General features: G+C 35.4%; 1 protein-coding gene across 3 annotated transcripts; it reads right to left on the reverse strand.

The window, feature by feature from the left end:
- Positions 1 to 730: 730 nt before the first annotated feature.
- On the reverse strand, positions 731 to 96,798 carry PKIA (cAMP-dependent protein kinase inhibitor alpha). 3 transcript variants are annotated; one of them, XM_059901916.1, is made up of 4 exons: positions 96,657 to 96,798; positions 34,459 to 34,585; positions 7,444 to 7,621; positions 731 to 4,238 (listed from the first exon to the last, which is right to left on the reverse strand). In XM_059901916.1, the coding sequence occupies exons 3-4, from the start codon at positions 7,592 to 7,594 to the stop codon at positions 4,159 to 4,161; spliced, it is 231 nt and encodes a 76-aa protein (XP_059757899.1). In that variant the 5' UTR covers positions 7,595 to 7,621; positions 34,459 to 34,585; positions 96,657 to 96,798; the 3' UTR covers positions 731 to 4,158. The 3 variants fall into 3 exon arrangements, with proteins under 3 accessions (XP_059757899.1, XP_059757896.1, XP_059757898.1); XM_059901913.1 differs by lacking the exons at positions 34,459 to 34,585; positions 96,657 to 96,798 and adding exons at positions 11,028 to 11,095; positions 14,042 to 14,136; XM_059901915.1 differs by lacking the exons at positions 34,459 to 34,585; positions 96,657 to 96,798 and adding an exon at positions 14,042 to 14,140.
- Between the last annotated feature and the right edge of the window lie 47,381 nt (positions 96,799 to 144,179).

The following is a 144,179-nucleotide window of genomic DNA, read 5'->3' on the forward strand; positions in this document are numbered from 1 at the left end:
GCTATTTGATGCTTGTTTTCTCCTGAGCCCTGCCTTGGTCTCTGCTTGGTCTTTACTGCCTGTATGTGGTAACAGTAATATTTTGAAAAGAGAGCAACACTAAGATAAAAAAAAGTTAAAGTCTTTGCTCCTGTATTCCAAGATGTTATCCTTAATATAGTAAAACCCTGTGTGTCTGTGAGCACTCCTTTTTGTTGACTCATTTTAAAGTTTTTCAGTGAACAGGTTGGGTGCATCAGGAAGCCTTGTACTTCTTCTAGATAAGTGGTTCTCAAGTTGTGGAGGTGAGGGTAGGAGGGAAAAAAAAAGATATGAAAGTATCCCAGGGAATGTTTCCAAGGGGAAGAGAGTGCTCATATCTCTGTGTGTGCAGGAGGAGGAGAGAGCATTGTAAAAACTTTCAGGGGTTACTGATAAACACCTGTCTTTCTTCTGACTGAAAATCATTGTCCTACAGGTGAGCAGGTAAGAAGACAGGAGTGACATTGGAGTTTAATATTTGAGAGGTGGGATGGCTCTGGTAGGTGATAAAGTCCAGGAAGTGGGCTACCAGGGTGGAACGGAGGTGAAAAGTTTTGGAGTAGAGGCCGGGAAAAATGAGGCTGGAATGCTGGGTATGTCCACCACAGGGTGGGTGAGCTTTGGCTTTCTCCTTTATTACCTGTAACACTTTCCCGAGCATCAAGTACATAGTGTGTGTTCAATAAATACTCTTAATAGACTGTGTACATTTCAGAAAAATGTATTACTTTTAATATCAATTATGTGAGCATGCAACATTGCTAAATACAAAAGTCATACAAGCTCACAAATGACTTCAGAGACTGCCACTTGTAATTAAAGAACAATTTAGGCCCTGTTAAGACATCATAAACATAGATCCGTTCCTGTTTTCACCTATGGCTATACATTTTCACCCTATTACTACTGGCTTCACTCAGAAACTCTATTGCCCGCAGTTACATTTCTTTACCCCTTAATGCTTCTCTGAAGAGAAATAGCCATTATCAGTCATCTTCTAAAACGGTGTATTTCCACTGTGCCTGAGTAAGACTCAAGTGTTGGGCATTTACAGTACACAACTTTGGGGATATTGCCTAAAAACTGGAGGCTGCCTGTCTATTATCTGTTGGAAAAACATTTCTATGAATTTATGATATCAATATGTCAGCATAGGATACTTACAATTGATAAAAGGTAAATTTGAAAAGTTTACACTTGTTGCAAGTAAGTTGAAAAATGGAAAATTTCAATTTCTAGTTAATTAAACAAAATGAGTAGCATGGAACATAAAAAGTCTGAACCATGCTAAGTTTACAGGCTCCATGTCAGAAAAATGTCTTCTGGGAAGTATACCACAAAAAAATAAGTTGAAATTAAATTTATTATTATTATTTTTTAGATAAAAGTGCTACTCACATCTGTGTCATTGCTCATCTAGGTAACCTTGAGAAAAACAATTGCCCTTTCTGGGACTCAGTTTCCTCCTCTAAAATATGGAGGCTGATCTAGTCCATCTCTAAAAGTTCCCTTCCAGATAAACATGCTCTGTAAACTGGCTTCAACTTTAGGGAGTGTGCAGTAGAAACCTCCCTGGAGACAGATAAACACAGTTTCAAATTTTATTCATCATTTATTAGCTTTTCAAGCTTGTAAAAGTTATACCTTATTGAGCCTTAATTTCCTTATTTGTGAAATGGAATAACGCTACCTCTTTAATTGAATTGTTTGAGAATTAAATGGGATAGTATGTGCTGTGAAGTGAATAGCATAAAGTCAGTTGGTTAACAGGAATTCAATGTGTATTATCAAATCAGTGTCTTAGTTTTCTACTCTTTCTTTCTCTCCTTAAAAATTCAATTCCTTGTATGTTACTGACTTGCAAGTAAAAGATATTATGATAAAATTTGGAAGATACTATGAACTTTTGCTGAGCAACATTTGTAGGATGTGAATGTTTTGGAAAGCTGATTTTTATTTTCTGGCTTGGGAATACCTCTGGATTTGAATATAGCAGACAAAGTAGCAGTAAGAGGTCAAAAATAATTCAAAAGCTCCATATGACTTCACAATTTAGCAACTATTATATATTCAAAGACAGGCATGATACCACATGCATTAATAATAGTATATCACACAGGAATATAAATCCTCCACATATACTCAGCACTAGTCCTAAACTTTACAGAATCACATGAAATCAGTTTGGAATTCCACAATTTTAAGGATGAAGAGAACTTTACCTAGAATCACAAGAAAGCTATGAGGATAATAAATAAGGATATTAAAAAGTGATTGTATGGGTTGGATGTGCTAAATAGTCTAGCAGAAACTGTCTAAAATAGCCCCAGGAACCTCTTTTCCCACTTGCGAGTCTATTAATAGGTGGATTTGTTTGAATGTTAACTGGACATTTTGGATCCTACTGGGTTAAGCAGAAGGAAGTACTCTAAAATTTAATCTTTCCTATTGTCTCAAAGACTCACACTGTTAACATTTTTTCTAGTAATATGTGATTGAGGACCATGTGATACCCATCCCCTTATTCCACTCATTCAAAAAGTACTGTAAAGGGAGAGGAGGGCAGACTTACCTTTCATCCTTTATGTAACTACAAAGGAGGGCTGAGTTCCTGGTATGTCCATATAGATTATCTGTTGAAACGCTGCTTAGCCTGCTTCACATGGGATTGTATCTAAGACCTCAAGGACAGTTAAGTGGGGTCTTTATTGCAAAGGGTCTTCCTGTTGCCTGCCATTTGTCCAGTAATTCATGAGCCATTGGCATATTACTGGTGCCTTATATATTACCACTGAGAAATAATTTCATAATACTGACCAGTGGGATTACACAGCTCATAGAAACTTTCCATATAAGAACCATGATGTCAAAACACAGCAGAGGCCACTAACAGTATTAATGAGGATTTTGTCAGCTTCTAATGATGATTATTATTGTATCAGAATGTAATTCACACTAATTATTAGTAAAAGTTTACAAACATTAAAAAGTGCATAATAACATTTGGATCTGATAGGGCTGAAAAAAGACAAGAAAAACACAACACAAGGGCTTTACTTTTGTGATTGGTGTCCACATGATTGAAAGATCATTTTCTACATCTTTTGCTGCTCCGTGGAGATAAGTTGTCCTCCAAATTTTAATAGTATCATACAGCACTGTGATAAATTTGATTCCATAGAAGAAAATATTTCCCATGCTTAGTATTATCTTGTATTCTCTTTCCCACCTCCCCAATTCTCAAAAATCCTCGTAATTGGAAATAAAAATATTCGTTGGAAAAAGTTCTCCACTTGGGAATAAGACAAAATTTGCAGTTTGAATTCTGGTCTGTGTAGACACCAAACAGACTGAATTCAGGTAATATTCACATTAATGGATATTTTCAAATGCCTGTATAATAAGCAAAGGAGCCTTGATGAATCTGTTAGACTTAATTCATCAGCTGTGAATTAAGGGGAAAGATTAAGTTTTAAAAAATGTGTGTTCTGTCCTGTGCACACCACCACACTATGGAGCAGAATTTTTAGGCAGCCCTTTTAAAAATGAGTAGTATAAAAATTCACAGTAACGTACATCATTTTTGTTTTTCATAAGCAATCAAAGAAGGGGGCAGTGCTGAGCATCTATATTGTATAATACAAAACAGTGTAAATAACACAGCAGGAACACACAGATACATAATGCTAAAAACAGTGCTTTCTGGATGGTTCTTTTACTGGGTGAATACTTGGGCCAGAGATATTTAAACTCTGGGGTTCAACCAACCCTTTGCGATTAGACATAATTAAATCCTCTGACATTGTGAGGGGCCAGATGCTACAGGAAGAATCATCATCTAGGTCGGTGCTACTCTCTACAAGCATTTAATCATATGGTCAAGTGAAAGGATCCGTACAAAAATGACATCCAAACACAAGCCACATGATTTCAACCATTGCTGATGCCAGAGGTAGAGAAAAGTCTGTCTGCAGCCACAGCCTCTGCCCCCATTTTTAACATAACAAGCAGGTTCCTGCAATGCAGCACAGCCATTTTCTTTTCCCCCTTTTCACTCTTGGAAATAAATGCATTCCAGCCAGGCCTGGAGATTTGAGACATTGTCAGGTGTTGATGAAGATCGATCAAAGTGGAGTGTTAACTTTCAGATTTTGCTGCTTCTCCCTGGGCTTCCCCACTTTGTTCTGTTGAATTTCGCTGTGCATCTTCTTCACCTTCTGTTAGGGACATAAAAAAGGATACAGGCAAAATAAAAATGACTGCTTATATTTACTGACTCTCAGTATATATATCATATTGGAGATTTCAGAAATACTCAAGTCTGAAATTCTCATAGAGACAAGTATATTTTCTTGGTAATCAATTCCCCATCAAGAAAACAGCTTAAGTGTTTCAAGGGCTGACTAATTCTGGTTCTGGAACAGCATGGCTCAAAAACAAAATAATAACTGAATTTTTAGAATGGTTAGTGATGCTCTATGCTTCTGATAAATAGCTGGGAAATCTCATGGCCAGGTCATGGCATGGCACTTGTACTTTCATAGGTTGCAGAAATCATATGTGTCTTTAGGAAGAAACCAGAAGTAGGGAACAAGTTTACCTTTTGATGCCTGACTATCTTATATTAAGAAATATTTTAAAATTACATTTTACATTATTCTGAACACTTGATGATAACCTAGCTGACTTCTCATAGGTTTAATTAATTTAAATTAAAAGCAACAGTGGAAGGACATTGTGTCAGCTGGTTAGTCCCTTGTCAAATAGTCATGATGGCCTCTGGCCTGCCCTTACAGAACATATGTACAAATCCAATAAAACCACTTTCATAACTGAACCCTTAGCAACAATCTCAGCCATAGCAACACTAAAATTAAACAATGCTTTCTCTCCATATTAGGTCACTTTACCTGGGTGCAAGCTGCAGGCAATTCTTGATTCAAAGATTCAAATATTTGCATGTGTTAGCTTGTTACTAAGTGACCAATATGGCTTAATGGACAAAATATTTGGGGGTGTTGCAATAATGTGTGTTATATTAAATTTTGCTAAGAGTTTATTACCATAATTCAAATTAATTGAGATAAGTAGGTTGTCCATTATTTAGATGGAAATGTTGAAGGTAATTTCTCCTTTACGCTTAACAAGTACACACAAGACACCTCACCATGCACCATACTTTAGGGAAATTAAAAGCAGTTTTTCCACATAAAAATCATATTCTGTTCTAAAGGGGTTCCAAGAATATCATGATGCATTATATAGAATTTTCATGTACTATCTTCACTATTAGAGAAATGAACAAGCCCCCAAGGTATGCAGATGGCCTGAATCTGAGATGTATAGATTAGCATGAAATGAGAACTTGATAAATAGGAGAAGCTCTTGTCAACCAAAGGAATGAAGTCATATTAGGGCAGATGCAAGACAGTAGAATATTAAGGATGAAAGTGACGGCATAAATACAAGATGAGTATCTTAACTCCCATGGGGCTTGGGACTTTCTAGGTATCCAGGGATACTTCTCAGGGCTCAGAATAATGCTGCAAACACAGACCTGTGGCTAAATAGATGCTTGTTAACAAGTCAAGATAAACATGGGACAACAATATTGTTGAGCATAAACTAAAATAGAAGCTGAAATACTCAGGAATTACAAAGGAAGTCCCACACTATTCTCAGCTAGTGATATTTAATTTGCCATTGTACAGTTGTCTTTTTTTTTATGTTTTAGACTTTTGATTGTACAGTTATTACTTTTAGTTCTTTGTACTTAGAATAATAAATAAAGTCAGTGCTGTTTATACTTTGCCTTATTCTGGATTTTGTGATTTGAAGAGAAACAGAAAATTCTTTCAGGGCCTACAGAATTGCAATTAACATGTAGAAATATTTGAAAAAGAATATATCTGGAAGCATAAAGATATTTGAATTATTTAAAATTATTTAATTATAACATATTAATATCAAATATACAATTATTTATTAATATAAAATGTCAACCTTTTTAAATTTTAACATAGTCTAATAGACTATGTTAAGATACTATAGTCTCTTGTATAAGAAAGGTCTTGAGGTTAATGAGTCTTAATTTCAGTGAAAACAAAAAAAGAAGAAATTAAACTACACTATGAATAAAAATGTCCTCATAGTAAGGGTGGCTAAAATTAATGCAGATTATTTAAAATAGTATTCATATAAAATACAAATTTTATGAAAAAGATTAGTAAATTCTCAAAGATTGCAGAAAAAATATATTTACTTACTTCATGCCACCAAGTTGGAATAGTTCCCTATAGCTTTTCTCAGAGCTATTTTGAAAATTAACTCCTGGTAGTAACAGAGAAACAATGAAACCTAAAATATACATCAGTCTATATACTCCATGGAAGTGATTATTAAAGTTTTATTTTCAACCTGAGTTTTAAAAGACCAATCTATGACCTGCTGATCTGTAGTCATTGAATAAAGTTCTGTCAGTAGGTATTTTAAGGTAATGTTGCTGAGCTATTTCATTAACATATATATATATACTCTGACTCAGTTTTCCAATAACTGGAAGGCTTTGCCCTGAAAATTCTAACAGCAAAGAATTATCAAGCTGTTACCATGAGTCAGAAACTGATCAGTGTTTTTCACATATATAACATTGTGGTTCCTTAATTGTGAACTCCTTTTTACTTTTAAAGATTATTTTTTGCACAAGTGTTTTTCAGGGAAATACATTCAGCTTTGATATTTGCAAAAGCTATGGATGGAAGAACCATCAGGGGATTCAGAAGTACTTTGACATGTCAAACTTATTTTACTTTTTCACTGGTAAAGTTAGATTTGGTGGGTAGGAGTTCGACGCCCAATAGTAAGACAAATTTTTCAAACTCAGTCTATCATGAAAGGAAAACTAAAAGAACTTCTTACCTAAGACTTATTTATGTAATAGACTATTTTACTTCCATTCTCAATAAAAATGGTCCTGGAGACCCTTTTATTTTGAAATGGTTCTTGGAATCGAGATCCGTCACACTCATCTGTGAATCTTGTTAAATATCTAATGCTATTAAATGTTACAGGTGGCCAAACTGTCAAAGGTAGGAGCTCCAACTTTGTTAAATGTTCTACATAAGATATTTCAGAGCTTTGATAGAGATTAGGATTAAAAAAAAAAAAAACTCATGTGTTTTATTGATTGCATTAGTAAAATCAGATTAAGGATTCTGCATTTGAGTGGGAAACCCTGTAAGGTGCAGTCATTGAAAACAGAGTGGGAGTGATTAAGAGATTAGTACCTGCCTTTTATCTTGCCTTAGACTGTTTATAACTCTATTAGGTTACTTTCAAAGGTGTTTTTTCATGACTTAATCCTACTTAACGAAGTGCTGCAAATCATTCCATGTTCATAGAGATGGATGTCAAACGACTCACCTGTCTTGTTGATATCAAGACCTGCTAATTTCAAGGCTAATTCATTGCTGTTACCACTTGCAGAGGAAACCAGGATATCATGTATTGCATTTCTTCTACCCGTTCTTCCTGAAGCAATAAAATCTGCATATGTAGTTTCCACATCAGTCATTGCTAACAAATATCCACATAGCAGGAGCTACAAAACAGAGAAAAATTAATAGGTAAATATAATGTTGGTCAATGGTAAACATTTAACAAAGACACTTGTTAAATTACTGGCCTATAATATGGATATGAAATAACTGTCTTGCTTACATGTCCACAAAGCAAGTAATGCTTTGATTCTTGATCAAGGGTCAGGGAACATTTTTTGTAAAGGGCCTGATAGTAAATATTTTAGGCTTTGAGGGTATATAGTCTTTATCCAACTACTCAACTCTATGGTTGTAGGACAAAAGTACTCAAAGAGAATACATTAAATAAAAGTAATACACTATACTTATAAAAATAGGCATAAGGCCAGATTTGGCCTGCATGCCATAGTTTGTGGACATCCAGTTTAGATCATAAAATTCTCCTTCTCTAATACCATTTTAGTCAGTCTTCAACTCCAGAAAGAAGAACTTGAGCTCAGTAGCATACCAAAGTGGTGGGAGGTGGAGTGGAAGTGCTCCATCCTAGAGATAAGCAGTAAGCAAGGGCATTGTTTGCAGAGAACCTAAGAACGATAATGAAATTGACCAAAATCCAGTTTCCTTTTTATTATCATCATGCACCAGCAATTCTAAACAATGCCAGTGATCAAATACTGCCCCCAGTCCAGGAGGACAGCTCCCTTGTTGCCTCCTTGGTGAGTCATTCCTTGAGAGGAATAATAATCTTTCTTGACTGAAACTTTGAAATAAAATCTTCAAAATTACAAAGGACTCAATGAAAGTGAGTTTCCCCAAACAAACCTGGTAACACACATACTTAATTAAAGACTTAATGAAGAAAATATTTTCAAGGTAGAACATGAGATACATGTAATAACAAAAGATCATCAAATGTAAATCTTTAATTTCTTTTTCTATGTTAAAAACTCATATTCTTTCCTGAAGGTCAAAAGAGGGATGAATACTAAGATATGAATAATGAATTTCTGTTGGATTAATTTTGTTTAAACAGAACTTTAAAGTAGCACAATTTCCCTCCTATTCCTAAACATTCCAATTAAATTTTACTATAGTTTAAGATTAAAAACTCATGCCAATAATCAAGAGAAAGGAGTCTTTTCAAAATATACGAAATGTGGAAGAAGCTAAAATGGTAGAACCCATACACTATCATGGACATGCACACTGTCACTCTGAAATAAATTGATGCCATTTACAGTGAAATCCAGGATGGCAGTCAGTAGCACTTTCCTTAAAGCTTAGTTCTTCTCCCAGTGCATAATGAGGGAGCTATTAATTTAATCTGGGGAAAACTTTTATACTCTCTCTTCTGTAAGAGGAAGCTAAAAGAGGAAAGAGGGAGGAATAGCACAATACAAGTTTTGAAATAGGAAATATATGAATACTGCACGCTTTACTGTGACTGTATTATGGTTCCAATCACTTGACTATATCCACCATTCTTTTTTATGGGAATATGATTTAATGGTTGTTACCATGTTACTTAAAATTTCCAAATGCTCCTCAGAAGATCCTGGATTTAACCCTGCCCCTGACATTGGGTCATGGAGTGACAGAAAATCACTTGACCTCCTGGCCTTCCATTTTCTAATAAGTAAAGCAGGACAGCTGGATGACATAATCATTAATGGCACTTTAAGTGAAAGTGTAAAAACAATGATCATTCAAAACTATATCATTTCTAGAATCTTGAATTTGGAAATTCCCTTCTGTGACCATAACCACCAATTTTTTTTTCTTTTCCTCTTACTCACAATGAATCTGTTCTTCACACTGGTCATATCTTCAATTCCTTTAACCCTTTTTGTTTTAGTTTCCTCTAGGCCCAGTCTGGATCAATTGCCCACCGTTTTGTGTAGCTTCTCATTAGCATCAAGAAGTACCTTTGCTCTACCGTCACCTTGACTTTCCTAAGCCTCACCTGGAAAACAGCACGGTACACTTTCTCTGATCTCATTACTGGGTGGATAAGTGTTACCAAAAAAGTCACAAAATTGTGCCAATTGGCTCAACTAAACATTTTTACTCTATTATTAGTATACACTCTGAGTTGAACGGAAATTCTTTTGTTCACCTCTAGTTGAATCTTCCGTATGGCTTCTCTCTGTGGGAAGGATTCCAAACCCTTTGTAGTCCACACAACCAGACACTACCTGCCTCAAGAGGTGACTTTGCATCTTCCTTCTTGGAGAAGATATAGGACATCTGCTGCAAGTTCTCTTACATTTCTTCCTTTCTCAAATACATTTCTCTGTAAATCACTATTGTTTCTTTTCTAGATAAACTAGCTGCTTTCTTTTTAAGGCATGCTATTGATTCTGTTTCCTATTACCTCCTGTAGGACCTTTCTCCATCCATTTTTTTCTCAATAATTTGAGTCTTCTTTCTCCTCTGGATTTCTCCCTTAAGTTTATAAGCATGTTCAAGTCTTTCCTTACTAAAAAAAAAAATGAACCAACCATTCAACCAAATACCCATTCCTCAACCTTCATAAATCTTTGCACTATCTTCTCTTTCCTTCATTAAACTTCTCAGAAGGGTTCAACTACTTTTATTTTCTCACTTTCCTTGAACCAACCTTTAGAATTTTTCTATTCTATTGGCCTTTATATAGTATGTTTTACAGAGACTACTTTCATATAGATCACTGAAATGATCTGTATTAACATTAAGTAACCGCTTAGTGTGAAATGTTCTTGTGAGTGTCTATCCTGTTTGAGCTCACATGACACTGCCAGTTACGTTCTCCTTGAAACTCTCCCCTAGCATATATTAAAAGTTATAGAGGCAAAATAATTATAGGAATCAGACTTATCTGTATTTGAATCTAGACTTTCCATTTACTTGTTATGCTAGGTCTAATCCCTCTGTGCTCAGTTCTTCATCTATAAATTGTGATAAATATACTTAGTTCTCAAGATTATGAGAATTTACTTGGATTATGTATCTCAAGAGACTAACACAGTGTTTGGCACATGGTGGGTAAGTACTGATTAAAAAAAAAAAAAACTGTCACTTTCTTAGCTTTCATGATACCTTACTATCCTGGTTCCATCCCATTTGACCTTTGTATTTTTTACAGACTTCCCTTTCTAGGGTCACCTTTAGAAATAAGAGCACATTTTGTAGGAATTTAGAATCAGTCATTGACCTTCTTTACTTACTTACTTGAATAACTCATCTAATCCCAATGCTTCTAATTCCTCACTATGGATAATACAAAAGTCTGCATCTGCTATTTAGAGTGTTCTCCCAAGCTCCTCACACACAAGAGCAACTGCCTGCTGAATAGGGACTTCCACTTGGTTTTGCACAAACATTTCAAATTCGATAAAACAAAGTAAGACAACAACAAAACACATAAATAGAGAAAACTGGCTTCATTAATACGCTGTGTTGGGGCATATTTTGACTTATTTCTCTCACTTGATATCCATGTCTAATCATCTGCCAGGTCATGTTGGTTTCTATTTGATGTCACTCATATTTATTCTCTGTAAAACATAGAAAAAACTCTTACCAGGATTATTGCTGAGTTTTCCCACAATCTGAAAAGAACCCACTTTTGCTGCTTTAACTTTAACCACTCACTCTCATACTTGGTATGCTACAGAAAAATGCACAGTGTTTCCCCAGAGCTTCTCTGATGGTGCATTTGCTCAAGTCTGTTATTCAACCTGGAATGCCTTCTCCTGACAAACTTGCTTGTTGAAATGGATTTAGCCCTCAAAATTCAGCCAATGCCATCTTCTCTTTGTCTTCTTTCCCCTATCTCTTCACCTAGCACTCCCACAGGCCTTGATTTGTGCCGGTACAAGGCGTTAAAATTCTAACTGGCATCATGGTTGCCTCTCCTTCTAGACAGATCACAAGTTCTGACAAGACAGGAAATGCATTTTGTTAATATTTTAACTACATAGAATTCCTAGTAGAGCCTTTTGCACATAATCAGTGCTGAATAAAAGTATGTTGAATAGAACTGAACAATGAGGAAGAAATACATTAATCACCTTTCATCAGTAGCCACAGAGAATTTCCCTATCCCTGGGTTATACTAAATCACCAAATCCTAAAACTCTGGAAGGTTTTATAGGTGAAAAATCTGAGGACCAGATAGTTCAAGTGATCTGCCCATCTTCACATAGTTAATTAATTAAGTGGTTGGAATGAAGGTCTTCAAATCTCAGTCCACTCTTTCTGTTTTACCAGGTTGCCTGTCTGTGAGTAAGCTATGAATTTGCATAAAGTTTTTGACCTTGAAGGAATTCGGTGCTATTATAATGATATTTTCATTACCTACTCCACTACCATTAACCAACGCAGTACTTAGTTTCTATGTTACTTTAAAGATTTAGAATTGGATATCTTTACCGATTTCTTTCCATGGTCACATTTTGAAATAAGGGCACATTTTGTGGAAATTTAGAATCAGTCATTGACCTTCTTCTATCTATCAAATATATCTGATAAGAAAGTGAAGTAGGTTACAGGAATAAGCTCATCTCAAAGTCATTGTTATTGTCTTTCATTCTTAGTCTCTTTATGGCTTTTTAAAACATAGGCTTTAAAAATAGCACAACTGCTATTATTTCTCATCTGATAACAATGTTATGAAGTAGGCAAAAATATCCTCATTTTCATTTGAAGAAGATAAGTCAGAGATGTTAAGTGACTGCTAAATAACACACGGAACTATGACTTGAACCCAGGTCTGTGGGTTTTGCATAAAGAACACTGTATTTTGCAATAAAGTTCCTTGTTTTTTGCCATTATCATTTTTTAAAATGTAGACTGTCATAATAATACTCGTGTATGTGGGAGTTTACATCTAATTCACTTTGCTGATAATAGTTTTAAGAAGATTTGAAATATCAGAGTGAGAGAGAAAAAAGTGGTGACATTTTCCATGAGAAGATATGAATTAAAAGGAGTACTGTGTTATGATTTGTATAACTGGGAATGTTAATTTCTGTGACGGTGGTAATTCTATTTATAAGAGGGGAGCCAAAAACTTAATTTGAATTTTCATTTAGGGTACTCCTAAGTAATGAGCACATGGAAGAAGAAACAGGGTTATGAGAGATGTATGTGTATACTGTGTTCACCTTTGAAATGTGTGTATCTAGATTTCAATTGGATTGAGTGAAAGACAATAATGAGAATTGTGAGAATAGGTTATTCTGCAAACTCCTTTTCTTCTTAAGCATTTATGAAATATACTTGCTAGATTGATGTGCATCTTATTGTAAACCTCTAAGGTAACATAGAAAGTACTGGGCATTCAATTATGGTAGCCATTATAATTATTATTATAATAGTTATTATTATAAAGTAGTATTTCACTTTTATTAGATTTGTTTTCTCCAGACAATAAACTTAATTTTCAGTAAAAAGAAAGATAGCTGACAAATAGCACATATTTAAATACATGCATGAAGAATATAATTACATTTTGAAACAAAACATATACATGTTATAAACTCTGTATCTTTTTCTCTCTCTCCATGATTATACTTCCTTAATGAATTCCCATTAGGTGCTCAAAAACAGTAATTTTTACATGCATGGCAGCTATGTTTTTTTCCTTTCAGCTAAATATCTTGACACAGCTTTTCAATTTATTGATATGACTACCAGAGACTGGAAATAACTTTTACACCAATATAATCACTGTATAATGACTTGTAGTTAGCTTAGAAATTCTGGGGAAACTGTTGCCAAATGACTATGGCTGACAGATGTTCACCCAAAAATGACAAAAGTCAAAAAAAAAGTCTAATAAGTGTCAGCAGCTGGTAGAGATTTAATAGAGTAGCACTTAGCACACATTCTGGCCTTATGCAAAATAAACTAATCAGAATAAAACTTGGAAAAATTTACCAAAAGTGGGCTTTGACTCTTCACTAAAGCTTCCTACTTATGTTGCTATAATTAGAATTTTCTAGACATGACAAAATGGTAGTATTGGATATAAACAAGATAATATGGTGCTATTTTTTGTATCTAGTTATATACAAGAGCTAATTATACTAATATTCAAAGTCTGATTAGAGGGAGGAAAAGACATTTTATTATTTAAGTACTGTACTATTTAAAATTTGATTAAATTTTTAAGCATACATTTCTAAATATTGATATCTAAAAATCCAATCAAAATTCATGACTAAGAAATAACCTTGCTTTCTTTTCCCCCTTCTTAAAAAAGTCTCACTTTCTCTCTCTTTAACAAAGGAAACAGTATATTGGTATTCTAAAATTGTTTTGTTTGTATAATGGATTTCTAAACTGAGATTCATAATTTGTGTTGGTCTTTCCCTTATTTATGCCCTTTATCTTTTTAAATATCATTTACACAAATTGAGAGAATAAACCAGATTTCACCCTAGCATAATTTATAGATTTAGATAGACTGCAAGAGGCTAGAAAAAGTATGTACTTACGTCTCCTGTATTAAACAAATTGAAGCGTCCGCATAGATGTATTCTAAAAGAGGTTGGGTCTAGGAAGCTGCTTAAATGATTTTTATAGTGACATTGAGTCATGAGCCAAATGGTGACTGGATAACATGCTAATTTTACTCCTGTAAATGGGGACACATGAAATGAGACTCACAGACTTGGAAGAAAGAATGGAGAGAATGTCATCAGCAGGCACTGAAGTCTTCTCTCTAATATAAATGGTATGATTTTTTTTTTAAAAGAGAAGGAAAATTCTTCCTCTACCATTATTACAAATGCAGTTACATGACTTCTCCATTGTTACTTTATGAAATCATGTGAAGTTTGCTAAAAGTCCTTGAGTAGTTTCCTATGTGCTTAAGACTTGGTCTACATTAGTGTTTCTGAAACGTTTTGGTCTCAGATATCCATTACATTATCAAAAATTACTGAGAACCCGAATGAGATTTTGTTTATATAGTTATATCTGCCAATATTTACCATATGTGAAATTAAGACTGTAAATTTTAAATATTTATTAATTCACTTAAAATATAAATAACAAGCCCATTACGTTTCAATAAATAGTATATTTTTAGTGAAATGAAATATATATTCCAAAGCCAAAATAAAATAGTGACAAGAATGGCATTGTTTTACATTTTGAAATTCTCTGGCTTAGTTTTGCAAATGTCTGGCTTAATAAAAGACATCTGGTTTCTCATAACTGCTTCTGCATTCAATGTCTCAATATGTTGTTTTAGTTGAAGTATATGAAGAAAATCTGGCCTCACACAGATTTCTTAGTTGGAAAAGTGAGGAGAATTTTAATAGCTTTTTCAGATAATTATGGATTTTTAAATTTTGCAATGTGGAATCTAAAACCATATCAATATGCTTCCCTTACTGTTTAATTAAAATCTATTGTCTACTTTGCACCTTAAATGGATCTTTTGCCCATGTGTATTCTTAAAAATATCAGGTATTGGTCACTTGGAAAAATATTGGTTCACTAGGTTATGCAAAATTTCCAAATAGTAGCTTATTTCATTATACAATATCACATTTGTTAGTAATTGCCACCTATCTCAACAGAAAATTCTTTAAGAATTGAGAAACTGACAAGTTCACAGGGGCCGATAATAAGTTTTCCAAAATTGTAATTTTTATTTGAAAACTCAGATTTTATCATTGGCAACAGATACAGTTGGATTTTGCTTCTCTTGAAGTGACAAGCTCACTTTGTTCATTTTCAAGAAAATCTCTGCCAAATATCCAAGTTTGAAAAAACCACAGTTTGCTTGTCAGTTGTTCTTTCAAGTAAAAATGGTGATTCATGAGAAAAGTGGCTAATTTAGCTCTCAACCCAAGCAGTCACACAAGTACTTACTTGAGACAACCATGCAATTTGGTACATCTTCACTGACTTACCATTTCATCACACAGAATATTAAAAAGACCTCTACTCAAGGGTCAAGATTTGACGAAATTAGTATATTTTTACTCCTTAATCAAGTACATTCTTAGGTACATCTTGCATTTTAAAAATATTAACTCTGAGTGTGTGGCAGTGAAGAATACCAGGCTTACTAGTAGAGTTTGCTGCTACTGACTTGATTCGTGCTAAGGTGTCAGCAGTTTTCCCCACCATGATTTTGCACCATTAGTGCAAATGGCAGCCAAGGTAAAAAGGTAAATAGCATCTGTATTATTATGAAAATTATTTTAAACTTGTGAATCCACTGAAAGTATCTCAGGGAATGACCGAAAGGGTTTTGGGGACATGCAGGAGTTGGGGGGACCAAATTTTGAGAACTGTTGTTCTACACAGTAACAGGAAGCTATCCGACAAACACTACGGATTAGAGAAGGGAACCCTTTTGTAAAGAACTTAACTAAGCAAGTTTTTGATTCCTAAAATATTCTGGAAATAATCAGCTATTTCCATGCTAAGTACAATACTACCTATCTTTTTCTCTTTCCTTTTCCTGTATAAGAATATTACTTATTTATCTAATTCAGGCTTACAAACAATCTAATAGCTTATTTCTAAGAACAACCCCCACAATCTCACAAATCAGAGGGCTTCAAATTAAGTCTCATGAGCTCAGGACAGGGTGCCAGAACTTGATGCTACCTTAGTTCCCCTTTTCCTTGAATTGGGCTATATTCTAGTCACATTTTGGAGTAAGTGACAACAAAGAAGAAATCAAGAACCATACCTGTTAATAGCAACCATTTGAAAATTTCCACAGAAGTCTCCTCTGTTAAGGCATAATTATAAATCCTGCGCCAGATCATGACATTGCATGGTCTAGAATGCCATTTGGTATAATGGGACATGTATTGTCCTTTAGAAGAGTTTGAATAGTGTCCTATCAAAAGCACACTTAAAAAAAAGTAATCTCATATACTGAGTTGTATCACAGAATGATGCCAACACATATTAACTCTGCGAAGTCAAACCCTCTTTTGTTCTAAATCCAAGGCACTGACTTTTTTAATCACAAAATATTGCTAGAATAAATTTTGCCTAATATGAGAAAAAATAGGCAGTCTTTGATGGTTTTCACAGTAAGTTTTTGACTAATACTACTAGAAATAATAACCCATCTACATTTGTTGGGGGGAGTTCTTCACTTCTTCCCTGATTTTCAGTGTATAATAAAAATTCTCAAGTTCAAAAATTTCTAACATTTGATACTAATGGTTATTCTTCTCAATCTTCTCTCTATTCATCAATTCATCTCTGATCCCCAGTTATGTGATAATTGCGATCCTTATGCCTTCATTCAAGATTATATATATATTTTTCCTTGTTTTGACATGGGCACATTTTCATATTGTTTTTGAAAATTCATGACCTAGTCAATTGTATTATTACTTAACTTCTTCTCTGAAACTTCCTTTAGCCCAGATTCAAATCCTTTTTTGTTTTTTCTTTCCACAGTGCTTAACAAATCAAAACTTTGTAATGAGAAATCTAAGCCTAAAAATGTTATAAAGCCAGAAGCACAGGCTATCTTAAGAAAATATTTTCACTGTCTAATTAGGCAACAAGTGACCTCAAAGCTATTCATAAATTCCTTTCTTGATTTCTGGCTGACCCATTCACCATCCTTAAAAACAGAAATTTCTTCATTGTTTTGTGTTTCTTAAGTCTCACTTGTATTTCATCTGCTTACGCTCTATAGAAAATCTTGCCTAATGACTTTACGGAGAATGTCAAGGTCATCCTATATAAATTCCTTCAATTGCTGTTTCTTTATCATCACATCAAAATTGCCATCTTTTTATTTGAGTCCTTTTGCCAACATTAATACCTGACTGGTGCTCTTGATTCTATCTTCTCTCCTATTATTTTTCCTTCAATCCTGCTTTGTGCTTCTGGAGTCTTTCTTTTCCCTGCTTCTCCAATGCCTATAAAATTATTTACATTTTCCCTGTTATAAAATATATTTCATCTTTTAGCTCTGTTCTTTTTGTCACTCACCTTTTACTTTCATTTACTCTCAAACTTACAGAAAAAGAGGTAGATACTAATTTTCCTGCATCCTTTACAATGCTTTATTTTTAATTCCTTTGCAATTTAACTTACATATCTATCAATTTACCAGAATTGTTTTCTCAGAGAAAAACCATTACAGATTAATCACAAAATTCAATAGGTTTTTCACAGTAATCATCTATATCAAATTGTATACAACATTTTACATTGTTATTCCTCTCTTCTTGAAACATCTTTCTCCCTTGGCTCTGATAGTTACTGTACTCTTTTTTTTTTTTTTTTTTAAAGAAATCTCCATTTTAATTTTTATTTATTAATTTATTTATTTTTGGCTGTGTTGGGTCTTCGTTTCTGTGCGAGGGCTTTCTCTAGTTGCGGCAAGTGCGGGGGGTCACTCTTCATCGCGGTGCGTGGGCCTCTCACTATCGCGGCCCCTCTTGTTGCGGAGCACAGGCTCCAGATGCGCAGGCTCAGTAGTTGTGGCTTACAGGCCCAGCCGCTCCGTGGCATGTGGGATCTTCCCAGACCAGGGCTTGAACCCGTGTCCCCTGCATTGGCAGGTGGATTCTCAACCACTGCGCCACCAGGGAAGCCCTACTGTACTCTTGATTCCCTCATAATCTTCTTATATTTCTTCTTGCTCTTTCCGTCACTTAACTATTAAATAATATTTTTTCTCTCTTTTGTTCTTTATGTTCTGTTTGGTAATCTCATTTACCCCAATTGTCTTAATTTCCAACTGTGTATAGACGGCTATCAAATCTATAATTTGGGGGCCTGATATTTTTCTGAATCGTAGCTTGGGAATTTTTACTGCCTATGGGATATCCCCCCATGTTTGTCCTTAAAAACTCAAATTCAGTAAGTTCAAATGGAATCTCTTTGCTGCATCTCTACCTCCACCTCCCCCAAACTATTTATTACCCTTATCATTTTAGTGTATATTACTACTATTTTCTTAGGTATCCATGATATTAATAGAAATCTTAGAATTGTGTTCAATTACTTCCATCTCACTAATTCTTCCCATCTAATCAATTCTCAAACCTCATTGTTTTAATTCTATCCATTCAATGCTTCTTAAATATTCTTCATTTCCATTCTTTGGTCACTCCCTTCATCATCTCTTTCTTGACTATTGCAATTATAGGCTAACTACTTACTTATCTAAACTTATTCTTTTCCAAGTTACCCTTTACACTTTTGCCAGAATTAACTTTATTAAACATAAAATACTCAAAAATCTTCAGTGGCTCCTGGGAACCCTCAAAACATAGTTGTAACTTTATTTGCATGGCCCTCAGGAATGTGAACCCAACCTAATTTACTAGCTTTTTTCCCTATATTATCTCTCCCATGTATACTAAGTTAGATCATAGCAGACACTTGCTATATCTCTGGTGTTCTCTTATTGGTCTTCTCATGCTGTTTTTCTCAACCTGGAGTGACCTTCTCTCCCAATGACAACAAAATCCTCCTCATCTTTCAAGCCCGGTTTATAAGCTACAACACCTCCCCATCTCCAGGTAAAATGAATAACTTTATTATAATATTTATTTAATTTGGCACTGTGCAAGAATTAATTATTTTCATGTTGCTCTTCTTCCTATATTATATGTTCCTTGAGATCTGGGTCTTTGATTTTTGAGTCCCCTCAGAATGCTTGGCACAGGATTTTGTATGTTGTTCTTACATCTGCAAAAAGTATATTGTAGATTTATTTTTAATCATCATACTCAAGATCCTTATTGGTAAAGTAAATTTGTCAAGGTTATCCCATTGTCAATAGTAAAAGTATTGATAGCTCAGAAAGCATGTTTCTTTATTCTTATTCATTTCATTTTCCTGTCTCATAATACTTATCATCAATATAAAGAGATGAACTGTAATCATTTCCTCTAATACACTTTTTCTTCTGTGTATTCTTAATTATGACAGAAGATTTTTTAAAAATAACAGCAACAAAAAGCACTGTAGAATTCCAAGTAATCTATCCTATTTTCACTTTATGGAAGGTTACCTCTCTTTAAGTTTTTTATAAAATATATATGACTAAAGTAGCGAATTAATGCATGGAATGATTTGTTCTGTCCTTCTTTTGTTAAGGCTTTTTACATCATTTATTTAATATTTCAAAAGGTTTATAAATCACTTATTAGCTAATCTTTGCAGCATCCCTGCTGAGACAGTCAATTAGCTGAAGAAGTACTACTGGTTGGCAACTGACAAATATTATTACTTGCACATTACAGATGAAGAAACTAAAGCAGAGAGAGGTTAATCGACTTGACCATGTCTTACACAGTGAGTGGTAGTACTGATGTCAGAATGGGGACCTGGGGTTATTCACATCAAAACCACAAAAGCATTAAGAGTCGAGAGCTGGTGCTGTTCTTTATTATATTATACTTTCTAAATCCTTTGTTTAATCTTTTCTGGCTCTCTATTGAGTCCAAGGAGGAAAGATACTTTTAAAATCTATACCTTCTCATTAAACTAAGACTATTTTTTCTACATCCAATAAATATTTAGTTTTTGCAAGGACATTAGAACATCGACACATTTCTTCTCAAAATAACTCATTATTAACTTTTCCGTCTTTAAAAGCACAATGAAAGATCAAATCAATCTCAGTAATATTTTCTGGTCTGTTCTAAGTTGTAATAATGACCATAATAACAAAACAGCTATTGTTTACTAATTATTTATCAATAATAACAAAAATATCAAGTATTTGCCAGATACAACACTAAGAAGTTTATGTGAATTGTATAATTTAAATTCATCAACAAATTTATCAAAGAGGAATGTTCATTATCTCAGTTTTAAAGATGGAATATTAAAGGTTTAGAAATATTGTCATGAAACTGATAGGTGATTTAACCACTTACAAAACCAGCTGCCATTTTCCAACATTCATTTTGGAACATACTGTACTTAATTTTTTGTTGATGGTTTGCCATCCCTATTTTTTTTTTTTTTTTAAATATGTAAGCAGTTCACATACTGTGGTGTTGAGACATTACTGTGTAGGGTGATATTTTATTGACATCCCTGCAGAACCTGGCTTTTTAATACTATCATCTGATATACATCATATTAATTGACACTGCAATTTCTTCCTTGATTTGTATATTTTTTTTTACAAACACTTTGCATTCCAACTTCCACATATCTGATTTACTCATCCATGTGATGGTCTTCATCTTCAGACATCTTGCTGTCTGGGCTGTTCAACCCTGTGACAGTAAAAGCACACTCACTAGGGAATAGGAGTTTGAGAGGGACTTAGAAAATTGTTTGACACCTGAAAAATATGGCTCCAGAATATGAAAAAAAATCTGCAAAATTGAGATTAAAAACTTGTGTAATTAATATTTTCAACTAATATTACTACAACAGCAATGTTACTCAGCTTTCATATAGTTATCTATAAATTATATTGGATATGTGACTTGGGCACATTTTAATGCATTTGATAACATTTAGGGTAAAGCTTCTAAAAGGGCAATTGCCTAGGACTGAGGAAGGTTTAAAAATGGCCCTGCACAGAATGAACTAGAAGTGACTTCAGTGGGAGGCTGAGGCAGAGATGCTGGACCTGGAGAGTGACAGAGCAGGCGTACATTGGAGAGAGCTTTCCTATGTAGGAGAGCCAAGAATTTGTTACTTATTGAGTGGGGAGCATGAAGGTAGGGGACCCTATAATGAGAATCCTAGGATTGCTTCTAGATTTCTAACTTGGATAAATGACAGGACAGTACTCTTTGGTGAATACTAAAGGAACAGCAACAGCAGCAAAAGTCTAAGAATGGAACTTTAACATAACACAATGCCACCTTTAAAGTAAATTTGGCATTCTTCCCCTTTTTGAATGAATGAAAATGCATTAATTAAAGACATACACATTCACACACCTGCTAATATCTGCTCTTCTGCAATCATGTGTTTTCTGTAGAGTGTCTAAATATCTATTCCAGTTGAAGTAGTGCTTAAACACTTCAATATGCCTCTTTTCAGCCAAAAAGAAAAACTGTCTATGACTGCTTCAACATATTTTAAATATATGTATAATCATTGCCAACTTATCTGCTTTGCAGATACTAGTTTCCTATACAATATTTAATATCTCCCTTTATTGAAAGTGTCATTGCTCAGTATTATGATTAATGTTTTTCATTTTTATTATATGTCTGAATGTTAGCATTATTGATTAATCTCTTTATTAATGGAATGATCTTCAGCACAATGTGAAATACTCTTCTTCTCTACCATTATTATATGTTTTTTTAAAGATTTTCCATACAGTTACTTTAAATGGGATTTTCAGATTTTTCAGGCTTTTTGAAGTCAGTAGGATAGGCTCCAGTGAGTAAAAGAAATGCTGAAGAACAACAATATGAATTAAACAAATTTAAGTAGTTAAGAAAGCACTAATCTAGCCATTGAGAAATATATACTAATATTTACATAGTATGTATATATAAATCAATAGTTTAAAATGAGATAATCTACTGAACAAAATATCTTAAAATGTGAATTAAAAGATGTTGTAAAATCTCTATATGATTAAAATACAAAAATTTTTATAAGCTTGGAATATAAATAATAAGTGCATTTTTGTCTGGGAGACAAGTTGTTATCTGGGAAACCTCACGACATTTTGTAGATTATCGAAATCACTTTACTATCAATCTTGAGCATTTCTCCTATCAACTCTATAATTAGTATTGGAAATTAGCTTTATGACTCTATTTCACTGTCAGGAACATTGAAGAAACTATTTAAAAGTGCTAAACATTGGTTTTAACAAATAAAAAATAATTCATCTGAAGAAGATGTTACAATGAACTGAGGAATTAAAAGATCTCAAAGTAGAGAAATTTCACTGACTGCAGTATAAACAACTTGAGGGTAGAGAGTTTCTGTTTTTCCTGTTTGTCCTCCAAATTTTGGAACAGTGTTATATGCACGGTGCAGGGTAATAAGCAAATATTTAACAAATGAAAAGTACTGAATTCATTACCTTGTGGTACAAATTAGGATTTCTTTTGTACTGTAACTAGAAGATTTTAATTTCAGCATTATGAATTATTAATGTCTTTATCTGATTCCCAGTTCTGTGTCAATGAAACTTATTTGAGTGATAATTAGAGGACTTTATGTTTATCCTATCTTCTAGGATTTCACTTTTGCATATCTGTTAATTCATAATTTTGATATTTTTATAGCACAACCAAAGACTATAAAAACACATAGAGCAAGCACTTGCCAAAGAACTCTAAATAAAACAGGTCTCAGATATGAAATAAGAGCCATGCTTGGTTATACTTCTAAGTGCTTCATCTAAAGAGAGACCTGCAACACTGCTGCATGAATTGATCACCTAGGGTGACTTTTAAACCTACCAACAGCTGGCCCCTCTATCATATCTGATTTTATTCAATAGTCTAAATGATAATAATTTTTTGATCAAGAACTTTATTTTACTGGTTGTAAAGGTGCGCGCATGCATGCGCACACAATCCCCAGTGCTTTTAAAAATTGTGGGACAGAATTAATCATAACTATTGAGTTTAAATGTCATTTATCAACTTATTAAAGTGCAAGCATGCAGGGAAAATAAGCTAAAGACAAGACTTTCGTTTTTCAATTTATTTTTAAAAAGTCTTGTAGAAATCTTTATGAAATTAACACAAAATGGTGGTACACAAAAATCTTTTTGCTTTGTTTATTCCCTAGTCTGTGGCAATGTAAAGAGTGGAAGTTAACCTGAAATTTAAGTTAAGGAAAGCTATATTGTATTAAGTTTAGCCAAACATTGTCTAACTTGCCATCATATTTTTTCAAATAAATAAAATTTCTATTCTCTTCCCTCTCTCCTCATCTCCCTTTAAGGTATGTCAACTCTAACCCCGCCCCCCCCATACACACACCTTGTTGCCTCTGACATTATCTCCTCTACTAGATGTGCTTTCGTACTTATTGCTACACAATAGTTCAACAATAAAATGTGATAAATGCAGGCAGAGGTGTTTCAAGAAAGAAGGTAAATGTCCTTATACATTTTCAACATAGAAACAGAATTTTTCAAAAATGAGTTACAAAACAGCAAAATTAAAAAAAAAAAATTAGTTATAGATAAAGTTTGCAGATAACGTTGTCATCCCTCTTAAAAGAAGAGGGATAAGGCACAGAAGGAATGTGGTGTTGAGGACAATGAAAATAAGCAGTTATTGCAATCTATTTATGCTGCATTCAATGGATTTAGAAGACAGAGTCTTGAGTGCTGTCGTTATTACTTGTTTGCCATTTGATGGTGGGCAAAATATTTAATTTCATTGGGTTTCTCTTTCTATGCCTCTAAAATGTGGATTCCCAGGCTAAGAAAATATTTCAAATCTTTTCTAGGTCTAAAAGTCACAGACCTTAGTGTCTGTGTACCCTTTATAAAGGCCACATTTTCACAAAAGATAGCATTCTTGTAAAACATCTTTATAGAAAGAAAAAGCTATATTTAGAAAGTCCACTCAGTGTCCAGGGTTTTCTGAAGTCGTACTGCTGTTTATAACCAGGTGTAGGCCAGTAGGACAACACATTTGCTTTAACTAATAACTGTCCAGATTTCTTGGAGTTAAAGATACGTTTTTCATTATTCTAAGTGTTGACCTAAGAAATTATTGAAAATAAGAATTGTTCTAATTTACTTATTGAATTACCCAGTTCTTACATGGCCTGACATGAAAGGTGATTTAAAAGATTGCATTTAAGTTTGGACATAGAGCCTTCATCCTGCTGTTTCATCACAGACCTCTTACAGGATAAACACATGCAACCATTTTGAGTTTCTGAATGGGAGTGCTCCTTATAGTATTTTCCCTTATAAATTTCTTGCCAACTTACTCCAATTTGAATGCAGGTAGAAATTTATAAATTTCTCCAAGAACTGATTTTTATTTTTATGAATCTTACTGATTTTGTTTTAATACCGAGGACTTTATCAAATTCATAGACATTTGATAGAGTAAAAAGCAAAAGCATAATTAGGAAAAATCCAAAAACCTCAAATAGAAAATAAGATGCTATGTTGTTAGTAACAAATTAGCACAAATAGACTGAAAAGCTGACCACCATTGTAAACTGAGCTTTTAACTATGTGAGTCGCCAGGAAAAGGAGGATTACCTGACTCATGGGTCTTCTCCTCTTTCTTTGCCTTTTTTGAATGATCTCAAAAATTAAAGAAAGGTTGAAATGACAATAAAAATAATTTATTTCCCAAACCATTTGAGAGTAGTTGCCAACACAATGCAATGTCTCCCCCAAATCCTCTAGTATTTCCTACAAACATATATCCAAATATAATCAGGAAAATCAGGAAATTAACACTGACGCATTACTGCAGTGCTACTAATCCTCAGACCCCTTTCAAGTTTTGTCAATTATCCCAATCATGTCCTTCATAATAAAAGAATCAGCCCAGCGTCATATGTTGCATTTAGTTGTCCTGTCTCTTTAGTTTTTTAATCTGGAAAATTTTCTCAGACTTCCCTTGAATTTCATGAACTAGAAAATTTTAAAGAATATGGATCAGTTATTTTGTAGGATTTAGCTGTTTGTATTTGTCTCATGATTATTCAGGATATGTGTAGTTGGCAGGATTAACACAGTGGTGAAGCTCTGTTCTTCTCACTGCTTCCTATCAAACAATTTCGGCAAACTTTTAACTTGTAACCTTACTGGAATATTATTTTACTCATTTGATTAAGGTTTATCACCCAGTCATCTCCATTGTAAAGTTATGTTTTTCTCCTTCATTATTAATAATTTTTGTGGTAAGGCACTTTGTAATTATGTAAATATCCTGTTCCTCATCAAACATAATTTATTCAATTTAATTATTTAAATCAGTATGAACTCATAGACTCCTATTTTATTCAATTGACTATAATATGTTTCTACCATTATTTATTTTGAGGCTTAGATTGTTCAAGATTTGTCCAGTGGAAACCCCTTCAGTTTGGCTTCTATATCCTTTGATGTTTCCCAATTATTCTTTGATATCTCCCTTCTTCTTTTTTTTTTTTTTTTAACATCTTTATTGGAGTATAATTGCTTTACAATGGTGTGTTAGTTTCTGCTTTATAACAAAGTGAATCAGCTATACATATGCATACACCCCCACATCTCCTCCCTCTTGCATCTCCCTCCCTCCCACCCTCCCTACCCCACCCCTCTGGGAGGTCACAAAGCACCGAGCTGATCTCCCTGTGCTATGCGGCTGCTTCCCACTAGCTATCGGTTTTATATTTGGTAGTGTATATATGTCCATGCCACTCTCTTACACCGTCCCAGCTTACCCTTCCCCCTCCCCATGTCCTCAAGTCCATTCTCTACATCTGCGTCTTTATTCCTGTCTTGCCCCTAGGTTCTTCAGAACCATTTTTTTTTTTTCTTTAGATTCCATATATATGTGTTAGCATACGGTATTTTTTTTTCTCTTTCTGACTTACTTCACTCTGTATGACAGACTCTAGGTCCATCCACCTCACTACAAATAACTCAATTTCGTTTCTTTTTATGGCTGATCCCTTACTTCTTGAAACAATAATATGTTCTAGGGTCATCTTATATTTTCCCTGTAGTAGCTCTAGAATCAGCCATTTCTCCAAAGAGCTTTAGTTCCTTCAGTTGGAGAGCTGTATTTAGAAACCAAGATCTGGACACTAGGTGTATTCATTGCTCTTGGGAAGTAGTGGTCCCAGGTACTCTCAATAGGCAGAGCTAGGGGATTTATGTACATATATACATACACACATATGAAAGCACATATTCATAACCATTTACACGTATTCATAAACGTATGCATACATATTGTCTATGTTTAGTTCTATAATGTCTCTATATTGAAAATCATGTGTTCACATTAACATCCTCCATTCCCTTTCAACACCTTTTCAGTCATTTCATTGCCCTTTTCATATTTTAACTCCCTCCACAGATATTAAAAAAACACTGATTACCATATCCTTAATATCCTTACTTATTTGATCAATCTTCCTGTATTTAAGTAAATTCTTGTAGCTGCCACTTTCCCATCCCACACATTTTCTCCACCTGGCACGGGTTATGACTATCTGTACAGAGTGGTTGCCAAGGCCACTTCCTCATGTGGATGCCCTTTCACACGAATCAGACTTCAGCAGTCAACTCCAGGCTCCCTTATGCAGACATCCTCTCCCCTTTCTCAGACTCTGAGACCCAATGCCAAGTCATGTGGTTCCTTGAATGCCCACCTCCTCCATGCTGACAAAGGGTTATTTTAAATCACTTAATGGACTAATTTGTTCAAGAAGGGAAGAGATCACAACACTGTAAAGCAATTATACTCCAATAAAGATATAAAAAAAAAAAAAAAGAAGGGAAGGGACAAGGAAGGGGATGAAGAAAGGGAGGTGGACAGGGATGAACAGATATCTTTTTTTCTAAACAATATTTGAAGAGGTCCTTCATTTAGAAGTTACAAAGACATTATGAAGTATCAGCTGAAGAACTGAAACGACAACATGTATTTACACATCTATATCCCTACACCTATGACACACAATGTACACCTACTTTTATAGTAACCAAAATATAATTTAACAAAACTTATGATGCTTAGCCATACACTTTAATACTCGGCAACTTAAAAAAATATGCAGTGCCATTTGGCTGTTAACTATCAGTCCATTTATATGAATGGATTTGTAAAACTCCTAGCCAAGAGTGCTTGAGATAGCGTCTCTACTGGTCCTTACTGGATCCTCTTCTTCTTTTGTCACTCTTTTCAGTCATTTGTTGATTCTCGATTGTATCTCATTGGTGACTTGAATGACCATTGGTAATCATATCTGGGCAAACACCCCAGCTTGGTGTCTCTCAAAGGGCTGACTGAAAACCATTTGCAACAGAATCAACTGAGGTACTTGATAAAATTCAGGTCCACAGGCCCTGTTTTGATTTCCTGCTCAGAAGCTCTTTAGAGAGTAATAAGTATTTGGAAAATACCTTAGCTAATTCTCACACATTAACACTGAAGCCATGGTGTAGTTTGCATGTCTACAATTCCTCAAAGTTCACGGTTTAAAACACATAGGTCTCACCAACTACAGTTCTTTTATTTTAGCTTCATTAATTCACATTTGTTATTTAACCAACTTGGAAATTGCTAGATGTGTGAATAGCCGCCAAAGTAAAATGTATCTATCTTTTGCAAAAATGTCTTCTACCAAATGTCTCTACAAAATGAAATGTAAATACCTTCTAAGATCTTGCTTGGAGGAATCTTACAGATTTTTAAAATCTTCCAGGTTTTAGGGAATAGCAAGTGCAAAGGCCCTGATGTTGGGAAAGCCACTGCAGAAAGAAAATCTGGATGTGTGTGTGAGAGAATAATAGTAGTAAACGAGTTTGGAGAGTCGGGCAGAAGAAACATTGAATAAAGCAAGTAGGACAGGTAAAAAGTTTAATTTTTATTCTAAGAGTGATGGCAACGGGTTTTGCGAAATAATGTGATATGATTTATGGTTTTTTTTTTTTTTGATTATTCTGGCTATTGTATTGGTTATAGACTATAAGGATTGGGGCAAGAGGGGAAGAAGCAAGGAGGTTGTGGAAGAGGCTGCCTATTGCATTACATGAGGCAAGCAATGATGTCTTGGAGTAAGTAAAGATGGCAAGAGTAAGGTGAGAGGTAGGTGGATTCAGAATGTATTTTCAAGTGTTAGAGCTGGCAAGAATTTCTGATGGACTGGACATAGGAATTGTGGGAAAGTGAGAGTTTAAGGATGAATCTAACATTTTTGGCCTGAGCAACTGGATGAGTTATGGAACCAGGAAAAACTGGAGTGCAATGGATGGATCAAAGCAAAATATTTAGTTTTATTTGCTAAGTTTGAAATGTCTATTATGCATAGATTGGAGATATTTAGTGGGAAATTGGAATTAGGAGTCTGGAGGTTAGGTGAGGGTAGATGGAGAGTGAAGGGGGCCAGGAATGAGCATTAGGGCATTCTAACAGACGTTGAGGGATGGGAGGCATCACCAAGGGAGACTGCCAAGGAATGGTGAGTGAGGAGGGGAGAAATCTAGGAGAGGATGGTGTCCTGGTAGCCAGTGAAACAAAATATTCATTCTGGAAATTATGAAGTTCATTTTCCAAAGTTTCTTGAATTGATGATAATTTGAAACTCGGTATTTTAAAAAGAGCTTTAGCAAACAGAAAAGAGAATAATTTTCTATCACGAGTGATTGATTGCAGTAGCATGGGGAATGGAAAAGTTGTGAAAAGGGAATCAAGAATTTATGTAAAAGACAATTTTAAACAAAAGTATTCGTTTAAAAAACAAGTACACAATATTTAGACATTATATTTTGTCTTTGTGTCAATAGCAGCTACAGCATGCTGTAAGTGAAAGATGAAGGATTACAGTTTAATATCAAATCAGGGGAAAAGGTGAAATACTTGAATTCTTTGTAGATTTTTAATAGATTTCAAACCTTTATTGGTTTTGAATAATGTCATATTTCAAACATAATTTTCTAAATAATCATGACAATTTTAGAATCAGAATAAACCTTATATAACCTTATATAAACCTTATTTAAATGCACATATAGTTCATTTTTATGGGTAAAACTAGGACTCTGGTCTTCTGATTAACAGTACTATTTCTTATTGCAACACACTGTTTAAATGCATAGACGATTGAAAAAAAGAGCGTACCAGTGATCTCTTAAATGTTTTACAAAATATTCAGTAATTAAAATTAGGGAAAATAAAGCTCATGAGGATTAAATTACAGGAAGAGTTTATAAGAGGGCAAAGAAGTAGGAGATGTATTTTCACACGGATAAATATGAGATTTTAGGAGAAAATGACCCAAACTGCATTTATAAGGTCATGATACTAGCTAAATGAAATAAAGACAACCATCAGGTGAATAACATATAATTTTGAAGGTGAATTTTGAATATGGAGACTGATACAGATTAACATCTGATTATAATAAAAATCATATAGGCAGGGTAACAAGGTCTTCTTCATCCAATCACAGCTTTTCAGGAATAAGGGAACCTCTTGATACTTTGGTATGTGCCATTTTAGGACAATGAACTTGCTACAAAGTGAACACTTGATGCAAGAAATAGTTTAGAAACATAAATATGATTCAAGAAATTCCTGGATGGTGAAAGCTATGTTGGATTGTTTCACAAAGTTAGGGATGACTAGGTTAAGTAACTTCTCTTTTTAATAACAGAATAACTGTCACATGAAAGATCTCACTATGCCACTGACAAAGATAAAATCCCGGGACGGCATGGCTTCACAGTCTAATAGTCTAGAGCTACAGTGTCCAGTATAGTGTCCATTAGTCACAAGTGGCTATTAAATACTTGAAATGTGGGCAAGTTTGACTTAGGAACTGAAATTTTAATTTTATTGAATTTTATTGAATTTACTTTTAAAAATTTAAAAACACATGTGACTAATGGCTATAAGTTTTGACAGCACTAAGAACATTTCCATTATCATGGAACGTTCTATTGACCAGAGCTGAACCATAACATTTTTATTTAATTTTACATTTATTCCTCTTTGCTAAGAAAATCCTCTCTCTTACTAATAAACAATATTAGCAAGATGGCTAGATATAAGCTCAAGATGCAAAAAACTATTGGATTTCTATAATCCAGGAACAAAGAGAGAGCTTAAAAATTATTTAAAATGGAAAAAAAAAAAACTACCTAGGAATAAATCTAAATAAAGATGTGCAAGACATTTATGGAGAAAATAAAACCTTACTGAAAGATATTAAAGAAGTCTTAAATAAATGGAGAGATACATCTTGTTTATGGATAGAAAAGACTCATCATAATGATGTAAATTTTCCCCAACTTAATTTATACATACAATACAATTACAATAAAAATACTTAATAGAGGTTTTACAGGATTGCCAATTCTGAAATTTATGTGAATGGTCAAGAACAGCTCAGACACACCTAAAAAATCCATTCATTCCAAAGTGGTCCTGGAAAACTTAATTATTCATAAGAAAACAAAGACATTGGATAATACAGACAAGTCGATTGTAAGTGCATTAATGGCTTGAATATAAAACAAAGATACACTAGAACTTTCAGAAGAAAATCTATTATATCTGGGTGGCATTAAACTGGGGAAGGACATTTTAAGTAGAACAAAAAGGCACTAAGCTAAAAGATAAATTTGATTTCATTAAAATTGAGAGCTGCTATTTATCACAAGACATTAAAAAAGTGAGAAGGCATGACATAACTTATTTGTGTCATATATAGCTGACCAAGGATTATTTGCTTGTATTTAAAGAACAATAGAAATAAGTAAGAAAAAGGTAAACAGTAGAAAAATGGACAAAAGATACTCTCTGGACTTTCACAGAATAGGAAACATAGGCAACTATTAAACAAATGAAAGGATTCTCAACCTATCGGTAATTAGGGAAATACAAATTAAAATTGTTATGGACTGAATTGTGTTCCCTAAAATTCGTATGTTGATGCCCCATCTCCCAATGTGGCTATTTGGAGACAGGGCCTTTAAAAACATAATTATGGTTAAATAAGGTCATAATGGTGGGGCCCTAACTGATATGACTGGTGTCCTTGTAAGAAGAGGAAGAGATACGAGGGATGCATACACACAGAGAAGAGGCCATGTGAGGACATAACAAGAAAGCAGTGGTCATCTGCAAGTCAAGGAAAGAGGCCTCAGGAGGACCCCAAACTGCCAACATCTTGATCCTGGACTTCCAGCCTCCGGAACTGTGAGAAGATAAATCTCTTGTTTTTTAAGCCACTGAATCTGAGGTATTTTGCTAGGGCAACCTGAGCAGACTAATACAGGGAACAAAAGACTAGACTGGCCATTCTAACTGGTGAAGCTATAGAGCAAAAGGACTGAAAATTGATTCCATAACTTTGGAAAACATTTTGACATTATTTTTTAAAGTTGAATATTTGAATTCCCTACAACTCAGCAATTCTTCTCTTAGTATGTCTACTCTTTTACTTATGTTAAATCTTGCACATGTGTACCGGGAAACATTATAATAAATGTTCATGGAAGTACTGTCCGTAATAGGTCCAAAATAACCCAAATATCATTAATAGAATAATAAACACATTTTCTTGTATTTATACAATAAAATATTATACAGTAGTACAAATGAATGAACACTAGTTAAAGCAAAGTGGATGAACCTTAGAAACATAATGTTGAGTAAAAAAAGCAAGCACAGAACTAAAGTATGATATCAATTTTATAAATCTCAATAATAAGCAAAATCAGATAAAAATTATGTGGATGTTGAACATAAAGCCAAGATCAGAGTGATTTCTTTGGTGAAAGCAGGAAGGTGGGATCAGGGTAGAGAACAGAGAGAAGACTCAGCAGTTTTGATTCTAGTTCTTAGTTTTGGTGGTGTGTTTGCAGGAGTTTATTATTTCTCATAACTTACATACAATTAAATATATTCTTTTGTATATTATCTAATAATATTTAAAAAATCAAAATCCATTATATACCAAAGATAACCCCTAGACATTAATTATAGAGAGTCCACTTTGAAACAACATACACAGTTACTCATAAATCTTCTGTAGTTGAAAGCTTTTAGCTATGAAATTCTTCCCCCTTCATATGAGGACTTTATGTTCCATAATGAAGGAAAATTGTTCCTACTTTGGGACAATTTGCCTTCTTTATTTAAGTGATACTAGTCCTTTGGCTGCCTAGAAATTTTAAAAACAACTGATAACTACATCTACTGCCTGCAAGAGAATAAAGGAAAAGGAGCAGAGGAGGCAATCTCATACATTATTGATAAACACATACAAAGACAATATTGGTACAAAGCTATTTCTCCATATAGCAACTCTGAATTTTACTAATAAATACATAAATGTATCAAACATTAATATAAGAATAAAATTATCCAATATGAGTACATTTGCTCTTCTTTTGCAATTAGTTCCAGGATTCTATTTTAGATTATTACTTCATATCTGCGAGAGTTGGGTGTGTGTTTGTGTGTTTGGTTTTGTGGAAGCTGCATTGTGCTAAATTTTACATTTCCTTCTTGAATTAAATGGCTTTTGTTATCCCTTGGGAATACTGAAGATAGCAACAGCAGATTACTACCTACCTGTGGAAAAGTATAAATAGCAATTTTAGCTGCTAGTGATTCTGAAATTGCCCTTAACTTTGTCCTTATAAAAATGCTCCAAGAATTACGTTTTGCAAATCCACAGATTTACTATCCATATTCAAGTCATTTACGTGGACAAAGAATGTAGCCTGCCATATCAGTAACAAAGGACCTTAGAGCCATCAAGCCATCAGCCACTGAAGCCACCCCCAAAGCTGCACCCTGAGGGGATTCAGGATGGAGAAAACAGGAGACTGGTCCTAGATAATTAGAGTGCATATCAAGGGAATGATTTCCATGAGACCAGATTCTTGCATCTCACCATATACAGAAAAGTGCTAAATTTATTAACTTAAGATGTCTAGTTTCTTTAATTAACAGTAATCTTTTGATGTTCCAACTACCTGTTTTTTTTTTTGCAAGAACCCCTAAATATCCTGTGCCCTCCCTTACCTCTTCAGAACAGTCCCTCAGAGCTATCTGAGAGGTTGTCTCCTGACGTAAGTCCTCAGTATGTCCTCCAAATAAAACATAATTCTCAACTTCTAGGTTGTGCATTTTTTTTCAGTCCACATTTAATTGTATGGCTCATGTAGGTACTATGCCTAAATGTAATGGGATGAGCTGTAAATTATTAAAACTAAATAAATTCTGTCAGCTCTACCACTAGCTGAGATCCAGGCTTTCATCTCTGGATACTTCTGTCATAGATCTTGGCAAATATGGGGTCTGTGTTGGTCTTAAAATTATTCGTAGAATTGTGGGGACTCATTCATTCTTTCAACAAATTTTATTGCTTATATTCTATGTGTCAGTTACAGTGCTGGGTCTTGAAATACAGAAGTCAACACACAAGAAAATATAAGGATAAAACACATTTTCTACCATATTAACTTTTTTCATTCATTCATTCATCCCTAAGTCATTCAACACGCCTCTTCTTATTGAATACTGGTGAAGGGTCAAATGCTATGCTAAACACTGAGTATATAACTGCAAATGAGATGGACAGGCCCTGATTTTGATGTCACTACTATCTTTTATCCTGCCATATAATGGGACAGCTTCATTATTCCCTTTACCCTAAGTTTTTATCACAAATTGCTAATGAAAATAAAACTGTTAGTGGAGTTTCAACATGCATAGGTAAATGAGAGCACAGAACTCCTCTTTCGCATGCCCCATTCTCCTCCTTCTAACTCCCTATGTGAACTCACTTGGTGCCAAGACCAAGAAGATGTGCCCCAATAAGAACCAAGCTGATTTCCTCACACTGACTGGGGCTATTGCTCACTTAGAAGACTTGATGCTTAATTTTGATAAGCAACTAGAAGATCATGGAGACAACCTATAAAAATGATTTGTCTTGGGAGAAAATACTAAAAAGGGTTAATGTGCTGTTCCACATGCCTAACCTCCTGGAATTAAACCACAGGCACTAGATCACCAAGTGTACTTGGCAACAATGAGCTAAAAATGAAAAAAAAAAGCATCATACTGTTATTGTATTCATTTTCCCCCAAGGCACTCTCTGATAAACACCACAACCTCTAAGGGAATTGAGAACAGCTTCCTTGTGGGGTAGGTTATATATGCATCTTTTTCCAAGCAGTTAAATCATATCCAGCTATCAGCACACCTTACTTAAGGTGATTGTAATGTATGAGGTTAAATGTTCCTACCTGATTGGAAACCTTCTTGTCCTCAATTCATTGGCTATACTGGATTTTTTTTCTTGGGTCAGACCTTCAGACTTCTACCAGAAATCGTTCCTTTGGGGAAACCAGGCCTTCCCAGAAGCTCAGGAAACTGAAATGGAGACAGCAAGACAGAAGGAAATTATTTGGACATATAGACCTCAATTGTTTCGTTTTAAGTAAACATCCAAGCAAACATCTTCTAAATGGTATAATAACTTTAGGGAAATTCATAGTTTATAAGTTTGTGTACTCATAAACTGAACATATTATGATAAGAGTACAGGTTGCATTTTGTGTCTTCAACTCAAGCAAAGACTTCAAAAAAGGCCCAGTTATCCTTTGTTCATTAAGACATAAAGAGAGGGCAAAAAGGGCAAGTTTCTAAGTCTTTTTCTTTAAAATTTACTTCCTTTCTTCAGTCTTCATCAAGATCTTCAGGAAATTAACTTTACTAAAGTTAATTATTCATAAAATAAACATAGGAACCTGCAGAAGACTATTTCACAGAGACCTGTAATGTACAATATCCTTTGCATACATGCACCATGAGCTTGTCTTTTCTAGCACTGGCATACACAAAACTCTGTGTGTGTGTGTGTGTGTGTGTGTGTGTGTGTGTGTGTGTGCACATGTGTGTCTTTTTTTGTGATGGAGCCACAGGGAGAAAATAAATCTATTGGCTGCAATTCAGTGATTTAGAAAGATTTAAGCGTAAAGGAAAAGGCTACATCAAGTGAAGCAATAAAGTCATGAGGTTGTGGTTCCATAATAATAACAATAGCAGTCTTCTGAGTAACCAAGGGAGCAGGCTTCTCAAATTATAGTCACACCTGTTAGACCATCTGCCCATAAATTTCACACTATCATTAATGGAAAACAAATGGCACTGTCTCTCCTTCCCTTTATCCATTGGCCATTCTCATATAAACTATTTTTCTCTTCAAGGTCATGCTCTTTCCTATCTGTTTAAAAATATTAGGATTTAGGAGGAGTGATAATGTGCCATGCCTTGGTGCTTGTACCAGTGATGGCTCTGTAAGGAGCACTGGATTGTGAGGAGGCTAAAAACTGAATTCCCCTAGAAGCAGAACCTGAGGCAATAATTTGAATGCAAACTGTTCATCTGGGAGGTGCTTCCGGAAAACTCAGAAGTGGAGTGGGAATTGAGAATTGGAGGCATGGAAGGAAGCCAACAGAGGTGCATTACTGAACAAATTACTCCTGCAGGGAACTGCTGCCAGTACTTCAGGGGAGTTCTGTGAAACTCTATAGAACATGTCTCAGAGTTATCCCAAGAATCGGTGAGAAACTTGAAGTACTTATCTTCCAGTCCCCTCTGTCTTTGGTTGAAAGCTACACCCAGATACATTAACTCCTGTACACTTTTGGCCTGCCCTAAGGTGGATAATTGCAGGTGATCGCATGATTCTATCAGCATATACTGGAATGATGAGTGCTGGGGAGATATGAGTGGAGCATTGAAACCATCTAATACAGTCGGGGCAGGAGATATTAATTACTGGCTTGCAAGTCCAAATGGATAACCTTAAATTCCTGGGTTAATGCTTTTACTTTGAGGTATTTAAGCATGATGTATGAGTAAAAATTTCCTCTATTAAATCAAGTTTAAGATCCTAAGTCCCTAATCTTCTGGAAAACTGTGGGTATCTTTTAACAGATTTTTGAAAAGTAACATGATTAAGATTTCAAATTGACCATTCATTCATTCATTCATTCACTCATTCAACAAACAGTTATTGAACACCTGTAGTATGCCATGGGTTAAACTAGGCACCAGTGTTACTGTTACTAAAATCATTATCGTGCCACCTAGAATTCAATGTATTGTGACACTCAAATAAGAAAATCCGTAGTTACCGTAAAAATTATTACAGAGTGCTATAGGAAGACACAGTAAGACCTTAATTCATGCTGTGGACAGTAGTATATGGGGGATATCAGTAGGGCTTCCTGTAGAAGGCAATTGAAATGGATATGTAACACGAAGGAAGGGTGAATTTTTGAGGAAAAGAGAAGATAAATCCATGGTTGCCAGAAAATGAATGGTTAAGGATCAGTCCAGAAAGGAGTTCCATTCATAATCAGTATAAGAAATGCTCACTGGAGTGTAAGAAAAGAAGACAATGGAGAGGGTGGTAGAAGCCAGATCATGAATGGTCCATGTATGTATAGTAAGTGCTATGGTCTAGTCTTTGTGTTCCCCTCCAAATTCATACGTTGAAATCTTAATTTCCGTAGGTGATAGTATTAGTAGGTGGGGCCTTTGGGAAATGATTATGGTATTAGTGCTCTTATAAAAGAGACCCCACAGAGCTCCCTAAGCTCTTCTGCCATGTGAGGATACAATGAGAAGTCTGTGACTCAGAAGAGGGCCCTCATCTGACCATACTGGCACCCTATTCTTGAACTTGCAGCCTCCAGAACTGTGAGGAAAAAATTCCTGTTGTTTATGAGCCACCCAACCTGCAGTATAATCTTACAGCAGCCCAAAAGGACAAAGAGAGTTTGGATGTGAGATTTTACTCCAAGAAAGATGGGAATCCATTGAAGGATTTTAACTGGTAACTTAGAAGAGAGAAAAGTTTCATAACACAATCAGGTATTTTTATAAGAAAAATTTGTTTCATTTTCAGAAAGATCACTCTGGAAATACTGTGACTAGATTTTTGGAGAAGGGTGATGGCAGTCCCGGATATAGAAAGATGAGTTAGTAGTCCATTAATATAAGTCAAACAAGAAAGTGGATATAAAATGTGTGAATTTGTGGCTGAGAGTTCTTTTCTTTTAGTACTTGAAAAATGTTATGTCAGTGCTTCTGACTCCATAGTTTTAGACAAGAAATATACTGTCATTGGAATTGGTGTTTCTCAATAAGTGATGCATTGTCTCTGCCTATCCACTTTCGAGATTTTTTTTTGCCTCTACTTTTCAGAAGTTTAATTATGACGCGTCTTGGCAAGGATATCTTTGTGTTTTTCCTCTTTGGGTTTGCTCAGATTCTTGGATTTGTGTTTATGTCTTCTAAAAAATTGGGAACTTTTTAGTCATTATTTCTTTGAATACTTTGTCAGTCCTACTTGCTCTCTTTTTTCATTCTGGAACTTTGATGATATGAATGTTAGCGCTTTTGTTACTGTTTACAGGTTCTTGAGATCCTGTTCTTTCTCCCATCTCTACCCCTCAGTCTATTTTTCTCTGTAGATTTGGTACATTGTATTGATCTCTTCTAAGTTCATGATTCTATGCTTTGTAATCTCTACTCTACTCTTGAGCAAAGTTTTTTGATTGTTGTATTTTTCAGTTCTACTGTTCCCATTTGTTTTAATTGTTATAACTTCTAGTTCTTTGTTTACATTTTCTACTTTTCCCATTTCTGTCAAGGAACACATAATTGCTAATTGAAGCATTTATGTGACAGCTTATTTAAAATCCTTGTCTGATAATTTCAATAGATGTTTTATCTCAGTGTTGGTGTATGTTCATTGTCTTTTCTCATTTATTCTGTGATTTCCTGGTTCTTGGTGTCATGAGTATTTTTCAATTGTATTCTAAACATCATGAGTTATTATACGACTCTGTATCCCATTTAATTTTATTATTACTTTTTAGCAGGAAGTCATCCTATTTGAGGTGTAGTATGAGGACTGGGGGGTTACATACAGCTTTCCATTGGGCCCTACTGACAATACCCCAGCAAAAGTGGGCACTTACATTGTCTCACTGCAGACAGATCAAGTAGAAGTTCAGCTATCCTACTGGCCCTTCTGACACCTTCCCCCCAAAAGTGGGAACATTAATATCATTGTGTTGCCTTTTAGTAGGAGTGGAAGTTCATCTCCCCAGTAGATTTCTTGACACCAGGGGAGGGGAGAAGTGAAGTGTTTGCTATCCTTCCTCCCACTTCATTCCATCTTGTTGATGCCGGGTATGGGTAGAGGGTCAGCTACCTGCTGGCCCCACTGACACCAGGGTAAGAGGAAGAGAACTGTCGTCTAGCTCTGCTTGTGCCATCTCATTCTGTCTTACTGCCTCAGGATGGTTATGGGGATTCAGCACCCCATTGGGTCTCACTGACACCATGTGTTGAGGGTTAGTGGGGTGTCTACTCCCTCCAACCTGTAACATCCTGTTATTATTGATGTCAGGGAGAGATGGAGGCTAAGTCCCACCATTGGACCCCACGACTGTGTGAGGGCAGCCCAGTGTTAACTAGCCTGTCAGGCACCACCTTTTAAAGTCTCTTTGCTAATGGAAAGGGGTGGAGGCTCAACTCACCACTGGACCACACTGAAACAACCCTGGTGGGGAATCAGAGCGCTGCCTCTTCTGGAGGGCAGGAGTTGGGTGGTGTGGAAGATCAAACCCTAGCTTGGTCCAACTGAAACCACAGGACGTAGGGGATGGGTGCAATATTCCACTGGCACTTGGCTCGAGTAGTGTGTATATTATTGCCCAGATGGTTTTCTGTCTTTAGCAACCCCTTTCCTCATACTTTGGCTAGGGGGAACAGGGTTTTTTTTGAAGCTTTTTTGTCTGTTGTTGTGTTGGTGGTTATTGATTGGGGGTTCCTGTAATACCCTCTCCAGGATGTATGGGAAGCAACAGGAAACACAGGGGACTCATCACCATGTTATTCCTCAAGTCCCAAAGTCCCTAGTTAAGTCTGCCTTCTCATTTCCACCTTTCAGTGTCTTCCTATGTTTGTTTGTTGTTATGTTCAGGGTTTTAGTTTTAAGTGGGAGAACCTGGGAGAAGTGGGCTACTTCATCTTCTTGGAAGCAGAGGTCTGGAGGCCTATTGATGTTAAAAAGTACTGCTGACTGTAAATTAAAATTTGATGATATACACCTTTCCCTTTAAGAATTATTCTGCTAGATGATGTGGCTTCCCAAAGTTGCTACAATTTGATTTTCATACTTCTAAAAGTCAAGTGTTTTGCTGGAGTTGAAATTTAAAGATAAGCAAGAGATGAGGCTAAAATGATCTATGTGGTAACAGATTAAAGTTGGAAACATCAATATACATTCATGTTCAGCTTAATATTGCTTCATATTACCTTAATACACATGGTTATGTAGAGAGATACTTATAGATATGTGCATATACATGGGTAATGTACACACATATTATCTCTTTGCTCTGTCAGCTGAGATCTAGAAGCAATGACATCCGAGCAGCAATTAGCACACCCCACACCCAGATCCTGCTGTCTGATACCGTTCTCCACTAAAAAGACCTACTTATCCTTGAAGAAATAGCTGATTCTAGGACTGGGGCAGTAAATATACAAGATGAGCCTAGACCATCTTATAGTGTCAGAAAGTAAGGAAGTTCCAAAAAAAAAATATATGGATGGGGATACATCAGAGTGGCACAAGGGCCAACTGAAAAGAGTTCACAAAGGTCAGGACTAGAGCAATTTGAGGAACAAAGTAAATAAAGTAGAATTAGATTATAACCCAAAGTATAAAGTAAAAATCCATGAGTTCTTCTGATATAAATAAATAATTGGATATGTAAATAAATGAGGGAGAAATGATAAATCTCCAGTGCAAAAGAATTCCAAATAGTTTATGTAGTACTCCATCTTAAGCATAACTCCCTATTCCTTAGCTGTGGGCTGAGCATATTGACTTCCTTCCAAAAAGTACAGTATGAAAAAGGGAAAACAGTAATTTTACAATGGAGAAACCTGAAAAACACTACCTCAGCCTGGTGATCAAGGTCGACCTCAGCATTCATAATGTATATTGATACTTTGTACACTTGATGTGATCTGACAAAATAACCCTTCTACTCTGTGGTCTTCCTCCCCAAAACACATAATCCCAATATTATCATGAAAAATGCATCAAAGAAATTCCAGTAGTGGGCATCCTACAAAAACCTAACTACTCAAAATTGTCAAGGTCATCCAAGGAAAATCTGAGAAGCTATCAAACCCAAGAGAGCCTAAGGAAACATGGCAACTAAATATAATGTGAAGTTCTGGATGAAATCCTGGAATAGAAAAAGGATATTAGGTAAAAACTAAGGAATTGGACTAATGTATAGACTATAGTAAATGATAATGTATCAATATTTGTTAATTGATTATAACAATGTAACATACTAATATAAGTTGATCATCATAGAGGGAAATGGGTATAGTGTATATGGAAACACTTTATACTATCTTTTCAATTTTTCTGTAAAGTTAAAACAGTTCTAAAAACTAAAGTCTATAAAAAAAGTTGTGTTTTCTTGTTTTATGATTATGTGCCTGTATTTCCTAATAAATATGTAAATTTGCTTTACCTTCCTTGATACTGATATTAAAGAAAATACTAAGTAACTCTGAAAGAATTTGTAACTCCAATTCAACAAGCAAGAATTCTTGGTGTTAACTTTTTGGAAGAACCCACTGAATAAATCAAAGCAAATTGTCTTTAAAGGCTGAATTTCTTTTCAGTGTTTAATCTTTTATATGATTAATGCATACCACAAGCATGATTCTGTTTCAAAGGGCAGAAAACATTGATTGTAGGCAATGTCTAAAGTACAGTGAAATATTAATACATGATGCTATAACAACTTTAATGTATTTTATGTTTTCAAAATGATGAATTGTTATTTCAGTCAATAAAGGATTCACTTTTATACATTTCCTACCCACCTTTTCCCAAAACACCCGCAAGGAAATGATACTATCATCTGATATTAGGTTCATCAATTTAAATTGGAGTTTTTGGTAGCTGTGGTTGCCAATGGTACTGGAATATGTGATACTTTTACAAATCCTCTCCATGGCAAAATCTGATCTTCACAAGGTAAATCACAGTAGGTGCCTAAAGCCAAATGACATATAGCTTTGTAGCTAGATTACCAAGCATTTTACTTAGAGGCACAATAGAATGTAGAAAAGGCCATTTCTCTTTCTGTCTTTTTCTGCTCAAAGGTCACTCACCATCTTACTTTTTATCAGCTATCTCAGAAGTTTTCCATAAATTTAGACTATATAATGTCACTTAATGTGAATGTAGCTCAACATTCTGTTTTAGTACAGCTAATCTCACATTATTTTTATTGGCGCTAAATATGGAAATCATCAGCAAATTTTTGTACTTAACTTTTTTTTTTTTTGATGTGGACCAATTTTTAAAGTCTTTATTGAATTTGTTACAATATTGCTTCTGTTTTATGTTTTGGTTTTTTGGCTGCGAGGCATGTGGGACCATAGCTCCCCGACTAGGGATTGAACCCACAACCCCTGCATTGGAAGGCAAAGTCTTAACCACTGGACAGCCAGGGAAATCCCTGTACTTAACTTTTTAAAATAATTAAAATAAGCTATTCAACACATTTTTCCTTTAAAAAAAAGCAATTCTTCTTAGGCTGGCCCTGGGCACATACGTGACTTTGCCATTTTTTCCATGGACTATTTTCTTATCTGTTCTACTGTGTCACATTTGTTCTACCTTCTCAAAAAGAAGCATTTAAAAATTCATCTACACATTCATGCATCCATACATTTATTAAATAAACCTATTGAACACCTACATATGGCACAGAAAAAAAGGCAGAAAACTAATCTGGGTTACACAGAAAGCAATGAACTCAGTTAAAATTTTTGGTGAAAACAGGTGTTACTCAATCTACTGGAAATTACATTTCATTATGGGGACTCACAGACTCAAGGAAAACCAAGACCTAAATAATGATAAAGTAATAAAAGCACTAGCCATTTACTGAGTGCCTGCTTGTACCTGACTCTGAAACTCTAAAATCATTACGGATGTTTTGAGGATTGTCTGATATAATTGTAATCTCCATTTTACAGATGAAAATAACAAGGTTCAGAGACATTAGGTTACTTGCCTAAAGTGAAGTGGCCCAGAAACTACAGAACTGGAAATAGAACCTTAGACTTCATAATGCCAAAGTCTGTGCTTTTAATCACAATGTGTGTGTGTGTGTGTGTGTGTGTGTGTGACAGCGAGGGGGGGAGAAGAGAGAGAATGTGTTTAATAGAGAACTTCTGAGAAATGGCAAGAAAACTGCCAAGTATCTATAAAACAATAATTTAGGAGCTTCTTACTATACAAGTAATTGTTAATCATATGGCTGAACTAAGGATCTCTCACTTTTGAACTAAGAAATCAAAAGCTTCCAGAAGTTGAGTCTAAATTTTACACTTACATAAGATACTTCATACAGAATGCTAAAGTATAATAACTAAAGAGCTCTGAAAATACTGGAAGCATTCATATTAGTATGATTTCATAATGTGGATAATAGAGGATTTAAGAAATTGGCAGATGCAACTGCAGACTCATTTGTTATCATTTCTGTGAAGGGCAAGATAAATGAATAAAATGAGAAAAATGAAAAAAGAATGGCTAGCAATTTTAGGTAGTTTGCTTAATCTCCATACTAGGAAAGACTAAGCAAAAAAAAAAATTCTCGAAATTGTATTTTGAAAGCACCTACAAGTGCATATGGTCTTTTTATACCAAATAACTTGGAATTATGAACTGTCAAATAAGTCTAATCTTCTCTGATGATAAAATTGCTGACTTTATTTGAAACTATGAAATGAAAAATTAGGTAATAATCAGAAATTCTTACGAAAAGGAGTAGAAAAAACAAAATTATAAGAGTCATGTTAAAAAATATTTTGAAACAAACATAAAATCCCCATTACTGGTACAGAGCTTTTAAAACTTTATTTTGGTTTTAAGTTTTAATAACTATTCATATGTTTACATAATTACTGTCATAAGGAAGACACAATTTTAGGTCGGCTTTCTTCATTCTTTCTTTATTAAGCATTATTCTATTTTGCTCCATCGTCTTGTAATTATAATATAGTAACTGTGTGATTTTCTACTAAGTGGATATAATTTCCTAAACTGTTTTCCTATTGTTAACAATTAAAGGTGTTTCCAATTTTTTGTTATTACAAATGACATGACAATGAGCATCTTTATATAATAATTTTCTGGATTATAAATTATTTATTGGCATAAACTTCCAGAATTAGAATTAATGTGTAAAAAGCTATTAACATTTTAATCTTGCTAGACATTGCCAAATTACTTGTCAAAAGATGGAACCAAATTATATTGCAAAGATCTTTGACAACAGAAGACATTATATATAATTTTCGATCTTGCTAAATTAATAAGTTGGAAACCTATGTTCCATTTCTTTGAATTCTTTGATAACAGAGTGCTCCTGGAGGCTGGGAGGGAAGCCATGTCCGTGAAGGCTGCCCAGAGTTGGAGCGGGGAAGTGGAAAAAGGTAAAAAAAATACTAATTGTATTTTCCCTCAATTGTTATCTCTCACTCTTCTCTGCCTCTGTGTAACTTATATCCAGGTAGCTGGAGAAAAATCATGTGGCAGGGCAAATTGGTATTCCAATAAATTAATAATCACTAACTTCAAATGGGTTTTCAAGACTGGAAATATTGCTCTGACTTACAGTAAGTTCTTTCTAATTCTCCTTAAGGACTATTTTCTTAGAAGCTTTACCTACCCTCCTCAAATTTTCCTCCATCCTCTCTACTTCCTTCACTCTGAGCTGGTGAGGTGCTTCATAACTCATTAAGAACATAGAAGTCAGTAAATAGTCCACTGCCAAATCCATTAATTCATTAGCATTTGCACTGATCTTTGTATTCCCTTTTACTACAGGAGTTAAAGTTAAAAGGCCATGTGCACTACAGATAGCATTTCATTTTCTCTCATCTTCTCAAGTACTTCACAGCACTGCATTTTCTACAACCCATCTACTGCTTATGAATGATTCTTGCCAAAATTCAACCTCATTCTAGACTAGTAACTCCTACTTAAAATGTTAAAAACTATACGTGTAACATGAAAGCCTCCCTCCTCCCCTAATCCCTGCATATCTTCTTTAGCCAATTCATGTCTGAACTTTTCAAAATTGTTATCTTCATATATTGTTTCCATTTCCTCACGTCCCATTTACTCTATAATTTACATCCATCTGACTTCTCTCACCATAATCTCTTTGCCCACTGTCCTGAAATTTTACTTATGAAGGTCACCAGCGATCTCCATGTCAGTATAGCCAAGGAATAGTTTTTGTCCTATTTCTAGGCTCTTTCCTTCTTTAAAAAAGAAAAAGAAAAACAGAAACAAAAACCGTTTTTTTTTTTCTTCTATGCTTTTACACTCTCATCATCTTCTGTCTTGGTATATTTTACTGGCTTTCTGTGTTTAATCTGATTTCTAAATATTCTATTAGTTTCCTTTATCTTCAGTGGAATAAACCACTATATGAAGGATTATTCTCAACAGTTAGTTCTCATAATAACAGTACTGGTAGCAGCGGTCAATACTTCTATAATGCTTATCATGTGCCAGACACTATTCTGACACTGTTTAAATACATATATATAGACACACACATATATGTGAGGTTTTCCTCCTCATAGGCCTATGAAATAAGCCTATTATTATACCCATGTTACAAATGAGAAAACTGAGGCAATGAGAGGCCAAGGTCACATGATCAGTACTTGGTGAAGCCCTGCCTGAGTTAATGCTGGAACTTTAGAGTAGACAAGTTAAATAATGTCTCACAGATTGGCCTTAAAAGTGAGCAACATTTAATTAATGACTTGTGAAGTATCAGAAAAAAATGGAACATTTTAAATTGAATGGGAACTACTAAGTCATGTATCAGTAACTAAGAATGACTCTTATTGAATGAAACTATTTTTCATTATTCTTTTGAAAGAAAAATATTCTTGTGTTAGTGTTTCACAGTTTTTTTTCATTCACATATTTATTCATTTATTAAACACACATTTCCTACTCACCTTCTATGCAAGCCTTGGAAGATTCAGTGGTGAGCAACAAATCACAAAGTCCTTGCTCTTAAGCAAATGTCCAGTGGTGGAGGAAGGCAGAGTAAACATGTAAATAAATTTTGTACAGTGACAGAAATACGACTGGACAATGGGATGGAGAGGCACTGAGGAGGCAGGTCTCTTTGGTCAAGATAGTAGTGGTGGCGTTTGAACCGAGACCTTAATGATCAGAGGGAAATTGGTCTGGGTAGAAGGATTAGCCAATCTAAAGCTGGGAGAGCAAGAAGTAGAGCTTGTTGCATCTGAGGGACTGAAAAAGACAACTGTGCCTCGAACCCCATGAAGGTCAGGGAAAGATTTAGTAAGTGACCAGAGCACATGGTCTCTGTGAGCCTGGCTAAGTAGTTGAAAATTTAATCTCTTTACAATAGATAGCCTTTAGAGGTTAGAAGCAGTGCAATAATAGCATCTCATTTGTGCTTTTTAAAAGACTACTTTGACTGTTGAGTGTCCTACAAAAGCAAAATACTTGTGTCTCTATGAAGTGCAGATAGTAAATTTTAAAAAGCCCAATGAGCTCATAAGCAGTTGGTTTACTAACTAATCATTTATCTTAACTAGACTTCATTAATATAAGCTTGGTGACCTTGGGGTCCTGGGACATATTAGATTAGGGAAACCCAACTATTTTCAAATAGTGTGATTTGAAAAATTCTCGAAATTGTTGGGGTTCAGGAAGATTATTTTATTGCTGGGGCTGGATGGGAAGTTTAGAATAAGAAAAGAAAGTATGATGGCTGGCTTCCATCTATTCTCCCTTTCTGTGAGAGAAATGATGATGGGGTGACTACTTTGCTGTTGACCCAATGCTTAAATTTCAGAGCTAGTTCAATCCAGTAAATATTTGCTGAACAACTATTATATGTTAGGCACCTAGCTGAAACTGGGAATATAAAGAGAATAATTAATAATAAAAGCAGGTATTACTAACAAGAGACAGGCACTGGGCTAATGCTTAACATGCACCATCTCAAGTTACATTAAGTTACACACTAACCATATGGGGTAGATGCATTTATCATACCATTTTCCGGGTGAGAAATCTGATCCCTTTAAGGGGCTTAAGTTACTTCTCCAAGGTTACACAGCTAGTTAGGGGCATAGGCAGTATTTGGACTCAGGTCTGGTATCAGCACCAATTCTCTTAGCCATTATGCTCTATAAGGACCTTACTTGAGAAGTTCAGGATTATACATATATGGGTACAACCAACCCTAAGACCATCTGGCAAAACTGGCTGTTGAGAAGTCCTGGATTTATGTTAAGATGCTCTTGGAATGGAGAAGATTGTGAAGGAGGGTCCCCAAAACACACTCTCTGTACTAAGGGGCAACAAAAGAGAGAAAGAATTAGCCTACAGCAGTATGATATTGAGGACCAAGAAACAGTGTTTCTCTCTTTTGTGAAGAGTTATTAAATTATTTCTACTTCAAAATATCAGAAAGAAATCACAGTACTATGGACAGTTTGCGGAGCCACCCTATCTTAGCGTGAATCCTGGCAGGTGTAGAGTTCATAGTATGACCCTGGCACCTAAGTGTAGTTAAGTAAGCTTTCATTTTTATTTAGCCTTAAAGCAAAGTAATTTTCTGATAGGTATAATTTAGGAAAGTCTTCAAAGAAAATATTTAAAGTCCACTATCTCAGAGAAAAGCAATTTTGCAAAAAGATCTATCAGCAAAAGCAAGGCCAAACACACCAATTATTTAGTGAGACTTGTATTGTTATATCATTGCTCATGTTGTTTCTTTATGCATTTACCTGGAAGAAGGCTTTTAATGTTCAACAATTCTCAAAGAGATAGAGACCCACACTGATGTGTCAGAAAGAGCTTTGCCCTTGAATTAGATCAGTTTAGGTTTGGCTACTTACTAGAATTAGGTAACATTCTTAATCTTTCTGAGCCTGTTTCCTATCTGCAAATAGGGATAACACTATCTATTACAGAGGGATGTGGTTAAATTAAATGACACATGTAAATGAAATATATCCTTCCAGACTGAGAACATACCTAGTAAATGTTAAGTGATCTGCAAATATTCTGCTTTCTTGAAATGGATGAAACCTGTTATCATGTTCTTAACCAATGGTCTAAATATCAAGACAATATTTAGTTAAAAGTTATATTTGTTCTTTCACTGTCCATCTGCATTTTAACATATTCTAACATATTCTCCTTGATAAATTGTGTCAATATTAGTAACATTTGTCATTTAAGCTATTACTGTTCATATGTTTAAAATATTTCAATGTGATATGTCATTACTCAAAGGGATGCCTAGCTGGCTTTGTCAAAGATTTATTTTAAGTAAAAATAAAAGACACATTTTTCATTTTCACCAAGTTTTATTGAACAGTGTATTCATTAACTGTATGAACTTTCTGGCCAACCCAATACAGTAGCCAAGACATGGAAACAACCTCAGTGTTTTTTTGGTGGATGAATGGATGAAGAAAATGGGGTGCATACAACCTACTATTATTCAACCATGATAAAGAAGGAAATCTGGCTATTTGTGACCACATGGGTGGATTTGGGGGACATTATGCTAAATGAAATGTCAGACAGAGAAAGATAAATACTTTATGATCTCATATGTGAAATCTAAAATACTGAACTCATGATAGAAAGAATGGAATGATGGTTGCCAGAGCTGGGGGTTGGTGGTGAGAAAAATGAGTGAAGATGATCAAAAGATAAAAACTTCCAGTTATAAGATAAGTGAGTAATGGTGGTGTAATGTACAGCTTGGTCACTACAGTTAACAATACCGTATTTTATGTTTGAAAGTTGGTAAGAGAGTAGATCTTAAAAGTTCTCATCACAAAAATAAAATTTGTAATTATGTGAATTAAGGTTAACTAAACTTATTGTGGTAATCATTTCACACTATATATATATATATCAATCATCACATTGTACACCTTGGACAAATAAAATATTATATATCAATTAAATCTGAATAAAACTGGAAAAATTTCATTTATATTTTAGCATAAATATATCAAATTGGGTTTCTTGACAAGATTAATAATAACTATAGATAAAAGGAAATAAGATTTTGTTGTTGCTGTTGTTTGCTTTTCCAGAGTGCAGAACACTAAAAAGGGGGGAGGTGAGTGTGGGCTTGCAAATGCTGCTCCATGGGCCCTAATGCTGTGATACAGACATTTAGTCCAGATCTGAAAGAGAACTTGAGTCATTTCAACAAATCTGCAAAACAGTCATGTTCAAACATGAAGAGATGAATAGATATCAGTAAATTTTTTTTCACACTGCAAGAAATCTGCCTTCAGCTTTCAGCAAAACCTCAGTTTTCGGGTTATGAGGGTAACAGTTCTTAAGCAAGCAATACAATGCTTACACCAGTGCTTTCTCCCTACGATGAATAAGTTTTCAGTCTCCCCACCAGTGCTCATCCCTTCTCCCCTTAATGTCTTGGCCAAAATTCAGCCATCAGCCCAGAAAACTCTTTCCCAGTTTCATTGCCTGTACATGACCACGTTATTTCAATCACCTTGGCACATTTATATTACCTACTTCCTAAGGTAGGTATTATATATATGAGATTTTAAATAAAAGAATGCCTGTAAAGTACTTAATGCTCAACTCCTAGCACAATATGAATATTCCGTAACTGCTGACTAGCATTATTATTATATCATTTACATTAAAACTAATCGGTACTTTCTTTCACACACCCATGTTCTTTGTCCCCAACTGGGGTAAAGGAAATAAATGAACATTTATTGATTATCTACAGTGAGAGTATGGAATGCAGTGTAGGCTATAGAATTAGTGGTGTTCAAGACTGAAACTGACCTGGATTTGAATTCCAGACCTCTCACTTACTTAGACTTTACTACGCCTCAGTTCCCTTACTGATAATTAGAGATAATAGACGTTTCAGGGACCACGGTAAGGATTAAAAATATTATAATGTTTGGATCCAGAAGGGGCATTCATTACCTCATTTAATGTAAACTGTTAGGTAATCTGATTGAGTTTTGAGAATCTGATAACAGCTCTGCATCTTTTTGCTAAAAATAATTAGATAAGTAGATAACTATTCATAGCATTTTGCAAATAATTCCAGGTCTTTGCTAATATGAAAATCAATCAAAGGCTTTAGTTGGCACAAAGAACTCAGAGAAATTGTTATGGGGCAAGAATTACAATTCTTCTTGAAATATAGACTATCGTCCTGGAGAAGAAAGAACAACACTTTAATGTGGTCAAATTTGGGTCAAAACTATGCACTTCCATAATGGTGTTTCTACCAGGTCTTGATTTGACTGGGATTGAAATTTCTGACATTACTGTCCCCATCGCAGACTTGAAAACCTGGCAGACAATCAAGTGCAACCTATAGTTAAAGGTCACTCATCTAAAAAAATGGGTATGTTACTACCATTCTGACAAGAGCATTATGAAGATTAAGAAAAAGCACAAATAAACTCTCCTAACACCTGACAGCCAAGTAATACATCTTTCAGCTCTTTCATTTCTTTTTCCTTCTTACCTTACTTATTTCCTTCCCTGCTCTGAGTTCTCACTGTGTTTCATGTCCCACAATGCTGAAGTCATTGTAATGCTTTTACTCAGAAATCTCATTTAACATTTAGCATAGTAAATAAGAAAGCCTAAGAAGTGATTGAGGTAAACTGCCATTATTACATCATCTGATAACCTGATTTGTCCAGAAATGTAACTATGTGATTCTCCTTTAATTCTAGTTGCTCACCATTCATGGGCACAAATTGAGTGTATATCAGATATATTAAATTCCTGGAAAATTATCTGTGGTGTGATTTGGGGTTATATTTGTGTACTACAGCTTTCCTAAAACTAAACTATTATCATTTCTACCCCTCTTCTGTCTGAAAATCCTCAAAACATAATTTCTAATTAATAGTTATACTAATTGGCATTATAGTCATTCTTTTTTGCTTTTTCTCTGATTATAAGTATCTTCTGACTCTTAAGTCAATCAAATGGGTTCTCTACATATGGGGAAGTTCAAAGAGGAAAATAGGATGAGTAGGGTAAGAAGACATTCACACGTAGAATTAGTGGAAGCCTTAGCAGTAACAAAACTAGTGAAATTAGAGCTAATTAATTAGCAGTCAGGAAAATTTTGTCATGTGTTGTCATTAATTGGTCAACTAGGGTAATTAGGCTTACAAACAATAGAAAGCAAAGAGTGGAAAATCTATTGTTTCTGCCAGCTTCTCCTGCTTGTTATCAGTGCAATTTTCTCCTAGTTTATGAAACAATAACAGTTTGGTATTAGAATTTAAATGCCATCAATATAAGATATGGAGATATGTGAAGCCTACTACACTTTCTTCGTAAACTAGTACCATAGCATCATAAATTCCACAGTAGAATGATTTAGTTGAAAGATAAAATTCATGCAGAGTACACTATTTGTTTAAACTTCAAAAAAATCAAAAAGGATTGCTATATCTTGGCACACTCTTCTTTGTAGAATATGTTAGAGCCGGCCTTTTTTTGATTAAGAGCTACTGTTCTGTAGAGAACACTTTTTTCATATTCATAATCATCAGGCAAATCAAGAATCTGACTTCCTTAGAATCAGTAAGTGGTTTTTTCCTCACTTCTTAACAAAGAACAGAACAGCTGATAAGAAAACTAAAATCCCTCTTTTTTGTTGATGTATAGATGATTTACAATATTATATTAGTTTCAGGTGTACAACATAGTGATTCAATATTTTTATAGATTATACTACATTTAATTATTATAAAAAGATGGCTATATTTCCCTGTGCTGAACAATAAAATCCCTCTTTTGTTAAAAAAATAGCAAATGATGGAATGTTAGAAAATTAATTTATTTTCCATGAATAATTATCAATAACTATGGGACACTGGCCCATGTAAGTTAAGAGGCTTCTTCTTCCATGTGATTCTGAATACAAAATGTATCCATATTCAGGAATCGTTTTCAAAGTGAATTTTTTTTGGTACCTTAATAATCATAATGGGTAGTAAGATCAATTTGTTTTAACACTTATGTAGATAAGTGTTAAATATAAAATGATAAAATGTAGGGTCTTTTCACTTTTTAGTTTTAACTCTGTATATGAGACAAAGAAAACTAAGTGCTTTCTATCATATTGTAGTTTTTGCTCAACTACTACTACCAAAATTCTTGAAAGATAGTATTACCTGTTTGTGTCCTTTCAGAACAACGCCCTTGCATACCAGTGCCATAAAAAAATCAATAGCCTTGAGAGACCTTTCAAGGAAATCATTGTTATTGATTCATCCCTCAAATATGACCCAATTTAGCAACAAAATGATGCTGAAGTTTATCGTTTCTTCTCAGTGAATTAATAACTCTGGAAGATTTAAATGTCTTTTCCTAGATGACAGAGGTGGCTTCTATACACATACACAATGGACACATACACACAAATAACATCCTGATATCCATTTTACATCTGTAATTCCACTCTGAATTCTCCCTGCCATTAACCAATTCAAATGCCACATTATTCAACTCCTTTCCCTTGCTGGCTGGATTGGGTTCAGGAAACAGGGAGCAATTTTAATGCCCTCTTTAGTAAACCTACACCCTATTTATGAACTAAGAAGAAATCGTTTTTGTTTCTATTTTCTGGTATCTTGAGCCTTTCATATGATTGCATCTCTCCAACCATATAGCTTGCAGAATTAGTATTATGATTAGAGATGCAGAAAAGTTTTGATGCCTAAAAATGTCTTCTCATCTACTAACTGATGGCTGGCACTCAACTCTCTTCCCTTTATCTCTGAATCTCATCCCTTTACCTTAAATCTTTTTTTCCCATTAAAATTCAAATACTGGTTGTGCTTTAAGATCTTAGTCATTTTTATCTCAGCTTGAATGATCCAAAAGCAAGTTTTGATGATGTGTAAGAGGGAAGAGAACTTGAGGGCATGAGGGTTCTGCAGAGGGTATTAGGGAATAGAGAAGACAGAGCAATAAATAGACTCCCAGGGGAAACTCAGAAAGTGGAGCTTGATGAAACAAGCAAACATCACGGTTTTGCTTAAGGTCTATTCTAATTAGTTGTTATTCGTGTGTAAAAGTTTGCCTAAAAAGCATAACCTATGAGTGATTTGTGCCCCTGCATATTACGGATGTATAATATAATTCAAACAGTGCAAGGAACACACAGATTACCACATGGCCTCAGCCATGCTCCATTTTGTAGTCTGCCCACTTTGAGCATCAGAAAATGGATTGTAGAAATCTGGTTCATCTTATTTTAAACTTCTCGTTCCCCAAATTTGAAATAGTATTTATTTAAAAACTAGGCTCTTTAAAAAGACCGCAAAAACACTATAAGGTATTCACTGAAAAGAACCTAACATTTACTACTGTAGTACATTATGTACAATTTATTGACTATTTCTCCTGAATATACATTTATGTATTTCATAATCTAACATTTATATTAAGTATAACTATAATATGATTCTGGTGTCAATCTTGACAAAGCTGGTGAAATCCTTTGCTACAAAAATATGTCTCTGCCTTATAATTTTGTTTCAGTATTAGTTTCCACATCTGCCAGCAAGATACTTTTCATCCTACTCAACTAATAGGCCACTTAGTTGAATACTGGATAAAATACAAATTGCAGAGAATCCTCTATTTCTGTTCATAATTTTAAAAATTTCAACTAAAAGTGCAAAGCGTTTATCAATTTCTGTAGCTTGCTCTCTTCCTAAACCTACTTGCTTCTTACATCAATATTAAGTTTCTGGTTTTAAATAACTGTGACTCTCCTCTAATGTGTCCTCTGTTAAAGGCTTTCTCTCCCTTTAGAATTGTTAGTAGAAGTGGTATTTTTGTGGGAAGAAAACAGCATCTTCTGTACTACTCAGCTGTCAGGACTATAGAGCTACATCCTCAGTTGTATAATCAAAAACCTGGCCTGGCATCAACTGGTGGGATTAAAAACCACTTTTTCAATTCCTTGCAATTCAAATATTTACATCAACTTCTCTTTGTTTTAACAATAGCATATAGAACCCAGTGTGGGTGTGGCTCATGATTCTGCTTCTCTGACTCATGATCTTAGACTTCTTGCTTCCAACTTCCTGATGAATGTGCCCTTTAGCAATTGATGGGGGCCAGGTTTGTTTACTGCCACTGGTTTCCAACAGTTCAATGCCATGAGGCATCTCTTGAAAGTATTTCTTTGCTACAAAGTATTTCTCTCCCCTGCCCTCACCCAGCTCTCAGGTTCTGTTGCTTATTTAAGGTTTGCATCTGTAAAGAGTCCTTTGGGTTTATTTCCTTGGTGGACTGGCTGTCTTCCAAGATTTTGTTGTTAATGTTGTCTGACATTTTAAAGATGACCTTTTGGTGTTGTTATAAAACTTCTCAAGAAAAGGAAAACAGAAGTGCTCATCTAACCCTCTTCTAAAGACTATGCAAAAAAGCCAGTTGTTTTAAAACATTATGGCTGGTGATATAAATGGCTGCAGCATATTATATCTGCACCTGCATGTTTTTAACTTGCAGAAACTAAAAATCAGCTCTGCAACATGCAATCAGACATGAACAAACAAACAAACAAACAAAAAGCCAGTATTGAAAATTTTCTGCCTGATACGTGAATGTATTGGCGAACAAGCCTGCTACTTCTAATATTTACATAAAGACAGTAGTCAAATAACCAATTCAGTAAAACAAACAATTCTTCTATGAGAAAAAAGAGTGATGCTACTTAGAGTTGATGGACATGAACTTTAGGAATTTTAGAGCTGAAAATAATCTTGGAGGCCTCCTTTTATAGATGAGGAATATAAGGTCTATGGTGGTTAAGAGAATTGTCCAAGCCGGAGATGGGACTAGGGTCAAAGTTGAGGTTTTCTGCCAGGATGTTGAGCTTACTCTTTGAACTTGCTGGGTGTTTACATATTGCATCAAGAGAGCCCATATGTACTGGATTTTCTTCCATTTACTATTAGAAGCAAGTTAGTGCTTTTACAGGTATTGTAGTATAAAATCAGCCCATTTAGTCAAACTAGTCAAAAATTAGTCAATCTAGGAGTCCCAAAGAGACAATGCTTTGTAGGCTTTTTCTTTTCTTTTCTTTTCTTTTCACTGGAAATGGGAATTAGATAGATAATGCATGTTTGTGTGTATGTATGTATACATATATATATATATATATACTTACATCTTGTTCAAATTTAAAAGAATACAATTTTGTTTTTTATAGTCTAACTATGTATGACATAAAAATAAAACGTGGTTAATCAAATATATTTGTAGTATTATTTTTGTAAGTAACTTCCTTTCTTTATATAAATCTGTACAGTTTTAAAGATAATGGGATGACACAGAAATATTCATTTTCAAGCTAACACTGATAAATAATGTTTTGTAAGTGCCCTAAATTATGTAAAGACTAAAAGTTCCATTGTTCTATCTATTCTATGGAAAGTGGTTGATGTTTAGCTATGAAATAATGTATCAATCTCAGGAAACAATTCTTAGGTTAAAAAACTCATTTTCCCCATGACGTCTTTTCACAAAGATTTAATTCAAAGAATTTGCCTTTGTAAGATTTCGATCACTTTTCACCATTGTTCCCATCCATGCATGTTCCTGTTAAGGGTGCCTGCTTCTGTTGCTAAGCAACCTTGCAGCCTTGTTGGGGCATGATGATGAACTAATAATTATTTTAAATATGTCTGTTTGGATAGGGTCTCTTTAAGAATATCGTGATACTTTTGTCTAAGAGGCTGTGTAAGAGGGTTCTTCATTTCAACTTACAGTTCTACAGGAATATAAGTGATAGAATGATGTTTTCCAGAAGAGTTGGAAGAATGCCAAGAGTACACTAGAAAAGCACTAGGTCTTACTTCCTCCCAGTATGCTTTTTTTTCTAGGAAAGGGTAAAAATCAGTCAGATTACAAGTCAAGAAATTTACCAGAGGATTTCAAAGAAATATGAGGAACATCAATATTCCTTTTATTGACTAGATTAAATTATTATTTTTTCCTTCTCATCCCAAATTCTTAAGAAAAATTGTCAAGCCATTATGTTGAAAAATAAGTCCCATGTAAGCGAGACATGGGTATTTGAATTTTATCAGGCTTCCAGATAAAACTAAATTGTTGATTAAATCCTCTCCATCCTGCTTGCTCTTGTCCCAGACATCCCTCTCCAGTTCAGGAATATCCTCCTTTAAATAGTTTATTTAACCATATGGGACTGATGCCAGTAGCCTTAATATTTTCTGTACGGTATACTGGGATATATAAGGGGACTACCATCATATCTCTAGCATGTAGTGAGAGTTAGTAGATAGCATTCCCAGTGTGTATCTGGAAAAACAAAAAGGTTGTTCCTTTAAACAATCTTTTTTGGTGATAAAGCAAAGAATCAAAGGTATTTCATTACTAAAGAATCAGAGAATGTCCCAACTCCAAGAGAAGAGCACTTCTAATGTCATCTCAATATCCATTCAATCCAGAAGCAGAGCTGATGGTGCTACCAAGAGACAGAGTCTCCTTGTGGTGACACCACCTTCAAAAGTTTTGGAAGGTACCCCCAAACATCACCAGTTTTCTTTACAACCTTGCTTGTCTCTAGTACTTAAAGATACATCTGATACTTATTGATTCTATTTATATTTTGAGGGTGATCCCTTCTTAGGGATATCACCTCATATGCAAAGTTAAAAGTATTGATCATTTTTCTCTTCTAAAACTTAAACTATTATAATTTATAATTTATGTTTAAGGCAGCCAAGTTTAATAGCTTTATGACTTGGGGCCATAAAGGTGAGTGTTTAAATCTTGGTTCACTGTTTTGTAGGTGGTATATGGCCCCTCCAGGCATCAGTTTTCTTACTTATAAAATAGGGTTTGCAGTGCTTTCTTCACAGATAAAGGATTAAATTTGATATGCTAACATAGTGTCTACCATATAGTGTACATTAAATGTGAGCCTTCTTTCCTATCTTCACTGGGTGTGGCCGACTTCTAGTTTTCTAGGATTTACTAGAAAATTTCATACCTTCTAGGAATATATGGCTTCTGATCATATTCCCTTACCATCTTCATTTTACTAAACTAAAGGCTCTTATTTTTTTTGTAATTCCCACATTCTTATTTCCCATCTCAGCTACTTTTCTGTTAATTTTTTAGAATTCAGTTTATTTTAGCAGGCATTCATTGAGGTAAGGGGAATTACAGTAGGTCCTGTGGTTACAAATGTAAACAGGATCCCTGTTCTCAGGTACCTTATAGTCTTGTGTCAAGAGTAGTAAACAGACAAAAAATTGCAATTTGACCTGATAAATTCTGTGATACTGGTAAGCCTGTGACAACACAAGTGAAATATCTAAATCAGATTAGGGAGGATGGGAGATTAAAGGTAAAGGAGCTTGCTGTACTTGTAGGCTTTTCTCTAGAGTTGGCAAACATCTGTACCTGTGTTCAAGGTTTAGATTGGCCAAGACAGCCTTAACATTCCTTTCAGCTTAATAAAACTTTAGACAGGTTTCTTCCTGAATTATAGGCCCTTGACCTCCCCTTATTTAGAACATTTACTCTAAAAAACATGCAAATTCTTTTTTCACCCCTTTGACACGTAAATCTTCTTCTAGTAATCTTGCCAGATTTACAACCCAGGAATGTCTTTCTCAAGGACATGGGAGCCATTTTTCGGAATGTAATCATCAAGAAAGATAGCATCGCATTCTCTGTGGGAGAGCAAGAGTCTAACTTCAATAAGTGCTGATTAGCAAACACAGATGGCCTAATCACATTAACCAGTCTCCTCCTAATGTCCTCCAGTACCAATCCACTAGCTCACTCCAGAATTGATAAACTCTCCCACCTTTGTTTCAGCAGAGTTTAGTCCAATCTCTCTCTCCAATTGCAATAGTTTTGAATAAACTTTCCCTTGCCTGTTTAAGTCTGTCCTTTGACAGGATGCATCCAGGTTTTGTACAAGGGGAAAAAATTGATTTTTGCCCAATAATCTACTCACTGATGCCTGGCACTTGGTCAACTTTTGTAATTGCTGATTAAAATAAGTCCATCATGTCAGTGTCTAGGGGGAAATGTTTTCAATGGCTCTAAACACTTTGAGCAGTGATAAATGAAATCTCTGAGTTCACCATCTTCTAACTGGAACTAGAATTATTTTTCCAAAAATATATTTCTTTACACTTATGCACAAAATGAGCCTCTGCCTCAAAGAGACTCTGAGTAGGCTCAAGTATCCACTCGTCCTAATAGCTTTATACTCATTCTTTTGGTATTTCAATGATCTCAAGGGTTCAGAATCATGAATAAAGTTGGGAGCAATTCGTGATGATGTTAATCAACTATAAATTACTCAACAAGGGCTCCCCTTATTATACTCTCCATGAAGCTCTCTAGAGGATCAGCTCAGGTACTGGTCTGATGCACAGTCTAGACTGAGAGAGGATTTCAAATAATTGATGGTTTTAGCCAAAATTTTGAATTCTAAAAAGGGATGGAAATTTGGAAATTCTAAATCAATCATAGCAAATTACAAATTATCATCAAGAAAGACTGCATGATAAAAATTTCTAAAGGTTACTGTAGAAATTAAGCTTAAATTCAAATTTAATTCTAAGGTAAATAAAAATATGTATTCCATTTTCATTTTTTTCATTATAAAATTTATAAAACCAGAATTTTCCTTCTAATGTGCCCATTTGCTGTACTTGCTTTTTCTTTCCAAAAAAAGTTTCACTAACTTAAGGACATATACGACATATGGCACCTTAGAATTAAGGAGATATGGGAGAATGAGTTTGATTACCTCCTCATGCTACAAGCAAATTTATTACTTCAAACTTTCTTGGACAGTTTTTAAAAAGATGCCAGTTATCTAACTCATACAAACACCCATATACATATGTACATCTTTCTTGTTGGGGAACAGACATATTAGTGTAAATAAGTGGTAATTAAAGTTAATGTGTTCATTTTATATAGTTATAATTTAAGATATAGTAGAAATATGGTTTGAACATGATATATACCTTTTTAAAATATATTAGAGACTTATATAACCACCTCACAGTGCCTATATTTGTCCATTATGAGGTTTAGAATATACTTTACTACTTAAATGAGTTGAGTATGATATTTTATAATTATACCTTTGCTTTTATCATATATTGTGGATGTAGAGTCTTTGGTCAGAAACATACCCTCTATATTATAAAAACATCATTATAGAAAAATGCAGTATTCTTTTAATATATACTTTAACATGAAACTAGGACAGATTTTCAGCAAAATAAGGGAGTTGCATATATTTGGCTTTTACTGGCAGGCCTGTTTCTGCCCAGTAATTACCAGTCTTCACATACATGTTACAGTTCAGTGCTTTTAAGGAAATCCAGCTTTCTTTGCTCTCTGATCTTTTCTTCTCACAAAATACTTAGCAAACACATAGCTATTAGCTCCATATGAAGTGGTTGTATACATCAGGTATTTTTCACAAGCCCACTTAACCAAGGTACCAAGTAATTTGACTAGAATCCAAAGCAAATCAGTTGAAGAGCTAAGTGTGCAAAAAATCCTGTAACACACTAGATTCCAATGAGCCACAGTTTTATTAACACTGCATCACTTAGCAAACTCAGATGGGGTCTTTGGGTCATTATGTTGAGTTTCTTTAATTGGCAAATGCTTAAGAGCACACTTTAAATGCAGTTACACAATGAGATCATGATAAGAAATGCTATAGGAATATAGGCAAAGAAAAAAAAATAAATCATCACTCACATATGCCCTGAGCATTTTCTGCTGAAGAGAGAATCTGAACTCCATAATGAGGGTACTAATATATTACATGCTTCTGATAGTAAGTTCTTATCACTTGAGAAATATCATTAAACATTGTATCTGTGCAGCGTAATCCTTCTTAACTTGAAATATACCTTTAGAAATAATACTTCAACAGTTTGAGAAAATTCAGCTATTACATAGCTATTTATCTAAATATTTATGTGAGATAATTATGAAAGCATTCTATTAATAATTTTCTGAAGACATTGTAATAACAATTTAGTCTTAGAATTTTAGAAAAAAAAAATAGACCAATAAAGATACTTCTTCTGGTTCAAATTGTACAAATGAAAATTCTGAAGCTAAGTAAATTGGTCAAAGTATGTTGCTGTTTCATAAGTTAATGAAAATAAATTTATTTGTTAAATTTTTATTTATTTATATTTTCATGGGTTTATAACATGTAAGTTTCATGTGTACAATATTATATTTTGACATTTATATACACTACAGTGTGCTCACCACCAAAAGGTTAGTTGTCATCTGTCATCATATTGTTGACCCCCTTTACCCATCTTGCCCTCCCTCCACCCCCTTCTCCTCTGGTAACCACTACTCTGTTCTCTGTATCTACTTGTTTGTTTCAGTTTGGTTTGTTCATTCGTTTTGTTTTGCTTGTTTTTATATGCCACATATAAGTTAAATCATATGGTATTGGTCTTTCTCCATCTGATTTATTTCACTAAACATAATACCCACAAGGTCCATCCATGTCGTCCCAAATGCCAAGATTTCATCTTTTTATGGCTATTATTCCATTGTAAGTGTGTGTGTATCTTCTTTATCCATTCATCCATCAGTGGACACTTAGGTTGTCTCCATATCTTGTCTATTCTAAATAATGCTGTGATGAACACAGGGGTGCATATATCTTTTCAGATTAGTGTTTTTGTATTCTTTGGATAAATACCCACAAGTGGAATAGCTAGATCATATGATAGTTCTATTCTTAATTTTTTGAGGAATCTCCATGTCATTTACCATAGTGGCTGCACTAATTTACATTCCCACCAAATGTGCACAAGGGTTCCCTTTTCTTCACTTCCTCTCCAACACTTGTTATTTCTTGTCTTTTTGATAATAGCCATTCTAATGGGTGTGAAGTGATATCTCCCTGTGGTTTTGATTTACATTTCCCAGATAATTAGTGATGTTGAACATTTTTCACGTGCTTGTTGGCCATCTATATACCTTCTTTGGAAAAATATCTATTCAATTTCTCTGCTCATTTTTTAATTGTATTGTTAGCTTTTTTGTTGTTGAGTTGTATGAATTCTTTATATATTTGGGATATTAGATACATGATTTGCAAATATCTTCTCCCATTTGGTAGGTTTTCATTTTGTTGATGTTTCCTTTGTTGTACAGAAGCTTTTTAGTTTGTTTAGTTACGCTTTTGTCTCCTTGCCTGAGGAGACATATGCAGAAAGATATTGCTAAAACCAAAGTCAAAGCGAATACTGCCTATGTTTTCTTCTAGGAGTTTTATTGTTTCAGGTCTTACACTGGAGTCTCTAATCCATTTTGAGTTGATATCTATGTATGGTATAAGATAGTGGTCTAGTCTCATTCTTTTGCATGTGGCTATCCAGAGAAACTAAATTTAGATGCTCTCCATCCTTTCATCACATTTTAAACCCATTCAGATTAATCTGCAAAACTTCATCAAGAGGTTTGAAGGTAGAGAACTTTTGACTGTCTAGCTGATTTTTAAGAGTGATTAGGGCAGAGTTATAAATCAAATTACTGCAAAAAACGTTCTGGCTAGTCCATGTCAGTCACTTTCCTAAATTTCAAGGTTATTAATTGCTCAACTTATCTTATGACTTTAAATTTGAAAGCCTCAAATTAGCAACAAGTTTTCATATGATTCAAAGCAGTAGGGGTTTTACAGAATGATTCTGTTAAATTAATTTTTTCCTCATTTGAAACATAGATGATTAAGATATATATTAATTTATTCAGAAAAGTCATACATTTTTTTCAGTGGAAAAAGTCTTCCCTTCTGTGCTCCCTAGGGCTATTTGTGTGCAAAATTTAACAAATATTGGTTCAACTCTTTTTTTTTTTTTTCTGATTCAAAACTTCAGCATGAGTGATGATTAGTTGGATGGCTAATGAGACAGTAATCTCCTCAAACATTTTTTAACCCACTTGTACAGTCTACATGAAGCAGCAGCTCAGTAAATGTTGAATGAACAAGTGGACAGATCCCACTTACACAGAAGACTGAATTCTTCTTTAAGAATCTGAGGTTTAATTTTGTGGTCAAAGGTTTAGAAATGGAAATAGAAGTCAAAGTTCCATTTGACTTATAACGTGACTTCTGTCCTCAGCAGATGGTTAAAAAGGTTAGTTCTACCAGTGGCTTCAGAAAACATACAAAAGAGGTTAGCAGAACCATGATATTTATGGTATATATTTGATTGTTTCAAGAACTGAGTGAACAGGTATTACTTGTAAGGTGCCAGTTTCAATGATAAGGGCTGAACTGCAGGGGTTTCACACTCAGCCCTGCTACTTGTTAATTCTGGCTTAACTCATTATGCTTCCTGATGCTGCCACACAGCTCCTTATTTTGAGGTAATAGGTGATTTGACTATGCTTTTTTGTTTGTTTGTTTTTTTAATGTTACACAGAAAGCTAGAGTCAAAAATTTGTGTGTAGTATGAGAATGATACTTTGGATATATTGCTATTTATGATAAGCCCAGATTTACATGTTTACCTCGAACTGGAAAAAAATTGCTAAGTAGAATTTCCCCCGTAAAAGTAATTACTGACAATGTCTTCCTCCGTAACCACATGGACCTATATCAAGACTGCTTATTTGTGCAAGATACCAAAGTTGTTACCACAAGACTATGTTATCAGAAGCAGATTTTCTGCCATTGGGCTGGGCCAGCTTTTGCAAACTACAGGAAACCTGGGTTCATAAAATAACCTAAGGGACACTCCTGATCTAAACTCAAACAGAATGGGGTTAATACATAAATCCTTGCAGGAAGTTTAGACATTGAAAAGATCTGTCACTTAGGATGGCGATTCAGCTTAACAAATGAGGCAATGAGACTGATGGAATATGCCCTTTCCAAGGAAGAAGTTACAATGGTTTCCATTGATAACTATCAGTATTTCCACAGTCCTCTGTTTCCAGGAGGTTATATATAGTATCACAGAAGAACCCTCAGAACAGATAATCAAGCCTTTGTAAAGAACTAGAGAAATATATTAAATGTCTCTTAACAAGGAGAATTGAACTTTTTTACTTATAATAATCATTATTATCATTATAGAATTATTATATTTTTCTTAATATTTTATTATTAAATAAATAATTATTATCTGCAGGGAAGGCAGATTGGCATCACATAAGTGTTACATCACTGAAAACTAATCAAGACACACACACAAAAAAATGTGCTAAGGCTACACTAGGGAGTCTCACTTCTGATCTCAAGGTTATGCCAGTTTATCCCAATTTCTCAACAAAACTCTTTATCAAACTTATTGTATCTTATCCCTCACTATATCGGAACTGTTTCAAAAGGGATCTTGTTAGTCATTTTCCTTAAAAAAAAAAAAAAAGAGAAATCCAAGCCATGCCTTTTCTATGAAATCTTTGGAGGTTGCTATGACAATGTTATTTGTAGCTCAGCCCACAATTCATATTCTTCAGCTTTTACCCAAAGTAACCTGGTTCTGCTTGCTAGGTATCATCTTCTAAGACTCCAAGAGATATTGCCAAAGTTTTCTCCAGAGACTGGGATTGGGAAAATGATGGCATTATTAAATGCTGAACTTTAAAAAAATCATTTCTATTTTGAGCACCCTAACATAGTTATCTTCATTTTGCATAATCCTTTTTTTTTTTTAAAACAAGGATATACATTTTTATATGGTTGCAATTACAGCAAACATAGGGTTTTGTGTTATTCCTTCACTATTTCCAATAACGAAAGCATTTTTCATATATTACAATTGGGGGATTATTTTAATGTTAAAGAATACATGATATTTAATGGATACAATCTATATTTAATTTAATCAGATCCCTATTACTAGCTATTTGTCGTCATTTTTTTCCTTATTACAGATGGATTCACAAATAACATTATTATGAATTTTTTTTCTTCTACAGAATTGTTTCTTTAGAATGAGCCAGGGGTTATGGTTTGTTTGGCTTGTATCGACAGTATTTATAAAAGTGTAAATCTGAATGTGTTTAGGTGAGGCAAGTACAGTAACCTGTATTCCCCATTGTCTTCCCCCAGGCCAACACTGCACATTTAGATTACTTGCTTGACCCTGAAAGCATTTGAATTTTTGACTCCTGGATTACTGGGTCAAAGGCGTAAGTATCTTTATGACTTTCAATAACAATTATCATTTAACTCTTCTAAACCAGTTATACATGTATTTCAATGTCACCAACTTTCATTTATTCGAGTACTTTCCAAACGTTAGGTGCTGTATAGGCATTGGGGACACAACGATGAACAGGGAGTTACAATGCAGTGTGAATTAATAGAACTTAGAATAGGGTACTAAGGGAACCCATAAGAGGGGCAGAAACAAGTCTTCTCCAAATCGGGTCATTACATGGGGAAGTGGTGGCAAGTAGAAGTACGGAGGAAGAAGAGAACTCCAGGCAAAGATAGTACCACATGCAATGGCCTGGAAAACATAAAGCAAGCATATTTTAAGTATTATGAGAATGTAGAATGGGTCCTAATCTGGTGACTAATTAGCCTTCATTCTAACCAGTAGATCAAAGGGAGTAGCACGAGAGCTGGGAGAGCTGTTGTGTGACTGTGGCTTGTTGAAGACAAATAGCTAGTAATAGGGATCTGATTAAATTAAATATAGATTGTATCCATTAAATATCATGTATTCTGGTCATCTTACACAAGTTCATTAGACCACTGATCGTTGTTGCAATAGTGTTGAAAGACATGAATATATATGAAAAAGCATATATATATATATATATATATATATGATTTTATAATGTAGTCATCATTAGGTATCATTTAATAATTTTTTGTCAAATTTATTAACTATATAAGCATGTTATACATGTAAAGTAGATTTAATATGCATCGCATCTAAGAAAATCCAATTCCTGACATAATCAGCAGAATGAAAAGTGACACAGAGATTAGAAAACTCCCCAGCACTTGAGAGAAGAGAAGTTTGTGCAGTTTGATGGCAGCACAGGCCCATGTGTAGGAGAAGGGGAGGTGATGGAGCTGCAGTGATAGGTTAGAACAGTTGAAGTGCCTGGAGGACCAGGCCAAGGAGTTCACTTTGTATTAATTCAATGGTCAATGAAATTACATAGCAATTTTAGAGGAAACAAAAATTATAATTAAAATTGTAGAGGAAACACTAATTCCTTTCACTAAAGCAAAATTCAGAACATCCTGGTGTCAGCACTGGAAAACAATCTCCAGGTAATTGAAGCAGGAAAACCACGTCCATTTAGGGGTTCTCTCATTTTCATTATGACTGCTACCACCATAGCAGCCTCTAGGCTTCCATTCTAACACTTTTGTCCAGGTATGGAGCAATCAAAAACATCTTGCTTTGTTTCACTTTAGTACAAATGATATAGAAAAGACATCAAAAGAATTTATTAAATGATAAGAGAGAATAACTGGGAAACAGAGTGTGTATGAAATATATAAACAGTCTAGTTTACAAAGAACTACTTTATTCTTTGTAGAACATTGTTAGCCCATAGTCCATGTTATTCTACATTGGACACCAAGTGTCTGTTAACCCTATGAAATAATATTTAAGACATTATGTGCATTTATTTAGTCTTTGTATAAAGGATGTGATGGAAGAGGACCTCTACCAATAGATAGAAAAGAAATTCTTGTAATTGTCTGTTATGCAAGCCAAAAGTGGATGGGGTAATTTGCCAGAAATAATACTATAAGGGATATAAGTAATTTGGTCCAAGTACACAGCTCTCTGGGTTGCATTATTCAAGAGTAAATTTTAGAATGTCTGGAAGCAGAGGTCTTACTCAGTGTTCAAGACATATGAGGTCTCTGAGAATTTCTCTGAAATCACACTGAACATCTTGTGTACATGTATGTGTGTGTGTATATTTCCTGGGAAGTCTTTAAAAGGCTAATAAGCTCTTTTATGGCACTTCTTCATTTCACTTGTGTGCTGGGCCTCCCCATTTATGAAAGCAGAAGTTTCAGCCTCTGAGACTTTGAGCACAAGTCAGCAGGTGGTGACAGCTTTCTCTTCCAACACTGCATCTTTTAAGCGTTCTTAAGAAAGCAAGCAGCCATCAGTTATGAACATCATTCAGGTGATGTTCTGTATGTATGAACTGTATTTGAGATTAAAAGATGGGGAAGAGATAGGAAGTGAGTAGACATGAGACTATTATAAGGGCTGAGGAGAAAAGTGGCAGAATCTAATTACAATGGGATGAGTGGGAATACAGAAATGAGGATGGGCAGAGGATGCACATCTTGGTATTTGGTATGTACCGCAGGATTTTTTTCACCAAGTTGTCATTCTGTGTTTGGAAAACAAAATTGGGGGAAAAATGAAATCAAAGAGTAAGTCAGTGCTTGGCATATAATAGGAATGTAATAAATTTTGGAAAGACTCACACTACCATGGTGAAACTACAAATTTTAGTATTAAACATATATTCATTTGCAGAACAGACAGTAGTTGGACTTTTATATTACTAATGCTTACAATACTTCAACTTCTGGTCATCTTATACATGTTCATTAGACCACTGATCGTTGTTGCAATAGAGTTCTGAAAGTTTAATTTTGAGATGTGAATGAGAAATGAGGTCATGGCATAGATGAAGACAGGCAATGAAACTATAAAAATGGTAAGCTTGGTCTATGAGAACCTATATGAGCAAAGAATCTGAAAAAGAATAGATATATGTATATGTATAACTGAACCACTTTGCTGTACACCTAAAACTAACACACTGTAAATCAACTATACTTCAATAAAATTAATTTTTTAAATTAATTAATTAAAATTAAAAAATGGTAAGCTTGGTGAACTGTAGTTGATCTCGTTCAGGAAAGTATAAGTGGGCACTGGTTCTGGAGGATACAGGAGTGGTTTGAATAGAGAGAGGGCCAACTTTACTTCCTAACAGTAAATTAAAATTAGGGGAATACAGAGATTATAGACTAATAATCAGAAAGTGGCATAAATGTAAGAAGCAGGCTGGCTCTTCTTATACTAGAGAAAGAGAAAGCTAAATTTGTGGTGGAGATGGTAGGGGAATCATTTGAAACAATCCAGATTTCAATTGAAGTGAAGAGGTCAGAAAATATTAAGGATAAATAAAGCTTAGTTTATTCATTAGGAACATGGCAGAGTTAGTAAAAACCAGTCTCAAAATGATAATTCTCTAATTTGATAATTCTGAACTAATCAGAAAAAAATATGAACTATAGTGTACATTAAGTCAATGTTGAGAAAAATGATGTATTAATTTGAGTACCATTCAGTTGTTATTTTACAATGCTTTAACAAAAGTACACATTAAATACATAGAATTTTATATATAGTATAGTATAAAGATAGATATAGATATCTATAAGTATACTTTTTAGCATAGAAAATTACCAAATTATCTAATCAGTTAAAAGAAAATAGCATTATCCTTCCCACAAAGTTCTGAAATTAAAGAAAAATGTTATGAAGATATAAACTATTCACTGAAGTTTCTGAAATAATCAGAAAGCTTGAATCAAAGAGAGATTACATTTAAGAAGGATGTGTTATTGTTTAATTCAATGGTTAAAGAAATAGAAAAATTAAATGGGAACACTTTTCTGTTAAACTTTCCCCTCTGGCGGCTGGTATAAATAAGGGAGCTAGTATCAGACCCTCCATTTCCCTTGAACAGGTGTTAACTTCTTCCTAGAGGGTTTAACTTCATGGTTAAGAGCGTGGCCTCTGGGCTCAAATCTTTTGTGCCTGAATCCTAGACATGTCACTTGTTAAGTGTGCAACTTTTGGCAAGTTTCTTACTTTCTCTAAGTCTCAGTATTTAACTGTGTAATGTGGATAATATTTGTGAGAGTTAAATGCCACTGACAAACAGTAATTGGTATACATTTAAGCGCTCAATAAATTTGTCTATCAGGAGGAGTTTGGACATACAGGGAGATGGTAGATAGATTCAGAAGGGAAATATGAGAATTCGTTTAGAATGAACAGTTTCAAGGAAGATAACGACTGAAAGGGGGGTCCTCCTTCCCATTCAGCTTCTAGAAAAAGAGGTGTGTTTAACAGGACAGAGAAAACAGGTTGAAAACTGGTGGCCCTGTGGGCATTGGAGTAGGGGAAGCATGTTAGAAGTGTTTCACACACAGACCGAAGAAGCTAAATACTACACATCCAACAGAGCTGTGGATATATATTTAAGTATGTTTGTGGGTCTATCTGTACAATGTTTCTCTTGAAAAGTCAGCAAGAGCTGTGAAGATAGAGCTCCAATCCTCTCTGACACTTGTTTAGGGGTGGGGCAGCAGCAGAGAAATCTCAGATTGTAAGACAATCTACAAATACCTGCAGGGACATACATTACTACTTTCCACTTTCCTCCTGGTATCAGAGCTCTCAAAGTAGTTTATACCCTTTCATTGCCTTATTCATTCCCTTCATGCATCTTCCACAATCAGACTTCTGTTTCACATTTTTTACTTCATTTTCCTCTGTAATGTTGTAATTGCAAAAATGAAGTGAACTTGCCTCAATCCTCTTCCTTCTTGTCCTCAATGAACTATGAACTGGTAAATATATATCTTCTCTTTCTCTTATCTAGAAACCCACCCTTTAGGGTGTGAAATCCTACAATGTGTAAGACAAAATTGTTCTCTTATAATTAACTGTGTATATATAAATCTTCGCATTCATTATATATATTTATTATATTCAGTTGTTATTAATTATATATTTATTATATTCATATATATATAATGAATGTGAATATCAACTTTATCCCCTTAAATTTAAGCCCTCCAGGTAATAAATGTTTTTGTCTTTATGAGCTACATAGGTCTCTAACACATATTCTTTCTTTTTTTCCTTTTTCTTTTTCTTTTCTTACAACCTTTTCAAAATGTAATAACCATTCTTAGCCCAAGAATAGATTTGACCTGTAGGCCATAGTTTGCTTACTGATGCTTTAAAATAAATAACTCTGAATTTGAGAAAAATATAACAAAACTCAATAATCAGTTATTGATGTTGGATATGGTACACTTTAATGCAAGTGAGCGACAACAAGTACTATGGTGAGAATATGCTTATCAGTTCCCAACAGATCTGAGGGGTGAAGGTAAGTTGTGTGAAAGGAAAATAGAAATGGAGTCAGTATTGGTAGGGAGAGGTCTCTCAAATGGAGCCTCTGAGGAAGCTGCTGAGTAAGTGTGACTTAGGCACATCTCAGCTGAGATGGAATCTGAACTTTGACTACCTATTGCTTTGACACAGGCATCCAGAGCATCTGCCCACGTTCCAGAAACTCAAGATACTTATCGGACCCTTACCCTAAAATAACTTGTGACAGAGAATCCCTTAAGGACAAATATTTCCTTTCCTGCGTCAGAGTCAATCATAATTCCTGCCAGACAGCTTTAACAACCTTGTACCTTTTATCTTTGTAAGTCCCTGACTCTTTCTCTTCCAAAGAACATCTTTGGGTTTTACCTGAATCTGTGTCTCCAAGACTGCAATTATTAAGACCCCAAATAAAACTTTGTTCTCTGCAGCCTCGATACTGATTATTGTTCGACATTTGGGCCCCATAGTTTACGAATAAGTGAGACAAGTTCTTATCTCTTGGTTCATGCCTCTGATCTCCTTTTTCTTGTTCAATTTAAATGTTATTTCCTAAGAATGACTGCCTCCTTATATTGAGATAAAGTTCTAATTTTCACCTTAGATCTAGTCATGTGACAAAGGAATTCTTTTATTCCTTTGTCACATGACAAAGGAATGAGGAAATATACTCATTTTCTCAATCTCTTATGGACTGCTTTCTACTTTGATACAGCAAAAATGTTACTGTTGAGAAAATTGTTTCTTTTGCCTGTTAATTTGATCCTGTCAACCTTTTCTTGTACATTTTCTATGCTACATTTAATGAATTTAAATTACTCACAGTTGATTTCCAGGCCTACCAATATACCACTTCTGCCTTTTAACACTCACTCACCTTGTTTCTTTGCACTTCTCTTTTCTGTCATTTTTGCTCCAAATTGCTCATATTTAAAAAGTCCTCTTGCAACATCATGCATAATGCACTCACAGATGTGAGGAGGAACAGCTGTAACATCTTTCTGCCAAGGCATACAGTCATTCACAATGCCCAGTGGTTTCTCAGTTGTGTGTAGGATTTTTCTGCTGGGATGGGTCTTTTATCATCTTCAAACATGCATGACTCAGCCACACATACTACCTTCACACAGTCTTCCCGGCTATAAAGTTTAGAACAAGCTTCGACTCCCAAGTATCTGCTATGGTCTGAATGTTTTATATGTTGAATTCCTATGTTGAAATTCCTATGTTGAAACCCTAATGCCCAATGTGATAGTATTAGTAGGTGGACCTTTGGGAAGTGCTTGAGTCGTAACAGTGGAACCATCATGAATGAAATTAGTGCCTTATTAAAGAGGGTCCAGAGAGATCCCCTGCCCTTTCTATCATGTGAGGACACAGGGAGTTGGTGCCAGCTTATGAACCAGGAAGAAGGTCCTTACCAGAAGGCAAACATGCTAGCACCTCAGTCTTGGACTTCCCAGCCTCCAGAACTGTGAGCAATAATTGCTGTTGTTATAATCTACCCAGTTGGTGGTATTTTGTTATAGCAACACGATTGGAGTAAGATGATAGCATCTTTCTACCCTAGAGGAATAATTCCTAGACTAATTACCTAGTAAAATTTGTGCATTACCTCAACATACACCAAGTGATGCTGGATGAGGTAAAATCCAGAAACAAGGTTGCTGAAGAGTTTTATCATGATCTACTATCACATACTATCACATACCTCAGAGATACTACATATTTACTCGTGTTAGGAGCCTCACATGGCAGTGGTTTTCTTCATGGCAGTGTGAACACCAGCATCACTGCTACTTGCTACTCCTAAAGGAGCTTGAATGCCTCACTCCCTTTCCTTGTTTGAGAGCTATTCCAGTTTTTACTTGGCTGATCTTCAAGCTACTTATCATAAGTGCCCATTCTCTTGATTTTCAGGAACACTCATTACTATTATATCCCTCAGGGCAATTTTAGAAGTTTAAAGCAATGAAGAGTAGCTTCTTAGGATAAGAAAAAAGAATAAGGTGGATTGTTGTTCATTTATTGATCATTTATGAGTAGCTGTCATATGCCAGGCATTGGGGCATTGTGCTTTTGATGTCAGAAGCAGTCCCTGCTTTCAAGTGGTCTCTGGTAAAGCTGGGAGGAGTTTCAACTGGACAGAATAGTATAACATAATGAGTAGGTAAGTGCCAGGACAGGGTGCCAGGGTGGGAAGGAGAACACAGAGAAAGAACGAGTTTATCATGAAATATTTTTGAAGAACAGGACACCTGATTTGTGTTTTGAAGGAAATGTAGAAGTGTGAAAGACAACAAAAAAGTTTCAGAAATGAACATTCTAGGCAGAGGCTACAGCAAGATTTAAAAAGCAAGAGGGCACAAAGCACCAAGCTGATCTCCCTGTGCTATGTGGCTGCTTCCCACTAGCTATCTATTTCACATTTGGTAGTGAGTGTATATATGTCCTGTGACCACCTAGAGGGTGGGATAGGGAGGGTGGGAGGGAGATGCAAGAGGGAGGAGATATGGGGATATATGTATATGTATAGCTGATTCACTTTGTTATAAAGCAGAAACTAACACACCATTGTAAAGCAATTATACTCCAATAAAGATGTTTAAAAAATAAAATTAAATTTTAAAAAAGGCAAGAGGGCATAAAGAGCAATGGTGGTTCTAAAGAACTGCCAATAGATAAGTATGACTGGAGTATAAGATCATTTGAGCAAGTAATGCAAAAGATACCAAAATTTGCAGTGGATAATCTAAGGTAAGGATATATCACCTTTCTTTTTTTCACTCTAGAAATATTTACTGAGTGACTCTTATGTGCCAATGATTGTTGTAGGTTCTGCAGTGAAAAAACCATGACTCTACCTGCACGGAATTTGCATTCTACCTAGGGAAGAGACAGAAAATAAACCAATACCAAAATATTGATATATTTTTTGGCAGATGGGGACAAACATGTGGAAAAAAATATATCAGGGATGGAATAGAGCATGTGTAGGTTAATGTGTGCACCTGCATGGGGATGCACAACAGTTGTTTTTTATAGGATGATTAAGGTCTCACTGATGTGGTGACATTTGACCAGAGACTTGAAGGTAGTCATATCCTGTCTATTATCATAACCTCTAGTATCATATTCTATTTATATGTGTATGGATTACTTTTCTAGAACATTTCCAGAAGATGAAATCGTAAATGCAAGGGCCTTGGGATGGGAGAACATTGAATGTTGAAAGTACAAGCTAAGAGGCTGGTGTTACTGGTGTGGAAAGAGTGAGAAGAGCAGTGGATAAACTGGAGAGCTGGTGGTGGTGGTGAAGGGGGTGCAGAATAGATAGGGCTTTTTAGAGTCTGTTTAAGTACTTGTTCCCTTGTGGCTCCCCACCTCTTAGACAGAGTCAAGGAAATGTCTAGCCCCAGGCAGTGGAGAATAGGCATTTGGTAGTTTTTGCTAAAGTGTTAAGCTTAAAAGCCTAAAATCTTTATGGACAGAGAGAAATTTTGCTAAATATCTTCTTTACTACATCAGAGTAATAGATGGATAAACCCAAAGAATTTTCCACACAGGGAAAGCACCATCAGGATTTGTGTATTTTTTGTTTTGTTTTGTTTTTTAACAAGAGGGAAGGGAAATTACCGTTACTATTTTGAATCTGAGAAAGACTGGAGCAAAGAGAGGTTAAATGATTCATTCACTGCAAACCCGGGCTTAAGAGTAGGACAGTCAAGAGTGTTCTACATGAGGCCCTCGGCCAATCACTTACTCAGAGGAGGGCCAATTACATTTTTTAAAAATTAATTAAATTAATTAATTTATTTATACAGCAGGTTCTTATTAGTTATCTATTTTATACATATTAGTGTATACATGTCAATCCCAATCTCCCAATTCATCCCACCACTACCACCCCTGCCCCACTTTCCCCCCTTGGTGTCCATACGTTTGTTCTCTACATCTATGTCTCTATTTCTGCCTTGCAAACTGGTTCATCTGTACCATTTTTCTAGATTCTATATATATGTGTTAATATATGATATTTGTTTTTCTCTTTCTGACTAACTTCACTCTGTATGACAGTCTCCAGATCCATTCACGTCTCTACAAATGACCCAATTTCATTCCATTTTATGGCTGAGTAATAGTCCATTGTATATATGTACTATGTTTTTTTTATCCATTCGTCTGTCAATGGGCACTTAGGTTGCTTCCATGACCTGGCTATTGTAAATAGTGCTGCAATGAACATTGGGGTGCATGTGTCTTTTTGAATTATGGTTTTCTCTGGGTATGTGCCAGTAATGGGATTGCTGGGTCATATGGTAATTCTATTTTTAGTTTTTTAAGGAACCTCCATACTGTTCTCCATAGTGGCTGTATCAATTTACATTCCCACCAAGAGTGCAAGAGGGTTCCTTTTTCTCCACACCCTCTCCAGTATTTGTTGCTTGTAGATTTTCTGATGATGCCCATTCTAATCTGTGTGACTTTCAATACGCTTCCCTGGGGCAGTAGTGATTATCTTCCCAATAGCTTGGGCAGCTTGGTGAAGAAGATCAGAGGCTGACTTCAGCTTTTCATAGCTCTCGATCTTTCTACTTCCTAAATTCCCATCCCTTTTACTTGAGAAGCGGTTCATCAAATATGTAACAGCAGCAGAAGTTTCTCCTAGAAACTTGTTAGAAATGCAAATTCCCAGCTGAGGCTCCAGAAATCATTGTTTTGACAAGCCTTCTGATTCTCTCTAAAGCTTGAGACCCATTGCTCTCCTTCTGATCTGAGAGAGAGGGAGAGGGGGAAAGATAGAGAAAGCCCAGGAAAGAATGCTGGAAAGTAAATTCAGATAGCTTTTTATATGGGGTTTTTACTGTGGTAACTTACAAATGGTTGAAAAAACCCCATAAATTGAAACATGTAGCTACTTTAAGGACTCTTTAGCAGAAATCAATCTTATTCCCGATCTATTACTTAATAGGTCATTTCCTCATATGGATGACTAACAGCAATTCAACAGAAAATGCTTTTTATATTTAAATAACACTTTCTGTTCCAAGATGTCAAAATGTTTGACAAGTGGTCAAAATGCAGCTCACTAATATTCTCAACCCCATGGTAGTAAATAACCCACATCTACCATCACTGCTGTTTACTGGTGATTTCTTGTCTGGGAAAGTTGAAGCGCCTTCGCTATCTCTGTAGAAAGTCAATGACTAAAGGAGATAACGTCCTTCATCTTGGTTCCCATAGGAAACCAAATTGATAAATTACTCATTGACTTCTATTATTGCATCTCAAGGATAGTTAACAATGCTCATCAAGGAAAAATCCCAAAGAACATTCTTGCCCTATCTCTGATTAAACCTGATTTTTGAAAATCATCTGGCTCAATCTACATTTAATTACAATATGAATGCTACTTAATTCTCTATTACTTCTGATTACACAGGATCAATGCCACTTGAAGAGTAAGAAGCAAAGGTTCACTACATTGGGGTCTCCTTGACAACCAAGCCTGTGCCTTAGTCATTTTGACTCCCTAGTGACCAGCTTGGTATCTGGAATAGTATATGCGATCAGTAATTATTTCTTGAATGTATGATGTATGAATGAGTCAAGATATTTTTAGAGTTGGAGTCATGGATCAAGAGGAGAAAACGTGGTTTAAAAAAAACTACTACATTCTCAGAAGCCGGTGCTGCAATGAATGCTAATAACAACTTGACAATGTCCTCTGTCATTGCAAATAATGTGATACCAACATCTACTAATCAATCAAAAAAAGACTTTCAGAATTCAAATTTGGAAAGGATTTTGAGCTGGGGATTCCTCTCACCCACCTTTTCTTATGATAAAACTTGGAACTGTAGTGTCAACAGATAATATGCCAGTTTTTCATTTAAAATTGGAAAATTTAATCTAATTTCGGAGGCATGAAATAAAACTGATGGGCAAATATTAGAATTTCCATCAATGAAAAAGCTTAATTTCTAAAATGCTGAAGGTTAGTTTATCAAAATACTGAAATTGCCTCATATCATAAGTCAAAGCACCCTCTCTTTACTAAATAAGGAGCTATAAAGTTGTACAATTACTGTCAATAATTTTTTTACTTGGTTTGAAAAATAGTTGCTTGTTTTAAATAAAACAAAGTTCAACTGAAGTGACTATATATCATCAGTCTTGTAAAACTCCTTGTGTTAGATTTCTTCTATCCCCAAAATGCCAACCATGCATATTAAACTGACTCTTGTTTTTTGCGTATGATTTCTGTACATCTTTCCTATTTGAATTTTAATGTTAAGTACCCTTTCTTAGAGTGTGGATTGTAACCACTCTGTTTAACACTCTATCACCAGTACCTAGAACAGTGCCTGCCACATAAGAAACACTTAATAAAATTTCGAAATTATCTTGATTAAAATCCATACTCATCCTAGCTTTAAGCACATGAAGACAGAAATAGGTTCCAACTGCATAAGAACACGTGAATAATCCAGAGTAAATGTTAACTATAAGTACAAATTATCTGTTGATTAAAATACAGAACATGTCTGAGATTTGGAATTACTTCCTAATAACCCTGAGTCAGAGCTGTGGTAAAGGCTTACTGGGGGCATGTTACCATTTTCTGAGTACATACTCAGAAAAGGAAGAAGTTGATGAGAGAGCATGCAAGATTTTCCAGGCTCAAAATGGAACTTGACTCATCTGCATGGAAACATCCAGCGAAACACAGAAGGGCTCACTCTTCTGCTGAATTAAGCTCACCCCCGTGAATGGAATGGAACAGAAACAAGAGACTGAGGTCTAGGTTTTGAGGATCTTCACTCCACTTACATGCTTTCACAGGACCAGGCAACGCACAAGAAGAAATGTGGGAACTGTTGCTGTGTACCTCTAAACAAACACAGTCACCCTATGTAATAGAATGTGTCATATATCTGACCAATCAGAATAATTCCTCCTTTCTTGGTGGAGTAGCTCTGATAGAAATGGACAGAGCTGGGCTCGGGGTGGGAAGGGGGTGGTTTCCTTCTGTTACAGGCTCTAAACTTTCTTCAATTTTCCTATGATTTTAGCCTAACTAAAAGTTATGGACTTTTGAAAAAGAGTAGGTACTAAAATTAAATAAGCTGAGAGTGTTGAAGGTGAAAAAAATGATACCAAATTTAAGAAAATGTAGAATTATTACTATGAGAATTACCAGAACTGTGTTTGTTCCAAATATGAGCCTGCTATAGCATTTTAATTATGAACAGAATTAAACAGAAATTCACTTGCTGTCTCCATCTGATAATATTACCAGAGACTTCCCTTAAGGAAATTTAAAATTATTTTTTCTATGTAAATCTCTACAAGTCCTTAATTTCAACCTTATTATAAGAAATAACACACAGTATCAATAAGCTGGCAGAATTTTGACAATTCTCCTGCCTCCCTCCATTCCACCTTCTTTTCCTCTTTCCCTCCGTCCCTTTCCCTCCTCTTCCCTCAATCCCTTTCTTCCCACAAAGCAAGTAAATGGGTATATAGCAAATAGTAGGGATCACACCCTTTCATTACAGGGGTTGGGAATGTGGACTGTCACAAAAACAGACTTGATTTTAAATACTGTATCTGCGCCTTACTAGCTGTGTGACCATGAATCATTTAATCATTCTGTGCCTCAGTTTGTCCATCTGTAAAATAGGTGATAAGAGTACCTACCTCTTAAGATTGTTGTGAGGGGGGATTCCAATTGGTTTTAAAACAGTATTTAGCACAGAGGAAGCATAATAATTATTATTTTCCACTTCTCTGAATATATAAAACATTTAGTATTGGGATTCATAGTCTCAAAGTCTAACACTCACTGATGTGAATATCTGATTAGCTAAATGGAGAAAAAAATTGTTATAGTAATTATTTCTTTAGTTTCTCGTTTTGTTTTTTTAACTGAAAACCAGAATCACAATTTCTTGGCATTATCTGTTATCAATGAACAGTATAAGACTATAATATTATTTTTGACAAGGCACTGAATATTTGAAATGAAGAAAACTAAGAAATAGTAGTAAATAAAACTTTTCTTTTACTAATCCCAAGTGAAAGATGAAATTAATGGTGATATATTATGTGAAAACTCTGGAGAAGTCATACAGAAAGGACCTTAAGTACTTGAGGCACACTTGAAATTCAAATGACAGTAAATGACTAATTCTTAAATCAAGAACCCTTCACTAAAATTAAAAACACAAATGCTTTCTTTTTCTTGATTTCTTGTAGGAAGTGAAAGAGTACTCGGTAGGTATCAGACTATTTTAAAAAGCAGGTTATAGAGATGATATTTCAGGAGCATAAAAATACTAAGGCAGATCTCATAAATGATTGGTATATTATTTAATTCAGGTTAGCATCAGAATTGTCAATGTTTGTTTATTAAGCAATGCAGTCCTTTAGGTAGGAAACATGGTTCTTTGGAGAAGTTGATAGACACAAGATACACAAACTGGAATATGGTGAAAAAAGACAGTATAGATTTTTTTAAAATTAAACCTAGGAATTATTTAACATGGCCATTTCTTTGGGTTGAAGAAAGAACTTCATATAGATTTTCCTGGTTCAGGCTCCAGTGAGGTCTATAGGCAGATTTGTAACTAGAGCAAGATTCAGACCTATTTCCATTTTTGTGCTTACCTCTTAAATATGTCCAGTTCCTACAGCATAGAGGAAAGCACTAGATTGGCCATGGCATGAAACAGGTTAGAATTCTGGCCCTGCCACTTAATAACTGTGCACGGCTTAAATGGGCAATTTGCTAAAATTCATGAATTTCAATTCCCACCCTCCAACTCCCCACCCTGGGCAAAATGAGTATAATCCTTTTTCTACCAACTCTAGAGAGTTAGGATGGTCTGCAGAGAAAATGTATATAAAAATGCTTTGAAAATTATTTAATGCTTTAAAAATATTATTTATCATTATTATTTCAAGATGAAGGAAAACTCCCCCTCCTCTAATATATTCAGTTTTTTATGGCCAGCTAGATCTTCCAGAAAGCTACATAAAAACTGAACATTTTAACAACACTCGGCAATGTTTAGATGTTAAAAAAAAATTATCCAAACTGGCACATTTCTTCTTAAACAGTTCTAAAAGTAATATATACACATTGCAATGAATTTGGAAATACAGAATGAGAACAGGAGGAAGTAAAGGTCACCCTGACTCTCTTATTTCTTGAGTTAACCATTGATAAATAATTTTGAAATTTTCTTTGGGTCTTTTTTCTCTATGTGTGTGATATTCAAAACCAAGTTGTGAATATGCTGTATTTATTATTTAACATTCTTCTCTTCTCACTGGACATTTTACAAAAAACAATTTTAATTTGTTAGTTTCTGTATTGTTTCCGATTCTATGCATCGTAAAATACTTAATAGTGAAGGTTACCTATGAGCTATATGTAAAAAAAAGTTCAGCATATATAACCTAAATAAATATATTAGAAATTCATATGCTTTAAAGCAGTGATCCCCAACTGTTTTGGAACTAGGGACCGGTTTCATGGAAGACAATTTTTCCACCAACAGGGTGGGCGGGTGGGGACCCTTGCTTTAAAGGATATCCCTATGTTTTTATGTTGACCATTTCAAAAGTTTCATAGACAATTCCAATATTTATATTTAATTAAAGACCATGAAACTTTTTTTAGTATTTTTAAATAAAAGATAGTTAAAGATTACTTCATTTAAAAGCTGATAACAAACCTCTAGAACACTTCCTTCTACTTAAGTGAGGTGTTAGATAAAAAACACACTATAGAAATATAGATTATACCTGAGTTTAAATAAAAATCTGAATAAATACTATAGAATTGTTATCTCCCCTTTATTCTGTTAATAATTGGTAATAGGAATATTATGGAGAATGATTGAAGCTAAATAGTCATATGTCAATTACCAAGATCACATTTGTGTGGTACAATGAATTTGCAAAGGTAGACTATCAAATATATTTTATTTTCAAAGGTGGTCTGCCAACCGACAAGTCATTTCATAAGTTATGCTCTAAAATATATCATTTACTGATACCCAAGAGACATCTCGGTATGTCATTAATAGTGCAGAAACTCTAAGCCAGGGATATATTTGTCTTTATGATTAATTTGAGACAGCAGCTAATAAAAACCAGAATAATAACACTAATAACCTTCAAATTAATTTTGACCCTAAGCTATATCAATTTCAACAGAAGTTAGTATATTTACATACCAAATTAAAATTCCTAAACTAGTATTACAATTGATGCAGTGTTTTTATGAAATACTACCTGTATAATACTTCATTAAAATAATAAAATGAGAACAATATAGAAATGTCATAAATATTTGTGTCCTAGAAAGGATTTAGAGGGAATTTCTGGTAGTATAAATTAATACATGATTAATCATATTACTTTTATTTATAAAGCATCCAAACATATACACATCTGTAATCTTATATGTCTTTACCATCAAGAGAAATATATTCCAGAATTAATTTTAAAAACACTGCTTTTACTGTGCTTATGTTTTCTAGTTGAGAAGTCTGGACTTTAAGCATTTTTAAATTATAAAACTAATCAGATAGAAAGCAGGAGGAAACCAACAGTACAACTGATGGCATTTGTTAATATAAACCTTTGTGTAAAAATGTTATGAAACTAAGAATGGAAGAAAAATAGAATTATTAATCAACAGATGGCTATTTTTAAAAATCTAGTTAATAGTATACTACCTGGGTTATTCTCTTACTTGAAAAAATTACAGTATATTAGGTTGTCCTAATTTGGAACTATGTAACTGCCACTCTCATGTTTCTAGTTTTACTAGAAGAGTGCATTTTTTAGGTATAAGCGTAAGAAAAAAACAAAAACCAAAACTGGAAGGTTCCATAGTGCAGTTTCGTTCCTCCCTTTCTCCAACAGAAAAAATAAGAAATACTGTACCTAACCAACAGATCTGATGATTCCAAAAGGGGCAAGTCTCTATTCTGAAACACTATTCAAGTCAGAACATTCCAAATTAGGATTTTGTGAGACACTGGAAAATTATGGCATGAAATATAGAAGAATATTTCTAATGCACTATAAAATGTATTCCTCAAAGCAAAAGAGCTAATGGAAGGCCAGAGCACTTAATGGATAAAATATAATCAAATGAAACAGAAGCATGTTCCAAGCTGAAAGGCAGCAATATCACTATTCTCACATAATTGGATAGTAGTTATAACCCAGTAAGATCAGGTTTAAAAACATTTAAATATATATAAATACACATATGTATAAATAACATATATAGCGCCTGAAGTAAATACATATTCGTATTCATATATTAAAGAATCACTTTGAAATTTTAAAAATATTTTTTTAACTATTGAAAAATAAACAGCTAGTGAAAAAATAAGTTTTCTTTGCAAAACTTGACTCTGGAAAAAAAGATTCTTCAAATGCTTCTCCAAGAACTTGTCTGTTTATTTTAAATATAATCAAATAAAAAAATAAAAATAAAAAATAAATAAATATAATCAAATATTTGAAATAGAAGGCAAATGTTCATGAAAACAGATATATATACATGCATATATATGCATGTATATATTTACACACATAATTGGTTAAATATAATTAATATATATAATACACATAAAATACAGATCTTCCTTAACTTACTATGGCATTGCATCCTGATAAACCCATCATCAACTGAAAATATCATAAATTGTAAATGCTTATACTACACCCAATCTACCGACCGTCATAGTTTAGCCTAGCCTAACTTAAATGTGCTCAGAACACTCACATTAGCCTAAAGTTGGGCAAAATCATCTAACACAAAGCCTATTTTATAATAATCTGTTGAATATCTCATTTGTTTTATTGAATACTGTACTGAAAGTGAAAAACAGAACGGTTGTAAGTGTGTCCGTTGTGATCGAGTGGCTGACTGGGAGGAGTGGCTTGCTGCTGCTGCCCAGCATCACAAGAGAGCATCATGCTGCATATCAGTAGCCTGGGAAAAGTACAGTTTCTACTATAAATTCAAAGTATACTTTGAAAAAATTCAAAGTATAGTTTCTACTAAACGAGTATCACTTTCGCACCATGGTAAAGTTGAAAAATCGTTAAGTCGAACCATTGTAAGTCGGGGAATGTCTGTAAATAAATTTTTGTATAATATATGTGTATACGTGTATGCACATGTATATTTAAAACAGGAATTTACACTGTTTGCTACATTTCATCTTAGAAGCAGACTATGCCCAAAATCTATGCCTCAAGCCTTTGGTGAATAGCTAATGAATTCAGTATTCAAACAGGGATTTAAAAAATTGATTTGGAAATTCAGGACAAACTTACTACTGAAAACGTTTTACACTTTTTACTTAAAAGAACATAGTTAGGTACACATGATTAGACTCTACCAACTGAAATAAATTATTGCCGATTTGGCTAGAGTTGTTGATCACCACAAAATTCTCTCTTGTGGACAACTATGGCTTACATATTAAATGGAAGGCTTTAGGCAGTTTTTGTACTTGTTTCCTTAAACCTAAATGGTCCACATAATGATAAAAAGTCAAATAAGAAAAAAATGTAAAATTATGTGCTTTTTAAGGCCAACAAAATTGTTATCATACTAAAGCTTGTCTGTGTACTAACAGTGCAGTTTTTATAGGCAGGTGTTTCTGGTACTAAAGTTTTCACGTTAATTGAGGCTCTATTTTTGATTTCAGTTTAAAGGTGTTGCTAGTGATTGAATCTACTCAGTAGCGCACATTTATGAATAAGACTCTGAATATTAAAATTCTTACATGTACTCTCTAAATTCATTGAGATTCAGTAAAATAGAAAGATATCATATACCAAGAAGATTCCTTTGTATATGATGTACAATGGAGTAACAGATTAATTTTCCTTTTTGGACAACTTAATGATATTGATTAACATTAAAAAACTTCAACAGTTACATATTAAAAAAAAAAAAAAGATTGGGGTACAAGGCAGATAATTAGTATTATTACCTTTAAAGGCTTTTGTTAGAGGAAGTGAATGTTAACAACCCTTTATAAATTAAAGTTGCCCTCTCCCAGGAACTTCAACACTGTATCAGAAAAAAATAAAATTGTCAGCTATTGCTTTTAAGAAAGGGAACAATTCCCATTTTCTATAACATTACTTCTGAAGTCAACACCCTTATTCAACAACCTTGATATCATTTCTGATAATGAGTCAGTGAAAAGACTGATTAGACAAATGGTAAAATTCAGAAAGAAAATAAGATACAGAAAGAAATTCAGAAAGAAAATAAGATGCCAACTGAGTTTTCCCAGGTCATCCAATCACCTCCTTGCAGAGTTAAAAATAGAAGCTAAGTCTAATTCCCACAGCTTCTGCCAGATCAGAGCCTGACAAGTTTGCATTGTGGTAGCTTCAACCTCTCCTGCTACTGGGGTTACCTGCATTGAGACATCTTCCTATGAGGTTCAGTCATTTCAAGGTTTGGTTTAAAATGGAGAGGGGTAGGAAAAGGTTCATAATTTTAGGGAAAATCTGTGGTAATGAGATCTCATTGTAAACTGCTCACGAGAATTAGAAAGATAAAAATTGGAAATATTTACTAACCCTTACTATGTTTCAAACACTGCAATAAGTTCCCTTTTATGTTATGTTCTTTAATCTTCACAACAACCCTGTGATTTTTCCTGTTTTAAATATCCAGAAACAAATCACAGTGGTTAACTAACTTACCCTAAGTCATAGAGATAGAAAACAATAGAGGTAGGATTCAAACTAGGTGAGGTTCAAAGTTCAAATTCACTTCCTGAAAAACATGATTAGAACATAAATGGTAGCCAAAACTCTCTAAAATAAATTTAAAAATTAAAAGAAAGAGAGAAAGGAGGGGAGGAGGGCCTAGTGATCAGCATACCTTAAAAATAATGTTTAGAACTTTTTGACTGATCTTAAAAATGACCAAAAGCTAGCTGCCTGAGAGCTCTAAGAATAAAATTATTAACAAACTAAACAAAAAACATTGAATTTTATACTCACTCACTTTGAGATCAACCCAGTTGCTTTCCTTTCATAACACTGTAGTGCCATTTTATTTCATTTTCTATTATATTTATTTATTTTAAATATATTTATTTATTTATTTCTTTGGGCTACATTGGGTCTTCGTTGCTGTGCGCAGGCTTTTTCCAGTTGCGGCGAGCGGGGGCTACTCTTTGTTGTAGTGCGTAGGCTTCTTATTGCGGTGGCTTCTTTTGTTGCAGAGCACAGGCTCTAGGCGCGCGGGGTTCAGTAGTTGTGGCTCGTAGGCTCTAGGGTGCGGGCTTGGTCGTTGTGGCGCACGGGCTTAGTTGCTCTGCAGTATGTGGGATCTTCCTGGAACAGGGCTTGAACCCGTGTCCCCTGCATTGGCAGGCTGATTCTTAACCACTGCGCCACCAGGGAAGCCCTCTATTATATTTATTAAGGGATAATTTAAAGACAAGTATTGTGCCTAACAGGTTAATGATTTTTTTTTTTTTCTTCTAAACGATAACCAAGATGCCAATACTCCTCCCCTTTTTCAGTGGACTAATTAGTGTCAGATCATTTTAGTGTCATATTTAATTTTTGTGGTGAAAGAGTGATTTCACAAACCCTGTGAAGATGTTACACATCCACTATAACATGCATGCAGGTGGAAAACATTTTCAATTGATGTAGAGTTTGCTTTCTCTATGACTGTATTCTTCACAATCAATGAGATAGAAAAAGACATGGAGAAAAGAGAACTGTTGACTAATATTTTCTTATTAAAATCTGTATCTTGGACTTCCCTGGTGGCGCAGTGGTTAAGAATCCGCCTGCCAATGCAGGGGACACGGGTTCGAACCCTGGTCTGGGAAGATCCCACATGCCGCAAAGCAACTAAGCCCATGTGCCACAACTACTGAGCCTGTGCTCTAGAGCCCGTGAGCCACAATTACTGAGCCCTTGCACCACAACTACTGAAGCCGGCGTGCCCTAGAGACCGTGCTCTGCAACAAGAGAAGCCACCGCAATGAGAAGCCCATGTGCCACAACGAAGAGTAGCCCCTGCTCCCTGCAACTAGACAAAGCCCATGCACAGCAACGAAGACCCGACGCCACCAGAAATAAATAAATAAATAAATAACTTAAATAAATAAATAAATAAAATCTGTATCTTGCATTTTGAATTTTCTAAAAGTCCAAATCCATTGTGGTTGAAAAAAGAAGAGTAATGTCATATGTTTTCTTGTCCTGGGTAAATGGACTGTGCTTGGTTGAATGTCTTGAACTGCTCAAACTTTAAGGTACATCACCTCTAATTTCCACCTTGCCAAAACCTCAGACAAGAAACAGGAGAAAGGGTAGTGCCATCCATAATTCATTCCCACCACACCTACAAAAATAATCATAAGGAACTTGTGTAGAATACCAATTCTTTTGTATTAGGAAGGCAGTTTTCAAAATTAAATGGTATTTGTTCATTTGGTTGTTTAATAAATATCTTGCAAATGCCTATAATAAAGCCAAATACCAAAATGACCATTTAAGTTGCAGAAATTTTTACGTTCTTGATATTTTACTATTTTAAAGTAACAGTTTACATTTGAGCGCTTACCATAATATATAATACCAATAAGCTCCCTAGAAATCTAAACATTTATAAAATACACCAAATGCTACTGTCTCATGCCTTGCTTTGCAATCCTGGATTGCTTTCTAATATGGAGATGATGTAAGAAATATAATCTAGATATCTCTTCTATGGGATCACCAGCCATGTCTCAACTAACTTTTATCAGTGGAGACTCTCAGTACATACATATTTATTTATTATAAAACTCTTCGGTACTGATCATTAGGTAATTCTGGTAAATGTGGGCGTGTAATAATAGTTAAGAATGTCATCCCCATTTCATTTCAGCTTGATCCACTGCAGGAAAGCACAAATTAGATGAAAGCTATTTCCCCAAGAACAACTCACTTCCTTGAGAGGAGAGAGAAACTTGGATGAACAATGCTTTGTCACAATTTATTTTTGAGGGTAGTGGTTTAAAAAAAGTGCTAATGTAATCTTTTCATAATGAATCCTTTTAAAAATGCATTAATTCTCCAGTGAATATAGCTTATAATTAGAAACCTATACATATAATTTTACTTTTCTAAATTTTTACATATGACCGTATATAACAAATATTGAAATCTGAAAATCTTCGTAATCTTTAAAATTTGATGGCCTTTAAATCTGAATCTGGATTTGATGAGTCTGACGGATTATTCTTAGTGACTCTATTGGGTACCACCAGTTCAGTTCAACATTATTTCTGCAAGTCTCAGAAGCATTAAGTTTTGTGAATGGATAGAGGGTATTAGCATCCTGGTTGTTTTTCACTACATTGCGATTACCAGAGAACCTGAGTGTGAAAGATCATGGAGAGGAGTGTAAGAAATGGCACTAAAGGTATCACTGACTTCTCGCTATTTACTCAGATTCTGCAGTATACAACAGAAGGAACAAAGCAGGTTGTGTTGCTGCTACTGTTGCAATGACCAAGGATCCTCAGTCTCATAGCCATTGCAGTCCATTGTTTAAGATGTGAGCTTGTTGTTGCTTATTCAGGCAAAAGTCAGAACGCTTATTTGTTTTATGTCTGTTTTTTAATGAGGGTTTGATCAGACAGCAATAAAGACAAAAGTAAATAGGAGAAATGTTTATTAATAGGTCCCTCCATACCTATCAACCAAAGAAAAGGCATACCTTAAAATATTGTTGTGAAATGTCTAGGGTGTGTCTGTCTGTGTTCTTGCAACCCTTCACCTTTAAGTAGCTTTTCAAAAATATGTTATAAACATGTTGCTTCATCCTTGCCCTTTTAGCCTGTTAATGTCTAATTTAAGTAAAGCAGGATGCAATCCCCAGCAAGTTATCTGTTTCTCCTTTCTTGGACAATGCAAATCAAAACAGTCTTCTTCTAAGGAGGGTAGTGAAAAGTTTTGCCAATTGTGTTCATACTTCAGCTATTCCAGCAGTCTTTAGTTTAGCTTAAATGAGACACTCTCATCTTTGGGCTTTAATTATTCTGTTTCAAAATAAATTGTAAAAGATACTCTAAAGAGAAACTAAGAAAAAAAACCAACAAAATAAAAGATTTACCATAATGCAGGTACATAAATATGAACTAAAAATAGTTTTAGATTAAAAATTAATATTTTTTATTTTAAAAATTAATCTAATTAAAATTTCAGATTAGGCTGGATAGAAATGATCCATTGCTGAAGCTTAAAAAAAAAACTAGCGGGCTTCCCTGGTGGCGCAGTGGTTGAGAATCTGCCTGCCAATGCAGGGGACACGGGTTCGAGCCCTGGTCTGGGAGGACCCCACATGCCGCGGGGCGACTGGGCCCGTGAGCCACAGCTGCTGAGCCTGCGCGTCTGGAGCCTGTGCTCCGCGACAAGAGAGGCCGCGATGGTGAGAGGCCCGTGCACCGCGATGAGGAGTGGCCCCCGCTCGCCGCAACTAGGGGAAGCCCTCGCACAGAAACGAAGACCCAACACAGCCAAATAAATAAATAAATAAATAAATAAATAAATAAATAAATAATAATTAAAGGTGCTAATAATTTAAAAAAAAAAAAAAAAACTAGCTATAAATGTTACTAGTTTTCTACACTGTTGTTACAAGACTTGACTGACATCCGTGATGTACTCTGTAATATTTTTGAAATGATGAAATGTGTGATCCAGAGACTTGAAATATTTCAATACTTGTGTATAGGAATTTTCTTCCATGAACTAGAAATGAAAAAAGTGAGAATGTTTCCTTGCTCAAATCACATTAAATGGATTCCCTTATATTACTTGCATTCATTTTTAAGATAGTCATAAATGGTAACGTAAAATACAGGAATACTATCTGTTGAAGAAGTTTATGGTTTTTAATAGTCAATGTATGTATTCAAATTATAAATGTTTCTGCATAATCTCTGACCCAACAATACCATTCCATGCCACTCCAAGAATTCTTCCATCAAAAGTAAAAGCTCCAGCACATAAAGACATGAACCTCTATGTCCGTTACCACATTTCTTGAAATCATAAAACTGTTTGGAACTTAATAAATGTTTATCAATGGGTTTTGACTGAATGAAATTGTGGCTCACTCATAGTATACGTTATTGGGCATCTACTAAAGGTAATATGGTAGTGATATATGCTAGATATCATTAATATAATAGAAACACAATGTACTAAAAGTGTTTTGCAACTAAAAATCACTATACATTGTATGGCTTTAAAAAGGAATGAAATGCTGATACATGCTATAACATGGATGCACTTTGAAAACATTATGTTAAGTGAAAGAAGCCAGACACAAAAGGACAAATATTGTATGATTCCACTTATATGAGGTAGTTAGAATAGGCAAATTATAAACCCAGAAAATAGAATAGAGTTAACCAGAGGCTGAGGGGAGGGGAGAAATAAGAGGTTATTGTTTAGTGAGTACAGTTTCTGTTTGGGATAATAAGAAAGATCTTAAAATGGATAATGGTAATGGTTGCTCAACATTGTGAATGTACTTAATACCAATAAATGATACACTTAAAAATGGTTAAAATGGTAAATTTTACGTTATAGGACATTTTACCAAAATAAAAAATAAAAGTATACTATAAAATAAAGTAAAAATTTACCTCATACTAGGCGTATTATGAAGTTTGCATAAAATTGCACTTATTTTAAGAGCTTATATGGTTATTATCATATTTGGGGACATGTAAAGAAAGCAACAGCTTAAGTAGTCCTCTTGAGTTCTTTCTCTCCATCTTTCCAACCCGGTTTTTTCTAGATTAATGGTTTTGTCACACCTCTCTTTGAATACTAGCATCAGTAAGAATGCTAGCTAGTACTGGTTTCCTTAAGTATCAGCTAAAAATTTTAATGTATTTTTATGCTGGTAACTGTTTTAGAACTGGGAGGGATGTCATTGTTTTCTTAACTTGGCAAAAGCAAATATATTACTGTAGACAGCATTATTAGAAAGAAATAGTAACTTTGAAGTAGACATATGTCCATCCTAAGAAAACTGAATATATTTCAAAGTAGACCACACCACTCAACTGCTGGCAATGTTCTTCTACATACTTGGCAGTATAGTACTCTAAGTCTGAGAACTGTTTCTTTTTTGTAAAAATGGTTTTGATTGGAATACCCTGAATAAATCATTTGGAATGTGTAACGTTTAGAGCTCCTTCTGGGATTCCTTTTCCATGAATCAAGGTTCTTTGACTCACTATTCTCCTTGGCACTTGCTTCCTAGTCATCTCAGCTGCCTTTGTGCCAGTGCTAATGAAGAGCTCCCATTTTAGGTCCTAAAGCAGGGAGAACAATAAAAGGAGAACCTCATTTCAAGTACCAGAAATGTCTGGGCTATAAAGGACACACATATTGTCAAAGTAAGCCCAGAGTGGGGTGACATCACCAAGGTCATTCCTGGCTCCGCCCCCGACCCCCCCTCCAGGAGGAACAACTAACAATTATTTGGAAACAGGACACTATTTGAGAGAATCCTAGAACATGGAGGTGAGGCTGAAGCACCCCTGTGCACCACAGAGACCAAGACAGACTACATTAGAAGGGTGAGAGAAGCAGCTAAACGTTGACCTCATTGCCCCTCCCCCAGGCCAGTGGAGCACCATGGGTGAGGTCTCCCCTGAACTTCTGGTTCCTCCAGTAGGAGAAGAGAACTGGGGGACAGCAAGCACCACCACTAGCATTGCGGTTGCTTTGTGGGAGCCAATGCTCTAATCTGCTCTACTGGGATTGCAGGGGAATCTGCAGGGTTTGACCACTGAAAGTTGGACTGTGATGAAGGGGGAAGGGGCATGCAACAGCCAGCACATGGATTATGACAGATGGAATTCATACCTGCAGTGCCCAAGTAGTGATCACAACTGGCATATTTGCTTATCTACAGATCCAGGTTGGCGGGGCACTACAACCAGGGAACTCAGCAGGGTACAGATCCACCCGATATGCATCTGGCCCTTGAGCCTGGTTTGCCCATACCCAGGGAAAGAGCAGAGTCACAGCTCACCCACTGTGGAGAGTGTCTTCTGGCCATCTGACCAAAAGGGCTGGCAATAAATCCTGGAAGCTATTTGGCCCAGTTGTGCTCCAGCCAAGAGGCAGGCAGCCAGAGCTCATTACCCCCAAAGCAGAGCCAGTACCAGGTGTGGAGGGATCCTGTACTATGTACAGTCAGGGAGATTAATTCATATCCAAGGCTGAGAGTAGCTCCAGCTCCTCCCAACTGGGGAGGCTGTTTGAGAAATTAAGAGTAGCCTGGAGTGGCCCCTCCTCATCCCACCCAGGCAAAGGAACTGGGACTAGCCCCATCCCATCTGCTGTGGAGAGTGTCTTCCTGGCCCATCTGACTAGAAGGATTGGTGACAACTCCTAGAAACTGTGTGGCCCAGCAGTGCTCAAGCCTAGAGAAGGGTAGGCAGAGCTGATAGTCTGCAAAGCAAAGCCAGTGGCCTTGTTCAGCCACAGAACTTGGGGTGTGGATCAGCTTGAGTTAAGACAACAAGAGCTTTACTGGCTTTAGAGCTGCTTCTCCTGCTGCACCCAGGCAGGAAATCTAATTTATAGCCCTACTCATCACTGAATACAGCCTTCAGCATGTCCAACTGGGGAACCTAACCAGAGAACATGGGAAGCTGTACAGCCCATTAAACAGCCCTAGATACAGTGGCACTTGAACAGAGAGCACAGCCTGTGGCCTCCCCCATCTGCAGGGCAAAACTAATGTCCTCACCTGACCAGGGAATTAAGTGCACACTCTGGCATGATTTGGGTTCCCAAACAATGAACTATACAGGCTCTGGGCCCTGTCCTGATTCTCTGCCAGGAAACTAATTCATAGCCCCATCTACTACTACTATTGAATATAATACCCAGTAAAGTCTGGAGGAAGAGCCCAATTACTCAAATATGCAGATACCAATGTAAGGAATCAAGGATGACAAAAATTAGGCAAATATGACACCACCAAAGGAAAGTAATAAAACTCCAATAACTGACCTTAAAAAAATGAAGATCTATGAACTGTCAAGGAATTCAGAATAATCCTCCTAAGGAAGTTTAGTGAACTACAAGAAAGCACAGACAACTAAGTGAAATTAGGAAAACAATGCATGAACAAGACAAGAAGTTTGACAAGGAAATAGCAACATCAAGAAAACAGGAACACTAGATTTTAAAAATACAATAACTGAACTGAAGAATTCAACAGAAAGTTTCAAAGGTAGATTTGACCATGCAGAAGAAAGAATCAGCCAACTGGAGGATAGGACATTAGAAATTACCCAGTGAAAGGAACAAAAAGGAAAAGAATAAAAAAGAGTGAAGAAAGCCTATGGAAATTATGGGACACAATAAAGTAAACAATGTTCATGTTATGGGAATTCCAGAAGAAGAAAAGAGAGAGAGAAAGGGGAAAAAAGTATATTTAAAGCAATAATGGATGAAACCTTCCCAAACCTGGGATGAGAAATGGACATCCAGATCCATGAAGCCCAAACGACCCTAAATATGTTGAACTCAAATAGGGCTACACTGAGACACATTGCAATTAAATCATCAAAAGTCAAAAACAAAGAAAGAATTTTAACACCAGCAAGAAATCTTTTCTCTCTTTGAGAAGTTACATACAAGGGAACCCTGGGATAATTGGATATTCACATGTAAAAGAATGAAATTGGACCAATATCTTATACCACTCACAAAATTAACTTGAATTGGATTAAAGACTCAAATGTAAGACCTGAAACTATGCAACTGCCTGCCAGAAGAAAACATAGGAATAAAGCTCATTACATGGGTTTGGTAATGACTTTTTGGATATGACACTGAAAACACAAATGACAAAATAAAAAATAAAATGGAACTACATCAAACTAAAAAGCTTCTGCACAGCAAAGAAAAGTAAAAACAAAAACAAAAACAAATCAACAAAGTGATTGAAAAGACAACCTATAGAATGGGAAAAAAATATTTGTAAACCACATATCTGATAAGGGTTAATATCCAAAATAAATTAAAAATTCATACAAATCAATAGCAAAAAAAAAAAAAAAATTACCCAATTAAAAAATGAGCAAAGGATCTGAATAGACATTTCTCCAAAGAAGACACACAAAAAGCCAACAGGTACATGAAAAGATGCTCAATACCACTAGTCATTAGGGAAATGCACATTAAAACCACAGTGAGATATTACCTCACACCTGTTAGAACAGTCATCCTCAAAAAGTCAAGAGGTAACAAATGCTGGTGAGGATGTGGAGAAAAGGGAACCCTTGTGCTGTTGGTGGGTTTGTAAATTGGTAAAGCCAGTATGGAAAACAGTATGGAGGATCCTCAAAAATTAAGACTAGAACTACATATATCTAGCAACTCCACTTCTGGGAATATATCCAAAGAAAATGAAAACACTAACTCAAAAACATATCTGCACCCCCATGTTCATAGCAGCATTATTTATAATAGCCAAGACATGGAAACAACCTAAGTGCCCATTGATGGGCAAATGGGTAAAGAGGTTGTTTTATATATAGATAGATATATACACATCATATGTATACACACACACACACACACACACACACACTGAAATATTATTCATCTATAAGAAAACAAAGAAATCCTACCATTTGAGACAACAGAAATGGACCTTGAAGGCTTTATGCTAAGTTAAATAAGTCAGAGAAAGAAAAACACTATATGATCTCACTTATATGTGGAACCTAAAAAAAAAAAAAAAAAAAAAATCATAGAAAAAGAGATCAGACCTGTGGTTACAGGAGACAGAGGGTCAGGGGAGGGGAAATTGGAGGAAGATGGTCAAAGGTACAAGCTTCCAATTGTAAGATAAATACATACTATGGACATAATGTACAACATGATGACTATAACTAACACTGACGTGTGATATATAGGAAAATCGCTACGAATAAATTCTAAGCATTCTCATCACAGAAAAGTATTATTTGATCTCATTTATATAAATTTGTATGTTTGTGTGAGAGAGGACAGAATACAAAAATGCAAAAAGAAAAGTTGTAAAGTACGAAGCTGCTTAGGTTTATATCTCAATCTATAACAGATAACAATTTGTTTAATTTTAACAGGTACAAAAATAAATATTAAGCATAGAACAAGCAAACAAAAAAGTGAGCCCAGAGTAGATGTCCTTAAAGCATTTGCAAAGGAGGGCTTTATTAGGTCCGTAAACACCTGCAATTATAGGCAAAATTCTCTGTGTGTTTGTTGTGTATGTACTTGGGGAGTGGATGCATAGCCTTTATTGAATTATTAAAGGGGATGTTAAGACCCAAAAGTTTAAAAAGCACTGGAAAGCCTGATCACAAAACAATTTTAAACTACTCTGATTATGTTTTTATAGTTTTCCTTCACTCATTAACACTTCAAAGAATAGCATGTTAATGTGGAAAGAATCTCTGCCATTTAGGTAACAACTCTGAGTCTCAGTGTAAAATTAGCATATAGTAGAAGGATGAAATTATATACCATAGATGAAAGTACCTAGCAGAGTGCTTTAAAACTAGTACTTATTTATGCAAGACACCTTCCCCTGCTTACTTGTTTTCAATAGAATGAAAGCATACTGAAAGCTGGTACAACGTCTTCTTTAAAGTTTTGTTTTGTAATGCTTACTATGCTTTTTGATATGGATGAGCCAATATCCATCTAAGGGCATGTAAGCTCACAATAACTTTTGTTGAATATAACTATTTGAAGGTACTTTCACTATATTATTATATAGGGACTTTAAACTAAAATGTACTTGCACACATTATTTAGAGCCTAACTTGGATATTAGAGTAGGTGGATATATACCCCTGGAAAATAATAACTAATTTCTTCACTAAAGTCAAATTGCTGAACATCTACTTTGCATATACATAGCTAGGCACTGTATTATGAGTTGCAGGTAATAAAAAGTTGTTAGTCAAAGACTCTGCTCTCTAGGGTTACTTTAGAACAGCAAATCATGTTCAAACTAAAGGATAGACCAAAATAGAAAGTGCCATAGGAATTTAGACAAGGGAGAAACACATCTGAAATGAGAAGGAAGGTGGGTATGGGGAAGGGTTCATGGAAGAGGCAGTGTATGGTGTGAGCAAGGTTTCAACGTGTAGCAGGGTGAGTGAAAGGAACAAATGAAGACATACAGTCGTGATATCATGCGGCAGAAACTAGAAATAAATATCACTTGTTCTAGGCGGGTCATGTGGTAATTTAAGGGGATTAGTGAGAAACTAGATACAGAGATATCTCTTTATATATTACTTATTAATAATACTTTTATAAAGGAATCAAGTTTTTTTTTTTTAATTTTATTTATTTATTTATTTATTTATTTATTTATTTATGGCTGTGTTGGGTCTTAGTTTCTGTGCGAGGGCTTTCTCTAGTTGCGGCAAGCGGGGGCCACTCTTCATCGCGGTGCGCGGGCCTCTCACTATTGCGGCCTCTTCCATTGCGGAGCACAGGCTCCAGATGCGCAGGCTCAGTAATTGTGGCTCACGGGCCCAGTTGCTCCGTGGCATGTGGGATCTTCCCAGACCAGCGCTCGAACCCATGTCCCCTGCATTGGCAGGCAGATTCTCAACCACTGCGCCACCAGGGAAGCCCAATAATACTTTTAAACACAAGTATTTAATTTAAAAAAAGAACAATATAGGGATAGGAGATTAGGCGGTACGAACTATTATTATAAAATGAGCTATAAGGATATATTGCATAGCACAGAAAATATAGCCAATATTTTATAATAACTATAAATGGAGTATAACCTTTAAAAATTGAGTCACTATATTTTACACCTGTAACATATAATATTATATATCAACTATACTTCAATTAAAAATGCTATTTTAGTGAATAAAACACTAAGCAGTAAAATTTTAAAAAAAGAACTTAGAAGAGAACTTAAAAACAAAGACATAAAGAACAGGTTGAAACAGCGCAGAAATCTGGCAATTAAGAGGCCATTGATAACTTTCAAAATAGCACTTTTTCTACCCATTCTCAGTGGAGGTAAAGCCTTATTAATCCTACTATTTCTTTTTCCGTTTTTCAAAATCTCAGGATAAGTCTATTTCAATTGTAGCTAATGGCAGTAATGCAGCACCAGAAAATGCCTTTTGTAAGGAGAGGGCAACTTTGAATCCTAAATCTGTACTCAAGTCTTAAATTACTGATAACACTGACCACCCACCAGACTAAATGTTTTTTTTACGTGATTGGAAAGCAACAGATTGATTTCAATTCTATCTTCTCAAGTCTACGAAAGAGTTCCTACAGTTCATTTAGCATCTAATAGTGTACATCCTTCTATTTGGTATTCCTCCTCCTTAACACCGGGCAATTAATTTTTCCTTTCTCTGGGAAACGTTTTTAAGAAAGGAAATAGAGTCATAAATCAGTTTCGGTTAGGAAATCATACAGCTATTTCTACCTAGGGCTTTGAATTTAGAAACTTTCCTCAGAAATTGTTTAAATATAATGAAGCCCAAATTCTGAAATACCTTAAATTTAATTATCTTAGTTGCACTAAAATAACAAATTATATTTCTATCTTGTTTTCTTTCTTCCCCAAAAGGTTTCTCCAGCCCTAATCCATAACTTAATGCATTCATCTCACCTATAAAATCACTGGCAGGTATGATGCCAGCTTTGGCAGCTCCAGTCCCCTAATCCTGACCCATTTCTTGCCAAAGAATTCAGTTTCTTCAGAAACCAAGTAATAGACATTTCAATTTCTAACCATCATTAGCATATTTTCATGTACTAATACTCAACATAAAAACCTTTTAAAATTACAGAAATTTTTACTGTACTTAAGATCAATTGCACTAAGCTGTATTTCATAAACCTTGGGCTACTTTCTTAAAAATGAATTATTACTTTCATATGTTTTTCACTTATTATTCAGAATCATTATTCATATAATTAAATATTTTACAATTAGGTAAGAAAGGTGGTAAAATAGTTTTGCTATTCTTGTTCTTTGTTCTCTCTTCTAGTTGGTGTGCCTGAGTCAAAATTTTAGAATCTTGAAAATTTAATATTTCAAACCCAAACCACAGTTAAAGATAATAATAACAAGAAGCCAAAAAAATTTCGGTCCAAAGGTTTGCATGGTCCAGGGAACAGTTCTCGGAGTGGGCCATTTGGAGTGGGATTTGCCCACCCCCCTCCACTCCTTCTGCCTCATATACTGAAGATAGAGACAAAGAAACCAACTCAAATCTTTCCAAAGTGTATTTATAAATAGAGAATTTGTAATCAGAAAATCAATAATGATATATAATAGAAGTAACATGATTTTTCAGAACCAGTATCTTGGTCTAAAAGCAATATTTAAAAAAGAAGGTAAGTGGAGGTAAATTATTTTAGCTATAAATTCTGGCCCTCTTTTTCATTGATCTCCTATTTTAATTTGTTAAAATCCATGGCCTTTTGAGTCAAACTGTCTCTTTAATTTCAGATTTAAAGATAACAAATCTCTTTTTAAATGGAATATTGGCACACAGACACCACACAGTCTGGCTTATTGCAACTGTTCTCTGTTGGTGAAGTGGCACATTTGCAATCCCCACCATAGCCATCTTCACCATTTCACAGAATATCATTCAAATGTACATCCCTAGGTGGGCAACAAGAATGGGCACTTGAGCTCAGCAGCAAGGCGTTTGTGGGGAAATCCTAGGTCAGAACCCCTAAAAGGGGAGACTAACTTGAGGATGCCCAAATAACCTGAGGTTTACCTTGGACACCTCCCCTGGCTTTCTGATTGCCTGTGGGAAAAGCCTCTCTGGAAACTCTTTTGAGGTTATTGGGGGAATCCTAGGACAAACACACTGCTTGCTTTTGCAAGAGGACTTGCCCCATACCCTACCCAGCTGGGTGTCTCAACCTAGCCGGACTAAAAAAGCTTCAAGAAAAACGGGATAGACTGACATTTGCATTTCTACTTCCACCTATTCTTATGCACATGGAGCAAAATATGTAGGTATAGCCCTCTTTCTCACACCCCAACAGATTCTGCTGTCCTCGAAACCCATCTGGTAGCTGCAGTGACTACAATGAAGGGAGTTATCGGAAACCATGTTGGTACTGGGCTTAAAGGATTTTTCATGCCATGCATTTTGGGGAAGGACACAGATAATAGTCCAAACGTGGTATAAGGCAATGCCCTTTCTGGGTCCTTGAAAAATCAGTCATGGAACAGAGGTGGTGAACAGGAGCTGACAAGAGCTGGCTTGTGAATGGGCACAGCAACCCCGGGGGGGGGGGGGGAATCAATGAAATGATTGACGAGAGAAGATGGTAAATGAAGGGAGAAGTGGGGACAAGTGCTGTTCAACCCAAGCTGAACTCCAGGAGGTAAGTTTCTCCTCTAATTTGAGATTCTTTCTAAAGGTTCAGTATTGAAGTGGGTGTTTGACGTTGAAATGTGCAGACCCATTCTGATAACTGGAGAGGGAGAAGACTGAGGAAGGCAAAAGGAGAGGGAAGATTTCCTATTACTTCTCCAGGCTGCTGACAAGAACCTGCTGCTCGCGAACCAGAAATTAACCAAGCGAAGGTTGAAGGAAGCAACGTAAAAGTGCAACTCAAATTATTTTACATTTTGAATCCTCTTCAATATCTAAGCGAGTGTGGCATAGCAATGGTTGATTATTTTAAGATTACAGAGGCTGACCGCCTTCTTTGTTTGCCCAGTAACACCGCTCCTCCAATAATCTCAAGCACTTGGCTGATTAACATTTCAATTCCAGTTGTTGCTCCTTTTCCCATTGCGGAAGGCGGCAGGGATATTCCCCTTCTTCCCTCTGTATTACAAACCCCATTACTAACCAAGCAGAAAGCACAGCGCAGTGTGGCCGAGGCTAATAATAGCCGGGCTGCTTACCTTCTCCGGAGGGATCGAATCAGCGCATGTCCCCGGCGCCGGCTGCCCCGGGGCCGCAGTGCCGCCGCGCCGGGTCTGTGCGTGGTCAGCTCGGCCGGCCCCCACCCCACCTGCCAGCTGCAGCAGCTGCTCCCGCCGCCGAGCTCCGGCCGCATGAAGTCATCCCCCGCCCCGGGCCGGATCGCCACATTCCGCGCCAGCCGCGGGGGGAGAGGGACCTCTCCCGGCTGCGGGGACCGGCTCCTGGAAACTGCGCTCAACGATCGCTACCCTTCCCGGTGTTAGGGTTATTTTCTAGGAATGCTTTTACAGAAGAAGCGTCGCCGGCTGGTGGACCGAGAGAGAAGAGCCAGAATGGCTTTCTTTGCAGAGCGCCTTTCCTCTGAGCGCTCCCCTGTCACTCCCGCGGCATGGACAGCTCCATTCCGCTGTGTGGGTTTTCCACCCTCTTCATCTTCCTTATCTGTATTGTTCATTTCGCTGAATTTGAGAGTGGGATTAGCTTTTAAGATATCATTCAAACACTCCGAAAATATTTTAAATTGGCGACTAGTTTTTCTAAGCCCCTTGTAGCAAGCTCCACTTTCCCCTAACACGCGCGCGCGCACACACACACACACACACACACACACACAGTTACTCGCACGTACACACCCAGCCAAACCACTCACAATTATGAAAGCTGGGACCTCTCGCCCTCTTGCCTACGTAATGGAACAGGAAACTCCCAAAGGAGTGGGGAAGTAGGACCGGCTAGCGAAAGCACTTGAGGAAAGAGAGAGGGGTCGCCCCAAGATTTTGTTGCTGTTTAGTGGTGTCCTTAGTGGACAGATGTTCCCCCTCTAACCCCCTGGCCCCGCCCCAAGTGGAATGGCTGGTCTGGTGACAGCTGTAACATTTGGAAACAAAGAAGCTGAAGCCACATTAACAGATGGCTGCATCTCTTTCTTTCCCGAAGGATTTATCAGAATTGGCTTTAGGAATAATATTAGCATATACGTATATAATAAGCCCTTTCCTTCTCTCTTTAAATTGGCACCAGCTATTAACAGATTTCTCTCTCTCTCTCATCTTCCTCCCTCCCTCCTTCCCTCCCTCCCTCTCCTAAGCTGACCAGATCATCAGTTTCCGGACTTAAGGGGGAAAAAAGGCCAAGGATGTGCCCTCTTTACAGCTGAACCAGGGTTTATTTTCCCAGGGTTGAGCCATTCCCAAGTAGAGAGGCTCTTTGACACTAGGGTTCTCTGTGAGTGAACTTCTCACATTCAGCTTGCTTTTGGAATTACCCATCACTAGGTCCAGGCCAGTTTTATCCTTGGTTTTGTCCAGCAACCTAAACAGTATAATTGCACAAGGCCAAGGCAGTACTTTTAATCTAGGAAGAGTTCCCAACTCTCTGTTTAGCAGTTCCAAAATTAGGAGGTAGTGTAGCAAGCAGTTTCAACAAGACTCAGTAAGAATTCTTGACCCTAGAATGCGGGCTTTTTGAATGCTGGAACAACCTAATTCATCTCTCTGAGTTTCACTTTCATAAAATTAGACCTCACCAAAGAGCAGGGGATTCTTAATATGTATCAAAGTGTATGTGGAATCTGGATGGGAATATTACATCTTTAATTTCACTAACCTCTAACTGGAATTTAGTATTTAGCATTTCCTTTAAATCTAAATGCAGACAACAAACCACAATAATATTAGGAGTACCTGTGACTATATCACCAGCCGATGTCACAGACAATTTCCTAAGGCAGTTTTTATATATATATCTCAAAGTATCACTACTCTGATGTTACAATCAAATCATCATTACCTTTTCTGTTTTATCTAATAGACTATATATTTTAGAATGGTTTTAGATATACAGAAAAATTAAGGGGATGATACAGAGTTCTTATATATCTCATTCCCAATTTCCTCTATTATTGACACCGTACACTAGTGTGGTAATGTTTTTACAATTAATGAGCCAATATTAATACAATAATATTAATCAGAGTGTACTTAATTCAGATTTCCTTGGCTTTCGCCTAGTGTCCTTAATTCCGTTTCAGGTTTCCATCCAGGACACCACATTACATTTAGTTATCAAGCCCCCTTAGGCTCCTCTGGGCTGTGGTAGTTTCTCAGGCTTTTCTTGTTTTTGATAACCTTGACAGTTTTGAGGAGCAGTGATCCAGTGTTTTGTAGCATACCTCACTAATGTAATCCGTCCAATGCTTTTCTCATGGTAAGACTGGGATTGTGGTTTATTGGGAGGACAACCAGATAAAGTGCCTTTTTTATAACATCATGTCAAGGGTACATACTATCAACGTGATTTGACTGTTGATGTTGACCTTGATAACCTGGCTGAGGTAGTGTCTCAGATTTCTCCACTGTAAAGTTACTCCTCCACCCCTTCCACACTACACTTGTCAGAAGGAAGTCACTATGTGAAGCACAAACCCAAAGAGTGGAGAGTTATGCTCTACCTCCTTGAGGACAGAGTATGTACATAAAGCATTTGGAATTCTTCTGCACAGATTTGTCTATTTTCACCTAAATATTAATTTATTCAATTATTGATATTTATTTGTATCAGTATAGACTCATGGATATCTATTTCATCCTTTGGGTTATAATCCAATACTACTTTATTTTGTTGTTTGAATTGTTCCAGCTTTGGCCATTGGGAGCTTTTTCTTTTGGTGCCTATGCTTCTTTGACATACTCCCTTTGGGGTGTGTGAGTTTGTGTGTGTGTGTGTATCTGTGTGTATATGTGTTTAGCATGCATGTTTGTGTGTGTGTTTAACACTTCCTGACTTTCTGGTACCACAAGATGCTCCAGGCTCATTTTGTGTATTTCCTGCCCCAGTCCTAGAGTCAGTCATTTCTCTGAGGAGCCCTGATTCCTTTTATTGGAGAGTAGTAATAGAAACCAAGATCTGGGCTCTAGATGTGCTGTTGCTAATGGGGTATTATTTGATTAGGCTCTCTTAACTGAAAGAACAAAGAAATATATATGTATACTAACCCATGTATATACACATATCAGTAAATATTTCTATATATAACTATCTATATCTATATTGAGCTGAATGTATACTGATGTCTGCAACTGTAATCCATTAACGCTGAGATTATTTTAGCTCTCTCCTCTCGTTTATCTGTAAATTCATACTTCAATATTGAGAAATGTGGCTACCACCATCCACCATCTATTTACTTAATTGTTCAATTTCAGTACACATGTATCAGAATTGTTAACCCATCTCCCCAACATCACTATTTTTAAGTATAGTAGTTAATAGAGTCTCTGTTATATCTTGTTATTTAATGAGTTTAAATACCCATTAGTTTCTATATCACAAATTTGGTTTTTAAAATATTCTAATGACTGCATTTAAAAAATAGTAACTAGTTTCTTTTGAAATTCTATATATTATATTTTATGAATTTAAAAGTGTTATTTTAAGACTATTTAAATGGGCTGCTCCATATTGTCAAAGGGATCCACAGTAAAAAGAAGGTTAGGATCTCAACCTCACAAAGATTATTGTCAGTTTATAATGAGATGATGTGAAATTGTCTGGTGCAAATGTTGGGAGCTCATGCTTGATAAGTGTTGGCTTCATCCACTTGGGCAGGCTTCTTTCTCCTTTAAAGTTCTAAATACCTTGGAAGAGAGAACATGCTAAACCTTATGGTTAATAATTTATAATTTAGTGGAAGGATTTGCTAGGTATCAGTGTTGGAGGTAAAGGTCCATATAAGGTTGATGGAGGATGAGAGGAAGACAAGGATGACCCTGAAGGTCAGGGGTTTTGTAGTTGAACAGACTGGGGATTGGATTCTTCCATTCACAGCCTGACTTTGTTTCATTTTTGAAATAAGGAGAACAATGGCTATTAAATAGGCTTGTCCTTAATAGTGAAAGTAGATGTTTAATCTTTTCTTTCAATTTGTTTGAGACAGTGGGGATTAAGTGTGGTGATTTGGGACAGTTAGTTACATAACATATTGGATTGTCCTTCCTTGTAGAGTTTTCACTCTGTGAAGCCAGACTCACTGGAGGTATAGATAGTTTCTCATGATAATTCAGTCTCCTTCATCCATGAAAGTACTCTTGCCAGGTGCTTTTTACTCACAGAAGACAATCAGTGTTGATGGTGCTGGGAAAAAACAAAAATTAAAGATATTAAATGGCAGGAATTAACTGCTTCAGATTATATACCATGGAGAGAGACATAGGGGAAATAGAAAGAAAAAAAATGAAATGAGAAATGTCTTACATCAACATGTAGGGTTTGAATCTATCTGCTTGGAACTTGACATACACCAGTATGCCAGATAATTTAATTTAATGAATAGTGGCTAGGGTGAGGTGAAATAGATCAGTTTTTTAATGTATGACTTTTCATTGAACAGCCCTTTTGTAAAAAACTATCTTCGGATCATGACTTTGAGGTCTGCCGTAATTCCTTTCTAATATTCTGGAATTAGAGATCAAATGGCCTAATGATATCATGGGTCTCTGCAAAGGACAATATGAAAACCTGAGCCAGAGGCCCTGGGTGCCTGAAGCTGTCAGCATTAGAACCACTCCTTTGGGTTAAGGAGTCCTTCCAGAAAGGACTCATTTAAATGCAAATATACTATCAAGAGGGGTAACCATGTATCCAGTATCTGATTAGCAGCCATTAACAATTTAGCAGAGATTAGCTTCTTAGATTTATTATGGAGAGGAGTTGTCAGGGTGATCTGGCCCAGGCATCTGTCATCCACTGACTGCCAGGTCTCCTGCCCTCTTCACTACATAGGGGTCTGCCTAAAGCTGAACTTAGTTTACTAGGAAAGAATTGGGCACTTACTGCATGACAATCAATATTGTTTTACATAATTTTGACTTATGAGAAAGGGTAGGAGAATTTCTATAATAATAGTACCTGTGTGTGTGTGTGTGTGTGTGTGTGTGTGTGTGTGTGGTAGCTGCTCAGCTTAGGTTGATTAATCATACTCTACAGAAATCTTAAAAGTTTATGACAAACATCTACCCTTTCAATGAGACCAGAAAGTATATCATGTAAAATATGCACAAATGTAGTCCAGGGATGGCAAAGCTATAGTAATAGAAATAGAATTGCATTCAAGTAATTATAGCTGGACTAAAAATTTCCTGCATTAATATGAAAGCACAGATACAAGAGTACAAGAAAATGATCATTCATATGAAGATTGATATTTCATATTGAATATCTGTAACAGAAATAGGAAAATGGAAGAAGGGAAATGACTACAAACAGAACAGTAACTGTTTCTTTAGACATTGCTAAGAATTCACCTTGTTTTTACTGGTAAGGAGTTGACATATAATACCAGATCTATATAATATAGGTAGTATTCTATAATTGGAACTCTAGATTTAATTGTGAAATGTATGTTTACTTAAGTGAGATGCTTGGTAAATGTCATATGATACATTCAATAGTGTGAGGTAAGTAATTCTCAAATAAACCCTTTTTTAAAAAAATCATCATGTGAAAGTCATGAAATAAAACAATGTACTTAGGCATTGCTCTTTAAATTTTTTAACCTTAAGATTTTAAAGAATCTAAGAAAACCAAAAAATCCCTTCTGGAGAAAGGTATACTTTGAAGAAAACTTTTGTATTGTAATGAATGGATTATTAAATAGTATTTATAAAGAATTATGTCTATAATTATTCATTTTTTTATAAAAATGAATATTCAACTTTTCAAATCAAATTTAAGCTAATAAGAAGAGGAAATTTAAATTTGATTAAAAAGTAAGTTTCAATGAACTGTGTTTGATCATCAGGCAAGTTGATGTTCATTCATTCAGCAGATATTGATGGAGTGTCTAATATGTGCTACTGTTCTAGGCACTAGAGCACTAGGCTCTAGGAGTGAACAAATAAATCTCTTCTTTATGGATCTTATGTTCCAGTGGAAGGAGACCACCATAAATACATAAATATAACATGTTAGTTAGTGGAAGGACCATGAAGGAGCAGCGTAATGATGCAAGGTTTAGGGCAAGTATATAGGGTGGTCAGGGGACATTTGAGCAGAGATTTGAAAGAAGTGTGGGAGCAAACCATATGAATACACTGAAAAAGAGGCTTGGTGTATGCAGGTGGTTGGGCTTATACTTTATGTGTTCCAGAGACTAGGAGGTTAGTTTTTTTGTAGTGAAATGATCAAAGGGGAAATTGTTAGAAGATATGGTTAGAAAGCTAGGTTAGCGAAAAATCACTTAGTGTCTTTTAGGCAATGGTCAAGAGAGAACTTCAGAGGATTAAGAATTTGTTTTTGGACATACTAAATTTGTGATGGCATATGTGGACATGTGAAGTAGACAACTGGATATACTAGTCTGAAATTCAGCAGCAAGAGATTATCATGGCTGTAGATGAAAATCGGTAAATCATCATGGTATTTAAAGTCTTTAGATTTAAAGATGAAATCACTTTATAAGTAGGTGTAGGCAGAGAAAACATGACGTTGAAGGACTGAGCCAGGAGACACTCCATTATCTAGAGGATTTGGCAAAGGGTAGAAGAAGTGAGCAGGGAGATAAGAGGAATTGTCTCATGAGCCAAGTGGTAGGTGTTAGAAGGAAGAAGGAGTTATTATTAATCCTACTAGTAGATTAAGATGAGAACTGATAATTTGATATAGGACTTGGCAACATATAATAGATACCACTAATAACCTTAAGAAGAATAGTTTCTATGTAGTGGAGAGGACAAAAATAGGTAAGTGGGAGATAAAAAATGAAACATTAAGTAGAGCTATATTTTTTGAGTAGTTTTGCTATAAAGAGGAGCAGAGCAATGGGGCAAAGATTAGAATTGGATATGAGAAGAAATTTTCCCTTTAAGATGGGAGGTATTAGATCTTTGCATGATAATGAGAGCATCTGGTAGAGAGCAAATAATGGAAGATACAGGGAAGAGGAGACACAGTAGAAGAGAAATCCCTGATTAGGCCAGAGGGGAGGTATCCAGTGCAGAGTAGAGGGTTCGGCCTTAGAACAGAGGACAAACATTTCTTCTGCCAAAGGAAGAAGGAAGACAGAACATGGGGTTTCAGATAGATCCAGGTAGGATGGTAGACTTGGTGTTTGGAGTTCACGGATATTCTATTTTGATCCCTCCTGTATTCTCAGTGAAATAGGAAGCAGCTGAGAATTTAGAGGAAGACATGTTATAGATGTAAAGAAAGGGGAGTTATGAAATTGTTCTCTAGGACAGAAGAAAAGAGAATTGATTAAGTGGTCAGTTTTCTAGTAAGTACTAAGAGTTCACATGGGGTAAAATGATTATGAATTTAAATGAGGCAAATTAGAAAGGTTGCTCGTTTTTTTCTCCAGCCATGTTTAGTTGTTTGGCCCAGATGCTGAATTGGCATAAGTTCTATTTCACTAGGGCTGGCATTTTGTACCGCCAATATGACTGATAGTGAGGGCCAAGGGACTTCACGGTGTCTATGCAAGAGTGATTCTAATGACAGACCATGGGCTCTAATCAGGGTAAGCAGAGAACTGAGGAATTACTCCTTGAGCACTGCACTTGATTTTAACTGTATGTTGGAACACAAAACTGAAAATCTTGACTGATAATGGTATGGTAAAAGCAAACACAGCTGGGACCTCCACATTTCACTCTGTTACACAGGAATTCTCCATGTTTCTTTCAGCTGAATTCTTGTCTGTAATTTCTTGATCCTTAATTCAGTGACATTATCTGAGGTGAGGTATGCATTTTTGATGAAGTCTTTCAGAAATGTATTTTACAAGACTACTTTTAATTTTAAAGTTGTTAGACTAGAAATAAGTTTAACAGAGCTTGCAATGTTTTCAAGTGCTTTGCTTTTCTCTAAAGAGACATTTGTTTGACTATTACACCTAGCTCCATCCTTCAGGTGTTCTTCCTCTGGCATTGAAAATAGGAGTAAAATGTAAAAATTAAACAAACATATTATCTTCAAACAGATATGTATCACTGTTTTCTTTCTAATATGGGCCAAATCTTGCTATTGACACCATGTCCATTTTTTTCCCAGTGTAACTAGTTTATTACTAGTTTTCCCTTCATTGTGTGTATGAGACATGTTTGCCCCCTCATGGATGAATCTGGAACTGTCACCATGAATTTTTGCTTGTGTTTATTAGGGAAAAATAGACTGAAAGTGTAGATATTATGGTCAATGGGAATTATTTTTGAAGAAATGTTGAGGCTGACCAAAAGAGGTTGAAATCACGAGATGTTTAACCTTCTTCCATTAGCTTCAAAACTTGGGATTATGTTAAGAACCACACTTTAACTGAATCTGGAAGAAGATGATAGTCAAAAAAGTTTAAATTTTGATATCCTTTTAGAATATGAGAACACAGAATTGTGAAGAAAGCTAGTCTCACTCTTACTTAAATATTACAATGCTTAATGTTTGTAACTTAACTCAGAAGGATGAGATGGCTTTTCTTAAATTAGTTTAAGACTATATAAATATAAATAAAGGAAAACCTGCCATTGATTAATCTTCACTTGCGTCGTACAGAATTATACAAGTTATGAGAAAATCCATTCTTAGGACTGTGTGAACAACAATGAATCTGACTTTCCCTTAAGTGTTTTCCCTAACATTCTAGAAAAAATAACTTCAATGTGCTGAACTAGACATTTATGACTTATGTGCTTGGCACTGTTTTAGTTTCTAGGAATAAGACCCAGTTTCTTTCCTCAAAAGAGTTGCAAGTTGATATAGAGACAAAAATTGCAGTAAAGCGTAATACATTCCACTGCAGAAGTTTGTACTTGATATAAATTAATATAAGTGCAAGCAATGTATTTTAAGTTCATTCTAGAAGAGTAGTTCAGAATAGCTTCAGAGAGGAGAAGACCTGAGCTATCTTGGGAGATGTTTAAACAAATGAGGAGTGGAGCCGGAGTTGGGAAGGCAAAGGCAGTGTAGCCTTAGAACGCAAATGTTCACAGACATGATCTTGTGGCTTATTCACCATTCTTACTGACCTAATAAGGGCACCTGCTGGTAGCTTCATCATCATCATCATCACCATCATCATCATCACCATCATGTTAATAAAGAATGGATATTTTTGCCAGGTAGTCAAACAAGCTCTTTACATGTAGCACCTAGATGTTTTCTACCATCCACCTTATGAGTTCAATCATTGTAATTATTCTCATTTTTCACATACAAAAATGAAGACTTAGAGAGATTAAGTAATTTGTTCAAATCTTGATGTGTGCCCTTTCAACTCCATGCTCTGTACCTCTGTGCTTAACAGGCTAAGATGATTTGCCCATATTAAGGGCTCAAATATTGGTTGATAAGTATAATAATCTCATAAAGGGTAAAGTGAAGTAATCTGCTTTGATGTTTATGATGCAGTTTGGTGAATGCACTTAAGTGCCAATAGATGAATAATAAAAGTGAGAAACAAACAAAAAATAGAGAATAAAGATTCCTATATGTATGTCTGTTGGGAACAAAAAATCCTCTTGAATGTCTAACTTCTTAGTAAATATCAGGATATCACATACACATCATTAGGCAGCATCAATGGAGTATCCTCTGTACCCTGCAAGAGGACAATGTTATAGAGGCACAGAAAGAAAATTCATATTTCCTGCACATTATAAATAAGTATATACTATGATCACTCTTTAAGAATGAAGTAATTTGAATTTTTAAATTTTCCTTATCAATTGGTGTATATGAATCATGTTAGGTGAAGAATTATTGGTTGATTGGACATTTTATGTTTTTTTTTTTTTTTTAATTTTTATTTATTTATTTATTTTTTTAATTTATGGCTATGTTGGGTCTTCGTTTCTGTGCGAGGGCTTTCACTAGTTGTGGCAAGTGGGGGCCACTCTTCATCGCTGCGCGCGGGCCTCTCACTATCGCGGCCTCTCTTGTTGCGGAGCACAGGCTCCAGACACGCAGGCTCAGTAGTTGTGGCTCACGGGCCCAGCCGCTCCGCGGCATGTGGGATCCTCCCAGACCAGGGCTCGAACCCGTGTTCCCTGCATTAGCAGGCAGATTCTCAACCACTGCGCCACCAGGGAAGCCCGACATTTTATGTTTTAATTCTTTACAGAAAACAGTAAACAAATCCTTTTAGGCTTAAAGTATCACATTCAGCAAATGAGTTATACTGAAGAAAGTGATGAATTCAGTAAAGTGTCTGGAATCTAAAATATTGTTATATAAGAAGTAACTGAAGGAACTGGGAATAGATGAGATGAAGCAAGACCTGGAGAGAAGTAGGTGGTCGCTCTAAACTATTTTAGGAGTTGTCCTATGAAAAAGGGATTAGACTGTCCCACACTGAAGATTTTAGACCAAGTAGACAGGCTTAGGTTGATAAAAGGATAAATATTTTGACAAGTAGAACCTTTCAACTATAAAATGGACCGACTGCATTTTAAACTCAAGAACTCCCTGTTACTGAAGTGCTTTAACAGAGGTTGAAGTTAAGCAGTTGGAAAAGTAAGAGCCTTTTACAATGAGAAAATTCTATGATTCTATGGTTTTTCAACTCATAAATTTGTGTAGTTCGTCCATTTTACTCATTGTATACACTTAAGTATATTGTTCCTTGAAATGTCTATTCAAAGTTGTTTCCTGTGCCACACACTATGAATGTTAGGGTTGGTCCTGTGTAAATCTTACCCCCATTGAATTAGTATTAACCCTAAACAAGCAGCTTTCTTCCATAAGGAAACAAAAAAGAGGTTCAGAAATGCCCAAACTAAGTTTTTATAAAACTGTGTTATCAAATCTTATTTATCAAAAAATTTCAAACATAGCAGTATGAGTTCCCATATACCCTTTACTCAGCTTCCCCAAATGTCAACATTTTATATTACTAGAGTATAATTATTGAAACCAGAAAGTTTACATTGTCACAATGCTACTAACGATTTATAGACTCGTATTCAAATATTGCCTATTGTCTTGTGGTCCAGATTCAAATCTAGGATCCCTTATTGCATTTGCTTGTCTTATCTCCCCATTCTTCTCTAATCTAGGATAGTTCTTCAGTCTTTTTTTTGTCTTTTATGACCTTGAACTAATGGAAAATCCTAGCCAGTCATTTTGTAGAATTTTTCTCAAATAGGTTTGTTTGATATTTTCTCATGGTTAGACTGAGGATATGTATTTCTTGACAAGAACACTTCAGGTGAGATGTTATGCCATTTTCAGTACATATTAGAGTTATAAAAAAATCTGTATGTCTCACTACTGGTGATGCTAACTTTGATGACTTAGTTATAATGATAGCTGCAAAACTACTATTTTTCCCTTTGTAATTATTTGAGATTGTTCAAATATTCTGCTTCTTGTTTAATTTTCCCATACTAATTTTAGCAACCATCAATAATTTTTGGCTCCACCAATTACTGTGGTGTTTGATGATTGTTCATTTTCTATTCCCATCATTCCCTCTACATTTATTAACTGTAATTTGACTATAAGAAAGAGCTGTTCTTCTCCTTCATTTATGTATTTTTCTGGTTGTTTATATATATACATATATCAGTGTGAACTTGTGGATATTTATTTTATTCTATGGGTTAAAATTTATTACTATCATTAATTATTTTGTTTCTCAAAGTGTTCTATATTTGGTCATTGGTTTTCCTTCAAGCTGTCTCCTATATTTTTCCTACATGGCCATACAATTTTTGGAGTAATATCTTACTTTCTGGCACCACAAAATGCTCCAGACCCATCTTTTACTTTCCTCTGTCTCAGCCTTGAATCAGTCATTTCTCCATGGAGTTCTTATTCCTTGCATTAATAATGGTATTCAGAAACCAGAATATTGGCATGAGGTGGACCCATTGCTATCCAAGCTACCTCATTGCATTTTCAGCAGAGAGAGCTAAAAATATATATACCAATACATACAAATATACAAATATCTCTATTTTCATATTATCTATCTGTGTGTGTGTGTATACATACACACACACGTGTGCACACACACATTATCTATCATCTATCTATCTACCTACATATATATATATAACTTCAAATTGATATATGAATTCAAATTGATACCTTGATTCCAATCCAACACCACAGGGTTTATTCTAGCCTCCCTTACCCTTTCCTTATTTGTAACTCTTTTCTTTAACAATTAGAAACCTGATTCTCATTATTTGCAGTCTATTTATTCATTTGCTCAATTCTGGAATACACATAAAATATTTAAAAATCATTAACCTGTACACGTGTGAAAAATAAATTTACTAACAAGTTCAATATTTGTGTACATTTCTTTTTGTCTTTAGCCTTTCAGTATATATTGTGCATGGTTAATTACAGTATATTAAAATACTGTTCTCCAAAGTGACTTAAGTTAGCTCTTTCCCACCTCCTTCAGTGTGGTTTTTTTCTTCTGCAGTGTGAGAAAATCCAGTACTTTGTGTTCAACTCAGACTACTGAACCAGAATTTCTAGCAGAAAAGGTGATAATCCTTATGTGCAATAAGATCCCCAGGTGATTCTTTTCATTGGAGAAATTTGAGGAACACTGCTTGACGTCTCTACAATTAAGATGTCTAAAATGAAACTTCAATTATTCCTTCTTCCAAACTGTTCCATCCTGCAAATCTTTTCTTCCTCAGTGAATGGTGCCATGATTCACACAATAACTAACTCAATGCAAAAACCTGGGAATGATCCTCAATTCCTTACTTTTCTTCACTTTCTGCATAGACTGCATCATTAGGTCCTCTGGAATCTCATCTCTCTCTCTCTCTCATCACATATATAATGTTTCTCTTTATCTTCATTTCCACCATCTTAGCCACTACCATTTCTCCTTTGTTCTACTTGAACAGCCTAGTATCTACATAACTATCTTTTAAATGAAACTATCTTTTCATTTAATTGCTTTCTCTTGCATCTAAGATAAAGTCAAAATCTTTAGCCTTATGGATTCTGGCCTTGCCTTTTCTTGTAAGTTGTATTTTCATACTTATAAGTACATACACACTCACACACACACACGTACATTTGGTATTGTTAGTTTAGGCTTTGTTTGCCCTCCCATCCTAGCATGAGAAAATTAAGACACAAAGTCAAACCAAAAACAAAATTTTTTTTTAATAAATTTGAATAATATCCTTTCCCTCCAGAACATTTCTCTAAAGTAGTATTATCATTAATGGCAGTACAGACCAGATTTTTTCCCTTAGGCATAAAGGCATGGTGAAGAAGTCTCATTAGAAACTGGAATCTAAGCTTTCAATGTCAAATTCTGTCTCTAATCTTCTTCAGTATGCCATAATGATTAAAGTATAGGAATCTGAATCAGAGGTCTGGTTTAATATAATCTTGTTTTTTATAAGCTTTGTACCTTAGACAAGTCATTTATCTCTCCATTCCTTAATTTCTTCATTTATAAATGGAGATGTTAAGAGTATTGATATTCAAGACTAATGAAAAAAGAATGCATCTAAATACTGTATCAAACACTTTAAAAAGTGACCAGTTCAGGTTCTCTGCCCATTTTTAAATTGGAATATTTGGGGGTTTTTGATATTAAATTGTATGATTTCTTTAGTTAATTTGGATATTAACCCCTTATCAGATATATCATCTGCAAAAATCTTCCATTCAGTAAGTTACCTTTTCATTTTGTGATGGTTTTCTCCTCTCTGCAAAAGCTTTTCAGTTTGCTATAATCACACTTGTTTAATTTTACTTTTGTTGGCCTTGCCTGAGGACATAGACCCCCAAAAAATATTGCTAAGGCCGATGCCAATGTATTTTTCCTAGGGGTTTTATGGTTTCAGGTCTTAAATGTGAGTCTTTAATCCATTTTAAATTTATTTTTATGTATGGTATAAGGAAATAATTCAGTTTCATTCTTTTGCAAGTAGTTGTCCAGGTTTTCCAACACCATTTATTAAAGAGGCTGTCTTTTTTTCATTGTATGTACTTGCCTCCTTTGTCGTAGATTAATTGATCACATAACTGTGGGTTTATTTCTGGGCTCTCTATTCTATTCCATTGACCTATGTGTCTGTTGTTATGCTAATACCATACTGTTTTGATTACTATAGCTTTGTAGTATAGTCTGAGATCAGTGCATGTGATACCACCAGCTTTGTTTTTCTTTCTCAATATAGCTTTGGCTATTGGAGGTTTTTTGTTTGTTTGTTTGTTTGGATGATTCTATACAAATTTTAGGATTATTTGTTCTAATTCTGTGAAAAATACCATTGGTATTTTGATAAGGGTTACATTGCTTTGGGAATACATACAAATGACCAAAAGACACATGAAAAGATGCTCAATATCACTAATCATCTGGGAAATGCAAATCAAAACCACAATGAAATATCACCTTACACCTGTCAGAATGGGTATCATCAAAAAGACAACAAGTAACACGTGTTGAAAAGAATGTGAAGGAAAGGGAACCCTTGTGCACTGTTAGTGGGAATGTAAATTGGTGCAGCCACTATGGAAAACAGTACAGAGGTTCCCCCAAAAGTTAAAAATAGAATTACCATATGATCCAACAATTCAACTTCTGGGTATCTATCCAAAGAAAACAAAAACATTAATAAGACAGGATGTATGCACCCCTCTGTTCATTGGAGCATTGCTTATAATAGCCAAGATATGGAAGAAACTAGTGTCCATAACTAGATGAATGGATAAAGAAGATGTGGTATATATATACACATATATATAATGAAATATTACTTAGTCATAAAAAAGAATGAAATATCTTCACTTGCAACAACATGGATTGACCTAGAGTACTAGGTGTGCTAAGTGAAATAAGTCAGACAGAGAAGAACAAATACTGTATGATTTCACTTATATGTGAAATCTAAAAAATAAAACAAAGAAAACAAAACAGAAACAAACTTGTAGATACAGAGAACAAACCGGTGATTACTAGAGGGGAAGGGGGATAGGGGATTGGGAGAAATAGATGAAGGGGATTAAGTGGTACAAATTTCCAGTTATAAAATAAATGTCATGGGGATGCAATATACCACATAAGGAATATAGTCAATAATACTGTAATAATTTTGTATGGTGATATATGGTTACTAGACTTATCATGGTGACCAATTCAAATGTATTTAGAGGTTGGATCACTATGTTGAACACTTGAAACTAACATAATATTGTATGTCAACTATACTTCAATAAAAAAGTGACCAGTTAACATTAATTGGTATTATAATTACATTTTCTCTGCATAAAGGCACATTTTATTGATTTTTTCATTATAAAGTATAAAAGTACCTTTTACCTTCAAGATGAGTTCTAAGATTAATTGTTAATGTTAATATGGTAATTTAAAATATGTCTAGATATAATTTAATTTTAATTGCCTAACACAAATATGTCTGATATTCACCATTATGAATTAAAACTTATTAGTAAAGATGTCAAATGAGTCACCAAAACATTTTTGTTTATTGCCTCTCATTGAACCCTAAATGCTAAGAAGACTTTTTGTTGGAATGAGGGATCAAAATTTTATACTCTTTAAGAACTAATGCCATAGCTGTTTTATTTTTATAAATAAAGCTATTTCCATTTACTTTGTAGTGTACAATATTTGAATGGCCTGGAAAGAGAAAAATTATTCTTTGGGCTGACAAAAATGACAAAGAGGCTCATTGCTGATGAAGGGAAGAAGACAAAGAAGAATAGAGAAAGAAGGATTAGTTCCTCTTTCAAAAGAGGGGCAAGATACTAGAGCTTTCTGTAGGGAAACTGAAGCACACCTTTCTTTCTGAGATTTGAAAGGAAGAGATGTCCTACATTTAAATATCTAGAGTATACCTTCCATTTAAAAATGAACCTATCTAATCATCCAGTGAGGAAGAAGAGAGTAAAATAGCCTTTGATCAAGTCCTTTTTGTGGTGTTAAATGAAACTAATTATAATGAATATCACATATCTAATGAGTTCAAGATTTCCCCTTGGAAGAATTGGTCTGTCCTTTACAAAAAAGAGAGTTCAAGTGAGTTATTTGCATTTGGTAGGGAAGCTCTACTGTCTAAATCATACTCATTTAAAGGTCCAGTTCAAAGTCTGCCATAATTTGTTATTATATATGTAATTTTTGAATGTAATGTACAGTTATATATGTATATAACATCAATGAGAAATCTTATCTATACTTCTTTGATTAGGCTCCCTGTAGTGACATATTTCTCCTTCCTTTCCAAATACTGAGTGGTGATAGTCATTTTTAATTGAAGTGAAATAAATGATTGTGCATATCACAATACGGTTGAGGAACTTAGAGGAATATTAGAAAATTAGAATTTAGGATCATGATGACTCATTGACTTTCTTCATGAAGTTGTCAAAATTACTTATTACTAAAAATCCTATTTTCTGAGTATTGACAAGGTTCTTGTGACATTTATTTAGATTACATTAATGATTTTATAATTTTAACAGTTAGAAGTTGAGGCTCTTTCCCATTATTTGCACATATTTATTTTTCAAAATGCTTCAGTAAACAATAGTTTTATTTTAAATATATGAAACTTTTGAAATTATATTTTAAGTAAATAAGGCCATTAGGGTTGAGGATTGACCTATTTTTTCACTAATCTTGTCAGTTAGTGCTGTTTGTTCCAAATCATCCCCTTTATGCTAAAAAGCAAGGGCTCTTTTTTTTCTATTTTTAAGGAGACTGTGTAGAAAGTTTCTATGGGAAAGATGGAAATTCTCTGAAAAACATGAAGTCTAGGCACCTATTTTCAGAAGAAGTATTTCCCATCACTATCCCTCATGTTCGTCTGTGCCCAATAGTTCTCAGTACTTAATTTACAACCTCTTATGAGCATTGGACACAATCATTCCCTCCTTGAAGCACTTGCTTTGATACAACCCCCATTCCTAGTTTTCCTCTGGCCTCACTAATCATTTTATCTGAGTCTCGTATACTGGACATTCTTCCTCTTCCAGACGTTAAGACCTCTTCTCTTTACCCGGCGATCCTGCTCTGCGTAACCCGTGCGGTCTCCTGGACAGTTGGTAAGATTTGCTGTGCTGAGGCAACGTTCTTGGTAAAACTATGGCTACCCATATTTTGAAGGGCAGCCATGGACCGGCTTAACCCGCATTTCCTATATGGAAGGAAATTTCAGAATGCTGTTTCTTGCTGCTATCAGTATAGTCTTTAGAAGAGAGATGAACTCAGGCTAGAGTTAGCCAACCTGCAAACAGAGATGAAAGAAAATGTTGCTTTAATAATGGAGGTGCTATTTCCTGTGGCCTGTAATATAAACTGATTGAGACTATGGTAAATTAGGACCATGCAGGGTAGAAAAATCCAACTGTTTCTCTGCTTGAAACGGAAGTGGTGACAAGACATGGCTGCAAAACAGCAGCCATTGCAGGAGATTTGACTGTGACCGCAAGTCTCTTTCAAGCATCTTTCTTTATATTTTATTATATTTTAGACAGTGGAAGCCACTCCAGCGTCAAAGACTAGATTAAGGACAATACATTCCCACGTGCCCAGTCATCTCCTATACTGCGCCTTACCTCCTCTCAACTTCACCTCTGACTATAGCCAAAGCTATAGTGAAAAATCCTGTGCAGGCTTTAACTCTCTTTGCCTGACAGTACCCTACCTCAAAGAATGTATAGGGTATTTTTCTTTTCCTGCCCCAGGGCTTTTCTAACTCTTTGGCATGAGACCCCAGCGGCAGCCCCTTCAGCCTTACAACTTGGGGAAATTTGGGTGACCTTAAACTAATAGGAGATGTGAGCCAGTTGTTGAATGCTTCTCCATGTCTCCTCAGACTGAAAAGTTTTGAGAATCATTTCATGAGGTTCTTTAGAAAGTCACACATAAAACCAGTCATCGGCCTTACCTCTAGTGAAACCACTTTCTTTTCTCCCCTGTTCAGTCTCCAACCCCTCATGTCTGCTCCTTGCCAACAGGCCTCCCAAATAAACTACTGGCACACAGAAGAATCTTGTGGGCTCTGTGTTAAGTATAAGGGCGACCTCATCTAAAACACCACCCAAACCCGTACCCTGAGAGGGCTCCCCGAGAGCTGAGATAGGATGGAATGAGCACCACACAGAGATCAGTTAGCGCACAACCACAGCTGTGAGGCTGAATAGTTATAACTAGAGGAAAACTTTGGCAGTGGTAACTCACACATGGGGCTGGCAGGAAACAAACCTCAACTCTACCGAGTTTTTGATGGGCTTGTTTCACAAAGAATCCACAAGCCTGACTTGAAATACTGTCTGGTCCCTAAACTTGCACCAGCAGGAAATGGCCCATGAAAGTCTCTAGGATACCCTTCTCTTTAAAGTTCATGTCAAGTAGGACTATGGAGGATAATGAACAAAAAGTTCTTTGCAGAGAAAGGAGTCAATGAAGGAATTGATTCTACTTACAGAGAAGAGCATGTTTGTTATCACTGCCCAGCAGGGTTAAAATTACTGTGGAACTTTTCCAAATGTGAACTTTTACTGTGCATTATTTGTTTTGGCAGCAGATAGCTTTAGTTTACAGATTACTGGCCGTGAGGAGTTACATTTGCACTTTGTGGAGATGACTGAATCACGAAGGGATCCTGGATTTCTTGGTGAATGCACTACTGTCATAGGGCTTGGTGCTTGTTTCTCTCAGGAAAAGAGTGAAAATGTTTTTTTCTTTTTTTTTTTTTAAACAGGTTTTGTTCTATGTTTATTTATTTATTTATTTATGGCTGTGTTGGGTCTTCGTTTCTGTGCGAGGGCTTTCTCTAGTTGTGGCAAGCGGGGGCCACTCTTCATCGTGGTGCGCGGGCCTCTCACTATCGTGGCCTCTCTTGCTGCGGAGCACAGGCTCCAGACGCGCAGCCTCAGTAATTGTGGCTCACGGGCCCAGTTGCTCCGCGGCATGTGGGATCCTCCCAGACCAAGGCTCGAACCCGTGTCCCCTGCATTGGCAGTCAGACTCTCAACCACTGCGCCACCCGGGAAGCCCTGAAAATGTTCTTTTTGGTAGAAAGAAGGATGCATATTGATATTTGAATGGCTAAAGAGGAAGATTGGCTGAGACTAATAGTTTTCCCACAATATCTCTTCTCTTCTTATACCTTAATAGAATTCCCCATTTTTACCCAGGCACAAATATACTCATAATAAAGATCTTTTCCTATGTTCTGGCCAATAGCGCATAAGCAGAAATGACTTGTGCGAGTTCTGGGATGTGTCCTTAAAGTGAGGACGATGCTCTTTCCTCTCCACTTCCTCTCTCCTGGTGCAATATGGTTATGAAGGCTGGAGTGTCATCTCAGATTATGACGATCAGAGTCACATCCTAGGCACAGTGAAGTAAGAAGCTGAACTAGTCTGTCTTGTACAACATCAGAGCCACTGTACTAGTCTTGAAGTGTCCACATCTGAATGCTTAAGTGAGAGAGAGAAAAAAATCTGCCTCTAGAGACATATTATTTATTTTGGGTCTGTTATATGTAACATAATTTACTCTCACACAGCTTGAGACTCAGTCCAGTCCAGTGTGTCATGAAGGGCCATCTGGTATGAATATTCTAGGAAAAAGGTCCTCACTCCTAAGATCCTAAGAGAGCTGCAGGAAGAGCTTTTTTTTTTTAACTGTGAAGATTGTCATATCCAGAGTGATGCCTGGAACTGCTCTTGTCATCTTGCTGCAGCCTAAGGACAAAGTCATCCCTGAAGCTGGCTCTGTGAATCAGAGTCCAGTCAGGAAAACGGAAGTGACTCAAGGTGTTCAAACAGAGGAGGATTTAATGCAGGAAATTAATTAGCAAGTCATTGGAAAGACTGGAATAGCAAAGAAAGAAAGAGCAAGGCTGGAGGAGCAAAAGGAAGAAGAAAGTGGGAACGCATATCAGAATGCTGCTCTCACCCTTTGGCTGAAGCCCTCGACCCTACACCTCCCAGCCATTTGCTGAAGGCAGTGCTAATGCCACAGAGCAGTAACACAAGAGCCTGTGCCATTGACCTCACTGCTGAAAACCCCACAAATGCCAATAAAGCCTGGAATTCTCTGCACTGGTCAGTTGTCTTCAAAGCACACTCACAGATGTTGCTACAACAAAAAGCAACATCAGAAAACACATAAATTTCCTTCTCTTCCCATTTTACAATCTCCCATCAGGAGCTCCAATTGACATAGGTACCTTAGAAATGTAGTTTGAGGCCTCCAGTCCCCTGCAACACAGAGTGGGGTACAAAGGTAGTGCAGAGGTCTGCTGACAGTCAACAGATAAAAACTGGCTGAATGACAGAATCAAAAAATGGAAATAACTACATTCTTCGATCGCATTGTTAATCCAATATGTCAATCAAATTAGAAGGCTGCCATATTTCTGGATTTCCTCTTACGTAAAGTAATTAATTTCCTTATCATTTAAGATAGTTTGAGTTGAGGTTTCTACAATTTGTGGCTGAATCTATACTAAATTTTATACAGAAATATATGAAAATATATGAGGTTATGTTGCCTCTGTAGTTTCCCTAATATTTTCAGCTGATATTATGCATTTTCCACACCAATAAAATTATTTGTACTATGTTATTATATTTTAAAGAGCTTTGATATCTTTTGGAGATAAATATTTTTAAAAAGCATATTATATGAATCTCATTTATTAAAATCTTGTATTCATCTGAATAATTTTATTCTTTTTCCTCCTCTTTTCTAGTTCTAGAGGGTTACCACAATGTGATTTTAGGGCATGTTAGGATATGTCAACAAATTTTATATTGAATGCATTTCTACACTGCTGGGTTCCACAGTGTCTTTAACAGGACTTGACACATAATAGGCACTCTATAAACACCTGTGAATAAATAAATAAGTACATGAATGGATGATAAAAAGAATGAATGACTATGAATACAAGAGAGAATGGACTCTCTACTTTAAAATATTTGAGTCATGCTGTATCCTCATTAATGAAAAGGAACCGTGCCTGTTAGGCGACTACTATCAATCAGGTGTTTGATATATATTATGTATTTTAATCACCAATCTTTTAAGATTGGAGTGATTAATATCACTGTATGGATGATGAAAATAAATAAAGTTAAGAAAAGTTTATTGTTCTGCCCAAGGGATGTTTAACTATATGTCCTGATGGGTTCAAATTCATGTTTATTCAATTTCCAATCATTGAAATTTTTTGGTACAGAACAGACTCTATATGATAAATTTGTATGATGTTAAATTTTTATGAGGTTTATGTTATACTTTGTTTATATTCTTATTTATATTTTTATTATCTGTATTGCCATCTGGGGTTTACATTAAGATTGTTTTCTTATATTGACTTGCTTTTTTAACAAACTTAAAAACTTTAAAACACTTTCCTATTCAACATGAAACAATTAATGGAAAATAAAACTCATAGTATTATTGTAGACAAATAATTTTTACCATCTTTTATCTATCTTTCCTTTATTATGCTGTTTCAAACTGTGCTCATCTATATAAAATATATATGATTTAATTGTGAATATTTGCATATGATATTATATTTTATTCCTACTTATCCTAATGGACAAGCACAGTATCATTTAGATGGATATGGATATGTGCTGACCTTAAGATCATTGAAAATAAGTTTAAATTTTAACCTGAACTAGTTTATTTTTCTTTGTCAATCAAAATATAAATCTTAGAGGACAATTCTTACTTTAAGTTTAAAAGCTTGTCAATAGAGAAGAAAAGTATACATGTGTTTGTTAATGAATCCTTCACAGGAAACGTGCTTTACATCCTGAAGCAATAAGGGAGTTCATTACTGTCTTGATAAATAGATGAATAAAAATCTCTTGTTTACTGTTTCTCTGCCAAATTCACTGGACCAGCAAAGTAAACAATACAACAAACAATTGTACAAATCTTTGTTGATTCAAAAGAAAACAGAGTTTAACATTTTTATCAAACTTCTTATCATGCCCTTTGATTGTCTATAGTTTTACTGTAATTTAAATACTTCTTGGGGCTTCCCTGGTGGCGCAGTGGTTAAGAATCCGCCTGCCAATGCAAGGGACACGGGTTCAAGCCCTGGTCCGGGAAGATCCCACATGCCGCATGGAGCAACTAAGCCCGTGCACCACAACTACTGAGGCTGCGCTCTAGAGCCCGTGAGCCACAACTACTGAGCCCACGTGTCAAAACTACTGAAGCCCGCGCACCTAGAGCCCGTGATCCACAACAAAGAGAAGCTACTGCAATGAGAAGCCCGCGCACCGCAACAAAGTGTAGCCCCCGCTCGCTGCAACTAGAGAAAGCCCGCACGCAGCAATGAAGACCCAACACAGCCCCAAATAAATAAATAACTAAATAAATACTTCCTGATGACCTTGTGAAATAGGTTTGCAAAATTTTATTGACTCTGTTATAATTAAGAATCTTTTGAAGACACATGGAGGAATCTAATATACCCACAAAGAGTAAGACATTCAGTAATAGTATGATATATTGGCTCTCTAATCTGATTAGATGCTAATGACTCTATCTCCAGTAGTAGAGAGCACTGAGAGTCCTTGGCTTGAATTGTTTAGGGATATGCAAAATATCTGCTTTGGTTACTCCTAATCAACCACTTATAAGAAGCAAGGAGCTAAGTAACTCCATATATGATACTTTTGAGCATTTTGGAAAACTAAGTAATATAGTGACATTAGTTGGTTGCTACTAATGCCACTGGACAAAGTGGTGAAACAAAAGACTGAGTTCAGGTATTTGACTTCCCAACTCAAGCCACAGAAATGACCTAAGAGCTTCCATGAGTGCTCTGAAGGACACCCTTATCTCCTACAACCACAGGGCTGAAATTGCTGAAATTCAAGTTGAGCTCCCAGCCTCCTAAGGCATCTACTGTTAAAGTTAGGACATTGATTGGGAAAAAATGGGATTCTTCAAGTCGTGTTGGGGATCTGTGGGAAGACCCTCGTGAAGCTGAGCCCTAAATTATGATTAGTCTTCCGTGCCAGTGGGAGAGGTCTCCCCACCCTCAATGGCAAGGGGCATCCCTCCCCCAGTGGTTTGCAGCTTTCCACCTCTGTCTGAGGGGATTAATTCTGCATTGCCTGAGGGAACGTAATGGACTCCCTGAGGCAGTTGCCATCCAAGACAATGCTGATTCTTCTCAAACTCACCCTCACCATCCCTCTTTGCTTCTAGACCTATAACTAGACTTGAGTCCCAACAGGCCCTTAGTGGTGAGGTAGAGTGTGACCCACGAAAAGGTAGCTACACTCCAAAAGAACTACTTGAGTTTTCTAATTTATACAAGTGGAAATCTGGGGAAAATGTGTGGGAATGGGTGTAAGGGTAGGGGCAACATCTGTCTTGTTTATTGTTTAATTGCAAATATCTAGTACTGTCTCTAGCACATAAAAGGTACTCAGTAAATATTCTGGAATAATTGAGTGGTTGCTAAAAATTAAATCCATTTCTCTTTTTGACACTTTTCATTTTTATACTATATAAATACTTATAAATAATATAGATGCCTCTATAGAGTCATATACATGTATATATGTATATATTTTTCACTGGTTCATATATATGTATATATATGCACACACACACTGGCATCAAAGAAAGGAGGAAATACTGGAGCTTTCATATCTGCTTGCCCAGATGTGGGACATAAAGGGAAGAGGAAGTGATCGTCTTGAAAGCTGCCAGCAATCAAACATCAAAAATGGAGTCAGACTCTTTATTACATGTATTTACTTTTATGATAATCATTTTAGTATCTATCTGTTTCCCTCACTTGACCTGCATTACTATAAGGGTGAACACTACTTCTCTGTTTTTGTCTGAACACCAAGCACCAATTGCAGTATGTAGCATAGAGTAGGTTCTCAATAATGTCAAATAAATGAATAAAAAAACCTATTTTATAGTCAGAGGTATACACCTTCTAATAGCAGAAATGGCTTTAAAGCAATTTTAGAGGAGTTATTTGAAGAGCAATTAATAAGATAATTCCATGGCAAGTGAAGCTTTTTATCACTGGTGAGGGAATTGTTGTGAATGTATGAAAAATATATATACAAGTCAAGAAAAAACACACAAGCAAATATAAGTTTAAAAAAACCCGAATTTGTTATTTATTTATTTATTGTAAAAGAGGTTTTTGTGGAGAGGAAACCCAGAAAAAGTAAAACGTGCTTGCCCGGAAACTGAGAGACTTGTAGTCTGATTCCATTTCTATCACTAATTATTTGGCAGAACTGAACAAGTGGCTTAATTTCTTGGATACTGTTTACTTATCTATGAAATGAAAGGGCTGGAATTAATGATTTCTAAGATGTGTTGAAATTCTCAATTCCTATGAACTTATCTGACTCGGGTTTTTACCCTCACTTATAGTGGAAGAAATAGAAGGGCCTTGAGCTCTGTAGGGTCAGTGAAAATGTTTTTATTGCATTCAGGTATAAGTGGTTCTTATTACTGACCTGTGCTGGGGCTGTCTCATGGGGCAGAGAGTGTATGATGGTTTATGAATTTATCCTGTCTGGGAAGATTTACCACTGTGTATTTTATTGATTTTTCAATTCAGTAAACCTGATAAAGCAGGTTATTGCCCACTCAGAATTGGATAAAGTAAGACAAACTCACAGGTTGAAAACCGAGACTAAAAAGAATACGGAGTTAGAATGAATAAGCCAAAACTTCATGGTGAAGAGACAAGCTTGATGAAAAGCAAGATCTCACTTCAAAATCCTTGTCATATTTAAAAAAAAAGCTTTTGAAATTGAATATATCTTGAATTGAATAAAGTGTTAGAGTTTGGTTAGGCAGTGGGAAGTAGTTTGTGTTCTAGCCGCTACCTTAGTTCTCAGCTTTCAAAACGAGGACTATTTAAAAGTGTAGGCTAAAAACTGGTGGGGTAGGAATTTCTACCACTCATTTACCTGTGCCCATCCCTCCAAAGTTCCCCTCTCCCCTGCCAGAAACATCAGTTTGAGTAACTATCTGCTCAAGAAAATACCTTCACAAGAGCCAAGGATTCCAGGCAAGGGATTACAGCACCTGGGTGAAGCACAGAAATATGAAAGGATACAATGAAGATGGTAGGAAAGATAGGTTCACGACTCACGTTACCTCTCTCCCAAGCCCCAGCAGCCAGCGAGGAGAGAGATACCATCCAGAGAGAAGAAGAGTGAAGTGAGTGCCAGACATTACCCTGAGCCCCAGAGCTGGCTGCCCAGCACCAGGCTGACTCCTGCCGTAGAGTCCACCAATTCCACTTCTGGGCATGTAGCTGAAGGAAACGAAAACACTGTCTTGAAGAGACGTCTGCAACCCCATGTTCAGTGCAACATTATTCACAATAGCCAAGATAGGGAAACTACCTACATGTCATCTAAAAGGATAGAGAAAATGTGAATATCATTCAGCCATCAAAAAGAAGGAAGTCCTGCTTTTTGTGACATCATGGATGGACCTTGAGGGTATTATGGGAACTGAAATAAGACAGAGAAAGACAAATACTGTATGATATCACTTATATGCAGAATCTAAAAGGTGGAAATCACAAATAAATAGAGGGTAGAATAGTGGTTGCTAGTGGCTTGGTGTGGGGTGGAAATGGAAAGATGTTGGTGGAAGGGTACAAACTTCCAGTTATTTCTGGGGATCTAATTACAACATGGTGACTATAATGAACAGTACTGTATTATATACTTGAAACTTAAGAGAGTAGAACTTAAATGTTATCACCACACACACACATACACACGCAAAAAAAATGGTAATTATGTGAGGGGATAGAGGTGTTAACCTTATTGTGGTAATCATTTTGCCATATATACATGCATCAAATCACATTTCACATCTTAAATTTGCTTACGCTATATGTCAATAATATCTCAATAAACCTGGAAAAAGACTATGGGCCATTTAAATGTGACTATTATATTAAACCTATAAAAGGTTGTTATAAATAAAAATTGGTTACATATCTCAAAGAACACATTTGAAAAGTCATCAAACAAAGTAAAAAAAAAAAAGAGGGAATTCTGATTTTATTTTGCTTTAATTGTTTTTTTCTATTGTCTAATGTTCTTAATACTGATTAGGCATCAGTTTTGAATTGGGAATGATATTAGTTAATGTACATTGAGCGCTTACTCTGTACCAGGCTCCTTTATTTTTCACAATAAACCTATGAACTGGAAGCTAGTATTATTAAACCTTTTTATAGATAAGGACACTAAGACACAGAGAGGTTAAGTAATTTGCCTAAGTTTTAAAGTAAACAACCTAGTGTTATATGTCTAATATAAAAAGTTAGCATATATTTATGAGCACCTATCTTTGTATCAGAAACTTTAGGAGACATTGATTATTGAATATTTGAAATTGAATATTTTAGTGAACAGCAATTAGAATTTTATTATTGGAATCTCAATGTGTAGATAATATGCTTTCAGCAGACATGTGAGTAATCATCATCGTGCTATTCCTTACAACAGATTTTTAAGTCAGTCAGGCCTGCATTTAAATCTTGCCCACATCATTAATTATATAACCTAGTGTACTAGAGCTCAACCTTTGAGTCTCAATATCTTCATCTGTAAAAATCATACCAGTCTTGTTGGGTTATTGTTAGGATTATAAAAGATGCACATTAAATACAGTAGAATAATGGGTTCATAGGGGTTCCTCACTAAATGACAGGGTGGCAGGCAGAGTTCGCTGTCAATCTCCCCCTTCCTGGATAAAAGAGTGTTCATTTTGCTCAGTTGACAGCAGGCCATGTGCTTCAGGACCTTTCTCCAGCCCTAGGAGTGAAGCTCTATTAGTCCTAACCAATTGTAATTATTCTGTTCTCTCTCTAGAGATTGGTTCAGCAATGGACTTGTGACATGATTTTGATCAGTAAGCCTGAGGGGGTTGTCTTCTGAGTGGTGGAAGGATTTCTTGAAAAGTTCTTTCTTGCTCCTTAAGTAAGAGCAAAAAGCAAGAGTTTTCTTTTTTCAACCTTTAATATTATTATATAAATATATATATCTTGTTTTTCCTGGTGCCGTCTCATGAGGCAAAAAGCTAACTCCCTGAATAGGACCGAATGAAAGATAGAACAATTCCAGGGCTTGATGATATTTCAAAACCACTATATTAACTGTGAAAATTCCCTAATTTTTGCTTTGTGAAATAATTCTTTCTACATTTTAGACTATTTTAGTTGGGTTTTGGGGGTAACTTTCAGGCAAGAACACCCCAACAGATGAGAATTATCATCATAATAATTATTATTAAAGAGAAGAATGTGCATTCCACTCAAAAATTTACCTCATCCTAAAAAAGAAGGAAACTGCAAAAATTTAGCACCTAGCTCCAAGTGCATACTTAATCCTCTCTGAGAGAGCGGTATGTAATTGGTCCGAGATTGATTTTTTTTGAACTGTTGACTTAGTGGTGGGATCCTTGTACCTAAGCGTTTTCAGGAAATGTCACCTTGCTTTTTTTCTTTCATTTCTGCCTCAGGTTTGGCAGATAGTCTTGTTTCCTGTTATCTGGTATATCTATGTATTATTTATATATTTATTCAACAAATATTTATTGAGTGCTTACCATATACTATGCCTAACATAGGGTGCTAGTATCAGAGTAGGCTTTCCTGAGAAGGGACAAGTGAAATAAGGTAAGAAGGATGAGTTGAAGCTGACTGGGTGAAGTGGGAGGAAATATCTGTGAAACAAGAGGGATAATGGTGCACTTGAAAAGTGGAAAGCCCAAGGTTTTGAAACATAAAAGGTAAGGGGCTTATAGGCACAAGATGAGGTTAGAGAAGTAGGTAGAGGGGATGTTAAGTACTTTGATTTTTACCCTAAGAGTAAGAGGAAGTCTTTGAAAACAGGTTTTAGTAATGAGAAACATGGTTAGGTTTTTATTTTGAAAAGATCGCTTGGGTGCAACATGAAAAACAAATTGAAAGGAGGCAAAAGTGGATGTGGGGAGATGAGTTAAGAGGTTTCTGCAGTTTTCTGGGTGAGAGGTGTGTGGGTGACTTCAATTAGGGTAAAAGCAGTGGAAATAGATGAGTACAGATTTGAGAGTAATTTGGAGGTAAAATTGACCAGACTTCTACGGGGAATGAGATAGACTGAGATGCACTGCTAGATATTTGGCTTGCTGAAGAGTAGTTATGGTGATTTGCTGAAAGAAAACTGTAGTAGTGGATTTGATCTGGGGGCTAAAAATGTTATGGCTTTGGTTTTGAACATGTTTAGTTAAGCATCTTACCTGAGTGGAGGTGCTGAATAAGCACCTGGATATAGGTATATGGAACTTAGAGAACAAATCTGTGCTAGAGGTATACATTTCGGAGTTATCACTAAACAGGATAATTGAAATCATGAGGGTGGCTGAAATCATATGGGAGAAAGACTGGAGCATGAGATGATGGCCTAGGACTGAGACCTGAGAAGCTGCAATATTTATTGATTTGGTAAAGAAAGATGAGCCTGAAAAGAAGATGAAGAAGAAATATCCAGAATGGAGAAAAATCAAGAGAACTGGTATTACAGAAGAAAAATAAAAGATGGCTGCTGTAAGCAGAAGAGAGAGGAAAACCAGTGGTGAGTTTTCTGAGATTTAGGACTGACGGAAGTCTATAGGGTTCAGTTCCTTTAACAAGATCTCCTTTGCTGGAGGGAAAGGGGTTTAAACCAGATTACAGTATGTGTGTGGAGGAATAAGGAGAAGGAAATAGAGACAGTGAATAAAGTTAATTGTTTAGGAGCTTGACTGTTAAGGAGGAAAAAAAAGATGGAATGGAGTTTGTAAGAAGGAATATGTGAATAAAATAGTTTATTTATTTATTTTTTTAAATATTGAATAGAATTGAACATATTGGATTTGGGAAAGATCTAACAGAAATGACTGAAAATATTACATAAAACACAAACCAGTTAAATGATGAAGTAAGTCTCTTTGGGAAACCAAATGGAGAGAGATTCAAATCACAACCTGAGTCATTTACTTGAGAAGGAACACCTTGTCTACTTTAAGAAGGAGGTAGGTGTAGAAAATGTATATAGATATGGGGAAAGTTACAGATCTGGTAAAAGATTTTGAGAGAGTTTCTGTCATATGGATTCTATTTCTCTATAAATTAGAAAGTGAAGTTATCTTCTGAAAGTAAGTTTGGAGTTGGGGTATGTTACATGTTTGAAGAGAGAATGAAATGTTTGAAATTGACATGGCTTACTTTGGCAGAAACCGACAGTCTCCTTCAATATGCTGGTTATTGGGTACGTGAGGTGTGTGTATGGACTTTGCTCTACCAACACAATCATCATTTAAAAACAGTTAGGGGGACTTCCCTGGTGGTCCAGGGGTTAAGACTCCACACTCCCAATGCAGGAGGCCTGGGTTTGATCCCTCGTCAGGAAACTAGATTCCGCATGCTGCAACTAAGAGCCTGCATGCCGCAACTAAATGATTCCTGCATGATGCAACTAAAGATCCTGCACGCCACAACTAAAGATCCCACACGATGCAACTAAAGATCCTGCACGTGGCAATGAAGATCCCAAGTGCCGCAACTAAGACCCGGCACAGCTAAATAAATAAATAAATAAATAAATAAAACACCTAGGAATGTGGGTCTCAACACATAGAGTCAGAGCTGTAGGTATGAGAACTCCACCTTAGCCTCTTAACCAAGCCATATTCTCCAATGTAGTTTTTCTCAGAGTCCTAGGTTAGAAATTTTAGAATGCTCATTCAAGTCTTTAATGACTCATGCTTTGGTCCAAGTTACATCGATGATTCTTGTATTTTTCCTCCTAAACAAGGAACTCAGAAGGGAAAAGGGGTATCTTCCATCCTGAAATCCTAATCATCATACTAGCCAAAGGATTTTTTGTAGACAAGAACAAAATATCACGTGAAACATAAATGGATCATGTTTATTTTTGTCTAAGTTTATGTTGAATATGAGCCTATGTAAGTTTTTAAGTCTACTGTGTTCACTTTGTTACAGAATAACCTTAATTCTTTAATTTATTCAACAAATGTTTATTGAGCACCTACTTTGCTCTAGGCATTACCCTGGGCCCTAGAGATACAGTGATGAACCACAAAATCAACAATACCTTCATACCTTCATGGAACTCATATTCTAGAAGGTGGATTAGATTTTTTAAAAATAAACAAATATATAATATAATATCACTTCAACAGCAGGGTAAGAGGATAAAAAGTGATGGAATATATGACGAGAAAAGGCTGTGGATAATATAGATAGGGCCAGGAAGGGTCTATTTGTGGAGATGACATATGAACAGGGGCCTGAAAAAAATAATTGAATAAGTCATGAAAAATCTAGGGCAAAAGTTTCCAGGCAAGGAGAACAGTAAGCGCAATACCCCTGAGATTGGAACAAGTTTGGTTCATTTTTGAAAGAATGAAGGACGTGGCTAAAGAAGGCTAAATCAGGAGAGAGTAGTAGGAGATAAGTTAGAGAAGTAGGAAATAGTAGAAGAGTTCAGTGAAGGTGGACATCAGGACCATGGTGAATTATTTAAATTTTATTCTAAGGAGGATGGAGAATGATTGAAGGTTTTGAGTAGATGAATGCTGTATTTTATTTTATTTATTTATTTATATTTATTTATTTTGGCTGCATTGTGTCTTCATTGCTGCACGTGGGCTTTCTCTCGTTGTGGCAAGTGGGGCTACTCTTCGTTGCAGTGAGCAGGCTTCTCATTGCAGTGGCTTCTCGTTGCGGAGCACGGGCTCTAGGCTTGCGGACTCAGTAGTTGTGGCTCACGGGCTCTAGAGTGCAGGCTCAGTAGTTGTGACGCACGGGCTTAGTTGCTCCGTGCGGCATGTGGGATCTTCCCAGACCAGGGCTGGAACCCGTGTCCCCTGCATTAGCAGGCAGATTCTCAACCACTGCGCCACCAGGGAAGCCCAGTTGGAGGTATTTTATTCATCTGGGCAAGAGAGGAAAGTGGTTTGGGCTAGGGTGGTAATGAGTAAGACAATGAGGAAATGTTGAGTAGGGTTTTGCTTAGAAGATAGAGTTATGCTCTCTTATTCATTTGTCTTTGTAGAAATACGTATGCTTTATGTTGTAAATTCTTAAAGGACAGCAGTTGGGCTAAAAAATCATTAAAATGTTTTTATCTTATTAAAGGAACTAAGTGCTTTAAAGTCTCATAACAGGTGTAACATACCGAGATAATTAATGTCTTTGAGAGTATACTGAGCGCAAGAGCAGGTAAGTCCACACGGCTTTGCGGTGGTCAGTGAATGTATACTGCTCTCCTTCCCATGTGAAGGTAAATGCAAACTTCTTTGATTATTTTTGTTGTTGTTGTTCATGGGGATTAAACAGAGCACATTCACCAGATTATTGGTCACATATCAAGTATCAGAGACTTGTGTTGTTTTGTTCCGAAAACAATGACATATCCACTCAACATCTGTGATTAGAGCTACCTCATGATCAAGTTTATGGTGGGCTATTGTCAATCTCCTCAGTCCAGCTCATTTTGCAGCAGAGGTACAGTTGTATTGAAAGAGCATATGAAGGGGATCACTACCCCAGAAACCTATAAATCTTTAGAATTTCAGTATATGATGTCTGCAATTCCATCTGGATACCATATAGTTTGTGACAATATTTTTCCTGAGCAAGGGGAAGTTCTATGGACTTCCCTTTGACCATTTCTAGTACCATACCTGAGGACTAACCTGAGGTATATGTCATCCAGTAAGTATATCTCTCCCAATTTTGAATCCAGGAACCAGAAAAATGCCCACAGTATAGGTCCACAGACCAATTAGTAATATTGTAAGGTCAGAATTCCATTTATTATCTGTCTCCATAAGCCACACTCTAACTTGAAGACTATAATGACATTTCAGTTCTCTTACTATCAGTCAGTCTATTGTATTCAGTAGAACTCAAAAGATCTTGGTATTCTTCTTCTCCTGCATGCAATTACTACCAGTCCCTTTGAAAATAAAAACTGAACATGCTATTGTTTATATTTGCCACAGCTTTACAGAATCCTTTCTCAAGACACTCTAGACTCCTTTCAATTGATGAGCACTGAGTATGAGAAATGACAGATCTGGAAGCTAGGTGAATGGTTTTCATATTTTATTTGGATAACATCAAACTTTTGCTTGCCAACTCTTGATTTTCTTTGTTATATAAATCGTGAAATATTGTATTCTGCTTCCCATCTATCTCACATCTAGGAACATGATGTTTTATTAGTAAATACCAAAGAAGTCTTCAGCCAAAGTACTATTCTGGCTTTGTTTCCTGTTATGGTAATTATAGCCATGTTGCCTCTGATATTTACATGCCTCTTACACTGGGCCTCTGACTATTCCAAGAATCTATCAACTTTATTCACATTAAGGACCCAATAATGTGGCAATATCATCAACTGTCAACCCTAGTATGAAAAGACAAGCTGCACTGGGTTTCTCAGCGATGACCATGCCCCTTTCACTGGTGTGCTCTTTACTGCCTTAGTGAAGGAAACACATTTTGGACCCTTCTGGGGATCATGGTCCCATGGTGGATTTTCTGTTCTTGTGTAACACATTTATTTTAATTTACCCACCGTCTTGACTCTTCTGACACCTTCCTCAATTCTCTGCCAAGGCAGATCTACCATCTCGTGTCATTTACTGCACATTACCATCATCTTTAAGCTTGAAGAAGCCTTTCTCACATTGTATTAAGCTCAACTTCAGGTTAAATTCTGAGATATAAAAGAGTATTACCATGTCTATAAAGTCTCCACTACTCAGTCTTATTATTTTCTCATTTCCTCCTAGTTTCTGACTGTATATATATTAACCAAGACATGCAATAATTTGTTGACTAAACTGTTTTTTTTCCCCTAGTAGGGAAATGATTTCCCTGCTCTGCTGTAATGCTAAATATTGCCTGGAAGCTCTGAAGGGAGCTAGGGTGGTTTAAGAAAATAACAAGCATCTTTTGGTAAGGTATTCAACTCATGTGCGGTCTTTACTTATTTTCTAGGAGAAAGGAGGCTATTCTCCTCTAGCAAGTGGAAAAGTATTCCACAAGGTTAAAAAAGAGAATCCTGGGTTCAAGATTCTCAGACATATCCTCCCAGTTTTCATCACGTCAGGTCTCTGCGTTCTACTATTTTCCTAGCAGTATCCGGATTTCATTATAGGACACCTGTTGAGGCAACCTTCCTCATATCTGTTATTTAACCCAAGATATAAGGCTATGCATAAGCCAACAAGTATTTTGTCATGGATGATGATGGCCTTGAAGATTTACATTAATCATTGCACATAAAAATCAACTCAAAATTTTTTTCCAAAATACCTATGTCCAAATTCTTCCCCCAGATATTTTGTACCAATTGATCAAGAATGAGACCTGGACATGAGCATATTTTGAAAGGCACTTAGAGATTTGGTATGCAACAAGGATCAAGAAGTTCTAATTTAGTTTATAAAACTGTATCCTACCTACCATGCTGAAGAATAATATCTGAATATATAAGGACTGATTCTAAATTTGAAGGAAAGAAACTGGAGTGTACAACTATTTACATGTATAGAATTGATCAGATTTCTATTAAATAAATAAGCATGTAAACAAGTTTAAAATTCACATAAAAAACAAAACCTTGAACTTTTTAAAAGTGGGAAGAACAATAAAATATATGTCTATAAAGAAAAAATGATGTTCCTAAATACAGAAAATTATTCAGTCCATCTTATTTTATTGTTCTGTAGCCCTAACCGATTTTAAGTGATGTCTTTCATCTTGTGGATTTTCTGTGCTCTTTATTTTTAATTAACTTTAAAAAATGACTTAGTTGATTTGTATCCAGATTGCCTAGGGAAATCCTAGAACTGTATTCTCCTCTTGTCTATATTGTAAAATGCTCAAGTTCAAATCACGTCAAATGCTATTTTGGCTAGTAAAGCCACAAATAAAGGTTGAATAGTAGGGGACTATATATTTTCCTCTCATAGAGGTGATTGGAAAATAGATTCCTCCCTTCTTACAGGTGATGATTCTGTGAAACTATGTGATAATAGGTGACCTGGAAAAACATGTATATAACTCAGGGACCATTATTACTTCAGGCTTAATATATTGGAAGCTTTGATCCTGCCCTTGCCCCGCAAAATCAATTAGTCAGAGTAGAACTTTTTCTATCTTTCTGTATCTCTGTCTTGCTGTCCCTCTCCAATTCCTCCTTTTCTGTCTGATTTTATGTCTTTTGGTAGCACTATTGAAGGTAGCTCCTTCTGAGATTTTACTACCTCTTGTCTGACATTCCTCTCTTTCTAAGTTTGCAAGAGCTAGATTTTGATTGACAAAAAAAGCTTATCATGTAAATAAATCAGTGTTTGAAGGTGGATATTATTGATTTTGACTTGAATATACAATCTGGGTTAATTTGTTCATTAATAACTATTAATGAACTATCACAAGTTGGAAACAAAATTGTTGCACTCAATCATCACATGACTCACTTCATCATGTATTCAGCCATCATATGAAAGTATGTTTCTCTTTGTATTTTGTTAACAAATCTCTTTGTAAACTCACTGTCTTTTCTCATCCTCTGACAATGTGTGTATTGTCAAGACACTGCATTTGTGCTGCTTCAATGTGCACATTGTAGTCACTCTGAATTTTTGCATATTGTTATCGTTTAGAATTCCTCCTTTGACACTAATTTATATTGAAAATTGAAAAGTGATTTTAGCACAGTTCCAGGATAAAAGATTAATACATAGAAAATGAGTAACTGGATATCAAAATATTCAAAAAAATGCAGCATCATTTGAGATGGCATGATAACCAGGAAATTCTTAGGAGTACATGTGGCAAAAGAAATGAAAGAATTTTATCCTGAAAACTACAAAATATTGCTGGATAAATGAAAGGTGACATAAATAGAGAGATGTACCATGTTAATGGATAGGATAACATGGGTATAGTTAATATGTCAATTCTATGCAAATTGATCTACAGATTCAACTCAATTCCAATCAAACTGCCAGCAGGCATTTTTTTCCCCTAGAAATTGACAAGCAGATCCTAAAATGCCTATAGAAAGGCAAAGGATCTAGAATAACAAAATGACCTTTGTAAAAAAAAAAAAGTTGGAGTGCTTATATCACCTGACTTCAAGACTTAGTAAGTTACAACAAACAGGATAGAGTTAAGTTAGACAAATACATTAGAGGAACAGAATAGAGTCCAAAAATAGACCTGCATTTATATGGTCAAATGATGTGTGACAAAGTTGCAAAGGCAATTCCATGGAGAAAGGATAGTCTTTTCCAAAAAAATATTGTTTCAGCAAATATATATCCACATGTAGTGAACTTTGATTAATACCTTGAACTGTATGCAAAAATTTACTCCAAATTGATCATAGATCTAAGCATAAAACCAAAACTTGTTAAACTTCTAAACTAAACGGAGGAGAAAGTGAAATTAGGTTAGGCAAAGATTTCTTAGATAAGACACCAAAAACATAATCCATAAAATAAAAAAAATGTAAATTGGACTTTATAAAAATGAAGACATTTTGTTCTTTGAAAGACATTGATAAGAACATGGAAAGATAATCACAGCCTGGAAGAAATTATTTTCCAATTAAATATATTATAAAAAAGTACCTTTGTCATATGTATGTCCTCATTATTTACAGTAGTTATAGTCTATAATATTATGTTGGTGTGAGCACTGAATTAGTCAATTCTGAGCCATTGCCCCCAGGAGAAACATAGGGTTAGGTTCCTGTGAGCCTCCAGTCACAATATATCCATCGTCTGATTAGTACAAACCTTGTTTTGAGTGTGTTTCTGTTAAAGACGCCTCATTTAATATACATTGTTTATTCATTAATATTGAATTCATGGCCAACAGCACTATAATTCATGACAAAACAGAGCTTATCTAACACACTGTAAGGCACATCACAGCCTTCTTACACTTAGGAACAGTAAACAGCACTTGAACACTGTGCTTGGGGGCCATTTTAAATAGCAAAATTATCAAGGAAAAACCCCCAAGTGTGAAAACATGATACTGAGCAGATCATGAAATGGACACTTGTTTACAGTATGAGAGTTGAAACAATAAGGCAGAGTTTCACCTTGTTCAGCTTCAGATGGGAACACACACATTAGGGAACTCAAAATGTCCGTCTCTTTGCACATGTAGATAACCAATTATATATCTGTTACATGACAATATTTCTTTTTTGTCATGTTTAACTCATTTTGGGGAAGAAGTTAGTATTGGGAGAAGTAGAACATTTGGGAGAAGTAATGTATTTTGCCTGTGGCAGACACAATTAAGATATATTGTCCTTGTCTTTTGTTTGAGGGGACACATTTTTGCTTTTTGTTTCATGTTCACTTTTTTAATTAAAAATATTTTATTGAGGTAAAATTAGTATATAACTTTAAATAAGTTTCAGGTGTACAACATTATAATTCGACATCTGTAAACACTACGAAGTGACTACCACCAGAAGTCTAGTTAACCATTCATCACCATAAAATTGACCCCCTTCACCCATTTTGCCCACCCAAATGGCAGTGTGATTTTACTCTCTTTTGTGGCTTAGTAGCGTTCCATGGATTATTTATTTATTTATTTATTTACCACATCTTCTTTATACACTCATCCATCGATTGACACTTAGGTTGTTTCTTTACTTTGGCTTTTGTAAATAATGCTGCAATAATCATAGGAGTGCATGTATCTTTTCCAATTGGTTTTATTTTTGTATTTTTCAGGTAAATATTCAGAAGTGGAATAGCTAGATTATGTGGTAGTTCTATTCTTATTTTTTAAAAGAATCTTCATACTGTTTTCTATAGTGGTGCACCATTTTACATTCCCACAGTGTAGGGTCTTCCCTTTTCTCCACATCCTTTCCAACACTTGTGATTTCTTGTATTTTTGATAATAGCCATTCTAACAGCCGTGAGGTGATATCTCATTATGGTTGTCTCATTATGGACTTGCATTTCCATAATAATGAGTGATGTTGAACATCTTTTCGTGTGCCTGTTGGCCATCTGTATGTTTTCTTTGTAAAAATATCTGTTCAGATCCTCTGTCCATTTTTGGATTTTATTGTTTGTATTTTTGTTGTTGAGTACATGAGTTCTTCATATATTTTGGATATTAACCCCTTGTCAGAAATCATTTACAAATATGTTCTCCCGTTCAGTAGGTTGGCTTTTCACTTTCATGAAGTTTTCCTTTGCTGTGCAAGAAAATTTTTAGTTTGGTGTAGTCTCATTCATTTATTTTTGCTTTAGTTTCCCTTGCCTTTGGAGTCAGATCTACAAAAATATCGCTAAGAGAGATATCAAGGAGCTTAATGTCTATATTTTCTTCTAGGAATTTTATGGTTTCAGGTCTTATATTCTAGTCTTTAATCCATTTTGAGTTAATATTGGTGTATGGTGTAAAAAAGTGGTTAGTTTCATTCTTTAGCATGTGGCTGTCCAGTTTTGCCAACACCATTTATTGAAGAGACTGTCCTTTCACCGTTATATATTATTGGCTCTTTTGTCATAAGTTAATTGTTTGTATATGCATGGGTTTATTTCTCGACTCTCAATTCTGTTCCATTTATCTCTGTGTCTTTTTTAAAATATTTTATATTGTTTAATTACTATAGGTTTGTAGTATAGTTTGAAATCAGAGAGTTTGATACATCCAGCTTTGTTCTTTCTCAAAATTGCTCTGGCTATTTGGGATCTTTTGTGATTCCAGATAAATTTTAGAATTATTTGTTCTAGTTCTGTGAAAAATGGCATTGGAATTTTGATAGAAATTGTATTTAATCTATATATTGCTTTGGGAAGTACAGACATTTTAACAAGATTGTTTATTCTGATCCATGAGGACAGACTACCTTCCATTTATTTATGTTGTCTTCAATTTCTTTCATCAATGTCTTGTAGTTTTCTGTGTATAGGTTTTTTACCTCCTTGGTTAAATTTATTCTTAGGTATTTTATGATTTTTGATGCAATTGTAAATGGGATTGCTTTCTTAATTTTTATTTCTGAAAGTTTGTTATTTGTGTATAGAAATACTACAGATTTATGTATATTCATTTTGTGTCCTGCAACTTTACTAAAGTAATTTATTAGTTCTAACAGTTTTTTTTTTTTTTTTTTTTTTGGTACAGTCTTTAGGGCTCTCTCTATATAATATCATGTCATCTGCAAATAGTGAGAGTATTACTTCTTCCCTTTTTGATTTGGATGCCTAATTGCTGTGGCTATGTCCAATACTGTGTTGGATAAAAGTGGCAAAATTGGGCATCCTTGTCATGTTCTTGATCTTAGAGGAAAAGCTTTCAGGTTTTCACTGTTGAGTATGATGTTAACTGTGAGATTTTCATATATTGCTTTTATTATGTTGGGGTACTTTTCCTTTGTACCCACTTTGTTGAAAGTTTTTGTCACAAATGGATGTTGAATTTTGTCACATGCTTTTTTTTTTGCATCTATTGAGATGATCATATGATTTTTATCCTTCATTTAGTTAATGTGGTGTATCTCGCTGATTGATTGATTTGTGGATGTTGAAGCATCCTTGCATCACTGAAATAAATTCCACTTAATCACGGTGTATGATCGTTTTAATATATTGTTGAATTTGGTTTGCTAATATTTTGTTGAGGATTTTTGAATCTATACTCATCAAGGATATTGGCCTATAATTTTCTTTTTTGTGGTATTCTTTTCTGATTTTGGTATCAGGATAATGTTGTCCTCATAAAATGAGTTTGGAAGTGTCCCTTCATCTTCAATTTTTTTGGAACAGTTTGAGAAGGACAGTTATTAAATCTTTTGTGAATGTTTGGTATAATTCACCAGTAAAACTGTCTGGTCCTAGACTTTAGCTAGTTGGGAGTTTTTAAATTACTGCTTCAATCTCCTTATTTGTTATTGGTCTGTTTAAATTTTATATTTCTTCATGATTTCCTTGGTAGGTTGTAATTTCTAGGAATGTATCCATTTCGTTTAGGTTGCCCAATTTGTTGTCATATATTTGTTGATAATAGTCTCTTATGATCTTTTGTATTTCTGTGGTATCATTTGTAACTTCTCTTTCATTACTGATTCTGTTTATTTGAGGCATCACTCTTTTTCCTTGACTTGTCTAGCTAAAATTTTGTCAGTTTTGTTTATCCTTTCAAAGAACCTGCTCTTAGTTTCATTGTTCTTTTCTATTGTCTTTTTAGTCTCTATTTCATTTATTTCCACTCTTATCTTTATTATTTCCTCCCTTCTACTAACTTTGGGCTTCACTTGTTCTTCTTTTCCTAGTTTTTGTAAGATGAAAATCTAAATTTTATTTGATGCTTTTCTTGTTTCTCAAGGTAGGCTGTATTGCTGTGAACTTCTCTCTTAGAACCGCTATCGCTGTATCCCATAGATTTTGGTATGTTTACTTCTGTTTTCACTTGTCTCTAGGTATTTTTTGATCAATGACCTATTGGTTGTTCAGTAGCATGTTGTTTAATTTTGTGTTTTTTCCAGTTTTCTTCTTGTAATCGATTTCTAGTTTTTTCACTTCTTTATAGTGGGAGAAGATGCTTGATATGATTTCAATCTTTTTGAATTTATTGAGACTTGTTTTGTGGTGTAACATGTGATTTACACTGGAAATGTTCCATGTACATTTGAAAAAAATGTGTATTCTGCAGTTTTTGGATGTAACGTGCTCTCTCTCTATATATCTGTTAAGTCTATTAGAGTTAATATGTCATTTAAGGCTGATATTTTCTTATTGATGTTCTGTCTGAATTTTCTATACATTGATGCACGTGCGTTGTTAAAGTCCCCTACTATTATTGTATTGCTTTTCATTTCTCCCTTTAAGTCTGTTAACATTTGCCCTTTATATTTTGGTGCTCCTCTGTTGGGTGCATATACATTTATAAATATTATATATTCTTCCTGGATTGACTCCTTTATCATTACGTAATGCCCTTCTTTTTTTTTTTTATTACATTCTTTGTTTTAAAGTCTATTTTGTCAACTATGAGTATAGCTATACCAGTTTCTTTTTGTTTTCATTTGCATGAAATATCTTTCTTCAATCCTTCACTTTCAGGCTGTGTATGTTCTAAATTTGAAGTGAGTCTCTTGTAGGCAGCATATAAATGAGTCCTGTTTTTTTTAATCTATTCAGCCACTCTATGTCTGTTGATTGCATAATCTACTCCATTTACATTTAAAGTAATTATTGATAGTATGTACTTAATGCCATTTTGTTAATTATTTTCTGGCTGTTTTCATAGTTCCTCTCTGTTTCCTTCTTCTCTTTCTTTCTTTCCTTGTGGTTTGATGACTTTCTTTAGCATTATGTTTAGATTCCTTTCTCATTTTCTTTTTTGTATTTACTATAAGCTTTTTCTTTGTGGTTACTGTGAGGTTCACATATAACACCCTATATGTATAATGATTTGTTTTGAGTTGATAGCAACTTAAGTTTGAACACTTCCAAAACTTTACATTTTTAATCCACACCCCCACGTTTTATATTTTTGATGTCACATTTTACATCTTTTTATTTTATGTATTCCCTAACTAATTATTGTAACTATAGTTAATTTTAAAACTTTTGCCTTTTAACCTTCATACTTGCTTTATAAGAGATAGTTCTACTACCTTTACTATGTATTTACATTTTGCAGTGAGATTTTGCTTTTGTATGTTTTCTTGTTAATTTGTGCAATTTCTTTCCAGTTTAGAGAAATTCTCTTTAACATTTCTTTTTCTTTAAATTGAAGTATAGTTGATATACAATATTATATAAATTACATGTGTACAATATAGTGATTCACAATTTTTAAATGTTATACTCCATTTATAGTTCTTATAAAATATTGACTATATTCCCCATGTTGTACAATATATCCTAGTAGCTTATTTTATACATAGTAGTTTGTACCTTGTAATCCCCTTCTCCTATATTGCCCCTCCCCTCTTCCTTCTCCTCACTGGTAACCACCAGTGTGTTCTCTATATCTGTGAGTCTGTTTCTTTTTTGTTATATTCAGTAGTTTGTTGTATTTTTTAGATTCCACACATAAGTGATATCATACAGTATTTGTCTTTCTCTGACTTATTTCACTTAGCATAATGCCCTCCAAGTCCATCCACGTTGCTGCAAATGGCAAATTTTCTTTCTTTTTTATGGTTGAGTAGTATTCCATTGTATATGTATACCATATATTATTTATTCATTCATCTGTTGATGGACATTTAGGTTGCTTCCATATCTTCGCAACTGTAAATAATCCTGCTATGAACATTGGGGTGCATGTATATTTTTGACTTAGTGTTTTCATTTTTTTTCAGATATACACCATGAAGTGAAATTGCTGGGTCGTATGGTAGCTCTGTTTTTAGTCTTTTGAGAAACCTCCATACTGTTTTCCATAGTGGCTATACCAATCTACATCCCCACCAACAGTGTACCAGGGTTTCCTTTTCTCCACATCCACACCAACATTTGTTATTTGTGTTCTTTATTTTTTTGATGATTCTGACAAGTGTGGGGTGATATCTCATTGTGGGTTTGATTTGCATTTCCCTGATGATTAGTGATGATGAGCATCTTTTCATGTGTCTGTTGGCCATCTGCACTTCCTCTTTGGAAAACTGTCTGTTCAGTTCTTCTGCCCATTTTTTAATTGAGTTGTTTGTTTCTTTGATGTCGAGTTGTATAAGCCATTTATATATTTTAGAGATAAACCCCTTGTCAATCATTTCATTTGAAAATCTACTCCCATTCAGTAAGTTGTCTTTTCATTTTGTCAATGGTTTCCTTTGCTGTGCAAAAGCTTTTAAGTTTAATTAGGTCCCATTTGTTTATTTTTGCTTTTATTTTCTTTGCTTTAGGAAACAAATCCAAAAAATATTTCAATGATTTATGCCATAGAATGTTTTTTAACATTTCTTCTAAGGCTTGTTTAGTGGTGACAAACTCCTTCAGCCTTTGCTTATCTGGAAAACTCTCAATTTCTCCTTCAACTCTGAATGGTAACTTTGCTGTGTAGAGAATTCTTTTCATAGTTTTTTCCTTTCAGCACTTTGAATATGTCATGCCACTCTCTTCTGGCCTGTAAAGTTTCTGATGAAAAATCTGCCAAAGTCCTTATGGGGTTTCCCGTGTATGTAACAAGTTGTTTTTCTCTTGCTGCTTTTAAGATTCTCTTTTTATCTTTAACTTTTATGATTTTGAATATAATGTGTCTTAGTGTGGATCTCTTTGGGTTCATCTCATTTGAAACTCTCTGGGTTCCCTGAACCTAGATGTCTATTTTCCTCTCCAGATTAGGGAAATTTTCAGCCATTATTTCGTGAAATAAGTTCTTTGGCCCTTTCTCTCCCTTTTTTCCTTCTGGGACCCCTATAATGTGAATATTATTCTACTTGATACTGTCCCAAAGGTCCCTTAAGTATCTTCACCTTTTAAATTTTGTTGTTGTTGTTGTTGTTGCTTTATCTGGTTGAGTTCCATTGTTTTGTCTTCCAGCTTGTGGATCCATTCTTCTGTTTCATCTACTCTGTTGTTGAACCCCTATAGTGTATTTTTCAGTTCAGTAATTATATTCTCTTGTTCTGTAACTTCTGTTTAGTACTTTCTTATATTTTCTCTTTCTTTATTGAGGCTCTTACTGTGCTCATCCATTCTTCTCCCAAGTTTGGTGAGCATCTTTATGACCATTACTTTAACTCTTTATCAAGTAGGTTGCTTATCTCCATTTCATTAAGATCTTTTTCTGGGGTTTTGTCTTGTTCTTTCATTTGGAACATATTCCTCTGCCTGATCATTTTCGCTGACTCTCTGTGTTTGTTTCTTTGTATTAAGCAAATCAACTCCCTCTCCCAGTCTTGGAGGAGTGGCCTTGTGTAGATGTCCTGTGGGGTTCAGAAGTGCAATCCCCTCTGGCCACCAGAGCTAGGCACTCAAACGGTATTCCCTGAATGGGCTGCATGTGCTCATCTGCTATGGTGGGGCCATGGCTCCAGTGCAGCAGTGGGCAGAGCCTTTGCCCAGCCAAGCTGGGCATGCGTGTCTGTGGCCACAGTGGTGGCCAGGTCCTTGTCTGGCCTGGCTATGGTACATAGCTGCAACATAGGAGTGGGTGGGGCTTCTAGCAAGGTGCACCCACTTGGCTCTAGCAGGTTAGAGAGATAGCTCCAAAATGGCGCCTGTCAGCACTAGCTTAGCTGAATAGGCTGAGACTGCAAAAATGGTATCTGCCTGTGTCTCTATCCCTGGAGAGGGTCTCAACAGTTTCCTGCCTCACTGGTAGATACCTTAAGATTAATAAACTGGTCTCCTTCACCTATGGTCTAAGTGCTTTTCAAACTGCTGTTTTTGTCCTGGGTCCCAGGGCAAGTGTGTCTGTGTGTGAGCCTTTAAGAGTGGGTTCTCTGGTCCCTACAGTTTCATGGTTTTTCTGAACATAATTGGTTTTCAGAGACAGGCATTTAGGGGGTCTCATCTCTCCTGTGCAGTATCTAAGGGTTGAGGTGCCTGATATGGAGTACAAACCCCTTGCTCCTCAGGGAAAAGTTCTGTATTTCAAGATCTCTCTTGATTGAGAATTTCTGTGGCTGGGATGATTGTTTGTTTTCTGTTTTGTTTTGTTTTTGTTTAGTGAGACTGTGTCTCTGCCTCTCCTACCCATCTTGTTGCTGCCTTTCTATCCTTTGTTGTGGAGGCTCTGTTTATTCAGTTTTTAGGTCTCTTCAAAAGAAATTTTTCCATTAGTAGTTGTAGATGTATTGTGACTGTGGAGGAGGTGAGTTCAAGATCTTACTATGTTGCCATCTTGAACCTCTTTCCCACATTCACTTTTGAGTTGAGATGAGGAGGAGGTCTCCTTTATAACTTTTATGGGACGATTTAGAATTTATTTTCATTCAATAGACATTAATTAACAACTGCCAATCTGAGTCCCTGAAACATTCTTTCTTCTGGATTTCTACTCTTCTTTCTTCTTGCAATGTTGATGTGACTTCAAGTTTCTTCCTTTTTAAGCCCTCAAGTCCCTTCCTTTTCAAGCCACTCTGTCAGGGGGAACATGTTTCAGAAATTATTCCATGGCCTGCCCACACCACTAGAGATCCCTATTCCAAATCAATCCAAGTTATAATTCCATGTAATGTCCAGACGTTTTCAACTAGGAGTAGCAGGCTTAAACACTGATTGAGTTGAAATAGCTTATGTGTTTCCCATGTCTTAAGTGTGCTTTCCTGCTCAAATTGTGGTTAAAGTAATTAAAGATAGTGTTTTCTAGGTCTGTGCCTTCCAATTTCAGACAAGTCCATCCTTCGAGTGAATTCAGCTGAGATTTGCATATGTTCTTGGCATCCTCTCTCAATCTGGAATTAGTTGCACTGTATTTGGCAGCTGTTATTCATAGATTATGCTGTAGGTTTAGGACTGTCTTTTAGTTTCATTACAAAAGGTGTATCTTGTCTATTTTCCTTTTTAATTGTGTTTTTATGTAGAAATATAACAGTAGACTTTATTGTTTAAACATTTATTTATTTATTTGGCTGCGTCAGGCTTTCATTGTGGTTCACAGGCTCTTCATTGCAGAGCACGTGTTTCTCTCTAGTTGTGGTGTGTGAGTTTTCTCTTCTCCAGTTGTGGCATGGGCTCCGGAGCACATGGGCTCTGTAGTTTGTGGCATGTGGGCTCGCTAGTTGAGGCTCACTGAGCTCAGTAGTTGTGGCGCACTGGCTTAGTTGCCCCACGGCATGTGGGATCTTAGTTCCTCGACCAGGGATTGAACCCATGTCCCCTGCCTTGGAAGGCGGATTCTTTACCACTGGACCACCAGGGAAGTCTCCTTTTTATTTGTTTTTAGTTGGCACAAATTAAAAGAAGAAAGACATCTTGCCTCAGACACCTTTGTGTGGAAATCACCAAGATTTCAATAATTTTTTTAAAAAATGAAAACAGAGATGTGATATATTTTTATATATTTATTTGAAGTAGGGGAGGAGTATATTAGCCTTGTGTTTAGATTTATTATTTGTTCTACATTACTAACCTATAATTTTCCTTTCATTGTAATAGATATATCTACTAGATATCTAACAGAATACTCCAGCTTCAGAATTAAATTTAGATTTCAGATTTGGAAGTGAATAAGCATCTGTATATCATATATGTGTTGGTGACTTAAATGAGAGTTTTTTAAAAAACATTTTTATTAAAACATGGTTTTAAACATGTTCAGTAAAGTTTAAATTCTTCCTCTAGGAATTCAAAGCAAAATTATTTTATTTGTAGTAGCTTGGAATTTTTAATTGCATCAAGAATCAGATTGTGAATACTCTTTGGATGAATTATTCTCAAGTTTATTCTTCAGAGAGTTCTGCAAGTTGGCTCTGATGTTTCAAATCCTAAACAGAATTGTATTGTAATTTCAGATAAATATTTATGTAATTTTCAGTATTCTAACAAGTAAAACACACGTAGCTATTCACATTTGTGTGGGAACATTTTAAATCACTGCCAATATTAAACTCAGTCCTAAATATGATAAACAGATTATTAGGTCTACTGCTGAGAGCTTTGCCTGACTTTCAGAGCATTTGTCCAGAAGAACAGCCAATTTAAGCAACAAAGAGCAACATTCCTTTGTTGCCATCACTCCAGTTACTCTCTTGCTAAAATGCTAAAATGGTGATCCCTTTTCTATCTTACTTTTTTCTTTCTTATTTCCCTTTCGTACCAAGTCTATTGTGTATATGTTTTTGTGTGCATTTGTCTTTGGCCTCATACCTAAACAGCTGTTACTATTGATACTTAGTGAATACTAATATTATGCTGACTAGTAACAGTCTATCTAAAGAGGAAGCATGATGTAGTCTGGTTGGTCCCATCCACCTGTTCGATTGGACAATTCAATTAATTAAATTTTCTGAACCTCAATTTTATAATCTGTAAAACTGGGAGATCAGATAATCTCTAATATCCATTGCAGTTTTGTCACCTATACTTCTGTAGTAATTTTCATGATATAGTCTTGTTTGAGTCTTACATAAAGGCAACGGAAGGTTATTTATGACCTGGTAAATAAGGAACAGAGGAGTGAATAGAAAAGCACTCTCCTGCTTTATTCATAAAGAATCCTTTATACCCCTATTTTTTACCCTATAGTTCATGTGTAAATGATATCCATTACTTAAAATTTCAAAAGCAAAGACCATCTGGTCTTTATAAATTCTGTTTCTGCTTTACCAAATATTGATAAATTGTTCAGCTTTGTGCTGCCAAATACTTAGGTCTCATTGTCATGGCTTCATACCAATTTCAAAATGAATATTGAATATAATTATTTAGGGATGAAAGAGTCATAGTAAATAAAACCATACGCTTACTATTAAAGCCTTTTATTTGAATAACTCTTAGTAGCATATTTTCAAAACTTGGTCCACTTGTAACACTGGAAGAGTCCATTTTCTTTTGATTCCTGAAACTATAACTCTTGGGCAATAAGCCCATCTGTATTAATGGTCCACGCTGAATTGAGCTTGATTAGTATTTGAAATTGATTCTGTCCAGATACCAGATGGCCCAAGTTGGTATTTGATTTGTCACTTTCAAAGGAAAAACACTTTTTTTTTCCACCAGGAATGAACAGATTCAAGATGTTGACTGTTCTCCCCTAGTTTTACAAACAATTATTGAACATTAGTGCCCGCATAGATTGTTCCAACAGGACTCATAGTTAACTGATGACTCTACTCCAGCTATTTATGCACTGATTTGTTCTCTCAGTCGTGTCTCTTCTTTAGATTTTACCTTTTACTCTTAAAATACTACAGCAAGTCCATACTATGACTGTATTAATAACCTGTCTTTTAGAGAACACAGTGAAGAGTCAACTGGCTTATTGACTAGAGTGGAGGATTTATAAAATGGATGGTAGGAAGTAAGATGAGGACAGCTAATGGCAAGTTTTTGAAACTAAGCTAAAGAATCTAGATTTTTTTTTCAATGTAGGAAATAGCAATTCTTCAAAAATTGTTTTCAACAGGAAAGTGGGAGAGAAGAGCAGGAAGTAGGGGTGGAGAGATGGGGGGTGATCAGGATTTCTGATTGGCAGTTGACTGTGGCAAAGCAAAGGAAGGGATAAATAAGAGCTCCTTTGGAAGAAGAACTAGTGACAGATATGATATAGGTGATGAGGGGGCTGTGCTGCCATCCTGGCTCCTCAGCTTCTCACACCCCCAGCAAAAATATCCAAAACTTGGACCCCCTTTTCCACAAGTTCCTTCAGGCATTTTGAAGGAAGTGTAGAACACTTTTAACAGTGAAAGTTGAAACTTAAGACGCATTTTCTTTCCAACTCCAAATAAAAATATTCAAGTGGGAGCAGAGAGCTGGAATTCTCTCTTTCAAG

Source organism: Balaenoptera ricei, chromosome 17, assembly GCF_028023285.1.
Source record: "Balaenoptera ricei isolate mBalRic1 chromosome 17, mBalRic1.hap2, whole genome shotgun sequence".
Lineage (NCBI taxonomy): Eukaryota > Metazoa > Chordata > Mammalia > Artiodactyla > Balaenopteridae > Balaenoptera > Balaenoptera ricei.

Coding starts and splice junctions, on each gene's coding strand:
- PKIA (XM_059901913.1), bottom strand. CDS start 11,060: ATGACCTGGCAGATGATTAGACATGGATATCAA. Junction 7,622..11,027: donor TGATTAGACATGGATATCAA/GTGAGAGAAATA, acceptor TCTGTTTTGTAG/CTCCTGCTATGTGGATATTT. Junction 4,239..7,443: donor TCTTGATATCAACAAGACAG/GTGAGTCGTTTG, acceptor TGTCCCTAACAG/AAGGTGAAGAAGATGCACAG.